At 35.1% G+C, this 120,600-nt stretch overlaps 5 protein-coding genes across 7 annotated transcripts in view; 2 read left to right on the top strand and 3 right to left on the bottom strand.

The window, feature by feature from the left end:
* The window catches only part of Smp_144930 (putative ikappab kinase complex-associated protein), a gene marked incomplete at both ends in the record, with an annotated part of 58,513 nt that extends 54,732 nt beyond the window's left edge, over positions 1-3,781 (top strand). The window contains 2 exons of the mRNA XM_018797200.1: positions 2,803-2,945; positions 3,704-3,781. Of these exons, the coding sequence (XP_018652265.1) occupies positions 2,803-2,945; positions 3,704-3,781 (221 nt within the window). The remainder of the gene's footprint in view (positions 1-2,802; positions 2,946-3,703) is intronic.
* Positions 3,751-7,543, bottom strand: Smp_041830 (small membrane protein related). Its single transcript, XM_018797199.1, has 2 exons — positions 7,316-7,543; positions 3,751-4,488 (listed from the first exon to the last, which is right to left on the bottom strand). Exons 1-2 carry the CDS (start codon positions 7,532-7,534, stop codon positions 4,249-4,251), a joined length of 459 nt encoding a protein of 152 aa, XP_018652264.1. The 5' UTR covers positions 7,535-7,543; the 3' UTR covers positions 3,751-4,248.
* A 20,207-nt stretch (positions 7,544-27,750) lies between these two features.
* Positions 27,751-29,994, top strand: Smp_179300.1 (putative cellular nucleic acid binding protein; the record flags this gene model as incomplete). 3 transcript variants are annotated; one of them, XM_018797196.1, is given in 5 exon segments in its annotated part: positions 27,844-28,000; positions 28,134-28,245; positions 28,407-28,413; positions 28,417-28,603; positions 28,642-28,733. In XM_018797196.1, coding segments are annotated over 5 exon segments (555 nt in total).
* A 12,098-nt stretch (positions 29,995-42,092) lies between these two features.
* Smp_102650 (hypothetical protein) lies at positions 42,093-43,409 on the bottom strand (the record flags this gene model as incomplete). The annotated part of the gene is made up of 3 exons (XM_018797194.1): positions 42,093-42,133; positions 42,164-42,430; positions 42,779-43,409. 3 exons carry the CDS (start codon positions 43,407-43,409, stop codon positions 42,093-42,095), a joined length of 939 nt encoding a protein of 312 aa, XP_018652260.1.
* Positions 43,410-48,418: 5,009 nt separating this feature from the next.
* Positions 48,419-96,116, bottom strand: Smp_041820 (serine/threonine kinase; the record flags this gene model as incomplete). Its single annotated transcript, XM_018797193.1, has 5 exons — positions 48,419-48,629; positions 54,628-54,875; positions 69,825-70,034; positions 90,814-90,870; positions 95,553-96,116. The coding sequence occupies 5 exons, from the start codon at positions 96,114-96,116 to the stop codon at positions 48,419-48,421; spliced, it is 1,290 nt and encodes a 429-aa protein (XP_018652259.1).
* Positions 96,117-120,600: the final 24,484 nt, after the last annotated feature.

Below are 120,600 nucleotides of genomic sequence, written 5' to 3'. Positions count from 1 at the left end.
ATGATATACTAATTTCTCTATCGTACTCCCGAGCCATTCATGATTTAGCATAGCAAAGTGAATTCATATTGATTTTAAGTGAAGATACTGATTTGCACCCAGTATCAATCAATGTCATGTTTGCTTAGTCTTTAATTTAGACCACCATATATAAGCGAACAATATTGTATTCGATTAGATCCTCATCCAGGCTTTACTCTAATATACAGTAATATTTATATGCATATACGAAATTATTAAACCAATCAAGGCAGTTTATGAGTCAATGATAACAGTGGAATAGATTACATAATCAAAATTAATAATAAGTAGAAAGTACAAATTGATAGTGTAATGACAAGTGTACAGGTGTACTAGTTGTGATAAGAATAATAAAAGGCTTGAATCAATGTTACATAATAGGAAAATAGGTCAATGATTAGAAAAATAAATAACAATCATAGAAATTATAAGATTACGTAATAAGAAGTGTTCAGATAATTGGAAGCGAATATTAGAAAAATTATAAGTAAATAATTGATAGGGGGGTGAAGAAAAATAAACGAAGAAAGAGTATGGAAAATAAGATTATTTATTAAGGCCAAGGGAGGGATAAGGGTGTTACAAATTTCTTATGAACACAAAGACTTGGGTTGTTGAATCGAATTCCTATAGCTTCTGCTATGTGTAGGAGACGAGATCGAACCCCATAAGGAAAAGTAGTAGGAATACGATAAATAACTTTAAAAGACTGGTTTCTGTCAACTTCATGACCGCTATCAATCAAGTGTGAAAGAATCGAGCTCCGTATCGACTTGACCATACCTTTTCCTAACCACGAAGGGAGGTGTTCACTAACTCTTTGGTTCAATTGTCTGGTAGTGCGCCCAATATAGCTTTCTCCACAGGAGCAGCTGAATTTATAGATACACATAGAAGTGGCATAACCAGGCAACTTGTCCTTTAGTTGGGGAATCACCATAGATCGTGTCGAGTAAGAAAGAAAGAGGTCGGCAGCATTAAACGTTCTCTTAACTGCTTTAGTCAGTCTATCCCGTAGTACATCATCAGCTGAATCGCCGTTGAATTGTAGTTTCAGGGTTGTACGTCCTTAACGACGGTAACTGGCACATGTGCAATTGTAAGTTTAATCCATTTAATATGTAGGCTACCCGGTTGAAGTTTACGTGATAGTTCTGATCAATGATCGGAGGCCTCGAGCAGTCCATAGCTCAAAATTGGTGAAAATGATACAATTGCACCCATTTTACCTTCCCTTAAATTTTGGGTTCCAGTATGACTTCATTCTTTTTATTCTGTGATTATTTCATTCCTGATTTTCGAATCATGTTCTTTTTTCCAAAACCATAAAAGCTTCGGCTACCTCAGCTCATGTGCTGAATAGTATTTTTTCAACCTCATCTTTCTTTATTGATATGGTGTGGTAATTTGTGCACGTTCCTACATTATGACTGCCTGATCAATTAATACTGACTCTTTCATAAGATGGAACAATATTTTTTTTATGGCAAGTGTATGTCTTTGCTAGACGAGATTGATTTTAACCTAGGTAGATAGTGAAGCCCTAGAACTTCATACTGATAACTAATTAGTGAAATGAAATCCACTGACTTTTGCAATTATCGCGAATATTGATGCACATAATTTAGAAGCAATCAACAATGCAATTCGACAAGCGTTAATTCTCCTCATAGTTTTTGTGGTTTTATTTTCTCCTAGTCAATATCAATCATATTAATAAGTCGTATACACCGAATCCCCAGCCGGTTTTTAGACGGATACAATTATCGACATTTGAACATTAAAATTTAAAAACAGCTTTCCTTCTAAGGTTAGTTCATATACAAGTTACATTAAGACTCGAGGAAAGATACTGTAATAAACTTGGAACATAAACAGTCAGATTAAAAGAAAGTGATAGGGTTCTATGCAAATATGAAAAATTTTATTGTTCAAGTATTGAATCTCCTTCGACTGAGCTGACTGGGATATATATCCAACTATCTCGATGCGCGATGATGGCTGATGTAGTAGCTGGTTGGAAGAGCTTGAAGCGGCCAAACCAGGATATGGCAACAGTACAGTATGTCATCGACAGTTGGATGTAGACTAATTCGTGTGACTATCGTAACCAATGATTCGAGGCTTTAGGGAGCATCACTCAAGTTCATTCACTTTCTGTCTTACTCTAAGTCCTGAGTCCCAAAATACTTTTTTCACTACTGATACTGTTTCGAGTACTCTGGAATTTTAACCTGCTGTGCTAATGTGGTATGACAAGTTGAACCAATGCATGTGTCATGTTCTACGTTGCATGACTAACTGTATAAAATGACAGCGCGATCAGATGTATCCATATACACCAAATATTCGATCTAATCTGTTTGTTTTTTGTACTATTTCCGATTTTCTAAATTAAAAATGGCTGTTTTCCAAAGAAAAAAATCTACTTACAACTAGATAGCGAAATGTCAGAAATCTAATTTCCTATTCATTGAAGCATCACAAATACAGTATTGTTTGTATCATTATTATATTTGTTCACTGTGATACCAAGTCACAAGGTGCACTTTTATGTAATCAGTTTGATCTGTTACTGTAGATAACTTTCCTAGCTGTTTCTGAACAATTTCATTCTATGAAACCCTTACTCTAAAAAAAAGACAATATTGCCGCGGAGTATGTTTTTTTTTCTAATAAAATATTTGGATTAACCTTCATATTGTAGGCTTAATGGCAAGATTTTATATACTTGATGACATTATTTAAAATCTAGATAAATTTGCGATTCTCTCTTGGTAGACGAAGTTATGAACTCGCTTACGGAATTTTGGTATACAAACATGTTTGGAGAAGGTCGTACGCTGATACGCTCAACTAATGACTTATTAAGGAAGCAGAAACAAGGATTGTCATCTATCTGGGATGATTGGACAACTGGTAAAGTAAGTACAAATCAATACTTTTTCTATTTATTCACCAAAAGCTAACAAATTAAGAAGTACTTTCAACATGTTAATAGCTCTTATCTGTTAAAAAAAACATGTGACTTCCGAGCAATAGGCCATGATTTCGAACATCGCGCTTAATGTACTTCAGTCTGAATACGCTTCCTACGAAGTTTAAGTTGAAAAACACAATTTGTAAAGTGCTCCTAAACTACTAGAATTCCCGTTGTCGATCTTAAAAGCTGAGAAAACTGTTGAAACATTGTCACTCTGGATTCTCCTACTTTTTTGACAGATATGTTCCAGGTGTTCAAAATATATTGCGAAGTTATTTCTGTATCTATAAAGCATTATTGCGTGAGACTGTTTATTTATCAAGTATTTTTATGTACTCAACTCTAAACCTTATTTAATCTAACAGCGATACTTGTGTGATATGGTCAACATAGGATTACTACAAGTGTTTACTCTAGATATCTGTTGTCAGGATCATAATCTACAAATCAATCCCAGAATATTACTACGTATCCCGTGCAACTGGTAATCGTTGACTGGCAAGTATTATTTTCCTCTTCACAACAACTTATTGTAAGACAATCATTTAGCTTTTTTCCTATGACACATTAAATTCTACAGAAGGCAAGAAAATATAATGCCATTAAACACTCGAAATTCCTTTCTTTATGCAACATCTTAACTGAATGTAATAAATTTATGTTATCTACTTACATTTCTATTGAATTATTTGTCTCCAGTGTATTGCAGGAGAAAATGAACAATTTTTCGGCCGGAAAAAATATCCCATTCAAGGTAAGTCAGATAATCATGCATAAAATAACGGCAGAACATGCGCACACACACATACATTACTTAACTTTTACTTAAAACTTTTTGTTTTTATTTTAGAAGCATTTTTGTGTTTTCCACCGAAAATGAAAAGGACTATTATTGAATGTTGTATGTATTGAATGCGTCTTTTAATTGAATACAATAGATATGTTTTTCAATTGTGGTACAAAAGGTTTGATTATGTGTCAAACACACAATTGCATACACGTACACACAGATACAACAAAACAAAAAAAGTTTACACTTATTTATTTGAAGTAATCTTTTTATTGGAAAATAAAAATATTAATTTCTTTTCAAGAAGAAAAGAAAATGAAATGAGGAAATGCTTTTTCAATTAAGTTTATTGATCATTTGATACTGTGAAAAAATGACGATAATGTAAGTATAAATGAATCCGTGAATGAATGAGCAATCAAGCGAGAATAATATTTTTTTTAAAGTGAGCAGGTTAGAAATCACTAAGATCTTTTCTGCCAAATTTGAATAAAATTGACGATATACAAATTAGTAGATTTTGTAATAGTATAGCTACACCTGGCCATACTGGTGTTTTATCTACAGCTACATAACCTCCAAATAGTATCCAACATGCAGCTATTGTACTGCTAAATGCCATTGAGAAAGCGAAAAATAGGCATATAAGTGCTCCGCGACGACCGATACGACTGTCTGAAAATTCATCTCTCAACTAATAAAAGAAGTAAGAGGGAAATTAATAAACACTTACATTTTGGTAAAGTTCAGTTTATTATTTTCCATAGATTAACAATCAAACACAAATCAGAACTACATGAGGTAAAAGCCGATTATGTTAGCCAAAACGGCAATGAGAATTTTACAATTAAGCAAGTTAACTCAGATAGCTCAACAAAACTAAAAGCGTCCATCTAATCTGTAAATCTACAACATGAGAATCGGTGTCCATATGATATGTTGAGAAATTCTACTTTCGAATAAAATCACCATTTGAAAAAATAGCTCTTAAAACTCGCGAATAAACTATGTGTATCCGTCCTTGACACTTGCATTTACGGCTACTGATTCTGTACGACACCCTGATTATTTCTTTAAATAACTACAGGTGATCAATGTAATATACAACGGGAAATAACTTCCGAGTATAAGTTCTGTTCACCGAAAGTAATGCGAATCAATGTTGTTGCGTATTGGGTGGTTTGAGTCGGTGGTTCAAATCGTGCAGTGGTAGTATCATACGTAGCCCAATAAAGCGTTTGGCTAAAATCTAATTGCTAAGTCCTAGCAAGCTTGAAGTATAAAACAATACAGTCATCAAACATATTTGATGTATTTCCATATAGTTCGTTCGGTGTTGTTTGATAAATCGATATATAGCGTTTCACTTAAGGCAAAATATACGTTTATATACACAACTTCAAGTTATTAATATTGAAGACATTAAATAAAGTCGGCAATATCCATACCAAAACAAGAACGTCCCAACTGTCACAAATGTAGTACTTTAATCATAGTGTTTCCAACTCTAGAAAATTCGCCAAGCACAAGATGATCCAGAAATTGCAACAATGATTGATGAATAGCCATATACAATGACAAGGCAAACTAAACAACTAGAGCAAGAACTCCGTACGTTCTGGACACAAGGGATTAAAATGACCATTTCTAAGTCTTTCATAAGAAGAAAAAAACCACAGAACGAATCGAATATAATGAAGAGTAAAGCACTGGAATAGTGTCAGTGACTAAAGATAAACGAGAAGTATGTTGGTTATAAATGGGAAAAGGGGAAGTCAGGAATGAAATATTGGGAAGAGTTAGTAAAAATGCAATAAACTTACACAGGTCTAGTTAAATGAATGGGCAGACAAAACATACTCAACAACACCCCTCAGTCAGTATGACTTCTTAGGTGCTCCAAACCTTGACGCTTGCTAATCAATAGCCTCTGAGAATGGTACTATTAACTATTGCTACAAACACCGTATTGCCACAATGAACGACCATTGACCTTTTCTCTAGCGATTCCCATTAAGACATAATCTACTTATACCATCTCAGTACCTGATATTTTAATTAAAGCTTCGCAGACACATTGACCCCCCTTGTTATTTTAGTAGCCGGTGTCATCAACCAAACTTTGCATAGTCGGTTTTTGTCAAGAGGCAGCGCTAGGTCACTTATTTGCAGGATGAGACGTGTCTGGCCTCACTTTTGTAGCATCTGTAGGGTTGGTAACTATTCTTTGCTTCAACAAAAGAGTCAACAGTCACCCTTATCTTCAATGTCGAGTCTACCATTTGCTAAGGAGAGTATTTTAAATACTTATGGTGATGTGCGGAGTAAGAGAAACGATATAACTGATACTTGTTCGAAATTGTTATATCCCGTGGGGATTTATGAATGGTAACTTTGAGAACTATTTATGGACCAATGTGATATGTAATTAAACTACTCATATTTATGTTCCTTTCATTGTGAGCTTTGTTTTGACCCTTGGACTATTATTGTACGATTTACCATTCTTGAGTTATACCCAGTCTATTGATTACTGTTCCCTCTATTCACAGCCACATTTGGCCAAATCTTGTACAAATGTTATTTTCTATTTTATGGTACGATGTGGTCAGTTTGTTTGGTATATAAACCCAGTATGTTTGAGAATAATGATTCATATTGCAGAGGCTGTTATTGGTGTTCTGGACTTAACTGGCTGGCCTAGGCCGAAAGCACGACTGATAAGTACTCAAGACTGCTCATACAGCTTTTGTGTATCATTGGGCAATTAATAAATTCACTGTTCTCTAATAGGCGAGCCAATCGATATAACAGAAATAAATCCACAAAAAGAACTTTTCAAACGTGTTTCGAGTGTTGTAAAATCCCTCTTAAGTGTCGCAAAACATAGTCCAATTTGCTTCGGTGGATTCAAATGAAATTAAGTTTGTTATGCTTGATTGAAGTCAAAGGTCCAAATGTACCGACAGAAGTCTTGGGAAATTTGCCTGAGTTTCTTTCAAGCTCTTAACAACTAAACAACTTTATAGGTATACCTGAGGTAAGCATATTTCTACCTCTACTTTCATGGCTAAGATTAGGTCTCGGGTAAGCAGTTTCACTGAACTAAACGATGATGAGGGAGAAGTTATGTATAGAATTGAGGTTTATTTCGAGTAAATATCAATCTGCTAAATCAGCGAATCACTTTTTTATTGGTCTGCATATCACCAAATATGTTTAACGTTTGTATTTTGGTTATTATTGGAATCCAAGAACCATGCTTCATCTTTTTTGTCCAAGTTGTATTTCTAAGTCTTCAAGATTTTTCGTAAAACAAGGAGCAATACTTTAGTGTTGTACAGTGCAGTTATTCATACTGTAAGCTGAATCGCAGTATGTGTCAGCTTGAACTGATAAACTTTGCAGCTAGAAAAACTTGCATTTGGTAAATCAGTTATGGTTTACACATATTTCGAAGAATCATTTAAGATATAAAAACTACTGTATAAAACCAATAATTTCCAATAGTTAAAACCTACCACTCCGTTAGGAACACTGTTGATTAATATGAAAGCGATAGTGCTGAATACTCCAGCTGTATGATATGCATTAGGTAAGGAATCGTTTTCGGCGAAAAGCACAGCTGCGTCAATTGCTATCCACCAGCCTAATGCAAATAAAAATCCTGCAATAATTGATACTATGCTATTGCGGATGCGATCAGGTTCAATATCTCGGAATTGGTCAAAAATAGACATTGTTTACTTGGTGTTTAATAAAAAAAACATTAGCAATAGTTAGCTAGATAGCAAAACGCTTGAATTTCGACAATATTACGTAGCAAATAACTGACGAATGCTAGTATGCAACAATTAGTACTTCAGTTAGTATCTGAGATGCGAGTGGCTTAAGTTTCAATGTCAGCTGCAATAAGGCAGGACATTGTTACTGTATGGTGAGGTTAGGCATAAGATACTCGATAAATAAAGTGAATCTGTTAGTGGAACTGAATTTTCACCGAACGCAGTGGTTGGTACATGTTTCATTCATCCCTAACCACCTCCTCACACCGACGCGTAATGTTGGTCGACACAGAAATATGTCGGAAGAAAGTTAGTGGGCTTCAAACCAAGATGTAGAGCCCAACCGTGAAATCAGTGACTTTGACCGAGTTGTGTTTGGACATGCAGACTCCCTAGTTTAATTCGCGTAATGAATATAACCAACGGTCGGGTATTCATAGCTTACATTATAGACTTACATCAAAAAAGTACGGGACAGCTGCTTTGTCCTAGTGTGTGTCTACAGATCCATCTCTAATGAGCTGTCACTAGTAGAGCTCAACCATATCAAATGTGAGGATTATCCACCATAAGTAGATGATCGCGCAGTACTGCGAATCGGTTGAAGTTAGAAATGTACACCTTTGGATGAAATCAAGTGGTCGCCACGGTAGTGAAGGTCCTTGATCCGGTCTCCGATGGAGGCGTTGGAACCCACTGCAAAGTCCGATATTAGGATAAAGCAGCTGCACATCGCTTCCTGGTTTTCAGTGGGTTTCCAAGATCAATCCGTAATGTAAACGGTCAAAATTCAACATTCTCCACACAGCTATATACTAATAATGATGAGATATCTTATTCAGCACGCTTCAGCGTCAATTGCAGTTGCATTCATTCTTTACCTTCAAACTATATCTGTGCTTCCCGTTTCGTCATTCATTTGTTCTTAAATTTTATCCTTATTACTACTACTAGTAAACCTGCTTATTCGGTTTTCATCTTAACTTCTTTCTGTAATCTTGATATAAAATGTGACTGGGCTGACATTTACATTTAGTACTAGGTTTTTATGACTGACTAAAAATGACACAGAAGGGGTACATTGAAGTAAATGAGTATGTGCTTGGTTGTTGGCCACATTATTTACTAAATTAAGACATTCGGGCAAATGACAGGACCGAGTTTAAAACGATAAAGTTTATTTTTCGACGAAATCAGGTTTAAAATACATCCCGCTGTTTTCATGAAGATCTGGAGTTCAGAAGGATTATAAAATGGGATCGTTTTAACAGCAGGGTTTTCGCCCGGCGAGCAACCATTTATTTCGAACAAGTATCGATCTTGAGTATGACGATAAACTGTCTGATTGTAAACTACCAATGTAATTAAACTACAGCACCACCAACGACTACTGAGAACTATACCTCTCTCTAAGGCACATGTTTGTACTACGATTAAATCTTCAGTTAATCATCCGTTCCACATAAAAATTAATTTAGGATGGAAGGGCTTTATCTAATTTACTTTAAAGATGACAACGTAAAATGAGTACTTAAGAACTGACAAAGTGCTTACAGATTCTTGAAAGGGATTTTCACCTGGTAGAATCTCCAGTTTGTTTTGGAAACACTAGTAGAAACTTAGTCACTACCATTAAAACTCTACAAGCGACCAGCTGGTCTTGACATTTTCAGACTAAAAGGACCTTAGGAATCAATACTAAGGTGGTGAAGGAACTTACGTCTTACACACAATATAATGATGTATTATCTTTTCAATGTCAAACAATCACCCCGGTTGCTGACATTAAACACAGTAAAAAAATGTTTGAAGTAATTTCTAAAACAACGTTTACTACATAAAGTCAATAAACATGATCTGAAGTTTAGTCAGTTTATCGCTAGATATTGCGATGTCAGTCCAATCTCCGGACTTCGGGGAAATTTTAGGTTTCTCCCTAAAGTCATATAAGAACTCGTAGTTCCCCCCCCAAGTTTGGAGAAATCTTGTAGAAAACCCAAAATTCCACCAATACAATTTGAAATTTTGAGGGAAAACCCTACACCAGTGAAGATTTCAGAGTTTTTGTCGCATTTCCCCAGAACCGGGAGATTGGGCAGGCAGTCGCATAGAATATGACATGTATTGTTTCTGCTAACAGTTCGTCGGTAAATACAGATGGTACTAAATAAATTCTGATGACATTCCTTTAGTCTCTAAAACGTTCTAACACGTATGAGATATCAAAGAAATGAGTGAACAATGCTATATTATGTAGCATTGTCCGTTATAACTGGTACTGCTTTAACATTTACAGTCAAACTGTTCAAAGGGAATAGAGCAGACCAATCTGACTTGTTTCAACGCCAAAGCCCTGTATATTTCTAAAAGAAGCCTGTGGTTGGTAATACATAGATCATGGATCGAAGTATTTAAAGCTGTCAAACCGACGTCTGGTTTCAAACAAATTTGCCATAAGTGAGTACAATATAACCTTCCTCCAGTTTTATAATGTAGATAATGAACAAATATTTTAAACAGGTATATTCTAGCAGTAGGATTACCTTTATTATCTTGAATGTTAACTTATCGTCAACCAAGAGGAAATCAACTGTGTTATTGGCGCCTGTGGCGGGTTTTTTGAACTTGTTTTGTACAATCCAATCCTGAGATGGCTTCACACAGACATAACTTCAAACTTTAAACGGTTGTGAATAAATTTGAGGAAGCCTTTGTTCAACGTAAGCTTGTGTCTGGTAGTATAGAATCCCTGTTGCTTCCAGGTATGAGCGGTAGGTCAATAATGACCGCCTCAGCAGTTTAAATTCTAAAGGCTGAAGATGAAATTCTCTGAAGTCTTCCTAATGGAACCGGAATTGGAGTCATTGAGTTGGTTTCATTTATCGTCTTTGAATATTCTCCGGATTTATCTTATCGTTTTAAAGTAAGGGAGAAAAACGTAGTGTTGTAGCTGTAAATCATTCCCCAAAATCAATAGCTCATTAAGTGTTCGACATTGGATGCTGACCACGTTGTTTAAGTGGACTTGTTTAACTGAAGGCTTTCGGTCATGCATCCGTACCAGATCACGTTTCGAACCAGCGTGGGACACAGCTCCTACGTTCACTAGCCAGCTTAGAACAAACGCTTCTCGATATATCAACAACGTATCAAATATATCTTTCCTACCTCTTCTCGTCTGACTTCTGATTTCCATTGGTCGGAGGAAAGCTTCGTATATAGAAGGTGCTACTTTTAGCAGGTTGTAAAATCAGAATACTAGTCGTATCTTCAGTGTTTTCTTACTTAGTCTGGAGTCGATTAAACCAGAAATTGGTAGAAAAATACTACTGTCAAACCTTTCAGAAACGATTTTCAATATACCAGCCCACGGTATGCCCTAAGGACTTCTTCCCAGTCAGCACGTGATTTCAAATATTAAGGAACCAGTACTTTTATAATTGAGCCTTTTGTTTAGTTTACAAGTCTTCCTGAGACCCCTACAGGGTTATTTCAGACTTCAAGCTCAGGTAAAAAATTGAACGTAATATTCACAACATCATCGCACGAATAAGAACTTAGCTAAAAATTTCAACCAGGGGAAATCAGTTGAACTATTCAAACCTAATAGGTAGTTGACGAATACTTATGTAAAAATGTTGGGATATTTCGTGGTCATAAATGAGGTTCTTTGGAAGCTGTGAAGTCAGCGCTTCTTTTGACAACCAGAGAAACGCTCAATATGGGTACATGGAGTGCCTACAAAATGTGGAGACCAGGAGGCTCATTAGAATTACAACGCAAATGAAAACATACAAACTGGCGGGTCTTGAAATAAGTGACACACATTAGATTCAGTTTGGACAGAAAAGGCTGACTTCAAGATAACTTGTTGTATCCCGGTCATGGGGCAAAGACGCCACACATCCACAAATGTTTGCGCTGATTTTGTCCGAATAAGCATGAAATTCACCTGTGAAATGGAAGACGCACAACCTTAATTTTATCAAAACGTCCTTCCAAACGGAGAATCGAAGGATTACAATGAATTCCACCCAGCATTATGCATCCATCAATAACAGCGGCGAAGATGATAAAAACAAATTTAATGAGATGCTGTGCTTCATCCTGGAGAAATTTCCAGAAAATGACCTGATCATCCCGATAGGAAATAAAAGGCCGAAGTCTAGATGGACAACATAGGACGGGAAAAAAATCGTGAAGCGTTGTGGACTGGGATAAATATATTAAAAGGATGAAAGGCTAGTGGATCTATAGTAGGAAGCCTTTCCCACCACAAAAACGTACACAGCTATATGGGTATAACCGGATCAGTTTGATTACATATGCTCTAAAAATTTCAGAAGATCCATGGCAAACTGTTATATCTAGAGCCTTGATTCTTAATATGCCGCGAACTACTTGACTACTTGAACGATAAACCCCGCAAAACGTCGCAAAAGAGAGAAGACAAAGACTGGTAAGTAGGAAGTTTATTCCCCAAATCAGTGTCAAAATATAGTACAGAAATCTCGTGTATTTATAGTTTTTTGGCTGAATGTAAATCATCATTTCGGTCAACCAATAGGCACATAGGGGTCATGCTAATCCATCCAATGGGGAAGCCACACGTCGACATTCTAGAACATTCCCCTAGCCGTGATTAGATGGAATGTCTGTGGCTCTTCCTGGGCTTCTTAGGGCTTCCTAGAGTCCACCGACGGCCCGTCCTTACAAAAACGTAAGAGTGAAGCCAGTGGCTGACAAAGCTTCAGATCACCGCTTGATGGTGGTCATGCTGAAACAGGACATGAATATGATTTGGCCAGTTTATCAGTCAGGTTTAATATAGACTTATTTTAAGATGCTAAGAAACTCGGTAAATTGAGGATATCTGAGAGCAGCTAAACACAAGCCCTATAAGATCCACTAGTATAGGAGCAAGCTACTATGGAGAATTAAAGTGGCAGTGGCCTCAATCATTCTTCAGTAATAAAAGTAATAGGTTGGTAGACCTATGTTAATCCTCGGTGCTTGTTTTCTAATAGAGGGTCAGCTTCTCCTTGAAAATGTTCACTGATAGGGCTGATACCACTTATTTGGGTAAAGTGTCCCAGTTATTAACTACTCGATGAAAATCCGGAAACCCGCTGAGTTTATGAGATCGAGGTTTTTGATCCTTCTTGCCATGGCCTCGGAGATGACTAGTTATTCAGGGAGCAAAAAATAAGGTTGAACAACACCCAAACCATCATTAAATATACGGAATGCCAATATAAAGTCAACTCATTTTCTAAAATACGATAAGGGAATAGGTGTTAGGCGTTTTAAGCGCTTATCATAAGGGAGTTTGGAAAGAATTTCACTAACTTTGTTCCTAAACTCTGAACACGCTTGATTTTACTGGTATGCTTAACAAGGCATGGACCAGCTGCTTGGACACAGTACTTTAGGGGTGGTTTTGCATAAGTGGGATACAAATTCCGAAACATCTCGTCACAGCATTTGAATGCTCACCGAAGTGACTGTAATGCTCGTCAACCTTTGTGACTTACTGTTACCCCTAAGTCTTTGTGTTCCTGAATGCATGGAAGAGATGTACCGTTGACAGTATACTGGCAACTACTGCCGTGTTCGGTGTTAATCAGCATGCTATTCTTAGAATGATTCCTAACTCCCAGCTTTGGGACCTCTCAACAAATTCGCCATATTTTTACATCATCTGCAAACATTAATGTCGACGACTTAGGCGGTCCTGGTAATTCACTGACGAATAGGAGGAAAAACAAGAAACCCAAGATCGTATCTTGGGATGCATAAGTTCGACTGACTTCCATTCAGATAATCTCCTATCTAACCTCACTCACTGTCTTCGGCCTCAGAGGAAATCTCTTATCCATTCCCGCACAACACCTGTTCTTTTAAAGCTCGAGAACTTCTGCGCGAGACCTAAATGAGAAACTTTATCAAGCGCCTAACTACCTGAAACTCCGGATCTTAAGATTTATCTCACTATTTTGCTTTCAAGTCTTCAACTCAGTGAGAGCATTCTCCCACTTGATTCTATTTTCAAGAGACTAATCTAGTCGGATATGAACATTCAAATTACAAATTTTGTATTAGTTACTTAGTGTAAAGTCTCTTTCCACGTAACTTTTAAGTACTACCTTCAGGATCCCTGTTGGTTCGGTCCCGCCTACAACCCACTTAGCTAGTATTATTGCTTTAGTAATACGTACTCTTCAAACCTCTTCTGGCAGTACATTTCTGATACCATATTCCACCAACTCCAGATCGTGTGCAACAGCGAAATGAATAGTTAACAAATAAGGGTTCGTTACCCGAAAATCAATAAGAGAATTCATAACAATATGAGATCCAATATTAATTTTCGATCACTGGAACAGTCGTACGCAGCAGGCAGTCAAAGGTCAACACTCCCTAACCGAACCACACTGTAACCTTGAGTTTAGTCAAACAAGACTCTATTATCAATGAGCCGGCAACATACAACGGTAAAATAAAAAAGTAAAAGTAAATCTTAAAGTGAAGCCAAATAATAAGGGTCAAGATAAAGAAGATTAAAGAACAGAACACGTGGTCACAAGAGACCTGAGTAACAGTCAAAATACGAGAAAGAGAAAAAAATGAGTAACAACACTGTCCAGCGCATTCCTCTAGACGGATTTTCAACGTATTCTTTTATTGTCACCGAATCTATCTACAACGTTCTGCGAAAGCAAGAAAATTCTCCGTGACACACCGTATTTCATTCGTATTCTATTGTATTTAAATCGTATTACATAAATGAGTACTTCAAAATGTTCGTTACATGTCTGCTGAAGTAACTTAGGCATGTCTCATAATTTCATTAGATGATATTGTGCCATGTTTGTTATGTCTAGTAACATGTCGTAGTTAATTTAGATTGTTCTTATATTATATCATTCCCGTTCAGTTTCAATAGAAATCGTGTATATTTACTCCTCATTAGGCCATATACTATGGAAAACGTATTGTATGTGGATAAAAAATCTCAGTATGGTTCTAAAATGGACTCTCCATCGTATCACCGTGTGTAATATGTTAATTAACCTTAAATAATAAACCTTCTGCACTAGCCTTCTACTGAGTGGCTACGTTGTTTGCAGCTTTTAAAATTTTGTCACATTGGTGCTTACCATTTTTAATGATGTTTACTATCCGGTTTGCATCCCCTGTTTTCCCACATAGTAGCCCATGATTCGACTTCATTACTGTATGTCATGGTAATTTCGTTTTCGGTTTATTTTCACCTAATGCAGGTTGGCAAGTATCTAAACAGCTCACAGAAAATTTCTACCATCCCTTCCATAGTTTATATATATATGTATCTGTATTTACTCATCCGACTGTTAAACTAATAATACTCAAACGAAAGTTCAACAAAAATGTCAGGATGTATAACAACGCCTGTAGCTCCTCCGGGGGCTACTGCCGGTCCCAAGCCCGGGTAAAGGAGGAGGGTTGGGCATGGGGTTAGCGACCCCATCCCGTAGAAAACCAACTCGCTAAAAAAACGCTAACCAGAAAAAATCATTCAAACCATTCAAACTCTGCCCTGGGAATAGAAGGAATAACTATGACGTCTCATGATGAAAGCCGAGTTCCTTCGGAAGTCATGAGGCCGATGCACCTTCTTACAACCAGAGCGACAATTTTTATAGGTACATGGAATGTCCGGACAATGTGGGAGACCGGAAGAGTCTTCCAAATTGCTGTGAAAATGAGGAAATACAACCTGGAAGTGCTTGGAATCAGTGAAACACATTGGACGCAGGTTGGACAACAACGACTAGCTTCAGGGGAACTTCTGTTATACTCCGGTCATGAAGAAGAAAATGCCCCACATACACAAGGAGTTGCATTGATGCTGTCCAGAAAAGCACAAAATGCACTTATTGGATGGGAATCTCATGGACCAAGGATCATCAAAGCCTCCGTCAAAACAAAGAGAGAGGGCATTACAATGAACGCCATCCAATGTTATGCGCCGACCAACGACTACGATGAAGACGCTAAAGACCAATTCTACGGTAGGCTGCAGTCAATCTTCGAGAAGTGTCCAACCAAGGACCTGACCATTCTGATGGGAGATTTCAATGCCGAGGTCGGAAAGGACAACACTGGATACGAAGACGTCATGGGACGACATGGACTGAGAGAAAGGAACAAAAATGGTGAGAGATTTGCAAACCTATGTGCCTTCAATAAACTGGTCATAGGTAGCACCATATTCCCACACAAAAACATACACAAAGCCACTTGGATTTCACCGGATCACACTACACAGAATCAAATCGACCATATCTGCATCAACAAAAAGTTCAGGAGGACGATGGAGGATGTGAGAACCAGGAGAGGAGCTGATATAGCATCCGATCACCATTTGCTGGTCGCCAAGATGAAACTAAAACTTAAGAAGCACTGGACAACGGCGCGGACTACATCACAAAAGTTTAATACGGCCTTTCTTCAAGATGCAGACAAACTCAACAAATTCAACATAGCCCTTAGCAACAGGATCGAGGTCTTTCATGACCTACTCAATGGAGAAGGAACTACCGTGGAGAGCAACTGGAAAGGTATCAAGGAGGCACCCGTTTCAACATGTCAGGAGGTTCTAGGCCAAGAGAAGCACCATCACAAGGAATGGATCACTGTCAGTACACTGGATAAGATTGAAGAAAGGAGGAACAAGAAGGCAGCAATCAATATCAGCCGAACAAGAGTGGAAAAAGCCAAGGCACAAGCTGAATACACAGAGGCAAACAAGCAAGTGAAGAGGAGCATCAGAACCGACAAACGTAAATATGTGGAAGATTTAGCGATGACAGTGGAAAAGGCTGCAAGGGAGGGAAACATGAGACAACTTTATGACACAACCAAGAAACGTGCTGGAAATTACCGTAAACCAGAAGGACCAGTGAAAAGCAAGGAAGGCAAAGTAATCACCAACATTGAAGAACAACGAAACAGGTGGGTAGAACAATTCAAAGAACTTTTGAATCGACCAGCTCCACTGAACCCACCCGACATCGAAGCAGCACCCACGGACCTCCCAATCGATGTTGGCCCACCAACAATTGAAGAGATCAGCATGGCCATTAGACAAATCAAGAGCGGCAAAGCAGCGGGACCAGACAACATTCCGACAGAGGCACTGAAAACAGATGTAGCAGCAACTGCAAAAATACTAACCATCCTCTTCAGTAAGATTTGGGATGAATAACAAGTACCAACAGACTGGAGAGAAGGACTTCTGATCAAGATACCAAAGAAAGGCGATCTCAGCAAGTGCGATAACTACAGGGGCATCACTCTCCTCTCAATACCAGGAAAAGTCTTCAATAGGGTATTGTTAAACAGGATGAAGGATTCCGTGGACGCCCAACTTCGAGATCAACAAGCTGGATTTCGTAAGGATAGATCGTGCACAGATCAAATCGCAACTCTACGTATCATTGTGGAACAATCAATCGAATGGAATTCATCACTCTACATCAACTTCATTGACTACGAGAAGGCATTTGATAGCGTGGACAGGACGACACTATGGAGGCTTCTTCGACACTATGGCGTGCCTGAGAAGATAGTCAATATCATACGGGACTCCGAGGATGGACTTAACTGCCAAATCGTCCACGGAGGACAACTCACCGACTCATTCGAGGTAAAGACCGGTGTTAGGCAAGGTTGCTTACTCTCACCGTTTCTCTTTCTCCTGGTGATCGACTGGATCATGAAGACGTCAACATCTGGAGGAAAGCACGGGATACAGTGGACAGGCAGGATGCAGCTTCACGATTTAGACTTCGTGGATGATCTGGCTCTTCTATCACAAACGCAACAACAAATGCAGGAGAAAACGACCAGTGTCGCAACAGCCTCAGCAGCAGTAGGTCTCAATATAAACAAAGAGAAAAGCAAGACTCTCCGATACAATACAATATGCACCAATCAAATTACACTTGACGGAGAAGCTTTGGAGGATGTGGAAACATTTACATATATGGGCAGCATCATTGATGAACACGGTGGATCAGATGCAGATGTGAGGGCGCGGATCGGCAAAGCAAGGGCAGCATATCTACGACTGAGGAACATCTGGAGCTCAAAACAACTCTCAACCAACACTAAGGTTAGAATTTTCAATACAAATGTGAAGACAGTTCTACTGTATGGGGAGGAGACGTGGAGAACTACGAGAGCCATTATCCAGAAGATACAAGTGTTTATTAACAGCTGTCTACGCAAGATACTTCGGATCCGATGGCCAGACACTATCAGCAACAAGCTACTGTGGGAGAGAACAAACCAGATTTCAGCGGAGGAAGAAATCAAGAAGAAGCGCTGGAAGTGGATTGGGCACACTTTGAGGAAATCATCTAATTGTGTCACAAGACAAGCCCTCACATGGAATCCTGAAGGTCAAAGGAGAAGAGGAAGACCAAAGAACACATTACGCCGAGAATTAGAGACAGACATGAGAAGAATGAACAAGAACTGGATAGAACTAGAAAAGAAGGCCCAGGACAGAGTGGGTTGGAGAATGCTGGTCGGCGGCCTATGCTCCATTGGGAGTAACAGGCGAAAGTAAGTAAGTAAGTATAACAAGGGTGTTATTTTGCTGTGACATAGTAGCATACATCCGAACCAGTGTAATTACCCAACTTCGATGTCGTAATTTGTGTATTTTACTCAAAATAATTTGTACAGCTCTAAATGTCAAGCTCAAAAATTAGTGATTAGTAATTTTTGCGTCACGATTGTAAATGGGACCACAAAACCCACCATAAAATGACGATTTGGCATACTGATTATGTGGGCAAATGCAAAGACGTAAACGATTCAAAACATTTGAAGCAACACCGGCTGTTTTTGACGCACCAACGACTCATCGAAATTGTGTAAACTGATTCACAAAGATTTTTTAAACTTCATTCATTTACGTAATATGATCGATAAAATTGATGAAACTGCTAACACAAACTCAATCGATAGACTGACTGATAATTGTCATCAGATAGTTTCGCTTTCTTATGGTCACCTTCATCTAACACATATGATTCCAGCAGGTTTTTCTACCAGTTGCTTATTTAGTAAACAGATTACGACCTTGTCGGTCTAACTGGAAATCTAGAGACACGCTCATTAGTGTAAATTATCTGTGTAATAAGCCAACTAAATCTTCAAAAAGCCAAAGACATTAGACCGGCACTGGCAAAAGTGCATGCCATTATAATAGATGATGGATAGAGATGTACTCTCTTTGATTATAATCCATGCTCTCTCTAATGATTATATGAACAGAACTCATTGTTTATCATCTTGTAAAGAGTTAATGGGCCGTAACGATTTTGTCACCCATATTTTTCGAATATACTACGTATTATCTACGAGGCGTAACTTAAACGTGGGATTATTAGTCAAGTCATTCCCATCCAACTGGAGTAGGCCCCCAATCATCGACACAGATCACTCTCGCTAGTCCTCCACAGGTTTACTCCGACATCGAAACCTTGATCATAGAGCATATTTCCTGCGTGTGTACTCATGCTCAACGAATTACCACCGGCTATTTGCCCGAAATTTCTATGATTATCAGTACCTTCGTGTACTTAAGGAGTTCATGATAACAGTCTACATGTATTGGTTTTATTACTAGATCCTATCATGGTTAAGCAATAACGAGTTTGAGAAAATGTCCCCGTAACGGAATAAATCGTATTGAAATTAACAAACTAACTGGAACAATGGTAGGAATTCTTCCTCTAGGTGTTTATACTTCTGTTCTTTCAGTTAGGCTACTATTGCATATGCAATTGTAAATCAATGCATATGGAGAGCATATCATCATGAAGGTTAACTGAGCTTCAAGTTTAAATCATAGATAGTACTAATATCAAATACTCGCACTGTTCATACGTTAAGCTGCTAACCAATGACACCGTTAAAAACGTTGATGTAATTTGTTGAAGCATCTTTAAACCATACCACTTTGCACTATCATAATTCCACTTTGTCTTACTCTCAAACAATGTACAAGTAGATTTTCATTTTGCGAGTGTTGAGAACGAAACCAAATGCTCTGAAGTTACAAGTGTTTATCGATCAGTTGCCGCTGCTTCCTTCTTGATTTAGCTTTCATTTTATCAATGTCTGGAGGATTCTTATTATTCTCTTGGTAACATCCGGCGCACGATAATCCCACATAATACAATACTTGGGCTACTTTAAATTATGTAATGATACCCCATGATAGCCTATTACTTAGTAGATCCCGAGTTTTGTCAGGAAAAGACAGTAAGCATATTGCACAAAATAATACCTAGATCCGTTCCTGTGATATAATTTTGATACTGGAGCAGTGTTCATACTACTGATCTTGTTTGTTCATGCCAGCATCTCGTAACCTGACGCCGGCAACTTCCCATTTTATCCTTGTTTGCGGTTAACATTGTGTATGGCATTTGCAGTTCGTGATCGGGTCTCTGAGTTAGTGAGGAGATGTAACGAAAGTACGGTTGGCATTTATTCTTGCAATTGCATCACAAAGGGTTGTAATTGGCATCGTGCTAATTCTGTTGTGCTAATGGATAAATTTGCTTGAACTGCTGACTAAATGTATTCTTTCGACATTATTCATTCAGTAGTTCTGATTTAACATTTGGAAATAGTTAATTGCACTGTATTTACTTCCTATTAATGACGTGGATAATCCGGTCGCTACAGTTGCCCTTTCGGTTATGGACTCTGTAAAACTCATATTGAAGGTTTTGATTGCGTTTCTTCTGAAGATGGGAGGTATTCAATTTATCGTAAAGTATGTAAGCTAAGCTGACTAGTCTTTGCGAACGATGTGTAGCACGGCGTGCCCAATGGTGATCTGATGCGGATGCTTGATTGAGCACCTTCAGACAGGGTGTGTCTAGTAAAACTAACGAGGTTAGCGTCAGAGTCATAGATTGATAGAACTATTTAGTTTGCGAATTTGGTTACCACCATAACTTCTGCAATTGCGAAAAAACAATATCTTATTAGGTTTACAGTCATAATCGATGAATTTCCATGAGTTAAAGAAATCACTTAGTCTTGACAATCCTTTAGTTAAGGTCACAGAATCTGGAAAATGTCGCCAGAGTCTGGAGACCCAGATACAACTACTAATGGCCTCTAACATTTTATATTCACTGTTATAGGAGTAGGCCGGTTTCTGGATATATATACTGCTTAAGTGTTCTTAAATGACTTAAATATCTATGAAACCTTGTATCCTCCTCCAAATCTTAATTCCTTATATGAAATAACGTGCAGATGAAGTTTACTTGGCAGATCGTTAGTAAACATGAAAGGAGTTTTAAGGGTGTAACTGTGTCGTACGCCACTTGATACTAGGCAGCAGTACAACTCGGGTCAGACTCTAAAGGATCGTATAAATTCTATGATATATTATTGCAGCCTTTGCCGAAGTTCCCGAATAAATTCAAACAACCTATGCTCCTTAAAATTGTATGTTTTACAGATATTGTTCAGCTACTCCAAGAAGGAGATAATTCAATGTTACAAGCAGTAGATTGAAATTGGTGTCTTCCACCTTATGACTCTCTATCACGCTGTCCTGTCTGTTGTTTGGCTGAGTTTTGACCACTGGAGCTTGAAGAACTCAATATAATCTACCATTCACTGAAATACTCATGATCAAGAACAGTGTAACAACAATAAACTTATTGTGATCGACATATGAATAATCAGATGGAATATCAAATCGGCAAATGTTATCTGTGTAATAATGATAAACAATGTAAATGTCGATGGGTAGTTATAAAGTATACAGGAACAAGCTTAACGAAGAACTTTGACGGCGTTTCGAACTGAATCATTCTACTCCCCGTCTTAAGATAGTCTGAGTCAGCCAACACAAAATTTTGAATGCCCATAGGAAGGGATGAACTAAATTGAAACTCACAGTTCTCAGTATGCGGGCAGTATCTACGCGCGTACATCTGTGTCTTTTCATCTTTTCTGTAGTTTCCATCAGGTCAATCACGAGGAATGAGGACCTCAACAGAGTAGAGAGAGGTTCGAAATAGACCTTCCAAATCCTTCGAGGCGCTGGACAGGATCTTATCTAGACCCTTTGGCTCACAGTTGTCTAGAAGCCTCAGTATCTTGATTACTTTCTGTTTCAAATTCAATGAGATATAGAACATCGCCGGATATTTTGAAGCTATCAACGGACATAAATACACACATTTTATGGCATGCAAGTCGGAATCCTATGGCCTTTGTATTGGTAACTCGTAACGGTATTTGTACGATTGGAGAATCCCGATATAAAATATTTGGCGTCACATCTCTTTACTTCATAACCTATAGAAAAACTTACTGTTGCTTTCCAGAGGTCTCATCAAACTAGCCTGGTTACCTAGTCTATTCCAGTTGATTTTCAGCGCTTAACCACTAGACCACTGAGCTGGCATCCAACGGTGTTAATGTCTAACTTCAACCAATCCACCAAATTGAGCGACACATCCACCATTGTTACTATATCACAACAGACCTGGTTGTACTCCTGGGTTCGAATTATTTGAAGGGATAGGGCTAATGTTGAACCTAAAAGCCAATATTTTACCGTAAAATAGATTTGAACCTGACTTATAAATGACTAAATATCTTTTACGTTGTTTTTTATAATCTTATCATATTACGTGCAATGAGACGCAGACTTTTGTGTAAGTATGGTTAATTTTAGTCATTTAACATGTCCGCTTGATGAAGGTCATATGCTTAATGGTTGTTTATGCTTAAATTCTGCAATGAGTAACAACATTTAATGAGTTTTTTGTGTCACATATTAGGTGTGTACTCAACTTTCTAGATTCTGTGACTACACATTTATGGCTAAACCTATTCAGGTGACTTTTTGAAAAGTTCGCGACTTTTCGCTGAACAGGTTAGGGAAGAGCACCGTCAGAGACATTGTGGTTACTGGCAATATATGCCGAAAAGAACGTATATTATTCAGATATGGATTCCTCAACTGCTAACACCTAGTTGGTGATCACTCATTATTTATTGCTGGGGTCGGTCAAGAAATAAGAAACGGAAAACTGTTAAAATACTTTGTGCCGAGAATTCTAAATTTACCAAAAATATAATGTTGGGTAAAGCTAATAATAACAAAATTAAGAAAACTAAAACTAAAATTGTGTTAGAATTCTGGTCGTGCTAAGTATTTGTGCAATACAACTTTTTAGGTCTAGAATTTTTATAAAGTAGGTTTGTAGAGCACTTAGTGTGAACTACGACCTTGAGAAAACGCGTACGTCAAGTTTGTTCCAGGCGTCAGAAGCCCCGTAAGTGTGAGTGAGACTCTAAAAAAAGAGCAAAAAGAGCTACTCGAAGCCCAAGTGTCGCGGAGATGCATAAAGTTTCTCCGAAAAGCCGAAAAGGTCTGAGAAAAACTGAGAAATATTTTATCCGATCAGTTCTCAATAGAAGTTTGATCAGAAACATCTAGAAAGTGAACAATCACATGTCGCGTTCCTGATTGGATGATCACCTGTACTGCTACTGTTCTTAGTAGCGTTCCGAAACTATCGGGAAGTCCAAGGTCATCAAAAATGCTATAAGCACCCTAGATTTGCTGTACATAAAGGAACCTTGGAGCAAAGCGTTTCTTCCATATTTCGCGCCTCTTCCCTTGTGTTTAGGTCTCTGTGGTTTATACATTCTGGCCTCCTATCAAAGAACGTTGTTTTTCAACAGCAATCAAAGAAGCCGTAAACAATAAGAAATGGAATATGCTGTAGAGTCTGTCTCTGAATTTTGACAAAGGTGAATTTATTTACATTGTCCACAGCCTTAACCAAAATTTGACCCTACACAAATATACTGCAACCTCTCGACACTGTTCCTGACTTGGGTTTGAGGCATAGCAACAGTTTGAACTTTTCTGAGCACATTGCATCTGAAGTATCCAAATAAAGAAAGCTCATTGGATTCATGAATATAAATTTCAGTGGCATCGAAGTGAGGTTATTATTACATAAAAATGCACCGTACCCACCCTTGAATATGGGATTTCGAGTATTATGATTTGAGGAGCATTGAAGGTGTTCAAAGAAGATTCAATAAAGCAGTTTTGGGGTATTATGACAACAAGGATTATCACCAAAGATGTCAAGAACTCAAGTTAGAACCTCTCTGGGATCAGACGCATTAGATCAAACCTTGTCTTCATCTACCGGCTTATAAATGGTATTTCTTGCCCTTCGGCATCTACCCCTTCGTATTCTATCATATCATCCTACAACACACGCAATAAAGAGGATGTCCCACCGATCCTGAGAACCTACACAAACCTATGCCAGAATCTCTTCTTCATTAGCTATTCAACCATGTGGAACAGATTCCCAGTAAACCTCTGTTGCAGTGAAACTATAACCCTACTGAAAAGTCTCCTTGATGACCTTTCTCAAAGTGGTCCGTGTCACCAATTAAATGTCAGTATGATTAAAAATGATTTATACGAACAAGGCCCACTATCCATCTAATTGTTTATAAAGCAAAGTTGAGCCTTTAAAACTTTGTTTTCCTTTCATTTAAACATTCAAAGTTCGCCTATGTTCATATTTATTATTATTGTTATTGTTACCATTATCGATTTCCAGGCACATCAGATATTTGTTTCTTCATTTGTTCCCTCCTCTCTTTTTCCTTTCTACGTAACTTGTGCTCCTAAACATCCAGTGTTTATGACTAAGATCACATTATCTTGTGTTGTACTTAAATGTGTTAACTTTGCAGATACCTTTTATTTTCACCGTGTATATGACCCATGCAAGTTGGTGTTCAGCGGTCATTCTCTGTAAATAACTTAAGCTTTCATGATATCATTCCAAACTAATACTGCACAAACTCTTATTCTGCCGTCGAATCTTAATGAATCGGCGATTTACTCTCTTACTAATTTATTTTTTGTTCCATTTGGTTGGACATATATCGCCGTTTATTCTTATTGCTTTCTCTTGTACGCCTATTAAATTATTTACATGTTTTGCACTTCACTCCTTCATTTTTCCTTGATTTCTTTCTTCAGTCAACTCGATATTCTTCTTAATTCTACAGAACCTGATTAAAGGTGACAAATATTATGCAAACATTATTGAAACATGTGTATAATGACATTCCCGAAGAAACCCGAGGTGATTTTTTCACAACACTTATGTACGAATAAGCTGTTTGTGGAGGACAATAACGATAAACTCGATACATTTTAAAAGCACCTCCATAACAATATTCATATACCTTTTCAATCGTTCTTCACATTTCAAAAACTTCACTTATAGCCACAGAAGATAATAACTGACTCAACTTCGTTTTGTTACCGACTATTATAATCAGTCATTGTGATAGGTTCGTCATAACTTTCTTCGCTATTTTTGACTGTCTTGTTTAGTGATGTTTTAACTGCAATCACTGGTTTGGCGACTTCCAATTCGTTTACGTCAAGATGTTGAACTGTGTAGTGTTTGTCATAAACGTTTTAATAAATCAATAATTATGAGTCCAGTCGCACTCTCCAATTGTGAATTTACGTTTTTTGTATTTGATTCTAATCTGATTTACAGCCCGTATATTTCGTTTAGAGAGGTCTCCGGCTACTGCCTCAGCTACAGAAATAGTTGATTTTTAACTTAGCTCAGGTTTGTCTCTCTGTTCTAGAGCGTCCTATTGCACAATGCTAAAAAATATACCATCGATATTATGCATTGGTTGAGAACCGAAGACGTCTTCAAAAACAAACCATTAGTGCTGATACAAATTTCCCATGTCATGTACCTCTTTGACTCATATTTGTAGTCCCTACGTGGTCTCCCTTCCAACCAAGAAATTCTATTGCAAGCAAAACTGGACAATCACACTAAGTAGTAGTCCAGTCATGACCCTGCGAAGGTTATTATAGTAAAAAAAGTTATAATAATGTGTCTTTTAGTCTTCCTTTTATCCGTTTCCCTTCAGGATCCTAAGTTAGTGCTTGCCTCGTGATTCATTTTGATTATCTCCGTAATGTATGCTTCTCCACTTCCAACGTCTTTTCCTAATTTCCTCTTCAAATGGAAGCTGGTTTGTTCACTTTTACAGTAGGCTGTAGCTGATGGTATCCGGCTAAAGGACATTGAATATACTGAATGGACAACTGTTCATATATAAATGTACATTTCGGTCATGGTTGTGGTAGTTCTGGAAGTTTCAGCTCCGTACAGTAGAACTGTTTTCACGTTCGTATTGAAGATTCTCACTTTGATGTTGGCTTTCAGACAGTTGTTTCGGGTTCCATATGTTCTTCGATTGTAGGAATGCAGACCTTGCTTTACCAATCCTTGCCTCTACAGTCATCGATGATGCTACCCAGATACATGGAACTTCCCACCACTTCCGGAGTTTCTCCATCAAGTGTGATTGAATTGTTCTCTGTGTTGTATTTGAGAATCACTCCTTTTGTATATATTGTATATATATATATTGTGTATATATTTTGTGTATATTGAGGCCTACTGACGCAGAGGCTACTACTACACTAGTTGTCTTGACCTGCATTTATTGGTGTGTATGGGAGCGAAGAGCTGGGTCTACTGAGAAGTCCAGATCGCCTGGCTGTATACAGTCTTTCTATTGTATTGTTAGATGTACGGCTCGATAATTAATTCTTTGAAAAAGGATTCCTTCGTTGAAATTCGTGTTTATATAATTTCACCCAGTGACTTCTGAGCGTTCATCTTATCTCATCTAGTATAGTAAATTTCTCCCTAGTTTTTTGCTAATGAATTACAACAAAAACCTATAGAGACCATGTTAATATTCACGTCAACAAAATAATCCATTGCGAATTCGATATAAAACACTGTAGCATTCGTCCTTTCATTGCCCGTTGATGTAACTATTTGTCATGGGTGACTGAGGCTTCAGTGTGGAAGAAATTAGTAACATCCTTACCTACTTAGAATCTTGAGAGCATTAGTGTTCATACATACAAATAACCAGCTTATCCAGTCTTAAACGTCCATAAGCGTAAAAGAACAGGATCCAATCGACAGTAACATTAGGAACAGTCTACATAAACTGGTAGTCAAACCTTCCTCGGTCACGGCTCATTAGTCTCCACAACCAAGAATCACCTATAGTTCAAACTCTGATTTTGAGGAATGTTTTAACGAAGTATGCATGACACCCTGTAGTCACTCTACCGATGAATTCGCATGCTGTTTCCTACCTATAACATTGCGGTTGTATAATCAAGTAAGCGAAAAATTCCTGGCCCATGCTAACTGGTGTTATGCACTACTCTCTAGGAAAAGCTCGTCGAATTAAACTCCATCAACTTACTTCACTTCACAAGTTCAGTCAGAATGTGGATAAACATGCATTAACAGTTCGTCATGTACCTATCTACAGTTGTCTTCACCATCACTGCTGGTTGAAATCGTGGCATAATAACCAGCACAAACTTGTTTGTGCTGATGATGTTCAGAAGGACGATAAAAGCTCCACTACCAAACCATCTGACTCAGAGAACAAAACTCCATCAAAATCATCCTCATGAGCTACAAAACTTCTCCACCATCTCATAATAACCTGTCTCATTAACTTGATGAGCTTGAAAATGTCACAGGTATTCAGAGCATAACAACCTTGTAGTCCGAAACCCCTTCTTACATGAGGATCCCTAGTGCAAGTTTAACCGAGAGTTGAAAATAGAGAGGTGCAAAAATACACATGGATAAGTGTAAAAGTATCGGTGTGTATGCAATGTAAACTGACTTGTCGTAGTAAGAGATTAGTAAGATGGCATACCAAAATTACAGAACACTTATAAGCGGTATTATCCATTGATGCTGGTAGTATGAAAATGGATTGACTGAAAGAAAGAAAAATTATAGGATGGGCACAAATTGTCTGGCTTTTCAGAATCATTTACTCAAACCGAAACAATGGTCATTGAACATTCACTTCAGATGCTAAATGAAACCTAAATATATTGAAGACTGATGATTTTTTTTCTATTTGGTCAAATTCAAGTAAGAAACTTAATTTTCATAAATGTTAATCAATCATGAAGCAGTTGACCACCATTTTGCTTTTTGTTTATTCACTTGCAGGTAGACTCGTTTCCTGTGAACCGTTGGGTCTCAGTAGTGCGTTGAGAGTCAGGGTGTAAGGTCTGTTAGTGTATTCTTAAGATGTCGGACGACTGTTTCAAATGTGGACGTCCCGGTCATTATGCTCGCGATTGCCAAGCTGCCCCAAGAGGTGGTGGTAGAGGTGGAGGCGGAGGTTATCGCGGCGGACGAGGCGGCGGTGGTGGAAGAGATCGTGACAATAACGATGGTCGTCGAGGTAAGTGTAGTTATGTTTTGGGGTTTTGTAAACACATTTTTGACGGTAAATTAAAGTTATTAGTCATGTGACACTTAGAATTTTCTCATAGCTTAACGATCAGTTGCGCACGCTTAGTTTTTTATGTTTGCAGACGGCTGTTTCAACTGCGGTGGGCTTGATCATTATGCTCGAGATTGTACCAGTGGTCGTGGACACTATGGTGGTGGTGGTGGAGGAGGAGGAGGTGGTTACGGTGGTCGCGGTGAGTTTGAGGTGAGTTTGATGCGTTCTGCGTGATATCTGAATGCACGTCTGGGCATCGTGTGTAGTTGATGTGTCAGAAGAAGTGTTGTTAGTTGTGTGCTTAGTGTAGATTGTTTTGTGATCCCAATGTTGCAACTGAGTATGCCTAAGTATTTGTTTGTATATTGTAGACAAATGTTTCAACTGTGGTGGGACGGGACACTTTGCACGAGATTGTACAAATGACGGACAGCGAGGTGATAGTGGCTATAATGGTGGAGGCGGTGGTGGTGGTGGTGGGCGTTGTTACAGTTGTGGTGAGTCAGGCCACATCGTTCGAAACTGCCCAAATAATAATAGCGACACGCTATGCTACAGGTATTGAATCGATGTGATGTACTGTAACTTTGCTTTAGATGTAATAAATATGGTCACTTCGCGAGAGACTGTACGGAAAGTGGAGGTTCTGGTCCCCAGTGCTATAAGTGCCATGGTTATGGCCATATAGCAAGTCGATGCAATGTGGAGGCGTGAACGAAGTCCGTGTGAGATGATGCTCAAAGTCGTAGTGCCCCGGTACACTTTCGCCCTGCACTCACGACAAGGCGAATGCATTAAATTGAAATACAAGCTTCCTGATAAATTTTTTCCCGTTACATTGTTCAGAGGCTTTTGATTTTTTGTCTGGAATTATCGAATGTGAGATTTGTTGAAAATTGTTTTGGTTGACGTATGACAAAAGAAGAACCAGTTTAGGAGCGTGTACGTTTGTAGAAGTGAATTATAATGTCTGAGAAACTCCACCTAATCGTCATTCTGACGGCCTGCACATTACTCGAATGAGCATTCAGAACCTGGTTTAGTAACGTTACAACAGTGTACATGTTCCGATGGTTCAGAGGGTTAGTATAACTATGCATGTCATAGGGATGACGCAAAGCTTGGTTGAATAAGTTGTTTAGTGAACGAGAACTAGTCGCTGTCATGCGATCAGAACACCAGACGTTCTGCTGAAGCGAATTGTGACTGGTGCTTATCACTGCGTGTTGATCTGCTGTATGGGATTACTTGGAATGGATTCGTTTGAGTTTCTTGACGCCGGGTTTTCGTCAGTCTGTTTGTTTGCATGCCGAGTTGGTGGTCATAGATATTGCATCAGGGTTAAAACAACTGAGGCTCACAGGTTAAAGAAGCGTGGTTCGAAATGGTCTGACTTCAAATCAACAGGTTTACAGATGACCAACCTTCAGATGGTAAGTGGGTATTGTTTGTTTTCCAACTGTATGCATATCAGTAGGTATCTCCCCGTAAGCAGTCCTCAACTTTCTTAACCGTACGTTGGCCATGTCATTGTTGCAACTATTGCAGCATGGAATACTTATCTCATGACAACCGATTGGTTCGGGCTTCGCTCTTATGAGTTACGGTTTTGTCAAAACGTGATTTTGTCCGCAACTGCAGTTGGAGTCCCAACAGTTCTCTGGATTGTCGAGAAGTATAGCATCTTGTGTGTCATTGTTATAAACTGCTGTCCAGCGGGAACACAGCTAGTGATAGGATTAATTCTAACAGTACGGCAAACACGCATGCTTTTTCGTGATTGTAATGCTGTGCAGATTGTATCGAGATTCAGTTCAAACCTAAAAGCCTTCATTTCATTGGGTCGTCAGATAAGTGTCACGCCTGTCGGCGCTATGACTAGTGAAGCCTTGATTTCAAACCACCGGTATGTACGAACTCCAGTATCCTGAGGACACTTAATGTGTGAACAACCCGTTGGTGACCTGCAGCCGTGGGACCGCATCTATTGACTTAGCTACAGTCTTACTGATCAGATTTTCAGGTAGATGGCTCCGGTGGTGAACCTCTAAGATGACCTACTTTCGTTAGGACCCCAGGCTAGTATCATGATTCCTATACAAATAAAATATGGTTTTTTTGGCGCAAATGTATTCGGCACTTCTTATATCAATATTTATGTATTCAAATGAAAGTCACATCGGAGTATGTTGTTTAGTTCGTATTTGATGAGGGATTTTGAGCTGGGTAGTAGTTGTTTTGGACCCGATGAATGTAAGATCTACAATGTGTTTTGTGGTTGATCTGTCACTAAAGTTAACAGAGAAGACTCTAACCAAACCCAAAGGCTATGTTGAATTTTTTTCAATCTAACGTTATAGGAGATATTCCTATCACTCTTTGGTTCTCGTGTATATTGTTCATACTTCCATGTGTGTAACCTCAGTCCTTCATTTACGGGTATTCGAAATCTTATAATGGACGAGTCTAAGTAGTTATTTGACATGACCTGCAAGTAATTTATTAACTTTCCTTATAAAGGTTATCGCTTTGCTTAAGGCATGTATTTTTGTGTTACAAGACCCGAATGCTCTCTGTTCTCTAGTTTTTCAAGTGTAGTACGTCATCGGAAATCCGTATTCATACTGCATTGTTTTTTGGAATTCAGTCCTAGTGCATGAACAGCGCCCTCTTAATGTATACATAGTATAATTAGTGCTTTCTGTTTGTAGAGTTATCTCAAGGCTCCAGTTTTTTATGGAATATAACTGAACCTTGTTCGTGTTGACCTAAGAAGTAGCTTTTCCGAGATGACAGTAACTTGGAGGGATTAGGCGATAGTCATATAATTCACCTCCACCGAATTATGGTTTTCCCAAACATGTTCGGCAATACGGCTTCATGTACTACCGAAGCTCTTGTTACTTGAGGCAAGTAGTTAATTAAGAACTGGTCAGCATGCCGTAGATTGATGTATTTACCGTTTCAAAATCAATGTATTAGTAGCAAAGCGGCTCGATACATTGCCCAAGTGAACACTCGCTTCATGACTTAAATATCAATCCTCGCTACAATTTGACTTTGACAGCTAATAATCATGTTTTGCCAAGTTTACCATGTTGCTGGTCAGAATTCAGTCAGCAAAAACACGGTGACATGGTATTAAAGACATTGGGATAAGTAAGCTCATGTCCGAACTAACAATAGGTAACTTACCGACTTCAAAAGCATATGCTATTTTGTTACGTTGAGGAAGGTGAGCTTCTCAAGTTTCACTAGCTGGGATCATACCAGGACGACCAATACAATTGAAGGTCGGGACGGCTTTAACTTCGAAATTTTAACATCCGGCTCTCCACTGTTTAAAGCTGAATTATTTCGTCCAACTAATTATAAGTTATGTTGGTACAGCCCAACTTTTCTTAGTCAAGACTGTTACTAGTTCTCAGTAATAAGTTACCTGAATAGTATTCAGCATTTCAACTTTCCTATAAATCTGTTTTATTTGAGCATATTTGTTTGAATGTGATGGATACTCGGGCCTCCCAGGCACTGTAAATTGTTCCACGACGAAGTCCTGTTAAACTCGATCTTGCCAAACTAATGAGTAGATTGACCACTTAGATAGGGTGGTTTTCGTGTTATAATACTGCAATCCTAGACTTCCTTCTTCATTTCCTAGAAAAACCACGTTCATTCTTTGAATAAAGTTCTGCATCTTAAATGGAACAGGAAACGTCTACTAGACGTCGTACTTGAGAGTAATCTACAAACTCCAGCTATCTGGTACCATGCGTAACAAAACATGGTGTTCGGGATAGTTATTAACTGTCATAATCATGCCTAGTGAAAAGTTGTAGTACTTTTATGGAGTCATATGCTCATCACATTAACTCGAGACTATGCAATGTGAATCGACTTTCAACTAGGTGCTACTCAGACAGTCATTTATGTATCTATTTTGGTTGTCTCTCCGTATCATGGTCAGATCTTGTCAATTTCTTATCTTGTAGTACAGTACTTTTGCTAAGGTTCGCATCTGAAAGTGAGACTTTACGTTATGCCTGACCTGGTGATTTACATCACTCAAGCATCACTATTTTGTTAGATTCAGTATTCACTAAGCAACGTTAGAACTTCGAATAACGTAGTTTGAAATCGCTTCTGTTAATAATTTGAAATTCGAAATATATTCATTTAAGCTTCTGCTTATGTTGTTTCTTTCCAATTAGATATTGCCATCTAAAGTGGTACACAACCACCGGTTCGTATATTTGTTGTTAAATTTAGTTGTCCAGATCAACATCTGAAGTAATGAAATGACCGAACACTGACCAAGAGCTGTTCAACCGAATCACGAGCAAAGCACGTTACTATGAAATAGGTTTGCAATCGCAAGAAAAACCAAAAGGAATAGACAACGCAATAGTGCGGGACTTCAGTTGTTGCTGATTCACTCATCAGCTTTAACATTAGTAGCTCATTCAGTCCTGCCAGTTTTCACTTTTTGGGACCAGTTCTATGTCCATATATTATTTTCCATTTCTTTGATTTCGTTAATTTATTGAAAGTCAATGTAGTTAAACGCATTGACAAAAAATTAGCTAAATTTTCACCAAGTAAAACTAAATATTGTAATAAACATTCATTTGGCAAGATGTATTGGTTTTGCTTATTTATGTACTTACAATACTCTGGAAGCCCGAACAAGCATGGCGAAAAAGAGCATAGGTAGTTATTATTTCTTATACAAAATAAATGTTAGGGAATGGGTTCACAGGGGCACATCGCGTTTTCTGACATACGTGACATGATGTTATAATTGCAGTGATGTGTTATATCGCTGTAGATCGTGTGATTTATTGTAACAGATAAAGGATGCTTAGTGCTACTTTTGTAGAGATAATGTTAGAAGTTTGAATAAGTCAAGTGGCTAATAGTAAATGAAGTTTAATAGAAAGTCATTCCACTGACAAGGTGTGGAAAATTGGCGGAAATATAGCTGTGTTGATGTTTATAGCAATCAAAAGCACCAATAATCCGTAACTTTAAGTCATCCGATTTCTGCAATCCTAGCGTCTCACTTTGTTACAAATGTCTACGAGCGTCCATATACAAACGGTTACTAGAGTTTGAAAAGTAGTTCTTAACAAGCTTCACGATTAGTATTTTAGTGCGAGAGTCCGAGGGACAAAAATTGGGACTAGCATGAAACTGGACTAGCTTTGTTTTCGTACTGTCAATCGACCGTGGTAGGTGGCCATGTCCTAATGGTCAGTTGTCCTGTTGCTGACATGAAGTTTGATAATGAAGTCGCTAAAGCCTTCAGCTACAGTAAAGTGTACTGACGAAACTCCTATTTTCTGGTAAATTAATAAACCAAGCACAAGACGAAGTTTATTCGCAGGTCTCAACAAGTCCAATTTAGGGACGGGAACGTAAGGTGATCTATCTAGAAAGCGATTATTACTAGATGAGGAAACAACAATATAGACCGATACATTGAACTACCATCTCATCCACTTATTGCATATGAAGATCTTTAATCTCTTAGGCGTGACTTGTCATGTGTACATTCGATGAACAGTAGGTCAATGTTAGAGCGTGCTTGGAATCACTAACTTGTTGGTGGATGCAGACTACTTGATTGGGGTCCGCGTGACTGTCGAAACCAATGGTTGGAGACTCTGTGCTACATGGCTCAGAATCGATCACAATGTCATAGGTGTATACATTCTCTATCTTCCCTTAAACTATGAGGTTAAAATTACTTTATATCTTTCTACCAACTAATTCTTTCTTCCTGTACTATATCCTTATACACAATCTTTCTTTTATATATTACCACCATTAAATTAACTACTTCTATGAATTCGGTGTTCATCTTGTGCTAATGAGGTATGGCAACTTGGACCGATGCATATATGTGCCTGGTCCTACATTGTAGCAGACTGACTGTTCAACATTGTGTTCTTGTCTACAATATCAAGTGTTCCAGAAGATCTTTGCAAACAATTCCACAATAAGTGTTTTACTTATCGTTAAGCTCTGTATTCTTGCCGATACCTCGTCCTGTTATTATAGTTAATTTACTTTAAAGAAGTGCCTTACATCAAGTCACGAAACGTTAGAAATATAATTTTTCTACTCGTTGGGATATAACAAAAATATATTAACTTTCTACCCAATGCTTAATTTATTTGAAACTCATTAGCAATCGAAATATGACAGTGTTTATGATACTTCCGACACTCCTGACACAATCGTATATGTTAAGAAGAATTAAAATGGCAGTCGTTTCCAGACAAATTGAAAAATACAACAGCTGTCCTATCTCATCTATAAAAAAATACGGATCAGTGGAGTCATCCATCGCCTAACGCATATCAGTTGTATTTTGTAGCTGAATACTCGACCATGACCGATTAACTGGGGTTGTATTGCTTCAGCTACTTTCTCTGTACTTTAATAATGCTCGTAATGGTTATATGCAAAACTGCACACGCTCAACTGATATACTACAGTGGGTAAAAAATAAAAGAAAAAAAATTCTAAGAGATTTTCTTATTTTTTTTTAGATGAAATTGTATGACTCTGGCATTCGTTATACATTGTTTGGCATATATATTTATTCATTATTGTTGTTCTTATGCAAAGGGATAGATACAAACAGATAAATGAAACTATATATATGAATATATTAACTGACTGGACTGAGATTGATCAGCTTGAGAGATACAATCATCATTATCGACCACAAACGAACAGAAGGAAAACAAAACTATAATCAAAGGATTTGTGAAGTGCTGTTTCGAACATTGGAAGAATATTTATATATTCAGATGAATTGATAAACAAGTTGAACACATGTAACATCAACATTTAATAGTGGTCGGGTAGCAGATGAAAACTCACCATTGGAATGAGGTTACTATATATATATATATATATATATATATATATATATATATACTACAAGGGGAAACAGAATAACTGAACATTGTGTAAAATAAAATGCATGAATAAAAGTCAAGAGCAAGTCACAAATAAATTTCGTTTAAAAAAAAAACAAACGACGCTAACAACATCAACAATAATGGAAGAACAGTAAGACAAAAAAAGAAATCATGTGATGCATATCGGTAAATTAGGTAATAAGAAATCACTAGTTATCAGTTGTCTATCACTGATTGACAACATAGTAATCATCATCATGGAAGACTGTACATGTTTGAATGAAAGAAACAGTGAAAAAGTTAGATATAGAAATAGAGTTATTGCAAAGTAGTAATCGTCATGAACAGCTGGTGTGTGTGTTTGTGAGAGAGAAGAAAAAGCGGTTCTAAAACACCTCTTGCTTATGGCCATCTCATTCTCCCTCTCTGTATGTATTTGTGTACATTGTCGATGTATAGTTTTCTCACGAGAAAAGACTACGTCGGCGATCTTCAAATCGACCTTGAAAAGAGAAAATTAGAATATAGTGTGATTGAACCATGTATAAAATCAAGCGAGAGATTTCAATTTCAAGCTAAAGTGAAAACACTGAAGTTTCGTATCAATGAATTCTTTAAAAAAAGACGAATCAATCAACACAATGCGTCCCAATTACTATTGATACTACTTATCCAAAAAACCGTACAATTACGAAATCTATATGCATTAAAAAATTCTAGTGTTTATGAGTTGATGACTGGTTTCCTAATTTTTTACATACACCCGAATTTTAATTCGATATCCGTCCAATAAAGTGTATGCGATATTGCTAAGTATATAAGTATATATATATATATATATATATATATATATATATATATATATATATATATATACTACTCTGTCAGCAGAAATGTTGTCTAATTGTAATTGATCCATCATAATGTCATTTTTAACCTTGAAGAGATTATTGGTTAAGTTTGGGAATGTGAAATGTTAACCTTACCTCTAGTTAACAAGGGAATATATATATTTAAATATGTCTTACTGCATTTAGATCTTAAAGAAGCTATTCACTTCAGTTTAGGCATTCGGGCAGTGTGTCAGTTCTCGACAATGGCGAATAAAAATCTAGCGTCGACTCAAATGGATTTTATGGCAAGCAAGTACACATGTGTATAGAACCGTTTTTTATATTTTAGAAGATATAGACATGAATTTCAGCCATGTGACAAATACATCTGGGACTTTAGAGGTCGATCAACTAATTAATTGTATTAAATCGATTAATGCAATCGAATATCAAACAGAGACAACTTTAAAGCTAGCTACCAACCTACTGGAAAGCACAAAAAAGCATCTTTCTCACAGAAAAAGGAAAATAGCAAGTAATATCTTGTTGGTGAATTATTTTAAAGACGGGTATACATGAGTAGCTTACCAATATACATATGCGATAAGCCCCAAAAAACCTCTAGAAGATTAAAAGCATATAAACATCTCATTTTATTTGCTCTCGACCAGCAATCTTGTCCAGTATTTGTACATTCTTAATCAATGACGGCAGCACAAGAAAAGGGCTTTAAGAGTGGAGGTGGTGGTCAGTCAGTCATAAGGTAGAACCTGTACGTAAATGGATCGGTTCCAGTTGCCAAACCCCATTACCACAAAGAGATGAAATTGTCAGGCCAAATCCCAGAATAGTCGAGATAGTAACAGTATCAGTCAGTCTGCTACAATGTAGGACCAGGCACATATATGCATCGGTCCAAGTTGCCATACCTCATTAGCACAAGATGAACACCGAATTCATAGAAGTAGTTAATTTAATGGCGGTAATATATAAAAGAAAGATTGTGTATAAGGATATAGTACAGGAAGAAAGAATTAGTTGGTAGAAAGATATAAAGTAATTTTAACCTCATAGTTTAAGGGAAGATAGAGAATGTATACACCTATGACATTGTGATCGATTCTGAGCCATGTAGCACAGAGTCTCCAACCATTGGTTACGATAGTCGCACGAACCACAACCAACTAGTCTGCATCTACCAACATGGCTCAGACTAGAAGTTAGTGACTTTAAGCTCTGATGTCATGTTTTCGTTTGGCCGCCCCTTACTCTCTTCCAACCATCCCCAATGCTAGTCAGCATAGAGCGTCGTGGTAATTGATGTTCAGGCATACGTAACACGTGGCCTAACCATCTCAGTCGATGAAGATTCATCACCTCATCAACTGATTTACCATCATTCCCTAATACCCTGTGTCTAACCTCACTATTACTTACCCGGTGATCCCAGCAGATGCGAGCAATATTTCTAAGGCATCTGTGGTCAAATACTAGTAACTTACGAGTATCTTCTACTCTTAATGGCCATGTTTCACAGCCGTAAAGTAGAACAGAGCGAACTGATGAGCAGTATACTCGTCCCTTAATTGATAGACGGATATCTCGTCTTCGCCATAGGTGACGTAAGTTGGCAAAAACCAAACGAGCCTTTTGAATCCGTGCTGAGATTTCGTCAGACACCAACCCATTAGGGCTGATCAGACTTCCAAGATAAGTGAAGTTGTCGACGCGTTCGATTACTTCGCTCCCTATCCTTAGTTCAGGTGTTGATGCAGGCCAGTCCTGGAGTAACAATTTACATTTAGATGGGGAGAAACGCATCCCAAACATCCTGGCATTATTACTCAGTTCTAACAGAAGACTCTGCATTTTGTCAGCGTCTTCACCAAACAGGACTATGTCATCTGCGTATTCTAAGTCGACAAGTGGACCTTCTGGTAGGAGATCAATGCCTGAAAAGTCAGTCGATGAGAGTGTTATTTCCAGCAACAGGTCTATAATGAAGTTAAACGAAAATGGAGATAGTGGACAGCCTTGTCGGACACCACTTGAGGTTGTAAAATCATATGACAGTTCGCCATAAGCTCTCACTCGACTGGTAGTGTTCGAGTAAAGAGCCTTCACAAGGTTTATGTACTTCTGAGGTACACCTTTCAATGACAGACACTGTCACAGAACCTCTCGGTCAAATGCTGCTTTCAAGTCAAGAAAAGCTATCATTGTCTGACGCCGATAAGCATGCCTGTGCTCTAAAACCTGACGTTTAGTGAATATGTGGTCGATACAGCCACGACCAGGTCTGAAGCCAGATTGATTTTCTCGTGTTTGTAATTCACGAGTCTTAGTCAGGCGCCCGATAATTATTGAGGCCCGTATTTTAGATGCTATATTAGCCAAACTAATCCCTCTATGGTTATCACAGGATGATTTTGGCCCCTTCTTATATATGGGGACAATAAGTGATTGTGACCACTCAGATCGGATTACGTCCAACTCCCAGATTTTAGTCGAAATATTAGTCAACCTAATCGTTAAAATTGGACCATCATATTTAAAGACCTCTGGAGCCAATCCATCTGGACCAGCTGCTTTTCCTCGTTTCAGATTAGCTATAGCCTTTCGAACTTCAACTAGAGTCAGGAGACCTACTTCAATGTCGCATTCAGACTGTTTGGGAATGGTGGGTAGTTGTACAGTAGCTGAAGGCCAGCTACAGTATTCCGCCCATCGTTCTAAACGTCTGGGCTGAGAGCAGATGATAGTCTCGTCTTTTTCCGAGATCGTCTCACTTACACTTGACTTCTTAATTCCGGTTTCTTTTATTAGACTGAAGAGTTGTCTGATGTTGCCTACAGCCACTGCCTTTTCCATATCTTTTGCTTTCGTTGCCCACCACTGCTCACGATCGTTCCTTAGACTTTTAGTCAACCTACATTTGATTTGTTTACGCTCTTCATCGTGTTCAAAGCCTGATGGGATGAATTTACGCGAATCCATCAGTGAAATAGACTTGGAAGAAATCCATTGGTTTTTTGGAACCTTTTGGTTTAAATTACTAATAAATGTTACTGCTGTTTCCACAGCTGTTCGTATATCTTTTCAAGCAATATCTGGGTCAACCTCGTTTTCAGAACTGCCTAAATGTGAACTCAGTTGTTCCTGGAACTTACTTTTGGCTTTCTCGTCCTCCAGTTCGATTCTAATGGGTCTTCTTGGTGCAGTTTTTCTGCGTCCAGTGAGGCGCAAACAAATGCGTGCTCGTATCAAAGCGTGATCAGAGTCTAAACATGTATTCCAGTACGAGCGACAATCTTCTACCGAGCCTCTCCAACGATGACTGGTGGGAATATGGTCTATTTGAGTCCATCGTTGGTTTGGTGCAGGTGGTCGCCATGTTAGGCGATGTCTCTCCTTATGCTTAAAATTAGCGCTTGCTAAGAGTAAACGATTGTCTGAGCATAGTTGCATTATCTGTTCGCTGAGCCGGAATACTAAAATACCCACCTAAATGTCTTTCTGTTTGGTTTAAGCTACCTACTTGGGCATTAAAGACACCCACTACCAGTACTATGCCTGAGCACTAGGCTTTTTGAAAAAGTTCAGAGACCTTTATGTAAAAGTCATCTTTCACTTCATCCGGGCTGTAGTCAGTGAGAGTGTAGGTAGAAACGACGTAAAGGGAACGTCGTGTGTCCCTATCCTTCTGAGTTCTTATGGAGCCATTTAGTCGAATAGCACATAGGCGACTTTTGACGGGGACCCACTCTAATAGTGCTTGTTCTGTACTCGTAATAAGTGCTATGCCTACACCTGCAAGTCCACGAGAACTAGCCATCGGGCTTCCAGATACACGAGGCGTGTGTCTCGACGGCTCTCCATTTTGGCGAGGTGATGTCAAGTGAATGACCAAACTAGGGCCCTGTATGCGTGTTTCGGAGACACAGAATACATCAATGGTACGAGATTCTGGTGTTTTAGCCAAGGAGGCCTGCTGGTCGATTTGACATAGTGTGCGTACGTTGAAGGCTCCAATGTGTAGTTTGGAGCGAGGTTTTAGTAAACCTGAGACAGTGTTTCGCGCACTAGAATCGTTGGCCATGGTGACATTTGAGGAGGAAGCCGAAAGAGGAATTTTAGTGTTAAAAGTCGAGGTGGGAGGAGTAATAGGAATCGAAGAAGGAGATTGATTATGAATACAGTGATCTTGAGTGCTGTTAGAGGTATGAGGGCAGTTATCACTTCCCGGTTGCCCACACCGTGGAAGGATTCTTCTAGAGGTACCTGAAAAGGAAACTGGATTAGTAGTAGTCCTAATGACCTGAGAGCGTGACCACAGTGCCCAAGGAACAATTGCTTGAGGTCGTTCACACACGACCTTTTTGTGGGTAATTTTCGTGTTAGCTCCGTACTTGTTGGGACCTTACCGCCGGAGACGGATATCCATGGGATAAGGTGAGGTGTACATTTTTAGGGTCGAACTTTTCTAACCCCATCCTTCCTCGTCGGAAGGCAGAACCGCTGTTATGCTGGTTGTCTGAAGGAAACACCTAACTGCAGTCACGCCTCTGTATAGTCAGCAGTACGACTTCGCCTTCGGACCTTGGGTTTGCTGCTTTTAGTCTTACCGCTCTTCAACCGACCTGTCTGTCATGGTAGGACCTTGAGAAGCGATTGTTCCAGCAAGTATAGCTCGAAGAGATTAGCCATCGAAGATAAGATTCGAGAAGAAAATACGAATTAGTGAGATGAGAAAAACGTTATGGAGAATTCGTAATCTTACGATTTGGGAGAAGACTAATTGTAAATGAGCCTCCGTCATTTAAAGGTAACGAAAGCATGAGAGATGGAAAAGGCAGCGGCAATAAGTAAAAGCAGACAGGTTTACCCCTGAGATCTTTAAGGATGGCGGTCCAGTACTAGCAGCGAGATTGACTGACGTCTTAGGTAGAATCTGGGAACTAGACGTAATCCCATCTGACTGGTCTCAATCACTGGTTGTGCCAGTCTATAAGAAAGGACAAAAGTCCTCTTGTGACAATCACAGAGGAATCAGTTTGACTAATTTAGTGTCTAAAATATCTTCAATAATACTCCGATGCCTAACCAAAGCTCGTGAAGAGCAGACTAGAGATGTCGAGGTGTTATTGAGGACAATATCTTAGACACTAAATTAGTCAAACTGATTACTCTGTGATTGTCACAAGAGGGTTTTTTGTCCTTTCTTACAAACTGAGATGACTGGCAATCGAGACCATTTAGATAGGGTTACATCCAGTTCCCAAATTATAGCTAAGATTTCAGCTAAGCTAACTGATAAGACTGGACCACTGTCGTTAGAAATCTCAGGGGCCCATCAGGCCCTACTGATTTCGCTCTCTTTAGTTTACTTATAACCTTTTCAACCTCACTGACAGTTGGAGGACTAACACGAACTTGCCATTCCGATTGCTTGGAGATAGTGGGTAAGTGAAGTATGACTGAAGGCCAGTTGAACTGTTTCCTAAAGTGTTCTCCCCATCGATCCAATCTCCTGGACTAAAAATAAATAATAGTCCCGTCTTTTTTTCAAGATAAATGCACTAAAGTCGGACTTTGAAGACCCGTTTCCTTGATAAGTCTTAACAGCTATCTACTGTTACCTGTCACTTTTGCTTTCACCACCCACCATTCCTCGTGATCATTACGTAGGCTTTTTATCGGCCTACATTTAAGAAACCTCCGTTCTTCATAATGTTCTGAGCCAGAGGAGCTTCATCGACAATTATATTGAGCCATGTTAATAAGTATGGACTACCTGTTTGGGGTCAGCTTGATCATCGTAGCCATTTTTCAGAGACCTTATATGACATGGTTCAAAATCATTTTAAATGACGCAGGTGCATTTATCATTAGTCTTCTCCCAAATCATGAGATTACGAATTCTCCATAACGTTTTTCTCATCTCACTAATTCGTATTTTCTTCTCGAATCTTATCTTCGATGGCTAATCTCTTCTATTACCACTGATACTGTTACTATCTCTACTATTCTGGGATTTGACCTGACAACTTCATCTCTTTGTGGTAATGGGGTGTGGCAACTGGAACCGATTCATGTACGTACAGGTTCTGCCCTGCAACTGAGTGACTGACATTAAGTCTCTAAAGAATATTTTTCGACGAAGGAATCCTTTTTTCAATGAGCGCAATTTCGAAGCTGCAATATATATATATATATACACGGCTGTAGGGCTTTGGAAATGAAACTCATCGAAAAGAAATCACTATTTTATTCCATTAATCACTTTCCACGTGGGAATTTATCTGAAAGTGAGAGGCTAACTGTGAAAAGAACATTACATCAAATCTCACCTGAAGATTGTCGTCCAATATTTAACCAATTAGAACGATTTATTGTTTGTGGTTTATAAACAACAGTGGTAGTATTATTACTAGTTTCATTAATATTATTACTAATTGATGTAGTGCAATTTGTTACATCTAGCCCTATTATTGTTGATCCTATGATTGGTTTGATTTGATGTTGATCATTGAATTTAGTTGGACCAAGGACGAAATCCGAATTGATGAATGATCTTGAATTAGATATAGCAGGGAGAGGATAATTTGATTCGAACGCTGTTGAATATGGTCGACAATATGCATTATTATTATTATTATTATTAGTGTTTCCAGTGGTATTATTAAAATATACTTGTAAAGCACACATAGAATTTGATGAAATAGACTGATGTGGAGGCGGCGCGGGAGGCAAATTACTAATTTCACAATGATATTTAGGAAAGAAATGATTGTTATTATTATTGCTATTGTTATTATTAGTATCAGTATTGTTATTATTAGTATCAGTATTGTTATTATTACTATTACTATTATTATTATTATTAGTAGTAGTAGTATTGATATTCTTAGTATAACTTTGGAATTGAGACGCTTTCATTTTGACATTATTGCAATTTGATAAACCGGACATTTGATTACGATAATAATCATGATTATTTCGATGTTTCATTAAATTATTCATTTCAATTTGTGAATGACGATGATGAGGATTAACTTTTAATTGTGAATTTGTACATCTTACAATATTATTATTATTATATCCATTAGTTGAAGAGAAATAACTTGAGGTACTCATACGATTTGTCGGTAGACTGGCACTACGTCCAGGATCACATGCTAATCGTACACCTGGAACATCGAATACGCTCGAATCTGCTGATAAACTGTTAAATGTATGAAATGGAAACCGGGAAGAATCAGTAAAATATTCATGTTTCAAAGCTTTCATAGCAGAGATTCGTTGAATCCCAGGAAAAACTAACAATTCTGCCATTAAACGATGTGCACGACGTGATAAACGTGGAGTTAAATGTGAAAGACCCCCTGGTTCACCAGGATATGGACCATATTTAAGCGATTTACTATAATCTGGATGGCTGGTAACTCCTGGCCAACTCCTTTCGTTTGGAGTACCTATAATGATAATAAATATAAGCAAATTATGACGCTTCAAAAAAAATAAATTGTACTTCAAATAAAAATATAACAAAATAGCGGCATTCACTTCACTTTTCATGAATTCATTCTTTAACATGACTGAGAATAACATCATTGATTAATACATAAATAAAATAACTTATCAATAGTAGTATTAATATGAGTAATCTCTAATCTCTAATGTAATCAACAATTTGTCAATAAACTATGAGGTGTGTTATAATCAAATAATAACTTGTGTGATATCAATGTTTGACAGTGTGAAAAAAATTTGATAAGATGATCTTGATTATAATAGTTACACTCATCAATCATGTGTTGACACCACTTGGTTGGATTAAATACACAAGTAAGTTGTTGTGTGACGATTAAAATGTTATTATAACTACATGGTTGCCTAAAATGAAAGAAATCTAGACAAGTTTAAATATTATCAGTTTTATCTTATCGGTATAGAGGTTGTGGATATTGGTGAGTTTAGATCAGTATAATGAATGGATCAATGTCAGACCGCCATTGAAAACGTGGAAGCACTGGACGACCATTTCGTCCTAGTATGGGACTGTTGGATGCCGGCTCAGTGGTCTAGAAGTTTGGCGTCCGCGTGCGAGACCGAAGGTCCCGGGTTCGAGGCGCGTGCGGGAGCGTGGGTGCTGAGGGGTCTCACTAGGGCGAAACGGCCGTCCGGCACTTTCAGGATACTGCAGCCCATGTGCACCATTGAGGGGCTTAACGATATTACTATGAATTGATTGAGATTACAAAATGTCGTCTAATGGATTCCAAATAAATGAAACTAAGATATATTATGCTATCTGTGCATGCACTGGTGGAAAGTAAGACGAAATAACTGCCTAATATTTCGCAACCTTGATTATGATTGGAAGCTAATTTAAAAGTAACTGTCCAAAAACACAAATTCATATTATTAATTAGTGGGGGTTTGTAATTTCTTGATGTTGATATTCAGCACTGTAAATGGTCAATTTCTGTTTGATATGGGCGAATAACTTCGATATCAGCTTTTTTTATCGAGGTTCTAAATAGATATGAATTGTTTCTGAAAGTGGGATTTAAGGGAGGAAGTTTCGTCTTATCTGAAGCTCTTCAATTGGATATATCTGCATTCTATCGTTGACATTCACACACTCCAACTCGAACTTACAGTCTATCGCTTCAAATCCTGATGCATTATCCACTAATCTACCGAGTCCAGATGGCCACTAACTTTTCCAATGGTTATGAAAGTGTTAGCAGATGCTTGTAATTATCAGATGTACCTAGAACCAGGTATATTTGGAATGCGACTGATCGATAAAAAGAATAGTTATAGCTTTAAACCAATCAAGTCAAAGTCAACAGCCCACTTACTCTATCCCTCTTCTCTGTCAATTGTGACCTATGAAACCTAAATTATAAAAACCATTTCAAAGGGTTAATAATGAAACGGAACTATTGAGACTTAAATGAACAGCAATTTAAGTGAAGGTCATCGGAACGAAAAAGTTGAAAGATACAAAAAAGTTTGGTTCACCCCTATCTGACTCTCACCTCAGTTATGAACACACAATTTATGTCACTTATTTTCGATTGAATTTATGGGTACTTTTTTCATGCATAAGATTGATGCATATAGGATAAAATAAAACCACACAAGCTAATTCACAATGTCCTAAATATACAAAACACTTGAAAATGTTTGTGTTAAGGTTTATCCTTAAGAGAACTAAATGACTGGACAAGCTGTAGGTTTTTCGACAATCTAGTAAAACAGTTATTTCATTCTAGTGCAAGACTTCATCGTGTTCGATTCATGGAGGAGTCGCGATCTCACACTGTTCAGTAGTCCAATACTAGGATAAAACATTCTTGTCTAATACTGTTGCCTAGTTTTACAATGATGCTTTCAATTCAGATTCATCCGTAACGAGTATCAACTATAGATTCAAATAAGCCTAACAAAATTGGTTCATCAGAAATGTAACAATTATCGAATGTCATTGGTGTTCATGCTTAAGATATAATTTTTTATAATATTACAAGTTAATTTCATATATTGACTTATGAAAACTATCCTGAAAAGTTATTAAAATGTGCATAAACAAAACTGTATGGAAAAGAAATTGAAATGTTCATAGAAAATAAACATTTATTTGACCTTATGTATATTTTATATCGAGACTAATGTTGACCTAAGAGATGATTGGTTACATACATATACATCAACGTTATCACTCACATGACTAATAGGATATATTCAAGTACTTTTATTATTACTAAATATAGTAAGTATTAACTGGGAATGATGTTTACCCAAAAAGATCATGTAAGTGATGTATCGACAGATATGTTGGATAACAGTAAAGTCTACCGCTACTACTACAGATTAGCTGGTTTCTATATCTCGGTGAAGAAACCTCAACGTCTAAATTAGGGATATTGTCTCCAGTTCACAACAAGCCTCTATTTTAAAAGGTGTGTAAGATCGCTCCCAGAAATTCTGTAAGCTTCTGACGACAGCTTTAAGGAGGTAGATCTTTTTATGCTATCACTCGATGGATTAAGCGATAACTTGATAATGATTCATAGAGTGCTAAGAAACTCTACTTAAACATGATATGTTCTTTATTCTTATAACTAGGTGAGAACAATTTGAAGAACACAGCAGAAGAATAAAAAAAGTCAAAAATAAATGAAATTTCCGTGGTATACAGATTTTCCTACCAAGTAATCAATTCTCGGAACTAAATAACAGAAGTGATGTCTAGACCACCAAACAACTAATTCAGGAGTAGACTACACATATAAAGAAGTAATGCTAGGAAAAGACTAACATAGGCTTCTAACCTTCTATCACATATATGAATATGAGATGATGGGACAGATGAATTGTTCCTACGATGTTATGCTCAATGAGCTGAATGGTTTAATTACGAAGCTTTCATTGTCGTTCTGGACAAAATTATTAGCGACTACTTAGAGTTCACTTCTACTTGAGGTGTAGACATTGATGATTTTAGCTAGCACGGCAGAGAAAAGCTTCACAATTAAACCGTCATCCATCTCAGATAATTTTACACGGAAAACTCAAAAAGCTTTATTTATGGAAAACCCAGGTACAATGTACAATTGAGAAATTCTCAATGCTGAGTTCTGACAACCAGTAAACAAAACCGTATTGTTTACTACCTACACATATTCCAGTGTAAAATTTGTTCACTAGACTCCCTATAAAATAAATTAACTATTCTGAAATCAGTATTTAGGAAAACAGGTAACCATTACGGTTTATTAAGGAAAACATTATTTCATCAGTTAAAGGGTAATGTATATGGTTATCAATGACGTGAGGATTCTAGACATATATAAAGAAAGGATACTAAATTTAGTGATACTTTAGATTCTTAATCAATCACATTGGTAGAATAACACAAATATATATCGAATTTTCATAGTTGAAATCATGAGTCAATTGAAGCTAGACCACCATGGAAAACCTGGAAGCACTGGACGGCCGTTTCGTCCTATTATGAGACTCCTCAGCAGTGCGCATCCACGATCTCGCACTCGCGAGATTCGAACCCAGGACCTACCAGTCTAGCTTCAATTGACTCATGATTTCAACTATGAAAATACTAAATTCTCCACAAAACCCCCTCTGATCTATATATTGAATTGTAGATTTTATTTGAAATTTCCTCATACCACTGATTTGCTAAAAAAATTGTCTGTGAGTACTTTTTAGTTTCATGTTCATTTTTTTTATTAGGAAAATTCAAAGATAGTTCTTAACACTTTTGTTTCGAGGAAAAGAGTTTAAGAATATAAAAGTCTATTGAAATTCACTTGAATTTGTTTTAACTGATTTACAATATGGCACATTCTAAAGTGCTGTTGAAATAATTTAATTATTCTTGTTTTTGCGTATTCTTTAATGCGGTTTTCTATTTAGTTTCTACACAAATGGAACGTATCCATCAAAATATCAAGTGAGTGAGCCAGTAAGGAGTTTGATATGTTCATTCTCTTGTAGTCTCCAGATCTATTTTCGATCCAGCATTTATGTTCCAAATCTCATATACACTACATTAAGCCCTTTCTGATTCCCGAAGTTTTACTGCATTGACTAATATGAACTGTAAAAACGATTTTTAAAAATCGAAAAGCATCGAGTTGGCGTCTCATCTAAATCTACGACTCTTCTTTAGTACTGATGTATAAACTCCTGTCTCTAAAAAGGATCAGATCAGTGAATTATTCAGTCATTGATATAAGACAACTATTAGTCAAATCGCGTAAAGTACTTCACAACAAAATAATGATATAAATGTATTTCTATAACCAAGTATAAACTTTTACATTTAAAGTCAAGCTACACTTGGCGTATATATACTGGTAATTACCAATTAATTGTAGAAAGTTTACGGTCTGTAGCATAATATAGCTGAATGCTAAGTGGTTAAGTAAAAAAATTGCCGTGTTAGGTAGTCAATCTTATATGATAACTCATTCATTATTAGCCTATAGATTAAATTTTAACAAGTGATTGGAATTTCTAATTTATCCCTCTTTTGAAAGTTGAGTATAATACTTTAAATACTAAGAAATGGGTCATTTATTACTAATTTATATACATATAAATCATATTAATTTGTGTTTTACAACAATTAAAACAACAGCATTGAATACTTAATGTTTAAACAAAAAGAATTACATCAGTAAAGGTTTGTAGTTTCCTATTATTGATATTCAGGGCTGTAATTGATTGAGATGAACATGGGACAGTGGAAACTTATCGTTTGGAGTCTCGAATATCAGCAAAAGGAAAGTGTAATGCCTTAATGATACCTTTTCGTTCATATTTGTTGAACAATTCAATGGCCATCTGGACTTGATGGATAACGTGTTAGTGTTTGAAGTGAAAGGTAGTGAGTTTGAATTTCAATGTCAACATCAACACTGGTATGCAGATATATCCAAGCGATGAGTTCCAAATAAGATGAAACACATATCCTATATTCCACACGGCTAGACATAAAAAATATGCTTAAAAGAAATACACCACATGCACACTATTTAATAGCGTACATATGATATACATTAATACTAAATAACAATAATAGTAATAACAAGTATAATCCAATGGTTAATGATATTACCTAGTCGTTTAAAAATCAGTGTCAACTGTTCTTCTACAGTAGAGCCAGGAAAAAGTGGCCAACCAGTAGCCATTTCATAGAATATACAACCAACGCCCCACATATCAATATGAGTAGAATATTCAGTTGAACCTAACAAAATATCTGGTGGTCTGTACCTAGACAGGGAAAGAAACATTGATATAAATGAATCAAATGCATGAAAAGTAGGAAAGCATATTATAAGAAAAATATGGGAGTGGGTAAACCAAGGTACCGTTACATCAGTTCATAAAGTCAATGACAGTTGAAATGAACCAAATGAAGTAGGTGCAGACTATCCGGTTTGATGCCCGCGCAATGACTAATTAATTGGTTGATGTTGAGTAATATTATGGTCTAAAATTCATTATAGCGGCACAAGTTTATCAGTTGTTTATATCCCTCTAAATCTTCATTTCACATTCTTCAACTAGGTGTTGTCATTTGCTCCTGGTAGTACGTTCCTTTAAATGTGTTTATGTAAGTTGTTCATGGCTAGTAAATTCATTAAAATAGGTAGATAAGTAGAGAGAGAGAGAGATCGAAGCTCGGAGTCTATTGGTTGTAAGTCAAGTACTTTATAACAGTGAGTTATACAATGATCCACCTCCCAAGAAAAAAAACACATCTTTATCTACATAATCCTCACAAGAGACATAAAAAAGAAGAAACAAATTGAAAGGAAAACACGTAAAGAATGAGAAAACTGAACGTTTTCAATTAAGCTGAAGATAAACAAGTCTTCATATCAAAATATTTACTGTACTGTTTTTAATGGTCATGTGGTTTCATGAAATTGAGCAAAAAAGAAATATAAAACGTGAAGGAATATAAAATTCTTTACAAGGTCATTTACTGTTTTAACAAAACACTGAAGAAGACAAACAAACTTATTATCCTTAGCATTAATTAAAATATGAAGAACGTTTTCTTCTTTTTGAAAAAAGTATTTTGTAGTGGATGCTAAGAATTTATACTAAGCTTAGAGATACTAACAATTTTGTACTTCAAAGTAAGAGGTTATCTAAATAAAATAACACTTTTAACTGTGAATCTATGTACTATATAGTTCACATGTGATGTTGTCTATTAAATAGAAAAACAGAAATTTAAATGGACATGCGTATTAGTCTTTGTCCAGTAAATATATGTACTAAATTATAAAAAAACATTTTACCTTACAAGGTTTAGATCTAGTATATCAATTATAATCACACTTGATGAAGAAGCTCTGGAAGAGGTCAAAATGTTAATTGTTCTAAAAAGACAACATCAGCAACTAACTAATATGGCAGAGAACAAACCAGCTTTCAGCTGAAGAGAAAATTAGGAAAAGACGTTGGAGGTGGATAGGACACAACATTGTGGAAGTCATCAAACTGTATTACGAAGCAATCCTTAACTTGGAATACTTAAGAAAAGAGGGAAACCAAAGAACACATTACGTCGGGAATCGGAGAAAGACATAAAAAGAATGGATAGCATTTGACAAAATCCGGAAAGGAGAGCCCAGGACAGAGTAGATTGGAGAATCCTGATCGGCGACCTATGCTCCACGAGGGGTAACAGATGTAAGAAATATCACTTCTATTATCTTTAGAATATTTTTCTTTAACAGAAATAAATTGGCAGACATCTCTGGTCTTTCATTATTCAAAATATTCCTAGAAGCCCTCATAAGTCAAAATTTCCAGATACCCTACAGTTTTACGTTTCACATCGTGATAAGAGACTATTCATAGCTTAAAATATGTACATTTCACTGACGAAATAAATTTTATGCAAATTTAAATTTATTACGATACATTGGTAGGATTTTTCATATTTATGAAGAAACTTAACACTAATAATGTTTTTTAGCCTCTCAAAAAATCATTTCATTTCTAGTGGAAAAAAATCTTTGCAATCCTTTTATTCATTGATTCAAAGAATTTTCTAGTGGTAACAAGAAACAAACATTTTGAAGGGGTTTCAGAGTAGAACGAAAGCCTCACACCTGACACATACACACACACGGTGTTGTATATCGAATGTTTCTATATGGAAAAAGGATTTTAAAAAATTTATTTCCTCTTACTTCGGTTTTCGTTTCTTCCTGTGTCTGTGACACTGTATCCGACAAAACACAACAATGGTAAAAAAAATTAATTTATCTTAATTATGGAAAACACGAAAATCGTAACACAAAATCACTCAGTAGACTAATTAATTATTCAGATTCATTAAGATGAGGTTTCATATCTTCAATATTTAATAAGTGTATCGTAGCCAATATTTTCAATGATTATTTTTGTATTCATTTAGTGTATAGAGGTGCTGAGCATATATATTTAGTGAAATTCTCATTAAAGATTCATGTAAATATACAAGCGTTTGTGTGTGTGTATGTTAATGCAACTGTTGGTTGTAACTCATCTTTAGCACCATTCATTAAAAGTCTAAGTACTATATAGATCTTAGATACACCGTTCACGTATGATGGCTAAAGATACTAACCAGTTGATCATATTGAAATACATAGACTGGAATTCGAAAGTTACAGTCCATTCATATTTGAAATTCAAGTGTAATTTAACTGTCATGTCAATTTTATAATTGAATTTTTAATTATTTAAATCCACTTCAAATCATACTCATCTTTTCTGGTTTGATAAAAGACTGGAAATTGATCTACATGTCGGATTATTTAAAGGGATATTGCCATCAGTAATTTTCAATTTCTTAGCATAAACAAATATATTTCAGCATGGGGATTTGTGGAGATTGTAGTATTTTCATAGTTGAATTCACGAGTCGATCGTACATACGCACTGTTGAGGAGTCCCATACTAAGACGAGAGGGAAGTACATGGCTTCCAGGTTTTCAATGACAGTCTAGCTCAGATAGACTCGTGAATTCAACCGTGAAAATATATCTCGATAAACGGGTTAATTTTTCTTTTGATTATTCAAATTAATCTACAAGAAAAATTTTAAAAAAGGTCCATTTCTTGGAATGTTAGTTAGTCAATAATGAAATTACACACAAAATAGGAGACAAATAAGTAAGGATTTAGTCGGTCATAATAAACGTAGCGTGTAGTACAAATGTACATTAGCCAAAATTGCCAAACCACAGTAACACGAAGACATATAATAAACAAGATGTACTACAAAAGAGTTGAAATTATTATAGTGTCAGTGATAGCAAGAACAAATAAATATTGAGAACATAATTAGAGGAAACAGAATGTATGAAGGAATACTAGAGTTCAAGATCTAGAGGTGGATGCATCAGGTTCAGTATGACTGATTCTGAACTATATCACTCATCATCTTCAATCATTAGTTACAATAGTTGCACGGACTGCAGCCACATAATCTGCACTTACCAACATAGCTCTAATCAATAATCAAAAACTTCACGGACCAATGTCACAGTTTTGGTATGACAACCCTTACCTTTCGTACAATTTACTCTTCTACACCAATAAGCACTGTATTTCGAGGTAGATAGCAGTTTACTATGAGTAATGCATATCTCAAGTAATGATTGTTTTATATGACATACAATTAAATTGATGATGAATATATATACATCATATCATATTCATAGTGATGTATGATCATACGAATAATAGTACATAAATATGACGATAATAAGAATTAATAAATTTGATTCGTAAGTACTTTTTAAAGATACATAAACACACACAATGAATATTCGGTATTTCTTAGTCTTTTCAGTCTTCTATAGAGCCCCTCAATCGGTGGTTGATAGCGATGTGATCTAGTTGGGTTCAACGTTGGGACGAATCCGGGGGTCGCCATGTCAAAAGACGTTTTTCCTTGTGCTTAAAGTTATTATTTGCAAGAAACAGGCGGTTATCTGAGCATAGCTGCAACAGACGGTCGTCATTATCCGTTCTTTCAGCCACGACACCATAAGATCCACCCAGGTATCTTTCCCTTTCGCTTGGTTTACCTACTTGAGCATTAAAGTCACCAGCCACGAGCATGCTGCTTCTAGTCTTTACTGTTCTCCAATCAACCTGCATGGCATGGTAGAACCTGTAGGAACATATGTTCCAGCCAATATAGCTCGATTGGATCATTACGATAGGCAAACCCAACCACTACGTCAAGGTAGCACAGCTACGTGCGGGATTGTACGTATTCTCAACATTCGTCTCTTAGTTCTTACGTAACTACCATATAACTGACCATTCACCAAAATATTTTTTTAGTTCTTTTCATATATTATACGATGTAGCAACTGTTTGATGTCCTGAATAATTACTTTGAACATTATAATCGTCTTCCATCCAATTACTCAATACTATTTTATAGTCGATGTGACACTATAGTTTTTACGTAACGCAGCTCTACTCGATGAGTATCAGATCATAGTTGTAGATCAAGTATGTCTACGTATCAGTGTAGAGCCATGATGAAAAACTAATTGAAAAGAAATCTCTTCACTCGATTTGTTCTTTTTACTAAAGTAAAAAATATCAAAATTTCAAATAATAGAGTCGGTGAGATAGACGTTACCTCCCTCTACTCCAGATTTGAATTCATGTTGTTACAGAATAGAAAATAATCACTTATTAGTAAACCTATTCTGTCATTGTATTTTAGGCTTGTTATATCCCGAAAAGAATTATGAACGGTAATTTTTGAGGACTATTTATGGACCAATATGATATGCATATTTCCTATTGTATAATTGTTAAATAACTTAACTATTCATATTCATGTTTCTTTTACTATAAGCTTTATTTTGACCCATAGACTGTTATTATATGATTTGCCGTTCTTGAGTTATCCTCAGTCTATTAATTACTTTTCCCCACATTCACAGCCACATTTGGCCAAATCTTGTACAAATATTATTTTCTATTTTATGTTGCGATGTGGTCTGCCTGGTTGGTATATAAACCCAGTATGTTTGGAAGTAATGATTCATATTGCAGACGCTGTTATTGGTGTTTTGGACTTAGCTGGTTGGGCTAGGCAGAAAGCAGGATCGACAAGTACTCTAGACTGCTCGTACGGGTTTCGTGTGTCATTGGTCCAATCAATAAATCACTGCTCTCTGATTGGCGGTATTACCACGTCATACATTAAGAGGGCATTCAGACAGGCCACAAGTTAAAACAATTAGCGCTCTCAAGATATAACAAGGCTCCTTAAAAAAAATCCATATAAGCATTGTTGATTTTTTTGGGAGGGGTGTGAAGTAAACTAAGAATAGAGTAATAAGAACCTATAGTGCAAAACTATTTCTATACACTATGATGGTGATGATGAGAATCATACATGATAACTGATCGAACATGAAAACGACATTTAAGGTTGGCTCTGATCTTTATCAAGAAAATATCAGATAACTCGATTGATCCACAAAGTCATTAGTGTCAACTATCATAACGTCGTCAAATAGATTATGCCTTAGTTTCTTATCTTTTTTGAGTTCTTTACTAAGATATAAACTAGACGTTTCCTAACATATAAGAGAAATGTTCAACTATGAACGATCTGCCTACCCATCTCTTAGAAGACCAGGATAACAACTTGACAAATCTTCTAAATGAACGCTTAAATCGGTTTCTTAATCTCTTTTAATAACCCTAGACTAAATCTACACGACAACTTGAACACGAGAGAAAAGCAACAAACTGAGAAGAGAACGTTTTACTCCAAGGTTGGTTTGTACCGAAAATCAAGGGTGTTTATAGTATTCCAGATGGCCTTGGGCTTCAGGAAGGCTCTGGAACCGTACTAAACATGGAAGCGGGATAGGTAATCACTTGTGATTTCCTTTTCTAGATGTTTCTGAGAAATTTATATTCAACTCCAATTGAATAAAATATTTCCCAGCGTTTTTAGGGCCCCTCTGGACTTTCTCGAACAACAATTTGGATCTCCCCAACACCACTATTTCCAGAAATCTTCAAATCAGCGATTATAGAACACTCACAATAAACGTCCGTATAAAATGCTTCCCAAAGTGATGGTTTTTAGATAAATGGTCTTTAAGAATAACTTTGTCTTCAATATCACCTTTGCATATGCAACAATATATAATCATTAAATTGTATTGGTGATATACACACTTTCAAGTATGCACAAATACATATACAATTAGCTTACCATAATGTGACAACTTCATTGGAATAAGTTTTAATTGGAATCGATTTGGCGCGAGCTAAACCAAAATCAGCCAGTTTCAAATCTCCTCTACTATTGATCAATAAATTTTGTGGCTTTAAATCACGATGTAGTATACGACGTTCATGACAGTAAGCTAAACCACGCAATAACTGGTATAGAAATAACTGGACATTATCCGAGTGCATGATTCCATGACAATCGTGTAGATATTGTTTTAGATCACGTTCCTGAAATGAAGAAGAAAGTAAGGAAGATACGTAGGGCAAAACAAATAATGGAAAAGATAATTATTCAAAGAAAGCATTAGAATATATCTGTTTTTAAAAAAAATAAAATCTCAATTCATACAACGATAATGAAACAATTAGTAATTGTGAAAACTTGCTTTTTTCACATTATTGACAGTGAAACAAGATTGAATTGATCAGGCTGTCTATAATCGTGTATATGAGTGCCAGTGATGTTTGCTGAGCCTTAAAGTTTATCTTTTTTGTGAGTAGGAGCTAGCAACAGAATCCGGAATGTGCATTTCTCCTTGGTTGGAACTTGCTAATTGTGGAAGTGCCAGTTGATGACCCAATACTACTGAAACTCGAACCAATTTATTTTAATAAATGACCAATATAATATCCGTTGAACAAGTATTGGCTAACATGAGGGATTCATTAATTTAATGACTTTCTGGAGCTTAAAATGATTATTTATTGATATAAATTTTCTCATGTATATAGCCTGATCTCTTCGTGCTAAACACATGTCAGGAATAATGCCATGGGGAGCATCAGTTTCTTCATTAGTGTACAGGGTTTCCCGCCGACTATCTTCAACTATTCAACATCTCAACAATGTGCATGAAATGTCAGGTCATTCAGATTAGTGGCCACATTGCAACTTGATCGATAGAATTCGATCAGCAGCACTAAGCGACTAGACAAACACGACATTAGTCATTAACCAGTGATTAATCAATTGTAATTCTAGTTTATACTTAGAAGTAGTAAAACTGCTTTATCGATTTGCGTGTATGTGTTCGTGAATCATATGTATTAAACTAATTTCGCACACTTACCAAGCACAAGTCTATATACTGGACTATGAGCCACATACACTGTATGATGGATAATATTTACTAACCAGCTGCTCTACACAAATCAAAGTAGATGAATTAGTGTTTGAGAGCCAGAGATCGACTACTAGTAGTCGTAAGACAAACGGATTTCACGTATCTATCGATGTACGACTACTACTACTGTTCGATTTTGAGAACGACCGAAAGTCGATCATTTTACACATGATTAAGATCAATCTTCCAAATAATGATAACAAAACATATACATACCAATTATAATGACCTCACAATTAATATTGACAATACTACCACTACTACTATGGTGTATGCTACTGATGTCAACAAGTATAAGTAGTATGTATCACCAGTCGAAAGTGGAATGCCTGGAGGCAGAAGATTGAGAAGATCGAAGAGAACGAGAACAGAGAGTGATTAGTATGAAAACGAAGGAACAACAAAGTCGGAAACAATTGATGGATATTTTGCAAATGAAGTATTACTGTATGGGTCTCAGATTTTACCAAGATATTCTGTAATGTGTCAAAATACATATGATTGTCCCTACTATGTTCTCGCTCACTACACTACTACTACTACTACCACTACTACTAACAATAATAATAATAAATTGAATGCACCTTTGAAAAAAGGATAAATCCAACTATTGACATGTTTCGATTATCAAATAACTACATAGTTGGAATTTGAGTGTTTATCTGTGTTCATCACAAAGTTCTGTGGTATAACCAGGTAAGTCAATCAAGTATATCCTATTTAAATGTATTGAGTAAGGAATAAGAAGAGAATTTATTGATTGTGAATTAAAAATCTTCGAGCCAATGTTTCAAATAAAAACATGATGGTAATGTTCGTGTTTTTATTTCCAATCATAAACACTACGCAGATAAAAATTGTAAGAAATACATGTAAATGTGTAGGCAGGATTTAAATCGGTTCTCACACTGTATTTAGAACTGCTTCAGTTGAAATATGTGTTATTATTATTCATATTAAGCTACGAAGTTCCCGACTAATCTGTCTTAAGATTGAGCTGTTTACAATTAATTGATTAATGTGATTAGTAACAAATCTTTCGATTGCATCATCATGTTTATTCTTTGTTCAAATGTCTTCACGGAACTAGTACTTGAACACAAAAATTCCCATATATATATACGACTGTACAGCTTGATAGTAAATTCGTTAGAAAGAGATCCCTTCGTTGAGCTTCGTGTTCTTAACGTTTAAATAGGAATTATATATCAATAAACTTTGTGTTTACCTGACTGCTAAAAGGACCTCAGATTATCGAGTTTTTTTTTATCAATAAACGATAGTTCTTTCGTGTTAAAATAACCGAAATAACATTCGAAGTGCTGTATCAGTCGTTTGGCCTACCAAGTTGGTGCGGGCCCAGTTTTGTACTGAATGAATATCTCAATAATTTGCAATTAGGAATTACTATACACAACACTACAACTCAACATTAACCCTTTATAGGTGATTGATCGAAAAATTCCCTCTTTGAGTAGAATATAAAAAATTTTATTTCAGGATTGTCAAAATGTTTAGTTTGTCGATTAGAAAAATTTAAATTAGACACGTAAGTAACCAGTATAAACAATTTGAATCCGTACTACCATACATTATCAACTACAGTGAATTAAATGGTCATTCATCCATGAACAACATAGAAAAACCTGGCATAAATGTGTATCGAACCTCGTTGTCATATGCTTTAAATTAGTTTCTCCTATTATCACTTAAAAAAACCTATTCGGTCGTAAGAAATCGAAAACAGAAATTACAGTCCACGACAATGACTGACTGAATGAAATTGGAAATGAAAAAAGTAAAATGAATATTTTAAAAAACCTATGATTCAGTGAAAGATAAGTCATGAATCCGTTTCATTGAGGTTGGTTTTGAGTTACCGCTTGCAAACACTATTGAACACGATGATTACACTGTTGAATATAATTCAGTCGAATAAGAATCAATGATTTCAAACTCAACTCTACATACTTCAGTTTAGCATGAGTCAGACAGTAATACTAGCTCTCTAGATCAAGTATCATGTTGTAGCCTATGGAGGTAAAAATTTAAAGGTGTGGGATTTATTTGATGCAAATCCTCTTATCAACCCAATCTTTTCTTCTACCAATAAAAAAAGGTTTTGAAATCATATTAACACCAAAATTCTGACAAATCTACGATGTCGTCACAGATTGAATCATAGAAGTTGACGTTTGAGTACAATTAATAACTTAGCATTCAGCGATCTCATTTCAGTCAACTTGCGATATTATACAGCGATCATCATTCATTGCCAATAATCCTGCTATCCTCCTCTAATCTCACTGGTTTTTTAAAATGATTATTAACTAGTTAAAGTCAATCTCTGAAATAAACAATCTTATATTTATTACTATCAATAACCTTTTTCTCGAAAAAAGGGCGTTATTCATCTTTTTCATAACAGAAAAATCAATACATTACGGGGAAGAATCTCTTTCCCCCAATAATAATGATTATACTTGACACGAATTCTAGATGGTAATTAGATTGGATAGAAAATAAAACAATGAAATCGTCTATAGTTGTTATTATGGTTAGTGATGGGAATGATGAAAAAGATTCATTCATTTTTCTCCTATTCAATAAACATAAATATTACAATTATGAAATGTTATTTTGATGAAGAATTGAAGGGGGGACAAGGTTCATCTTCATCATCCTATTGGGTATTTTTACATTTTATGCTAATCTCCTAAGTGTAGCCATCATCTTTGAAGAATATTGGAGTAACCATAATTAAAATAGACAAACCTATTTCTTATAAATATATAATCGATGATAATGATAATCATGGGAGATGGATCAGAGGAGAGAAAAACCATAACAACGACAGAAGAAACCAATCTCTAAATAGACCGGTTAAGACACAAATAAAGATATTTGATTTTTGTTAATCGATAGTTTTGCAGAGATACTAAAAAAAATCAAAGGCTGTTAAGCATTAGTAATCAGTAATAGCAGTCTAGTAGTAACTAGTAATACGTACATGTAATGAATACTAATATTGAACCCATTTGCCATTCGTCCATATTTCATCCAAAAATGAGGTTGACTGAGAAAGGGGGTAAGGAGAAAATACTGACAACAAATAATATAAGTATGGGATCAGTTGTAAATTAAACAGTAAGAAAGGAAGGCAGAATAAAAGGAAAACATATCGATTTACCGGAAAAACAAAGAAGGTAAGTAAACAGAACAAAGATTTATTTGCTGCAATACATATATACATAGAAAGAGAGAGACACTTTGTCATAAATATATATTATAATTAGTTAAAAGATAGATTACATGTGAGTTCTGGTAAATCGTTCCCAACCAACAACTGTTGAACAACTTGTATCATACCACAGCTGATTGAGGAACAAACAACGTCAAGTATGTCTAGACGCTTAATGCTGCGGATCGAATTCCATTGATCAAGTTGTAAAATGTGGCCCAATAACGCATGCACTAAGATAAAATGTTAAACGGTTGGAGGTGATCGGTAGGAAACTCTACTCAACTTGGATTTCGTACTTTATTTATTTATTTATTTATTTGAACACATAAACATTGGTATAAGGGGACAACGAATACATATGCGCCACACATAAAACTTCAATGATTTGTGTGTGGGTTGTGATACTGTTCTGCTGCCCAAATCGAAGTAGGTGGTTTTCTTAGGGGGCCACACCCGGAGCCTTTGACCTAAAGGCCTAATCCACAAAGCAATGGAGTAACGTCAGGAGATGCAGTCCCATGGTAGTCGGTGACCAAAGATTGGTTCATACGTCATTTGTTTCCCTAGGATCCTGGAGCCCATGTGCACCATTTGTTTGGAATCAGGGTTTTCCGACTCCCCTAGATGGAACCTCCATGTCTACCAACCCGATTAAGCGCCGGACATTCACTTTTTGTCCTCTCAATTTCATAAACAACACCCCCGCCGAAAGAAGACAGTGAGTAGGACTTCCCTGACAGTGGCTGTATACACGTGGCCATGTGAAAGCATTTCGAGAGGGAAAGATGACTCTCCTCACCCTCGACCGTACCAGACTATTCATCAGAAAGGTATAACCAGTATATAAAAAGGACTGATGATCCTGTGGGATTCAAACTCACGTCACATAGCGTCATAGTCAAGAAACACTGAAGGATTAGTCGAACTCGACATTGATCAATCAATGTCAATATCTCACTCATACAGGAGGTAGCAGCCGACAGTGTGAAGCTGAGTGACGAGGATTTAAATCCGACAGGAAAAGTAAAAACCTCTCTAAATATTAAAGGCATGTATTAACATTACTAACACGTGTGAACTACCACGAAATCCAAGTTCAAATTTTCTTTTCGATTACCTCCGACCACCTAACATCGCTTGTATAATCCCTATACAATGATAACCTTTGATAAGTTGTGTCTTACTTTCGAAATGAGTGAACTCAACTGCATCGTTTCTTCTTACCGAAACTTTGAGAAAACTCATCTTGAAGCTAGTTTTTGATGAGTATTAGATAGCTTTATGGAGATCTTGTATAGTTTAGGATGTAATATTAAGGAAATAACATCAGCTTGTGAACTAGTGAAAAGTAGGAAGTATTAGATTCCTAATTTGAAAATTCCCACGACCCAATAATCATAATGAATCGAAGAGAAGACCTTAATTTCGGTAAAATCAGTTGGTAACATGAGCATAAACTTTAAAGTGGTAATTCACCTGATAAGTAAAAAAATTTGAGAATTGATTTTTTTTCGAAAGCTATATCAATCGAGCTCAAATCACTAAGATATAGTGTCTGGAATCTGTTTAAAACTAATACTATACTTGAAAAACTCAAATAGATCTTTCAATCAATAATGGATTGGGAAGAAAATTACGACGAGGTTAGTGTTAGAGATTGATATTGTCAGTTTCTTGAACTGAGTGTTGAGCCTTCATACGTCTCTGATTATTTTACTGTTATAGGTGTCAGTAAATAGTGTTTAGTATACTTAATACATCAAAATACGGAAGTATATAAATACTTTGATCTTTAAAACTCACCATTAAAGGTACTTAATGGTCAAAAATGTCTAAGGGATTTTTTTTAGGAGTCTCAGTGAAAATTTCATAGAGATAGGTTCTAAACGCGTCTTTGATTCAATAAGCATCCATAGCACATTAACTATAAAAACCTTAGTAATATACATAATAGATATATTGTCACTAATCCATCTATTTTGAATAACCAAGAATTACTCAGTGATTTCATAGTAGATTATGTGGAACTTATTTCAGTGTGAACATGATCGAGATCACTGGTTGACATCAACTGAAGATACCATTGAAAAATAGGCAGCACTAGATAACTATTTCATCCTCTTAATTCGGAATTCACATTCATCCATAACCCTTGAGAGCAAGCATTTAACTCAGGAACTTAGTCCCCAACTAATGTTAATTCATGATTTGTGTAAATGAAGAATACACTCCGTAGTACTATATACATATTTCAACCTGTACAGACGTTCATTTTATATTATTTGTCCGTAAAACTCTTACCGTATCCTAATTACTAATGAACAAACCTATTAAACAAGAAAAAGACAGAAAAATAAAAAGCACGAATCAATTAATAATTATTATCGATCTTGTCTTCTTTCGTTTACCTTTACAAAAACGTCCAAAAATTAAAACAATAACAATCATTAAGACAAAAATGAGCACTGAGAAACGAATATATGATAAAAACAAAAAGAGATGGAAAAAGTAACTACAACTAACATGATAAAACAAAACAGAACAACTAGCTATTGTGACTGCTGTCAGTTGATGCAGCAGAGAAAAAGAAACGGACAAACAGAAACGTTTAAACAAATAAACACAAACTCTACATCAATTGACTGACGTTATGAGGAAGAAGTGAGAGTAAAGAGGGAACCAGTAGGCAGGGTATCATAGGATAGATAATAAGTAGAGAAAGAAGATGAACAAAAAAGGATAGATAATCAATTATTCAATTTATTACTACTAACATAAAAGAAAGCAATTTAATCGAGTCATCTCAAAGGCAATCAATAATTCGTAGAACTAGAGCGGAGAGCAGGAAAACAGTAATAATAATAACTACATATTTAATCTGTAAAATCTATCAATTTTTGTGTCCAATAACTTTGATGAGGATAAGAGAGAAACTTATGCAGACAGGACATTAATGTTTCATTGAATAGAAAGTGATCTGATAATGAAAATTGAATAGTATAAGCTATGGCTCAATAATCAAACACTCAACACTATTTAGTTTGAAGTTTGAATACTAAGTCTCACGTACATAACTATCCGATACAATCAATTAATACTTCCAACTAACGGGATGAGTTTTTTTTAAATTAGATCTGAAGATAAGCAGGACTTGAGTTCACATAGTCAACTAATTTTCTTTACAAACAAAAAAGTTATTTTCAGTATGAAGTCCTAGGTTCGAGTCCTGCATGCGGAATCGCGGATGGGCACTGCTGAGGAGCCCCATGCTAAGACCAAACAGTTATCCAGTGCTTCCAGGTTTTCAATGATGGTCTAACATTGACCGGTCCATGATTTTAACAAAAAACAAAGTTATTATTCAATAGCTCATACCACATCTAAAAACAACTAGTTAGTCGTTTCCTAATATAAATTTAGCTTACGAAAATAAAGTTATTGTGAAGAAGAATTTTTGTTCGCTAAAATATTTGTCTTGTCTCTTAACAAGTTATATATCTTATTTTACTAGGTACAAGATTATGTATTCAACTTTGAGCAGACTATTTGTCGAAGAGTTAGCGATGCCACCTGACCTACTGAACTAGTATCGGTAGAGTGGAGTTCAGGGCTTTTAGCATGCAAAAACAGTCTGTTTTCCTAGTCACTTATTTATTAATCTGATATTTACTACATCAGAGATAAAAAAAGAGTTACAAACAATTGGCTTCGTTGAACAATAAAACAATTGGAACAGGGGGATTTATGGAGACTGTAGACTTCTCAAGGATTACATCATAGACTGATCTTAGTTAAGTCACAAGTGAAAACCAGGAAGCAATCGATAGCTTTTTCGGCCTAGTATGGGACTCCTAAAAAGTGTGGATCTCCAACCCCGCCACAAGTTTTCATATCCAGGACTTTCGGTTTCGCGCCGAGCACTTAATCTCGATACCCACTTGAAGTTAAGGCATTCATATCCAAAACATAAAGTCCTGGGTTCAAATCCCTGTTGCGTAGTCATGGATGCATAGTGTTAAGGAGTCCTATACTAGGATGAGAGAGACGTAAAATGCTTCCAGATTTTCGATAGTGGTCTAGCTAAGATCAGTTCGTGACTTAAAACTATAAAATTAAAACAACTGTTAAGTAATATATTTCATTACTTATTCATAGTTTCCATTAACTCATAAACATCCTGGTTAGTTAGTACACAAGAAAATTCGGTTGGTTACTGAATGAGCAGGATTAAAATGTATTAATAATTACATTGTTTTCATGGAAGCGTAGAAAATAACTTAAAGAAATTAGTAAGGCAAATTATCAGCTAATTCCAAAGAACTATAGGTTTTCCGATATAAATCATAATGATATGAAACACATTACCCGATGACTTCATTCGTCGGAACCTCATCACTATTGTATTAGTTTTTATTGTAATTCTACTAAACTCAATGAATGTCAGGTATGAAGTGGCTTATGATACGAAGCACATATCCCTCCAATTTCAGTCATTCAAAATTCAAAATCTTAGATGTAATCTGTGTTCTTTGCTTTGTAGTCAACATTTACCATAAACACTATCTTATGCTTTTACTACATCCGAGCAATGCTTAGAAGATATCTATAATTGAAAATTTGTTTTCTTTCCCAATGACATCTATCTTCGAAGATGTATGATGAAAATACGAGTACACTAATGACAACGAAATAGAATAGGCAGTAGATTACTCAAAAGATCTTACTGAAATTCTATATTCTAACTTAGCATATCATATTCACATGTAAAGGTTTTTAATTCATATGAACAAATAAGGAGAACAAGCCTGTTGGTCTGTATGTTTCAATTACTAATTACTGCGTGAAACACTACAATAAATCGATACTACTACTATTAACAATAACAATAAGTGAATAGTTGAAAGCGTGAGTCAGTTGAAGTTAGACCACCAAGGAAAACCTGGAAGCACTGAACCAGTGGGATTCAAACCACGTCTGTTGTGAGATAGGAACTCACTGAAGACAATTGGTGAACGGTTGCTCAACTTCATGGATTGGTTGGAGTTAGACATAAACACCATCGGATGCCGACTCAGTGGTCTGTCGGTTAAGTGCCCTGGCGCGGGGCTGGCAGGTCCTGGGTTCGAACCTCGCGAGGCGAGGTCGTGGATGCGCACTGCTGGGGAGTCCCATAATAGGACAAAACCACCGTCCAGTGTTTCCAGGTTTTCCTTGGTGGTCTAGCTTCAATTGACTCACGCTTTCAACTATGAAAATACTAAATCTCCACAAAATCCCTTCTGACAATAACAATGATGTTAATGGTAATAATAACATGTTATGCAATAACGAATAACGTTTTCAGCTGTTATTCAGTAAACCTTTCTTACGTTTCCCTAAATAATGCTAGACAATTAAGAAATTTGCATTAAAAAGTACTTTATTATTAATATCATTATTCAATTTTTTCATGAGAATAATTATATCTCCCCACCCTCATAAATATAAAAATATTTAGGAAGAGGAAAAGAGAGAGAGAATAATTAGGTCAATGAATAACTGATTGGAATATGGTAAAAAGATGATTAGCAATCATTCATTTTCTCCTATCCCTTTAGAGTAGACGATTAAAATTAAAAAGTTGCAACAAACCAAAAAGCAATCAATTCTACTAGAATTTTACAGTTTTTGTAAAAGAAAAAAAAGAGACAGTCCCACCCTTGTATATTATTCAACAGAAACATTTTCAGTAAACATACATAATTTAGTTATTCAAACATGTGCATATATATGTATGTGCGTGTGCGTGTATACACACATATACACAGACAAATATGTTATTTTCATTGTTGAAGGCGTGAGTCAATTGAGGCTAGACTTGCTTATTTCGAGTTGATTCGATTTTAATAAAACAGAAGACACATTGACATGTTCTGAGGCATACTCTAGCACACACACACACACACGTATAAATATAGAGTGGCAAAATAAAACAGACATTTATTATTATTATTATTATTATTATTATTATTATTCATAATAATGGTTGTGGTAGTAGCGATGTTAGTCATTTTATCTGTACAAATCATATTTGAAATAATTTCAGCAATTAAAGGTCACATATTTTTGTTTCGCTAGGGAAACTTAGTTTGAGCTTGAAAATTTGACTACTTTCCTGAAGAAGCAGGCTTAGACCATTTTGTCGGAAGAAACACGAGAACTAGTTAAATTTCAATCACCGAGTTTATTTGATAGACGATTTTTAATACCTACTGTCTTCTATGAACTTGATGTCCAATTTCGGTCAAACTGTTTATTCAAATTTAGGCCGATATTCATCATACTTGGTAATTTTATAACCTTTTTCAAGGCAAAATAAATCTAGAAGTTATGACTAGTAATCAACCATGATTTCAGGGGCGAGGCAGATACCACGGGTGAAGCTAGATTCTGACTAAGTAGTTTGGGAGATATCTATCTATAAGACGTTAAGAACTTGGTAATTACTTGACTTGACATCCTATTGCCCCGCTACCTCTTTTAAAGAAAACTCGTCTGAAGGTGGCCATGAGACGTTTTGCCTGGGCGTTGGACTATAGATGATAAGATGGAGAACGTAAATGATTAATTCCATGCACTTTGAAGAACTGCTTGAAAGAGTGTGACATAAATTGAGAATCATTATCAGTAGCCAAAGTCTCTACAACCCTGCAACATCTAGAGAAATTATATAAATTCCTGATTAATTCTTCGTCTGTCCAAATTGATGTAATGCATATCTCCAGCCATTTTTTTAAATAGACCTGCGATAAACAAATATATTTGTTCTTGTTTTGAACCAAAATAATATTCGTGAAGTCTTTTCCAAGGTTTGTCAGATTTGGACCACAGTTGTGGTAGACTTCGTAGAATTTCTAGCAGCTTGAAGTCAAGAGCTATTGTGGCATTTTTCTTTGATATTGCGATCCACTAGAGACCAGTAAGAGTAGCTGTGAGCAAAAGACTTTACTTTATTGATCCCTAGTTGACCAGAGTGAAATTACTTGCGAATTTGTTGATGAAGAGTTTACGGGATAACAATTCAATCTTCGAACATGATCCGAGAACCAACTACCATAAACAAGTTACGAAGACGAAAATATTGTAGAAATCTCCCTTGAAAGTAACAGATCGGTTATTAGATGGGAAGACAACCCCAAATTTATCTTAAGGTGTATTCCTTTACTGTGGCTTTTATAATGGTTTCGAAGGTAACTGACAGTTCACAAACTGGAACATCCAACACTCGGTCAACGTCTGTTTCAGTTTCTATTGGTTCTATCACATTGTTTTCTTCTAGTTTCGGATGAGAACCAGTTAATCTTGATAATATGTTCCCTTTTCTTGAGGTCGTATCCTAAGCGTGGTTGCTCATCGTTGTAATCGATTAACTGTATACACAATAAATCTTTCCCTTGACCTAAATAGTGCCAGTATTGATTTATGACCAGTAAATGGAGTGAATCGACAACTAACATTGTACTATTTATTCTCATATATGATATCATAAAGAATAAACTTAGGAGACGTTTCCACAAACTAGAAGTACATTCTAAACGATTCAAACCTCGTTGTGGATTGGGTTTATTACAGTGCTGAATGCACTGTGAGATACAGAATTCCCTTCATTGTTAGTTCCTCTATAGTGACTCTGAAATTTTTTTCACCGACAATACCTAAATTTCCACCAGAAGCACTGTAGGCTGATTGCTTTGTTGAACAGACTCGAGGTATGCCGATGTTGCCCCAAGTTTTTTCTGCTAACAGGTGTAATATCCGAGGTTGTGTAGGGTTTTGGACAGACACAATAACCACTAGCCTTGATATCCAGCAAGATTCTGAAAACACTCTTAATTGATGAAAAAATAGGTGATTATCTTATCAGAGCATGACAGATAACCCATCGTCTTTCTAGAAATTTCCGGAAAGTTTTCATTCAAAGCTAATTACATTAATTGTTTGTAGCCTCTTTCCAGTTCCTAAAAACTTTTCCGAAGAATTCTCAAGGACTACCAGAGACAAGGCCACGACGACCTTTGACCTCTTGTACCAAAGAGAGCACTGAAAATGTGCAATTCTCTTGTGTTTTTTCAACTCTTCCCAGGTTAGTTGATTAACTAAATTGAGAAAAATCTCCTATGCACACAATTTCAGCACAATATTTGAGTTTTAGAAAAAATCAGTGAAACAACTAAACGGATGAACAGCTTGACTTTCGAGGTTTCCTACGGATGTTTTGAATCATGAAAATGGAGATAGAATTAACTGAGATAAATGAGAAATAATTTGGAGGGACTAAGATTTATGTGCTCTAAATTTTGTAATGTACAGTGTATATACGGAATAAAATGGACAGCTTGCATGCAACTAGACGCTTTAGACTTCACAAATAACCTAGCCCTTCTATCCCATGCACGCGAACAAATGCAGGTCAAGACGACCAGTGTAGCAGCAGCCTCTGCATCAATAGGCCTCAACATACACAAAGGGAAAAGCAACATCCTCAAATACAACACCGAAAACATTGTTGAGTAGTCAATATAAAATAACAAAGTGATCGTGACAGAAGGTGAAGGAGAACGATAATAACGACAAAATTTATCTAAGGTTTGTTCTTTCCTTTGCACAGTCTTATTTACAATGTTGAACCCATGTCTACAGCACATCATACCTTTTATACATTAAAATATTAGTTAGAATAAGTAATCATGTCTAAAGAATGTGGACACCAATAATGTGTGTGCAATATTGGCATACCTGTTCGATAACCTCTCTAGTACTCTGATCGATTAAAATGTTAAGGAGTTTTTCGCTACACTAGAGCCTACAACTTGTTTACGTGGTATGGAAAGAAAGTGATTACTTACAGTACATGTTTCTATATATTCCCATTATTGATATCCCCCATTTCTATCATCCGAAAGTTTAATCTAAATGTAGTTGTTTGTTTAAAGGCACTACTACCATTGAGACATTTGTTCAGGTAGCTTATCCATTTCAATAAAGACTGATGATCGACAGAGAAATTACAAACCGTTTTTCTTTTTGAAAAAATTATTTTAAATACAAATTCGCATATCAATTATCAACCACTTTGATAAGCTATACAGATATGTTTCTCATACAGTTTAATCATATATATTTTACCACTACCTATGTTACGAATTGTTTATTTTTTAAAATCAATGAAAACTGAAAATTTTCAGCTGTACGGCAATATAAAAGCACTCTAACGATTTATACTACTAACTAATACAAGTAGTTTAGAAAGTATCCATATAAATTAGGTGCTTGTTATTATTTGCAGTTAATTAGCCGGGACCGTGACGTAAACATTTAGAAAATAAACGTTCGTATATATTTATGACTTCAATGAAATTCAGAAATCTCCACAATTCCATACTGAAAATTACAATGTACTCACTATTGACTAGTTTTGAGTGATAATTCTTTGAGTTCTAGTGAGAAGCCGTGACAAGTGGAGTTTAACCGAATCAAATATCTTGTGTTTGACAAGTTAGAGACATATTTCATTGAATGAATTCAATTTCGATAGTTAAAAAAACTTTTACTGGATAAACATAGAAGGATAGGTAGTTTTTTAGTACTATTATCAAACCATGATGAAACTTATCTTCAAATTGAAAAAAATTTCCATCAACACACTATTTGAAATGATAATTTAGCATTTATCGTTGATGCGATTTCGAAATAAATGACAAGAGTTCCAGTGAGGTGCCGGATATAAACAAGCAGGAGAGACAAATCGAAGAATACTCAACAACTATATGGGTTATGCTGTTCAGACGATAACAATTGTTCGATCCAATTACTAGAAATAAGAATGGTGATTTCGCATGGATCATTTATTTATGAAACAAATACTCCACAAAAAATACCCTACTAAAAATTATCAGAAGATAGAAATATTGGCTACGTAACTGAGTTCGTGTTAAGAAAGAGAAATTATTATTTCCATAGATACAGAATATTTCAATAAGATAGTATGATGTGGCAGAGAATAAATGGGTAATCAAGGATGAAGAGGTAAGTCACAAACCAACTATTTACATATATAGTTGAACAATTATGTTTTCATAGTATGAGTTCGTGAGTACGCCCTTTTTCGGGAGTTTCATACTAAAGGTTTAAAGAGCTGTCTAATACTCAATTGTTTTCAATGATACCTGTGACTGAGGTCAATTTACGTCAAATACCACCCATATATAACATGGAGTAGATAGAACTTAGTTAGTAATGGAATCCATGACGCGCGTTCCATTCTACTTAGAACTTAGCAGCTGAATATACCTACATCACAAAGTTGATGTTTACTTTGTAAGTGCATACAGCGCGTCCTGGATTTCACTGCTAGTTAAATTCAATCTACTCGATATAAACTTGCCTCATGATGGCTACGTCGAAGCAATCCCGACAAGATGTATGTGTGGCAACTAAGACCGATCAAATTTCAGTAAAAAATATTAACAAGACAATCCAAACTATTACAAATTGAATTATGTATATATCATCCTATATTTTAATGAGGGCAGGAGGGAGTGTAATCAACAAACCATCGTCAACATTATGCTTTAGAAAAAGTAACAACGACAATGCCCAAAACTCCGCCTGGAGTCCTTCGATGGCTACGATGGCTACTGTTGGTTCTGAACCTGTATAAACAAGAGTAAGGTTATGCATAGATGTTAGGATCCTTACCATCCCGTAAAAAAGAAATGCTAACAACATTAATAATAATAATAATAATAATAATAATAATATCAAACTTACCACATATTCAAATACCAGTGTTAACGACTTCTCAGTATGAATAATGTCATGTAAAGTGACTATATTTGCATGGCGTAGATTACGCAATAAGCTCACTTCACGTATGGCTGTACATGGTGCACCTTCATCATGTTCCAAACGTATTTCTTTTAAAGCAACTAACGTTTCTGTTAGAAGACTTTTACCCTTGTACACCGTTGCATAGGTACCCTGACAGAAGAATAAACAAAAAGCGGGAGAGAGAGAAAAGTATTAATAAATAGTGATAACAGTAATGATAAAAATAGTAACAAGGATAAACACTATTGTTTATAATAAAAATAAACAAATAATCAAATTAAGCCAATCTATTTCTGATTAACTTAATCCTACGTTTACGAATTCTGTTTATATGAAATGCTTAAAACAAAAGAGGGAGATGACAATAAAGAAACACTTGACTGTTAAACCAAGGTGATAAGTTACGTAACAGTACAGAAGGTATAAATAAATAACAGTAAGTGCCACTAGGATGCAATTAAGTACTGAATGAAAAAAAGTGAGAAACGAAATGAATTTGTGTGATTATAATTTTATTGTGAAACAAGATGTTTAAATAAACATTCTTTTTCAACTGTGTGGAGAGAAAAAGACTCGACTGTTATTGATTGCTGAATCGAAACAGTTATTGATCGGATCTTTGGAGTAAGTATATTATTAGGAAATGATCTCGGTACTTGAGAATATCACCTGAGAAACCAAGGAGCACTTGACAGTTGTTTTGTATCAGTTTGAGGCTTCTCTTCAAAACTGTCCATGTACTCAGGATACATGATATTGAATCGAATATCTTCAAGTTCTACGGTGCGTGAGATGAACTTTAATGATGTGATCTATGACGTTGTATGGATAGTTACTCCTTGGTAATTAGTGACATCCATCTGACACTAGACAATAGTGAGCCAAAGATTTTTACTGGAACTTCCAGAAGCTCACATCACAAACCGAATAATCTCATTGAAGACTTGATGGTTAGTAACAAGCATCATTTTATTTCGGTAAAACAAAATAAAAGAATAGACACTGATAGATGTGGGAAATTCAATTCTAATTCATTGAACTACACTATCCATGAGTAAGATGCAATATGAATACATGTGTAGAACATTAATGGGTCGTTAAGTGAGAAGTGATGGGTTGAAAAAAGAAGACAGAAACACAAGACTTCATAAAAGCAATATGACTGTAGCGAATGAGTTGACGTTAGGAATATAAATTATCGAATGCTAACTAAGTGGTTTGAAGATTGACTGCTAACTGAGAGGTCTATAAGTTTCTGAATTGACCCTTGGCCACGTCATGAATGTCCACTGCTGATGGGTCGTATACTAGGATGAATCGGCTGTCCTGGTATTCATAGTTTTTAATGGTTCTCTAGCTACAATCAGAATGTATTATAGAAGTACAAAATAGAAAGAGGTAAGGATATGAGTTACACGCATGTATAGACACCTACCTCAATGTCCGATAAATATATTGAATGATAGATGTAAAAAGTTTGATAACATTTAAGTGTTAAGAAGGCAAACAAACAAAAGAATAAACATGTAATCAAAATCATTAAACCATTAAATATTTATTATGAATTACGTGAAGTGAATTCTGGCCGTAGACTTTTTATGGTTCAATTAAACAATGTATATTCAAGAAATAAGATTTAGAGTATTAAAACGATACAACTATCGAACACTTTAACCAGTGGAAAATCAATGCCGACATGATTCAAAGGATAACAACAACAACAGTACATACTGATGATAATAATCGTAATAATAATAATTAAGTAGAAATATATGTGTAATATCTCTTAATAAGGTAGGAAATTGAATTCCTTACGCTTTACAATTCAGTGTAAGTCATTAATTACGAGAATAAACAGAGAACACTAAGTTGTGAAATGTTAGGAATTCAACTTTCTATCTTATTAACAGATATTAAAAATATATATCATCACCCTATTACTATTATTATTATCATTATTGTTATTAAGTGTTTACCTAGCGGTCAGTTTAATTGAAGTTACCATATCAAAACTTGATAATTATACTTAAAAACACAGATAGGGAGAGAAATATGAAAGAAAACTACGAGATTTTTTGATTGAGACCATGAATCGATCAATGTTAGACCACTATTGAAAACATGAAAGCACTGGATGGCCGTTTCGTCCTAGTTTGGGACTGTTGGATGCCGGCCCAGTAGTCTAGAGTTTAAGCGTTCGCGCGCGAGACCGAAGGTCGTTTATTCGAACGCCGCGCGCGGGATCATGAGTGAGCACTGCCGAGGGGTTTCATACTAGGACGAGACGGCCGTCAAGTGCTACCAAGTTTTCAATGGTGGCCTAACACTGATCGATTCATGATCTCAATCAAAAACTCAACAATCTTCACAACTCTATGCTGATAATTACAAGATTGTTTAAATTGTGAATAATTCTACTCGGAACATTGTGCGTTTCTTTTTTCTCTAAAAATATAAAGTTCGTTTTTATTTGTTACTGGGAGAATAAAAACGTTTATCAAACCAATGTATTATAGTGATGATGATTATTGAAAGTCAAAGTAAAATTTCATATTTGAACTTGCAAGTTCGATTTCGCTCTTAGTAGGTACAAGAAACAAAGACACAAAACAAAGCGAAAAAGATTAACAAAGATGGAGGGGAGAAAGAAATAGCACCAACGGTTACTTTAGATTGATATAATAAGTGTCAACCTACTTGGAAAAGAGAATATGTTTATCTCGAATTTGGATAAAGAAAAGTAAGACCAAAACTAGTAACAATGGACAATTTAATTAAATTATAAATGTAGAAAAATTATTTCATACAATATCCTGATCCTTTGATAAATTTAAATCAAGAATTTTTCCTTTATTTTAAATGGTATTATTATTATTATTCAGAAAAGAAAATAGGTTTTTGCGTGACAACAATAATAATGATGATAATAATTAGGAAAAAAAAACAAACAAACAGCCAAATAAACATCACAGTATTTTATCAGTTTGACAAACCACAACCAACAATTGGATCTTTATTCTCAGTTACTAAGCCTGCATGTATATGTGTTTTACTATTCTGAAATCAAACTACTTATTTCTTCTTTTAACAACTAATAAAGAAGCGATCCATAATAAAGCTACTGATTCATTCATACTGATGATGATGATGAGAATTCCTCGGTTAATTGAATTTTCAACAAATTCAGTTATTAATTATTTTATAACTATTGTATGATATTCTGATAATGTTGTGTACTTTGTCTTCATTGAGTGTGGACATATGTCTAATACGAGAATTCATTTTTTTAAAATAATAATTTACTTAAATTTTATTAATAAACACTATAAAGGAAAACTTCATGTAAAGAGTGATATAATCCTTTCAAAGTAGAACACTAAACTCGCATCTTCCTCTTTTTTCCTTCATGTTTAATAGTTTGGGGCTAATGAGTCAAAGAGAATGGCCAGTAGAGCATTGAAAAAAGGAAACTATTGAAGTTAACTATGAAGTTGATATTTTTGAATAACGTAGGTAAAGAGCAAGTTATAGTAAACACAAAAGACACCTGATAAAGAGAATAAAGGGGGGAGAACTAAACACTATCTAAATAACATGTGCACATACAGAAAATACAAAAAGGACAACGTTGTAAAAAGAGAAAATAAAGAGAATATAATAAAGATGGATTTTTGTTTCATTAGAAGAGGGAATTGATAGATAGAGTAGATCAGTTTGGGGTTATGTTCTGACCAATTTCTAAACTGTTATCAATCTTTAGCTCTTTAACCTGAAACAAAAACAGAAAGCAGAAAAATATGGAAGCTACACTCCTAAAGTTATTTGATATAACTAAGACAAAGAATATTCAAGTAAGTGGTTTACAAATGACTTTGAAATTAGAGAAGTTTCTAGAAAAGACAGTAAAATTTATAATAAACTTGGTAGCTGATAAGTCAGATCGGAGAAAAATATAAGTAAGTTGGTGTTTAGATTGTTCTAAGACATTTGCGAAAACGCTGAATGGATAAAAATTCCATTAGGCATTTTCCCTCAGGCTTCTAGATACACATATACAAACAACTATAAAATGTCTCCTAACAGAATTACGGTATAATTATTATTAGCTCATATTTTGCAGTCATATCAAGAAAATCAATCTACACGAAGTCTCTACAATCAAATTATCTAATTCCAGTAAATTTCTCTCTATATCAAAAGAGTTTCCACACTAGTATGTGTATATATATATATATCAGTGATAGGATTTAAATGTAATAACACAAACCCTAATCAGCATAACTTTCAGGTCAATATACTCGTTTGGATACATAACGACCTTAAGAGAATAAGTTAATTATATCATATTCTACCCTTTTAAATGAATCATTTATAAACTAAGATAAAGATTTTTAAATTATGAGGCTACATTTTTATTCAATGTTTTAATTAATGTATGAAAGATTATTTTATTGCAAGTAAATGAAGACAAGTTGACTAAATATGGTTTTATATTTATAGTAAACACGATAAAAAAAGTCAGTCATAAGGAAGCTCACCGATTTTTTTTCCTTATTGCTTATTATTATAAAAAGGAAAATTTTGCCGAAACTTTTGTGTGAAGACGGGAGATGGAATTAGTATGAGTACCTCAAGGTGAGTAAATTGCATGAGAATTGTAAATAATAATTTATAATAAGAAGTTAATTTGAAGTTTATATCATTGGCTGACTTTAGTTTAGACAACCGGTAAAAACCAAGAACCGCTTAATAAGTGCTTCAATCTGGCGTACGACTATTGAAAAAATATAAAAACGACCACGCTAAAGATTGAAAGAAAAAAAAGAGAGCATCAAGGTTAGTTGTTTAACTTCAAAACATTATCCGACAGTTTAAATTTCGAACGTCAGTTAATTCAAGTAATATTGTGTTACTACTATTTGTTGATATTGATGATATCTTTTAGTGGCCCGATATCTGACTCCCGGTAGATCGTTTGCTGCTTGTTATCAAAATATACATCCCAGTTACCCTCATATATAATTATCGACTTAAGTCGCGTTAGTGGATAACGGAATTAAATAAGTCAAATACGAGCATGAATTTCGGATACGTGTATTTCATACAATCGTTAATCAAGACAAACGAAGCGAAATGACGCATGGTGGAGAAAGCATGTAAGTCAACTCATCTTAATCAATCGTGAATCAATATTTATAGTCAGACAAAAATAAGTTACAGACATATGAGGAAGATAAGAAATGCACACACATACGACCATATAAAAAGTCAAGGTTGATAAGCGAATAAGTGACAGTGTAAAAATGTGGCATGAGAAGAATGAATAGATTGATCTGCCCAGAGGTTAGAATAACCTATGTATACTTGACACAGTACCAGCCCCTAAAATCCGGTACGAGTTCAATATGGTTGAACTCCAACATACACTGTTTTTTTTAAAATAGAACTTGGAGAATTTATCTTTAAATTAGTCACTAATACAAACATAATTTTTATTAATATTAATGTGAGAGATTAGTAAAAATGGTTCACTTTTAATTTATATCTCAGATTAAATTTAGCTAGATAACTATTGAAAAACACAAAGAGCTAGAACAGCTATTATTTAATGTATCTCTAATCTATGCCTACTGTGTAAAATATCACACACTGACAACTTGATTCAAAACATGAAAATTAATGAATATGATACGAGCGTATACACATATAAACATGCATGCACAACGGAAAGTAGATGTGATGTAATGTTAACTAGTTGCAAATATACGACAAGAAGACCTACTCAACCCTATGTAATGTATGTAAATGGCATTTGCCAGTCAGTAAAGAGTAATATGGAAAGAGAAAAAACTAAACAGACACAGTGCTGATAACTGTTCATTTACCGATTCATCGATGTACATTTGATATGATGATAAGAAAATAACGTGACTTTTAACTACTTCGTGTTTCTGTGTGATTATTGATTGTGTAGGAGAGAGGGAGGAGAAGGAGTAGAAATATAACAGCAACGACAATAAAATAAATATGCCACGATAATGGAGCTTTTATTCTGAGAAATATATTTAGTAAATAAAAATCTAGCTCAGAACGCATAACTTTGAACATTTTCCCATAGTACTTTTTAAAAAATCATCACAAATAATTCACTTGCAGCAAATTTTCATGAAAGTAACTCATTAAAAATATGAGGTAAATCTACTCACTATAAAGCCACATTTTATGTGTGTGTGTGTGTACACAACAGCGATTAGTGATACTGCTCAACTATTCAAATCAAAGGGAGACAGGTTTCGAACTTATGCAATGCTACTACACTACTGATTAAAAGTCAAATAGCTCTAACCAATAATCAACTGATACATTTAACTCACTCATCAAGAGTAGAAATTTATGTGTTAAGCCTTGAATCATATTGTTTTTGTATACAAGTTTGTGTGTAAGGATTAATAATATCAGCTGGATATCCATACCTAAGTAGGTCAATAGAACCTGTGACTATCAAACTTAGACTAAAATTTAATTATTTAAATCACATGCAACGAGTTGAAATATATATATATATATATATATATATATATATATATATATATATATATATATATAGGTGGTTAATGACAGAACAAGATATTAGTGAGTCATGTGTAGAGAAATCCAAATAGCTCATTCTTATCTGAAGTTTGTGCCAATGATGTAGTGTAGAAAGATAATGAAACTTTACCATTAAACTATCCACTTCAGAGAATGTAATCCCACCAAAAAAAGCATATTTACTCCAAAATGCTATGCCACTTAAATGAAGTAGTGACTAAAAGGGTTAATGAGTTCTATTATTAGCTAATAAATCACAAGATCGAACTACAGCTTCATCTACTTCGGTTTTAGCAACTCGATAGTATTAATAGCTATACTCAAAGTCAAGTATACGAATTAATCTATACTTGGTAAATGAGTTAACATAAAATCTATTAAACAAGTGTGTTTTCATTTTATATCATAAACAAATTTTGGTAGTAGGTATTAAAAGAAAAACATCTAATTATCTTGTTAGTTTGAAAACATTCTCCCCCCTCCCCGAACAAAAACACAAAACAAAAGTATAATTGAACAAAATCTACGATTGAGAAACAAGAATGAAGTGAAAATCAAGCAACTTCACAAACTGATCATCACATAATCACTATAGTAAGTTTTGGTCAAAAATAAAAGCAAATGAATAAACAAGCATGAACACAAACCAACTAAGAGGTAGGTACCATTTTTATTCGTTCGAATGAAAAAAAAGGAGAAAATCAATATTATTATCTCCCGCTGATAGCTTAATTACATTTACTTATCCTAATTTAATTAACAATATATAAATAAAAGGGTTTAATAACAGTAATAATAATAAGTAATGTGGATTTATATAATAAATTGATCAGTTACATGGATTAGATAAAAATTTACTGACTTTAAATGATGAGATTTTTAAAAAATAAGTTTAAACTTTCAAACAGTACCATGACGCGGCTGACATAAATTAGCTTACATCAAATAAGTAGATTGATTACAAGTGTCAACACTGTTTCACTATTATTTTTAGTAGGGACAACAGTAGTATTGTATAGTATAGGCAGTAGATAATTGAAGAAACAATATGGTTTATAGTTGAGTACGTGAAATGATATTTGGCAATTAAGTACACAAATCATCAATTATTCAAATTGGGGTCTATTAGTCAGTCAATCTTAATGGATTAAATATAGTTGAGTGATTTGAGCAATTCATCTCTGTTATATCTAGAGCCTTGATTATTAATATACCGCGAACTACTAGACTACTTGAACGATAGAACCCGCAACGTCGCAAAAGAGAAGGCAAAAGACTAGTAAGTAGGAAGTTTATTCCCCAAATCAGTGTCAAAATATAGTACAGAAATCTCGTATATTTATAGTTTTTTGGCTGAATGTAAATCATCATTTAGGTCAACCAATAGGCACATAGGGGTCATTCTTATCCATCCAATGGGGAAGCTACACGTCGACATTCTAGAACATTCCCCTAGCAGTGATTGGATGGAATGTCTGTGGCTCTTCCTGGGCTTCTTAAGGCTTCCTAGAGTCTACCGACGAGCCGTCCTTACAACGTCTATGGAATTTAATTCGTAAGTGTTAAATTATTATAAAAGTTGAAATAACTTTTGTTAGCTGTTTCCTTTTATTCTACTGTTGATATGGTGTTCAACTACTGTTTACTGACTTAAGTAGTATATTTCGAAGATAAATTGTAATACTTCTCTCTGGAAAAGATGGTCTTCAGTGAGTCAATTAAGTTTGAACAGTTATACGATTTACTATACATAACTAATATATTACTGAGTAGTAGCAGTAGTAGTGCACAATCACCCTCTAAGACGAAAACCACTTGATATTCAAATGTTTTAAAAATATTTAAATCATAATATTTTAGGAATAAATAAATATTGTTATAATTGTTGTCCATGAAAGACAACTTGTCAACATCCAGTCATTTTACCTTCGTTGTTATTGTTATTGTTGTCTCTTCCACTATCCCCCCTCCATCCATCCACTTAGCCACCCTTCCAACAGTTTCGAAATAGTCTCCTATTTGGAACGTCCAAAATCTACTTTAAATTTTGGTGGATTTTTATTCATCTTATTATTATTATTATTACTAATATTAGTTTTTTTTAAATGGAAAAAAATAGTTGTATCATATGGGGATAGCTATAATTATTCATAAATGTATATTGTTAAATTATTTACCTGTGAGAAAACAGATCTTAGAAAAATTGCCAGAAGCAGGCTTGAACAATGGTGTGTAGGGTGACTGACACACTTGCGCATATGCGCACATGTCTGTCCTTATTCTCTCGTCATATTTGCATGCAATGTAGCTGTAACTACTCCGATGATCTTCATCTTGGGCTACGCGATAATAGTGGGCTTTGATGTTAGTCCAACCGCAACAACACAATACATATGCATCATGGGTGGAAAAGTAACGTGATTATTCTATCCACATTGTGTGTGTGAGAGACAGAGAGAAAGATAGCTAATCCATCTTCATTTTCGTCTCCCCACCACCACGCCTTAGTCACTTGTCCGGATTATATTTGCATGCAACCAAATCAAATTTTCATTTATTATCCTTCAACTATTTACTGTTTTTTTCTTAATGATGTTCACTTAATAAAAATTATTGATACTTTAAAATTTAATTGGTTGGTTGAATATTTTGTGGATTCGTTGTTGGTGTTTGTTCTATAGTGAAATTAATGATGGCTGAATTTGAGGGAAAAAATTTTCGAAACAATCTGGTCACAAATAATTTAAATGACTATCTATATTCTCTTCATCAGGTGTAGACAGGATCACTCAACTTAATATTATTTAATATCAGAAACGGTTTTTGTGGATATTATAGTAATTTTAATAATTGAGATCATGAGTAAATTGAAGTTAGACCACTATGGAAAACCTGAAAGCATTGGACAGCCGTTTCGTCCTATTGTGGGACTCCTCAGCAGTGCGCATCCACTATCCAGGTTTTCCATAGTGATCTAGCTTCAATTGAGTTGTGGATTCAACTATAAAATGACTAAAATCTCCACAAAACCCCCGTTCTGATCATATTCATATGCTCACTAGTGACTGGCTTCAAGAGATTTTTCCTGGAGTTCTAGTGAGAAGCAGTGACTAGTGGAGTTCAACCAGACTTGTTGTGAGATACTAACTCACTGAAGACAATGGTGGATATGTCGCTCAATTTTGTGGATCAGTTGGAGTTAGATATTAGCACCGTTGGATGCCGGCTTAGTGGTCTAGAGGTTAAGCGTTCGCGCGCGAGACTGATAGGTACTGGATTCTAGCCTCGCGATGCGGGATCGGGGATGCACACTGCTGAGGAGTCTCACAATAGAACGAAACGGCCGTCCAGTGCTTCCGGGTTTCCCATGGTGGTCTAACTTCAATTGAATCATGATCTCAACTACTGAAATTAATATTATTTATTGATATCATCAAGTATTTATGTGTATGTGTGCGTGTAGATATGCATGTACTAGAAATTTTCGCCACTTTCAACTTCATTCGGTTACTAATGGGGAGGAGTATGGATAAGCGGAATGAAAATAAGATAATTTGGAAACTCAGAATCTAAGGAAAGAAAAAGGCGGTGTTTCTGAACCATTGTGATCGATTTGTGACTTGAAAGTCCTAGGTTCGATTCGTATTGATGTCGTGGGTGCGTATTGTTGACCGGGATCATCAACTCAAAGTTGCCTTCCAATAAATGTAAGGCATTACAAGAGATCGACCCTCCAACAAATAAATCTTCTTTTGATACATAGATTGTCGGTACTGGTGATAAAGTTTAAAAGACAAGTACGGAACTAATACAACATGTAACTCACTACTCACAAAAAGATAGTATATGATCAAGCACAAACAGTTGTCCTTTAAATTCGATGACCACACTCCCGGGTAGACAAAATATCAATAACTAATTATTGTGTTTACAAATATAGTGACCTGCACACTAAGAGCAATATCACATAAAAAATGCGCCTAATTACAATATCTTATTGAGAATAATTTTATTATAACGTCAGTATTGAGGTACGGTGTACAAGTGTCGAGACTCAAATTCACAGTCTTTATTATGTGTAGATAGACACAATATATGCCGAGTTGTAATTTTAATCGTCAAAACATAAATAAATAAGTATATACTACCAATCAATCGATCAGGGTATACAAATAGACACTGGATAGACAGACGGGAATATATTTGAGTATGAATTCAACTATAATACACACAAACACAAAGATAGACATACAAGCATACAAAGATGTATGGATACATATCAGAAAAAGAGGTATTGAAATGATTAAAATTTAGTGTATACCTACCTTGTCAAAATGATTTGCGTGTGAATTTCAATGTCTAAAATAACTTAAAGGTAATTAAGTCGAAAAAAGAGTTTATTTTGTTAATAAAATTAGCATAATAATAATATTTTTGTCATTAGTATTCTATCTACTAGACTTAAATGGTTAAATATGAATGAATAAATATAAACAAAAATGAGCTAAATAAATGACTTAAAACAAGAATGCAAACGATTGTCCTTGTTGAAATATATAAATTTACTTAGAAGACTAAACGGAGCTTTTTAAGAAAGTTTATCACAAAATTAGTCAAATATCTAAACTACTACTACTACTAATAATAATAATAATAATAATAATAATAATTATTATTATTATTATTATCATTATTATGAATATCACAAGCCGATCTAAGTTAGGCATCTACTGAAAACCTTAAAGCACTGGAAGGTTGCTTAATCCTATTATGGGACCCCATCACTGAGGATCGTTGCCAGGACCTTCGGTCTTGGACATGAACGCTTAGCCTCTAGACTACTGACCCAGTATCAAATGGTGTACACGTCTAACTATAATCATATCGTGATCTTGTGCAAACATTTAATTGCCTATTTTTCTGTTAACCTTTTATTCTGTCGAGAAAAAACTTATTGCACCAGCCAGTCAATTTGTCCTTTCTTTCGGAGGCTTACATTAATAGGTCAATCGTATGAACAGCTATTATCGCTCGCCCATACACATTGTATAATCCCGTTCATTTATTGATCGGCATCATATTTATTAATTTTAACAATCGAAAATTCATTTATCAACCTTACTCTATGAGAGATTATACAACCGATCAAATTCCATGGAATGTCCTGTGGGCTGGAGAAATTCAAACCATTAGAAATCTAGTTAAGCACATTTTCTCCTTATTACAAGTTTTGAACAATAAACTCAAAGATTTAGTTAAGAAATTTGATACTCTCAGAATTTAAAGTTTGAAATTTTAAGCTTTAGTTTACTATTGAAACAAGTCTTGACCAATTAAAACTCTATACTAATTAGGATGAAAAATATCATGTTTTAGAAAAACCCTGTTGTTATTTATAATCTTTACACAAAAGAAAATTGGTTAGAATAGATTGCGACTTCTTATCAGTCTATGCTACTATTAATTTGCTTTCTCAGAAATAGAACTCAAAAGATGATAATTGCATAACATTATGGGTTTGTGGAAATGGTGAAATTTAATGGTTTATATCGCAAGCTGACCTTAGCTAAACGATCACAAAGCTAATAATGATCATGGGCTCACTCACGACTTATTTCAAGAGAGAGGACATTGCCGGAATTCTGGTAAAAAGCCGTGACCGGTGCAATTCAATAATGTTGGGCGTGAGGTTTTTACCCACCTATGGCATTGTAAGATGGTTGCACAATGTTGCTAATTGATCGAAGTTAGGGATTTTTAACACTTGATGATGGATCAGTGGCCTAAAGGTCCTGGGTCCGATCCCCAGTGAGATTGTGAATGCATACTATCGAGCAGTTCTGATACAATGGGGTAACCAGAAGTCACCAAATGAAAAGATCACTTGTTATCAATCAGAAATCTCCTAAAGGATAAGTAAGTGTCACTGGTCAAGAAATGGATTCATTTTCTAAAAGGTAAAAATGCATGGATGTAAATAATTGTTTGTTTATTAAGGTAATTCAGTAACCTAGTGAACTTTCTCCTTCACGTTTGTCTTCTCGCTCAGCATCAAGTAGGAGGTTTGGATATAAGAAGTTTATGTAGCAGCATCGATCTCGGATGATGCGCACCATAATAAGTCCCATGGTTCATTTCGTGATGCAAAGTTAAACAAATTGCATAGTAATTATATATTGTCGTTTAGGCATTGAGCAAAGACAAATAACCTGTATTTCTAAAACAAGGATGTTTACAAGATATAGCATATATACTTCTCTCGTACAAATCACTAGTCGGTAATTATTTTGTTCTCATATTCAAAAGATAGCGACAGAATTGTAAACTTCACTGGAAATCCCATGGATACTAGCAGATTGGATGGCTAATGAAATCCACACACGAGCACAAAATAAACTTGTTTAGCTCTCACTAACTTCCGCTACCTGTGATGCAGGAGTGAAGAAAAGGTATAATTTGCAGTAGTTTGTTCTGTACTTCAATAAAACTGTGATGAAACATGGCCTATGACATATGTATACTGCAGTCAATTGATAATAGATGTATCTTCAAAGCCTTATGTCCATGCGTATAGGGGAGTCTACAAATGAGTAGTGTTAGGATTAGGGCTAGGGTAGTTAGCATTAAGAGAAGAAAAAGTTAAGTATGTTAGTGAAAGATTATTAATTTTTTTGATGTGTTACGCATACCTAGCCATCGCTTATTGAGACACATAATTCTGTCTGATATTGAATCCAACTAAAGAACAAATGTAGCATTCACTATATAAGATATTATGTCAGCCAAGAAAGTCATAGATTCAAGAACTCAATTCTATCGAAAGATACAAAGTTCCAAGTTGAGATTCAGCAAAGATAATAGAAATCTGTCTATTGGTTGAAAACATTCAATGAAACGATTGAATTATAACAATCTGAAAGATGGTAGTTTGATCATTTATCTTTCAATTAAATCCTGAATTTTATTATCATTATTATTATATACTTCTCTTTTTCTTCTTTCTTGCTAACTATATTCTCAATGTTACATACTACTTACTATTACATTTACCACTTCATTACTTAAACTTATTTGTTCTTCCTTCATCTTGTTCATTTTTTCGCTAATTTGACGTATGATGAAGAGTGACCAGGACAAAATAAGGCAGATAAAATTTACTTATTATCCTATCAGGTAATATTGTTATACTGTTCTTTATGATCAATTAACCGACAGTGATGACAAAAACATCACCGACAAACGGAATTTCTTTAAAATAATTTGCATAACTCGTTATTCTTGTGAAAGGTTTTTTTTACTTTTGGTTACAGTGAATAAAAGGTTGAACAGTGTTGTGAAAAAAAATCCTCCAAAAGATAAAACTTGAGGTCAATTATGTAAGAAAGATATACATTCACTTCTGTCTGTCTGTTCAGAAGTGAATTAGTCTAAAAGATCAATTAAGAAAACAAGAACACAAGTATAAAAGTTAGTAACTAACGCTATAATAAATGATAAATCAGACAGCATGTGTGAGTCACTTATACTTAAAATCTTATTCGATGATAAATATTTAGATTTTTTAAACTTAAATCAGACCGTTCAAAAACTGAACTATTGGAAAATAAGTGGGAATAAAACACTAAGCACAGTTGTCCTAACATGCGAGATCGAACCGGGATCCGGTTTGTAATATGACGATATATGAATTGCTGTCTCTACTTTAGTTTCCTAAAGATATATATATATATAGATATATATATATATATATATATATATATATATATATATGCGTGAGGATTTGTGGAGATTAGTGCATCACTAACTGATCCCCGATGTGGTCGTGGATGAGCACTATCGAAGAGCCTCACACTAAAATAAAACAAATGTTCAGAGCTTCCTGGTTTATGTTCAATGGTTATCCAATTATAGATAGTCTGTGGTATATAATTTAAAATTCAACGATCTTCAGAAACCTCTCATACCACTGTTATTAATTTTAGCTGGATATGTTTGCAGTGATGAGTTAAAAACGATTTACCTCACGAGTTAGTATCAGTTAGGAAACCTTTTAACATTTTTAAGAAAGTGATTGGACAGTTGTTTCATTCTAGGGGATGAGTACCCAATACAGACTCCGTCCATGACTGGATCCAAGACCTTATTGGGGTGCTTAGAAGTAAATACGCATTAGTCATCAATAAATGTTCATAAGAAACTGGAAAAGATACTTTATTTCTTCTTGAAAATACAAACAAGTGAAAAATTAACCACTTATCAAAGAATGTACTAAATGATAAGAAAAACTGGGAATTGGAAAAAAGTTGAAACTTTCTTCCTAGAAAAATGATTTCCTATGCCATGTACAAAAATGGCAGTTAAATGAATTTAATAGAAAGAAAACAAGAGCGTATAATATTGAAGCACAAATAACAAACAATGCAAATAATAAAGAACAAAAATAGATGATAACTATCGAGTTTTCGACTCTCCTTCCACCCTTCATTCCTATTGATAAATGATTACTTTCTTTCTAATCCATTTTTATATCTATCGAATCGAATATTGTTTAAATGTTCCATGAAGTGAATGCGATAGACAAATAAATTTTTGTGTTTTTCTTAATAAAAAAAACTAATTAAGTTTCCAACAGAACTAGTTTTATTTTCTAAATTTAAACATTCCATATCCTAGTTTGAATGTGTGTGGAAGGGTATGTATGATATATGTATAATGTATACATGTATAAAATATGCAGTGTTTCAGTAACCACAAAGTGATTATAAACCGTAGTACTTCATGAAAAAATAACCTATCAACTTTCCTATCACTTTCCCACTCGTACACTCTCATCCACAGACACTAACTTTATTTCTACCCACTTATTCACTTACTTTTACTTACCCAACTACCTACCAACAATTAACCCTATCGCTCGCTCGTTTCCCTTAACATATGATCACTTTATGATTGAAAGTAATGAAGTGAATCATAAACACAAACACAGCTGTACAGTAAACATGAATACATGTTGTGTACATATACAATGAATAAATAAATATACAAAGAAAAAAGAAATCGATTTCCAGAAAAAAGAATACTTTTAACAATAAAAGCAACGCGTATATAAACAGATGCACAGACACAAAAGCACACACATCAACAACAACATTGGATCGATAAAAAATGAACATATGACAAAAAGAGAATGGAAAATAATAAACTATGATATAATACTTGGATATCAATAACGTGAAATCACAAACCAATGTATCTCTATGGGTTCAGTAGCTTAGTTGAATAGTATGGTTAGTGTTTTAAGTGGACATTACTGGAATCAAGTGTCAGTATGGATGTACACATCAACAATGAACTGATGTCCAAATGACGAATTTCAAAGAGGATGAAAAAAAACATCTTAGATCCCAGTGTTGGTTAGCCAAATACCAAATATGTTGAATTATATCATAATACTGTTAGAAAAAGAGACCAAGACTGCATTTCATTTTCAACGTTTTCATCTTTTCTTCAAGTATCGTTAAATAACAAAACAGTCTCATCCTATTTATAAACAATTCTATTTTTTGTTGTTGTTAAATAAAAGATAGTCACTCTTAGGCGACGTATAGTGTGGCAAATATGTACACTGGGTGAAGCTGTCTTGTTGGATCAACACGATGAAATGAAAATTATCAAGACGAATATGAACTTAGTAATAATAATTCTATCAGTGATAATAAAGCTAAGTAAAAACATTAAACAGCGAGAGAGGAAGAGAGAGAGAGTATGATACAAAAAGAATGGATGGATCTTTGGAGTGGACTAAAAAGTGGGCGCACCAACATTTTTATAATTTATCATCGTAGGCTGAATAAGAGAAAAAATTAATTCTGATAACTGAAAAAAAATCTCTCTCTTGGAATACTACAAAAGTTAGAAGTCAATCACAACAATAAGAGCATATTCTTTTTTTATATTCCATGAGATTTTAAACATTTAGAAAAATTGAAGTCAGATATTAACATCGTTAAATACTGGCTCAGTGGCTTGGAACTTAAGTGTTTGCGTGCAAAGTCGTTGATGCATACTGCTCGGGAGCCTCATACTAGAATGAGACGACCGTTCAGTTCTTCCAGGTTTTTAATGATGGTCTAACTTAGATCAGTTCGTGGTTTTAAGGAAATTTAGAAAATAGTTGTGCTATAAAATGAAAGTATACACAAAATAGAAATAAAAAGTAGGATAAACTTACTTGTAAAAGAGTTATTATTTGTAGGTATAATTACCAAGGTTTGACTTTATAATTTCGAACTAATTGAGAATTGTGTAGATTGTCACTAAATAATATATTTGTAATATCCCAATAAGTAAAAAATAGATTTTCTGACATTTCGTGACTCAGTGTAAGCCATTTCTTCAGAGAGCAAATAACCAAATCAAAATTAATTCAAGTTTAAATAGTACAACGGAACAACACTCGTTTGGAATACGGGTTTTACAACCCCTCTAAATGGACCATACATTGGTTATTCCATAAGATAACTACTCAGTTATCAAGTGCAGGTCTATTTACTTAGCTATAGGTCACAAATATTTTAATATGTATGTGAAAGATAACGAGACTAACCGGCTGTTCAAACAGAAGTGAGATGGGATTCGAACTAGTAACTTGTGAGTGCTTTAATCGTATAACAACCCATCACTCTATACTGAGTCACACCTTATACTTATTTGTAGTGTTTGATAAATTGAACTATTAAATTGTATACCTGACATATGCTGTTATTTCGATTTACGGACATAATAAAATGAATAATGTATAAAAATACTTTTATTTATATTTATGCGTATGTATAAACGTGCTTAAATTTGGATTTATAATATTGTACGTAAACGTGTATGCGCGACTACTATGGAATTGAAATTTCTATTTAAAGAAAATAAATCAAGGTATATATATACAAATACAATTCACATGGCAAATTTCTGCTGATTAACTGTTAAAAAAGGAAGAACTAAGAAATTTTCTCAACAGGGAAAACGTGAATAATGCACAAATGAATGTTACTTTTCTCGTTCTCTTTCTTACTAGCTCAAGTAAACTGTCAGACTACACAATTAAACAGTATAATAAATCAAGAGTTCAGCATCATTACCATCAACATTGTCTTTCGTCATACAAATATGTAACAGATAGATGGTAATAATAACTAGAATAAAACAAATTGTACGTAATTTAAAGGATGAAAGTATACTGTACTGACGACCTTTAGTGACCCTAAAGTGACCTTAGCAAAGGAGAGCCAGATTCTAACCAAAAAAGGTTGGGACTTAGAGTTAACAGATAATGTTAAGATTAAGACTATAGTGAAAGAATGCTTTGTTTTCATAAGGATGAATATTTATAAAGTCAGTTCTTTAGCTTCGAACATTAAGAATCGTCAAATTGCCTTGAAAGATCCAAAATTCATTATCTTCTTTAACATTACCACGTTCATCAACCTTTTAAGCGTCTTGGTCACCAAATATTGATAGGTTTTACTTAGTTCTAAATGAGATAAAAATTATTCGTTTTGAATTCCGCACCTATCTTAAATTTGGCTGATTCGTCGGGAAAGTATAGTTTACTGTTTAAATGTATTAATTTAACAAATCATAAAGTAATGACTGATAAATAGTGGGAAATAGTGGACTTCTAGTATAAAAGATAGATGACTTTCTAATAAACAAGTTATGGTTTCAAATTCAAATTCACCTACTTACAATTTCAATCAGTCGGTTGCATCGTAAGACCTGGTACCTATTTACATCAGCTCAAGTTATCATACCTCATTAGCACAGAGAGATGAAATTGTTAGGGTAAATCCCAGAATAGCATAGGTAGTAAAAGTATTCGTGGTGATAGAAAAGTTTAGGTATCAAAGATACGATTCGAATAGCAAGTATAAATTAGTGAAATAAGAGAAATTTAGACAGTCGATTAGTGTTCTGTTAATCGTTAGACTGACATAATCTGGGGAAAAACTAGTAGCTGGTACGAGAAACACCAAGATTCACACGTTGCAAAAAACGAAGAGAACAAAAAGTGTTGACAGAAGTAGATTTATTTCACCATGCAAAAAAAAGCAAACGGAGATAGCTTCAACTAAATATACTTATTTATATATATTGATTTTACTGACATTTGATGACTGGTTGGCGTACATATATAACCGAAATAGATGAAGCATAAAAATGGATTTTATACAGAATTAGTGCAAAAATGTATGCTGTATGTTACATTAGAACAAAGCAAAAGGTACGCTGAACAGTTAACCCAGTGGGATTATAAGAAAAACAGAATTAATGTTGAACAGGAATCATACAATGTTTTAACGTGGTCTTGTATACCCTTTTTTATCCCATTTTAACACAGACACAAATTAGATATTCCCATTTTTGTAAAATTTAGATGAAATCCATATATTGGTAAATGAATTAGACATTATTTGATCTGATTATTATTATGATTATTATTGACTAGGAGGTAAACAATAGAATGAATTTAAACTATAAAAAGGGATCAGCATAAAACCACCAAGCAAATTTTCATTATTATTCTAGTTATCATAAACGCAAAGAAGTGTACAATATGGCTGGATAATAAATATATTAATATTATCTAGCATTGCATAGCAGCAAAAGAATATGAATGAAGTTTTACTCTTATGAATTATTAATTTGCTGCTTTAAAGTTTATTGATACAATTATTTCTTTTTAGTTTAAAATAAATCAAGTTTTATTCAATGTAAAAGAGATATTCTTTTAATTGATCAAACCTATCCATCTACCATCATAGTGATTTATACAAAATAACATATTATTGATTGAATAACATTCAGAAATTATTGATATTAGAAGATAATTGCATAATATTGTGAATTAATTAAAGTTAGAAATGTAAACCATTGAGTGTGAGGGTCAGTGGTCTAACAATTAGCTGCTCTTTACAAGACTTGAAGGTGCTAGTTTCAAGCCCTGGTAGGATGGCGGATTTAAGTTGTTAGAAAGTTTCATACTAGCACAAAATAGCTGTACAACACTTTTTGATTTTTAATAGTTATCTAACTAAGATCAGTCAGGTGATGATAAATATAGAATGAATATAATACTGAATAATTTGAAAAAATTCCACAATCAATAAAACTCAAAATACATTTAAAAAACACTGACTTAATTCAAGTGAAAAATGCTTCGATATTGACACAGTAAAAAATAAAAGCTCATGGTTATCATCACCAATGAAAGTAGACCATCGTCAAACTGATTGAATGGATTGTAATTACTTTACAAATACATGTAGTTGAAACAAAGTGGTTCAATCTAAAGAGGATAGGTTTTACAACCACAGAATGGCACATTTAAGAGTATAGGGGAAGTGATATTGGTTGTTGCTTCGTTCTAACCTTCGACAATCAAACAGTGCGTATCCTGGAGCACTACATTTAGGGCTTATAACAGCGACGCATTGATGATATTAAATAATGATGATATTATAGAAGGAGAGAGTGACTGATTGTCTTGGCGCAACATGGGACTTCAATATTCTGGGATTGGTTTCATGAAAAGGCTAACGTGGATGAGTACACACTGTCGATTAGGAGATTCAAACAAAGATGAAACAATCATATATCATTAGTACTGGTTTAGTTTTCAACAATTCTTCAGCTTATTTTAATTAGTGATAAAAAGATTTTCAATTATTTCGGTGATTTTTTCTTGGATGATGGAATGACCGACTTTTATTATGGTCATCTCAATAAAATTTAAACTGGTACAAGTAACATTATATTGTCTCTAGTGAATGAGATCAACACTAGACGGTAGTTCAATGATTAATATGACTAGCAACTGATGAATCGCATGTTCCGATCCCCTCCACCAATTACGATTTAAGCAACAGAACAGAATTACATGCTTTTACATGAAAGGTGTGGATTAGAGTCAAGTACACGAATTCGTACCCAGGTGAATGAGTTAATAATAATAATAATAATATCAGTCAAATTCACTTTAAAACAACATTCATAAACTTCATATGTATGAAATTATTTTGATACGATTGGAAAATAAACCACTTTTTTTATTCTTCAAGCTAGCAGGCAGGGTATTGGTACTTTTAACTACTACAACAATAACAACTACTTATAATACTTATTAGTAGTATACACGCAAGAAAGAGGTAATGTAGACTGTATAAGAGTGTATGTGTACCACATAAAATCATGATAATTATTTTAGTAAAACTATTTATTTCTAATGATGTAATAATTACCAATACAAATAATGATAATAAATAAACAATAAAAATTCACTTACTTGGCCCAATAAATCCAATTTGGCGTAAGACTCGAGTTTTCCAAAACCAATTTCCGACTAAATAATCAAAGTAATAATAATGATAATAATAAACACAACAGTACACAAACTTGAGTATCAAAAATGTTCGGAAAAAAGAGCGATCATATGTATGTGGGTGGAATAACAGAATAAAACATCAATATAAACTGACAAATCTGAAAACATACCACATATATAAACACTATAGATACAGGGAATAAACATGATACCCTGAAAGTTGAATTATTTTCTTAATGTTATTATTAAACAAACAAAAAGTAGATTGACACAAAAAGTTAATTAAGAGTGTAAAAAAACTAAATAATCATGAAAATAATAACACAATAACTGCATGAAAGAAATGCACAAAATACATAAGATTTCTACACCACAAAAATCCTATCCTAGATAATTGTAAATTTAATGGATAAATAGAGGTACAAGCTAGGAATGAATGAGTAATTGTATGAGTTACTCTTTTGGAATTAGAACCTATCTAGTAATAGTAACGCATATATCAAGTGTATGTATTTCACTGAAAGCCATACGGTTTGTATGGTAGGATTCGAACCTGAACCTGAATCATTGGAAGCCATATGTTTTAACTAACAAATCAATAATCAACTGACTATATCTGGGATTGGTTTTTATAAGCAGTCAGAGTAAGGTGCATAAAAGATTAAAAATGGATGTGTATTTTCTTAACCTAATGTCGGACAATCAAGAGTTTTGTTAGAAAAAATAAACCAGATTATTAAGAGATTTATTTTGATTATACTACTATTATTCAATTTAACTATGATGTAAAAAATATTAGAGATTATTTAAAAGTATTTAATACATTATCTAAACTGTTTCAGTCGATAAAAATTTATCATTTTGAACGATCTTTTTTTCCGCTGATAAACATTATGGTTTAAATTTAATAGAAATCCTTCACTAAAAACACAGGTTTACGTAAATCGGTTTTGGGTAGAGCGTTTAATGTGTGTGTGTGTGTGTGAGGGAAAGAAGGTAGTAATATTAACTGTCTAAACTGAAATAACCTAAGAGACGTCCAAACACAAGGAACTACTGATGTTTAAGGTTGAATTTAAACCACCAAGTCAAATGTTCGAACTTCGTGCCCTACCTACTTCAGTTTGAGCAGTTATACAGTATCAATGATCCTAATATGCACGTCGAAAGTGTTACCCAAAGCCGATTTACTTGTACCTTGACTTGAAGTCGAATACACAAATTTTTACTTGATGAATGAGTCAATAATAGTTTCAAAAAAATATATCATTGTAAGTAGATTTTGAGAAAGATTAATGTGTCCATTTGTGTAAGCAAACTATTAAAAAGTACTAATTAAGAATATATATATGGTTGAATACTCTTCATAAAACAAAAATGGGATAGTTATACATCCCAGACAATGAATGAGCGTTGCGCAAAGTCGTGAATTGATTAAAGTTAGATATTAACATTATTAGATGATGACTTAATAGTCTACATGTTACACTTTAATACCCAGTAGTCAATCACTAAAATGACCAAGTGTTGAGTACGATACACTAGATGAATATGAATGCGCTGAGAACAACCTCATTCTGTGTTTCAACATGATCGTATCAAAATGTGTGATAAGTTTTATTTCTACCAATTTCACAACTGTTATCGATTTGTGATATAGCGTAAAAACCATTCAATACAAACTGATCGGAGTTTAAATTGTACCATACTAATTGCAACCCAGAAGTTCTGATAGTTAAGAGTTCACCTTGAGGCCTGAAGGTTCTGCATTAAACCTCTGATGGACTCGTGGGCGGATACTGATGAGCTGAGTTCCAAACTAGGACGAAGCAGCTGTCCATTACTCTCTGGTTTCAATGGTATCACAGATGAGATCAACCTCTATTAAATTTCTCTTCAACTAAACTATTATTATACAAATAGACAATAATAAATGTATCGTTGCTGAGGAGTCCCACAATGGGACGAAACGGCCGTCCAGTGCTTCCAGGTTTTCCATAGTGGTCTGGCTTCAGTTGACTCATGATTTCAAATATATATAACAAATGTATTATTGGTTAATAATTCAATAATTATTCATCCTTCTGTGTTATGGAATACTTTAAATAGCTGATAGATATAGAACAAAATACGATTATCGACTGATAGCTACTAGCTAATGCACCATAGATGTATGTGTACAGACTATGACATACACAATTTATGCACGTGATTCGCTACATGAATTTTGAACAAAGGAAGCGAACAACAACAAAAAATGAAAAATATGGTGAATTCATGTTAATAAAATAAACGAACTTTACAAGGTGTGAATTGATCTTTTTCATAAAAAAATTACTTCTTATTTGCATACATTCAAAGAGAGAGAGAGAGAGAGAGAGATGGTGAAATAGAAGTATTTCTACTTCTGGTTTTGATTAATCAGACTACATCACTGCCCCAACAACAATCCTATTGGGTAGTCTGTACAAATGTTTTGCACTAATTTGCAAAACATTCCGTTTAATGTTTCCCACTATGAGTTCAGTTACGTTTAAAAAAGGTGTATAAGTGTCGCATTTGTCAAATGTGGTATACTGATATTAATATAGCACAATGGATCACTGTTGATACACTGGATAAGATTGAAGAAAGGAGGAAGGAGAAGGCAGCTATCAATACCAGCCGAACAAGAGCAGAAAAAGCCAAGGCACAAACCGAATACACAGAAGTAAACAAGCAAATTAAGAGGAGCATTAGAACCGACAAACATAAGTATGTGGAAGACTTAGCAATGACGGTGGAAAAGACTGCAAGATAAGGAAATATGAGACGGTTGTATGATACAACAAAGAAACTCGCTGGAAATTACCGTAAACAAGAACAACCAGTGGAAAGTAAGGAAGGCAAGATAATCACCAACATTGAAGAACAACGGAACAGGTGGGTAGAACAATTCAAAGAACTCTTGAATCGACCAGCCCCATTGAACCCACCCAACATCGAAGTAGCACCCACGGACCTCGCAATCAATGTTGGCCCGCCAACAATTGAAGAGATCAGCATGACCACCAGACAAATCAAGAGCGGCAAACCAGTTGGACCAGACAACATTCCAGCAGAAACATTGAAGGCTGATGTAGCAGCAAATGCAAAGATACTCCACATTCTCTTCAGTAAGATTTGGGATGAAGAACAAGTACCAACAGACTGGAAAGAAGGACTTTTGGTCAAAATACTGAAGAAAGGCGATCTCAGAAAGTGTGATAACAATAGGGGCATCACTCTTCTCTCAACACCAGGAAAAGTCTTCAACAGGGTGTTGTTAAACAGAATTAGGGACTCTGTAGACGCCCAACTTCGAGATCAACAGGCTGGATTCCGTAAGGATCGATCGTGTAATGGAAAGGAAGGCCGAGGACTGGGTGGGTTGGAGAATGCTGGTCGGCGGCCTATGCTCCATTTGGAGTAACAGGCGTTTGGAACGATTAAGACAAAGATATGTGGGTGGTGACCTTGGTTAGATTAGTAATCCACTCATTCACAGTAAGCCCGCCCACACTTGCACTACTTACTTTGGGTTATCACAACAGCATGTGATTTGTTAGGACTTATACAGGTAGTCAGTAGGACTTGTTTTTTATGAGTACATTTTAGTACCGTCATAAAAAAATAGAAATGACCGATATTCCAAGTTTTAAATCCATTGAATATTCATCGACTAACGAAAATCAATGTACACTGGTAGGTTATAGCATGATGCAATTTGTTAGTCATGTTTATTTTGTCTTACAACTTAATGATTTAAAAAAATGTTGTCTAATGTGTTGAGAAATGTGCTTAAATAAATGAATCTATGTTCCTGACTCCAGAACAGCACATGAACAAGTATATACATATCATATTGATCAGTCGAAGTACTTTTTCCTTTACACAGATGTGTACCAGTGAGCACTCAGTGTACAATATTTGTAGGCCAACAATCATTGTGCATCTTGATATCACTGATATCTATTCATTAATTTGATCCCTTTTGGGAATTCTATCTAGTTGTTCTAATCAGGTATGACAAATTGGGCCAACGTGCATCTGTGCCAGACTCCATGGTGATGATGTCTGTCTGTCTGGAGACTAGCAATATTATCGGAAATGGCTCAGAGTAGAGATTGTAGCTTTATTTCTTCATAAAAGTGAGAGGAAATCCTTTAACTGAAATAATTCCTTCTGAATTATATTTCTACTGAACTGTATAGCCTATTATATCCCCATTTCAATTCGACCTTAGCATAGATATAGATATGATCATGTAAGTGACTACTTTATCGTTTAACTTCACAAGGCTTGATAATTTTACTAACTTAGATAACACAGATGACATAGTCCTGTTTGATAAACATGCCAATGAAATCCAGTCTTTTGAACGTTATGGGGTAAGAACAGGTGAATATTTGAGATGGGTTTCTTCGCTCCAATATGCAAAATTTGGCTTTAAAACTCATCCGTGTCATCAAAAAAATTCAAAATTAATGGTTTGGATTTTAATATGCTTATTAATTTCACAGAAAATGCAAAAACCTGTCCAGTGTAAGCGGATTAAAAAGTAATTAAATATATATTCGATTATCTTAGTATGAATTCGAAACTCAATTATATACAAGTTCTGTTTTTATAAATTTTTAACTATTAAAAATAGCCTTAAGAACATTGACAACTACACTTACTAGTGAACATCGACGCTCACGTCTTGACATAGGTTCTTCTAAAAATTGTGTAGCTCTATGCCATAAGTGCGGTGGGAGATTAATACTTGCTGGTAAAGATAAACGATTTGATATTGAATTGCCAACTTTATTATCAAATGATAATTCTTCATAAAAATTCCCATTATCTGGTGTTTGCATTAAACCAAGTCGACGAAGTCTATTTCTAGCATCAATTGGTCGTCGACGAACTTCAGCCAAACCAGCAACTAGATCAGCAGTTGTTGTTCCAGTTTCATCAGATGCTTGTACAACAGCTGCTGCAAGATGTGGACCTAATTGAATTGGTAAATTCAAAGGATCTTTGACATGATTATATGAATTCATAAGTTTTTGTTGATTAGAAGATAAAGATTTTGTAGAAGTAGAATTTTTTAAATTCTTTTCAGTATTACATGATTGAAATGTTGTCAATGAATTGAATTCTTCACTTTCAATTTCTTCTTCTTTTATTGTAGTACCGACTACAATACGTGACGTATTATAACCATCTACAGAACTCCAAGGTTTATTAATACCATTCATTGTGAAAACTGGACTATGATTAGTTGTCGATGATGTTATATGTGGTGACTGATGAATATGATCATTATTTGTTTGCATGAAATTATTATTGTTATTACTACTACTATTATTATTAGACATTAGTAATTGATGTTGTGAATGTTTACTACTGTTCGTAGTAGTTAGTAATTTCACTGAATTATGATTTATTGTTGTTGTCATCGCCGTTAATGAACTAATAATATCTGGTATATAATTATCATAAACAGGAGATTCATCGATTGACGGAGTAGAATTAATTTGACAATTTATATTACAAGTATTATTTAAATGATTACTATTTTGATCACAGACATTGCAAGTTTCATTTTTATGAATACACGTATTATTATTATTATTATCACTACTATGATGAGTTTTATTGTTAGTAGTAATATTTAATGATTGACTAATAGTAGATAGTGAATCTGGATTAAGTTTATTTTGTATTAGATGAGTTGTTAAAATTTTAGGACTAGACGACAATTGTTGATGATCACAAGAATTGTGATTTTTCATTATTGATTTATTGTTACAATTATCAATGTTACTATTATTGTTGAAGTATTTTTCTTCTTCTAGATCCTCTTCTGTTTTTGAATCTTTAGCGGAAGATGAAGCAGGTGATAGATAAGAGGTGGATGAACCACCACGACCACCGTCACCACCTCCACTCCCACAACCATCAAAACTACCAAGAAAACTTTCACTTCCAGGAGAGCTAGTATTATTATTATTATTTATGTCCAACTGAGAGGAATAAACAATGGAATCTTTATGAAAATTAGATTTATTAGACACCGTTGTTTTACACGTATCGTCCGTTTTATTATTCTGACATTGTGAATTATTTGTATTATTATGCAAAGATGAATTCATTGTTTCTGAAGCTGTCTCATTAAGATGGTGATGATTCAAGGTTGAAGGATATTTTTGACTGTTAGAATTATCAAAATTTTTTGTATCACAACCATTCAATGTAACCTCATTATGCACAGATGATATTGTTGTTGTTTTAGTATAATCAGATTCTGTAAAAGTATTACGTAACGATAAGGGCTCATTAGAATTTGATTCTCGTTCTATAACAAAAAACATACGAAAAAAATGTCATTCACAAATCAAAAACAGAGTTTAAATGTATACATGTGTTTGATTTTGAGTAATTGCTACAATCTGAGGAGTCACTGAAGTGAAAGATGTGGAGTTTGAATCTACGACCTACTGGTGGGAATATTCTGAACATTAAGCTCTCAACACAATGAAATGAACAATACATTTAATTTAATAACTATGAGCAAAACTCATTTCTAGTTTAGATATTTAAATGTTAGTTAATTTCTCGTTAATACGTTGATCAACACGATCCAAGTGAAGGAAAACGTCTGCAAAAAAACAACAGAACTCTTGATATAAAGTTCAAATAGAACGCATCTGAGAGAAACAATTATATTTAATGTGATTGTAGGTATTCAAACTGAAGCCACTAGTGAAAATGACTCAACATCGTTGCTGGCGAAAGCTAAATAGTGCGAAACCTAGGTTCATGATATTCTCTCGACTATCTCCAATTATTCAACACCTTAATAAAGGACTCTTGATGTCCAGTTACTTGGGTTAGTGTTTATGTTGTAAAGTGATTTGTTGAATTAAATCAGTAATAAAAAGGACTAGACAAACATAACATTAGTCACAACTCTATGGCTGTAATTAACTGTATATATATTTAAAATTAAATAAATCTTTTCAAGTTAACGTATTTAACGATAAATAAAGAGACTATTGAAATTATTAAACTTTTTGAAAAAGCAGTAATTAACGCAACAAAAAATTGATAACTAGACAAAAAACTGGCTACAATAATTTGTTAGTGTGGAAGTAAAGAACTTTGGTTCACAATAAACGTAGCTATTTTTAAAACAGAAATGAACACTAAATTACACATATCAGTCAATGCCAGTAAACCTGTGTCTCCTCCCTACAGAAACCTCCGCCTAAAAAGATCATAATTCATTCAGAAAAGAGGAAATATTGTTGTTTTCACTTTAAGCATTTTAGATTATATATATATATGTCTTTTTCTCAAGAAGAATTCTTTTCGTCAGTTAGTAACATTATATTTGCACAGTTTTTTACTTTATTTAAACAAATAAATATTGGTACAAGGAAGTACCAGATACATATGCGCCGCATAAATCTCATTTGATTTGTGTGAGGGCTGTGATACTGTTCAGGTACGCAAACTGAAACAGGTGGTTTTCTTAGGGGACCACACCCCGAGTCTTTGACCTAAAGGTCTAATCCAAAAGGCAGTGGAGCATCGTGAGGAGATGCAGTCCCATGGTAGCCGGTGACCAACAATTGGTTCATATGCCATTTGTTCTCTCAGGATACTGGAGCTCATGAGCACCATTGGTTTGAAATCAGGGCTTTCCAACTCCCCTAAATGGACTCTCCGTGTCCACCGACCCGGTTGAAGCGCCGGACATTCACTTTTCGTCCTCTCACTTTTGTGAACAACACCCCCGCCACGAGAAGGCAGTGAGTAGGACTTCCCTGGCAGAGGCTATATATTCGCGTGGCCATGTGAGAGCATTTCGAGAGGGAGAGCGGACTCTCCCCACTCTCGGCCGTACCAGGGCATTTGCACAGTACCTCCCCAATTTACGAAAGGAAAAGAACCGAGTTAATAATAATAATCATAAACGACATGTTAAGTTAAAATACTTTATTTTATTTTCTTCATCTGTTTAAAAAGTTTAGCAAATAATAAATAATTCCAATAATTATCTATCTGTATATTACATGTATATCTGTCTATAAGGAAGCAAAATTTTTCTCTTTTCCTTCAACATTCCATTCCCTAAATAATAAAACTTATTATTATGAATAGCTTAGACAAAGGATGAAAATGAGATACACGAATGGACGGACACATACATACATATGAATAATAATGACAACAATAATCCAGACAAGATAGGAGAAGGAATATCAGCAGTTTTGCCGAGAGATAGTTAGGTTCTCTTGTTTGGTAAACGAAAATATAAAAAAACCCTGCTATATCTGATTGGAAAAATTAATAAAATTAGAGGGTGAATTTATTCGCTTATAACTATCAACTTTAAGTTGGTTTGGAAAATAAATTTTTTTAAAAAATTATTCCTGTAGAGATTATAAATGGGCAGAATTGATCATGTGTTTAACTATAGGACTATTAACTGATTTACATTTACCTTTACGTAATCATACCAGGCTATGCTTGGATAAACTTCTGGAAAGGGGATCTTCATTGTGATCAACATAACATGCTTTAGCCAAAGGGCCAGGTAAACTGGTAGATATGGGGCTGTAGAGATCTTGAGAATTCGAATGTTGAAATGATTGAGAAAAATATTCTATTCATCTGAACTATAAATTTTATTCTCTAGTAGATACTTAATCCAAGGATGTGTTAAAGATGAACTACAGTTTTAGGCTACTTCAACGTATATCTGCAAGTTTACTTGAACCTGTAAAAGAGTATGATATAATGGTTTTACACAGCCTGCTTTTTCCAAATGTACGTCTAAACACTATCTAGAATAGTCTCCTAGAAAATGAATGCAATCGACAGGAAACATTGAACAAGTTTTTTTTTCATGCTACTTAGCATATATATATATATATTGTGTGTGTGTTTCTATCAGTGAAATTCGAACTTGTATCACTTAAAATACTGTTATACAGCTCAGAGCAACTTAATCTACACTAGAATTAACAGTGGTTTAATATGAGGAACAAATCTGTTTTGATTCTAACTCAAACGCTTCTTGTTCAATTTGGAAAATAGAAGTGTTGATAGACTCATAGATCTAGGGGCCGAAAGAACAACTGTTGTTTCTGATCAATTGGATATTTCTACTCATGAGTATCTGTACTTGTTAGTGCCAGGATCGAAATATAGAAGAACCAAAAGTATGTGGTAGATTACTTAAAACCAACTTATTTCGACGAGTTATTCTGACTCTGGGGATCCAACACCATTAGGGAAGTTAGTTATCTACGTCAAATTAATCTCTATTGCAATTCAGTCAGTCAGTCAGCTACAACATAGGACCAGGCACATATATGTATCGGTCCAAGTTGCCATACCTCGTTAGCACAACAAGATGAACACCAGATTCATAGAAGTAATTAATTTAGTGGTGGTAGTATATAAAAGATAGGTTGTATATAAGGACATAGTATAGGAAAGAAGAACGTTATGAAGCAATTTTAATCTCAAGGTTTAAGGGAAGATAAAGAGTGTATACACCTACGCCATTGTGATAGATTCTGAGCCATGTCACCTAGAGTCTCCAACCATAGGTTACGATAGTCACGCGGACCCCAACCAGGTAGTCTGCATCTGCCAACATGGCTTAGACTAGAAGTTAGTGACTTTAAGCTCTGATGTCATGCTTTGGTTTGGCCGCCCCTAACTCTCTTCCAACCATCCCCAATACTAGTCATCATAGCGCGTCGTGGTAATCGGTGTTCAGGCATACGTAACACGTGGCCTAACCATCTCAGTCGATGAAGATTCATCACCCCATCAACTGACTTACCATCATTCCCTAATACCCTGTGTCTAACCTCACTATTACTTACCCGGTGATCCCAGCAGATGCGAGCAATATTTCTAAGGCATCTGTGGTCAAATACTAGTAACCTACGAGTATCTTCTACTCTTAATGGCCATGTTTCGCAGCCGTAAAGTAGAACAGAGCGAACTGCTGTGCAGTATACTCGTCCCTTAATTGATAGACGGATATCTCGTCTTCGCCATAGTTGACGTAAATTGGCAAAAACCAAACGAGCCTTTTGAATCCGTGCTGAGATTTCGTCAGACACCAACCCATTAGGGCTGATCAGACTTCCAAGATAAGTGAAGTTGTCGACGCGTTCGACTACTTCACTCCCTATCCTTAGTTCGGGTGTTGACGCAGGCCAGTCCTGGAGTAACAATTTACATTTGGATGGGGAGAAACGCATCCCAAACATCCTGGCATTATTACTGAGTTCTAACAGAAGACTCTGCATTTTGCCAGCGTCTTCACCAAACAGGACTATGTCATCTGCGTATTCTAAGTCGCTTAGTGGTCCCCCTGGTAGGAGATCAATTCCTGAAAATTCAGTCGAAGAGAGTGTTACTTCCAGCAACAGGTCTATAATGAAGTTAAACAAAAACGGGGATAGTGGACAGCCTTGACGGACACCACTTGAGGTTGTAAAATCAGATGACAGTTCGCCATAAGCTCTCACTCGACTGGTAGTGTTCGAGTAAAGAGCCTTCACAAGGTTTATGTACTTCTGAGGTAGACCTTTTAATGACAGACACTGCCACAGAACCTCTCGTTCTACAGAGTCAAATGCTGCTTTCAAGTCAAGAAAAGCTATCATTGTCGGACGCCGATAAGCGTGTCTGTGCTCTAAAACTTGACGAATGGTGAATATGTGGTCGATACAGCCACGACCAGATCTGAAGCCAGCCTGATTTTCTCGTGTTTGCAGTTCACGAGTCTTAGTTAGGCGCCTGATAATTATTGAGGCTAGTATTTTAGATGCTATGTTAGTCAAACTAATCCCTCTATGTATAAGAACTCTCGTTTTGACCCCTTTTTATTTATTGGGACAATCAGAGATTGTGACCAGTCGGATGGGATTACGTCCGTTTCCCAGATTTTAGCCAGAATATTAGTCAACCTAATCGCTAAAATTGGACCACCATATTTAAAGACCTCTGAAGCCAATCCATCTGGACCAGCTGCTCTTCCTCGTTTCAGATTAGTTATAGCCTTTTGAACTTCAAGTAGGGTCGGGGGGCCTACCTCAATGTTCCATTCAGGCTTTCTGGGAATAGTGGGTAGTTGTGCAGTAGCTGAAGGCCAACTAAACTGCTCCTTAAAGTGTTCCGCCCATCGTTCTAAACGTTTGGGTTGAGAGCAGATAAGGGTTCCGTCTTTTTCCGAGATTGTCTCACTTACACTTGACTTCTTAATTCCGGTTTCTTTTATTAGTCTGAATAGTTGCCTGGTGTTGCCTACAGCCGCTGCCTTTTCCATCTCTTTTGCTTTCGTTGCCCACCACTGCTCACGATCGTTCCTTAGACTTTTAGTTAACCTAGATCTAATTTGTTTACGCTCTTCGTCGTGTTCAGAGCCTGATGGGATGAGTTTACGCGAATCCATCAGTGAAATAGACTTAGAGGAAATCCACTGGTTTTTTGGAGCCCTATGGTTTAAATGACTAATAGATGTTACTGCTGTTTCCACAGCTGTTCGTATGTCTTTCCAAGCAGCATCTGGGTCAGTCTCGTTTACAGAACTGCCTAGATGTGAACTCAGTTGTTTCTGGAATTCGCATTTGGCTTTCTCGTCCTCCAGTCCAATCCTAATGGGTCTTCTTAGTGTACTTTTCCTGCGTCCATTGAGGCTCAGACAAATGCGCGCTCGTATTAAAGCGTGATCAGAGTCTAAACAAGTATTCCAATACGAGCGACAATCTTCTATTGAGCCTCTCCAACGATGACTGATGACAATATGGTCTATTTGAGTCCATCGTTGGTTTGGTGCAGGTGGTCGCCATGTTAGACGATGTCTCTCCTTATGCTTAAAATTAGTGCTTGCTAAAAACAAACGATTGTCTGAGCATAGTTGCAACAGACGATCACCATTATCAGTTCGTTGAGCCGGAATACTAAAACACCCACCTAAATGTCTTTCTGTTTGATTTAAGCTGCCTACCTGGGCATTAAAGTCACCCGCTACGACTACTATGTCTGAGCGCTTAGCTTTCTGAAGAAGCTCAGAGAGCTTTCTGTAAAAGTCATCTTTTACTTCATCATGGCTGCAGTCAGTGGGAGCGTAGGCAGAAACGACGAAAAGGCAACGACGTGTGTCCCTATCCTTCCGAGTTCTTACGGAGCCATTTAGCCGGACAGCACACAGGCGACTGTTAACGGGGATCCATTCTAGTAGTGCCTGTTCTGCCCTTGTACTTAGTGCTATGCCTACACCTGCAAGTCCACGAGAACTAGCCAACGGGTCGCCAGATACACGGAGGGTGTATTTCGTTGGCTGTCCATTTTGGCGAGGTGAGATCAAGTGAATGAGCACACTGGGATCCTGTATGCGTGTTTCGGAGACACAGCATACATCAATGGTACGAGATTCTAGAGTTTTAGCTAAGGAGGCCTGTTGACCGATTTGGCATAGGGTACGTACGTTGAAGGCTTCAATGTGTAGTTTGGAGCGAGGTTTTAGTAGACCTGGGACAGCTTTTCGCGCACTAGAATCGTTAGCCATGGTGACACTTGAGGAGGAAACCGAGAGAGGAAGTTTAGTGTTGAAAGTCAAGGTAGAAGGAATAGTAGGAATTGAAGAAGGAGATTGATTATGAATACAGTGGTCTTGAGTGTTGTTAGAGGTATGAGGGCAGTTATCACTTCCCGGTTGCCCACACTGTGGAAGGATTCTTCTAGAGGTACCTGAAAAAGAAATTGGGTTAGAAGTGGTCTTAATGACCTGAGAGCGTGACCGCAGTGCCCAAGGGACAACTGCTTGAGGTCGGTCACACACGACCTTTTTGTGGGTAGTTTTTGTGTTAGCTCCGTTCTTCAAAGGACCTTACCGCCGGAGACGGATATCCGTGGGATAAGGCGAGGTGTGCATTTTTAGGGTCGACCTTTTCTAAACCCACCCCTCCTTGTGGGAAGGCAGAATCGCTGTCATGCTGGTTGTCTGAAGGAAACACCTTACTGCTGTCACACCTCTGTACAGTCAGCAGTACGACTTCGCCTTCGGACCTTGGGTTTGCTGCTTTTAGTCTCACCGCTCTTCAACCGACCTGTCTGGCATGGTAGGACCTCGAGGAACGATTGTTCCAGCCAGCATAGCTCGATTGCTTCATCACGATAGGCAAGCCCGACCACCACGTCAAGGTAGCAGCAACGATCGGGTCTATTGCAATTACATTTAATAGTAGGATACCACTCAAAATTCCGAATTCTGTTGACATTTTTTCGCACCACAAATAACCAGTAAATCTGCATACGTGGTAAGATAGAGGAACTATAGGAAACAATATCTTTCAGATTGAGTCATTATGTGGTGTGGGCTACTTATATCAACATAAGTAGTATATGTCGTGAGTCAGGAATAGAATATCTAAAAGTAGAGTATTGAGGAGATCGGGTAGGGAAGAACAGAAACAGAAAGCGATTGGTGTGGAAATTCCAAGAACAACGAAGCCTGAGACAATTAATTAACATTTTGCAAATGAAGTATCAGAGTATGGTTTTTCTATTTTATCAACCAACTTCGTAATTTGTGCTAAAAGCATAATCAGTTGTCCTCACCTATGTTCTTCTTCACTACAATTACATTTACCAATCATGATGAGTGAAGTATGTAAATAACAGTTTTGATTAGTGTACACGATTTAAAACCTGAATATTATATTGAACATTTATCTACTTTAAAAGATTACTCATAAATTACGCAGTTTATTTGAATGATACAATAATTGCTCTTAGAATACACCTTGTTTTTAATATTTAACCAGAAAACATATTAAATTTTACATGTAACAAATATGTGCACATAAATTTATTTAGGCTGTTAAATTACTTTCGGCTAATCAATATTACGTGATACAATATGATGAACTAATAAAATGGATCAATTGAGAATAGCTTCTTGTTTTAGTAAAAAAAAAAATATGTAACAATAGATTGCTTCTTTTTACTACATGATTAATTTGTCCATTGCAATCTAACAAAAATACAACAAGCAGGAAACATAAACAATTACGCATGCAATTTAGCATAGTGGCGAGAAGTAGAATCCTAAACATATGTTACGTCACATTTAGGATTTGTCATCACCTGGTTATATTTAGAGCACACAACTAGTGTTCAACAAGAGACTTGAATCCAATAAACACATATATCACTTCAAAAGCTAGAAATTTATCCTCTTTAGGTTACTCTACTACGTCGTGGCAGCCATTGAAAACTTTTTCAACAAGTATGACATTCATTTTTATTTAATAACAGCTATATGCATCTCTGTTACCTAAATTTTGGGTAACAATATGATTGTGAGGACCGATCTGACCGTTAGTAATGACCACAAGAAAAACCACTCTGGAGTTGAATAAAACAAAATCTATTCTCAGAGCAACAAATAATATTTTAACTAGAAAATAAGAGAAAAAACTTAACTATTTTAATTGAATTTGAAAGATCAGATTTATAAACAAGAGTAACCTAACTGCATGATGGCTTCAGTGATAGATGGAATATCAATATGAATAAAAAAAGCCTCTCTGACTGCTCCCAAAGTAAGTCATGTGCAGAACTGGTACCTGCCTATTAAAGGACAGGTATGTTGAGCCCCAGTTCGCTCTATGTCATTCTATAGTTGCGAAACATACCTTACGATAACAGGAGACATACATAAACTACAAGCACCTGAAATTAGGTGCCCTTGAAGTACTGCTCCCGTATGAAGAAACCATTAATTATGGGCGTAGAGATGAAGTTAAATATAAAAGTGATAAGGCAGTTGAACAAGTTGTGAACCTTTATTAGTCAAACTGATCAGAACACATGTGTTACGTATACTCAATCGCCGACCAGCCCCACACACAAAATGATGACTAGTAGAGGATTAGATTGAAAAATGAAGTATAATATGAAGTCACTTAATGACAGTTTGAGCCATGACATTACCAGGTGTAGATTTCATGACTGGAGTCCATACGATAATTGTGATCAATTATTATAGATAATAAAGGAAATGAGAAAAAATAGATTACACTGATGTGAATTCATTCATTAATAAATTTTTACCAAACTATATTCTTAACCATTTGTGATGGTTCGTATTACAGGCCCTCGAATTAAATTTCATTGTGCATGAGCATCAACCTTAGGATATGGTATGTGTTCAGCTAACAAGTCCAAATTAGAAAGAAACTGCTACCCTAAATCCAACTTTACTAAATATACTCTCCATGTTTGCATTTGTTTTGCAACACATAGTTTTCACTGATTTTATTTTTTTTCTTTCACTGTACTACTGATGCAAAGTATATGTATGCGTGTGTGTATCAGACACACTATATTATTTACGACTACCTAATTAAATTTAATGATTATAATCATGGTACTTTTAAAGTAAGCAAATTTACTAGTAAAAGAAACCTAGTTATTCGGAAAACAGGAAGTTCAACACAAAGAATCCCAACTTTGATGGAGATTCAAAGTAAAATCAATTAAGGTGGAATAACAATCCAATCTTACATATATATACACACACACAGGTACACTTGAAATATTTAAGTGTATTTACTTGTTTACTCTAATTAATCAAAATATGATTAATTCGTAGTGACAGTCGTAGAATCAAATGTCTATTTTTTTAATTGATCCCATTTTTTAATAATTAGAAAATAATACCAATGAGTGAAGTTATTATCGGGTACTTTTATGGCTTAAAACACTTTGAAAAAAGAAGCGTCAAGACGAAACAGACATAAACTTATTTCTGTTCTCTTTCTGTATGTGTATGTGTATGTATGTGTTAATGTCTATTTGACTGTCATTAATTTCTGATGCGAAAGTAAATTAAAAAAAGAAAACCAAAATTGTTATTTAAATGGAATCCTTCATTAATTCATTTCGTTACACACAAAAAAATAGAGAAAAACATGAGTTACAAGTGCATATGCCTGCTGTAAAACTTAACAAGGTACATGGTAATTAAACTGTTTAATATAAGTAAAAATTTCGTGTAACCAGGTAAGTTGAGCATAAATTCGTACAGTCAACACTTTGACAGTGAAATTTTCACTAAAGACCTCATTTCAAACAGAGTGCACGAAAATGTCCTCCAAACAATTAATGTTCTCGTATTAGATTTATGTAGAATGCATCTGAAAAAAACAACTGTAACTGCTTAAGTGTTGAGTGGGGCTAATCAGTTACTTAACAAAATAGGATCTAGTAATTAATTCCTGTCATCAGTTCAACTTGTCATAATTCATATTAATACAAAGAAAAAAGCATATTCATTTCAGTACAAAGTTAAACAAGAAATATTGTTTAAAAAGAGCTGATAAAAATTATGAGGTGATGTTAAATTCAGAATTTACAATTGACCGACCAATGAGTGGTGATCAGCTTCACGTTCGTTCAGTCAGTCAGTCAGTCACAACGTAGAACAAGTCATCCTGTGGCCACTAGTCTAGGTGAATCAACACTGTGTGAACTATGTTGACATATATTAGGTGGTTGGAATTAGTAGACAAGAAACCTTGCTCGATATAGTTTTCTCACTAGCTGGGAATCGTAAACGAGAAGTACATACAGTTTTCAGGGGAATTGATGTTCTCCAAGGGATTTAAACCCGCACCACTCATTTTCATAGTTTGATACCACCTTACTACTGAGCTACTCAGACCATGAGTGACTTCCCGTTGAAATCCTCCAGGTAGCACAAGTTCTCTTAAAATTATAGGTACGCCTTCCTAACGAGTACCTGCGATCAATAAGGATTTAGATGAAGTAAAAGAACGAACAGAATAACAATGGCGTCACTTAGTTGGATTTTAGAGCATATTATCAATTAACATCTAGAACTTGAAGTTATTATTTATCAATGGAACCGAATTGAAAATGCGATAGTGACATATATCGTTAATATTGTCTTATAAAAACCGAATTTGATCATGAAATGACTAAAACCGAAAATGTGAAGTTTCAGAATTTACTTCAATATGTATCATACTTATATTGAGGTTTGATCCTTTGAGTGACATTAAGAGTCGAATATATCTAAAATGTTACAACAACCAAACAGTGGTGCTGCTCTCTAATTTTCAAAGTTTCTATAATTTTATACAAAACAATTAGTTTAACGAACAAAACCGCTAACAATGAATCTGTTTTTCAAAGCTATCCAACTAATATCATTTTGTGACCATTATACATAGAATAATAGTAACAAAACTAAATATCATATTATTCATATTATAATATTTTACTACTGTCAAAATTAACTATACTTCATCAAAAGTGAAGAAAAACAAAATGATCAAAAAAGGTAATGACTAAAACCACTTTATATTTATGAAGTACAATTAATTCACTTAAATGTTATACTTCAATTTAAAAAATTATGAATTCAATCTTAAGAAAAGAAAGTTCTAATTAAATCTATTCTATATAGATTATAAGCTAAGATTATCATATATATATATATATATATATATATATATATATATAATCCAAGAGTTTCTAGAGAGTAATTATACCATCATTCCCCTAATTCACTAGACTAAACACCTCCGATTCTTAACCATTCCTGAAATACAATAACATGGGAAGGTGGTAAAGCATCCAACAACGAAACAGTTGAAGAGCTTAACTTCTGTCGATTTAACGATGTATTGAATAATGAAACATAGGTAGGACAAGTGTTTTTTTTCCATACAAATGGGGAGTATCTTGCAAAGTATAGGTTTTGATGTACCCTAAATTTTATAAAACAAAGATTGTATGACTTCAGTGAGAATATATCATAGATACACTACATAATCGATCAATAAACGCACTATTCATCATAACAATTAAAACATCACATCCAATCTAACCGTTACATCTACCACATAAACAGAAGATGTTTCTTACAGAGGCCATTTGTGGACTTTATGAAAATAGTTTTTTTCTATATTCATAAATAAACATATATCATTAAGTGATTTTTAAAGAATTCTGACATGATTAATACAGACTTATTTTGTGAACAGTTTTTGTTATTAGTCACATTTTTCACAATTTGTAACCATTGTTATTGACCGCAAAATTATTGTTTAAGTCTGACCTTGACTTCTCCAGTACCTGTTTTCGTTCTGTTTGTATAGGACACTGATTGTTACTCACAAGTACATTGCTGTTCACACACCACTTGTTTTCATCCCACTAGCTGACACACTGACGGATCATCAATATAACTGTTACATACATTTACAGAACAAATTTGTTTCCTCATTACTGGACTATACCTGATATATTACTTCGGACTGTTATGTTTGGGATTACTAATAACACATAATTGTGGATCTAATGACCAAATCGAAGGAGCTGCACCTAAAAGTAGCAAGTAGTGTTTGAATTTTTATGTGGATTTATATTTTTTGTATATTACTAACTGACTCTACAATTCCTTTAATAGCTTAGCTACTATTTTGGTATTTACATATTTTTGGTCCGCCACAATTATTTAAATGACGTTTACCTTCTGTTTGATTATATATCATCGTAAATTGAGCTGTCATTATTATTTTTTAATTACCATCCTCATATTTGTGTAATGTTTTCACCCAATGATAACATAGAAATCAATAATACCTTTGAAAAACATTCCCCTGGTTCATCGAAAACTACTGAATAAGCATCAACGAAGATAAATGTGGCTTCGGAATTTAGACTTTCAGTGTATAGTGAAAACAGCCCAAAAATTCAGTTTTCTCAGATAGAAGCGCTGTTCTTAGCTCGAGTAATAAAATTTCAGGCTACCAGGTATGCTCATTTTGTGGGTCGGTTCACTGACTATTGAAATTGTAGCAGAAGTTAAGGACCTAGTCAATCAGATCTGAGAAGATGCAACATACTTTAGAATAAAAACTGCAGTAATACAGTGTACTTTAATCAGACGAAAAGAGACTACAACAGCTACTAACTGTTTGCAATCTTGGGGACCGAAAACCTCACTGACGGTGTAAGCGATTACGATAGTAAAAATAAACTGAATTACAACACAAAAGGGACATGCCGAATTGAACTCAACATCATATAACCACTATTGGCCAACCAGTCTGTGCTAGACTGAAAAGGTCGCCTCCTAAAAAAATTAAGATTGTAAAGGGAGAATTCAAACACATGTTGCAGCTAGACATCACCCACCAGTCTAGCAGTATATGAGCATCTCAGCTACATATGTTCCTCAAAAAAGATCATGACTGGAGTCCATGTCGAGACTACCGCAATTTAAAGTCTTACTCACCAGACATATATCCGACTTACATGTCCACGATATTTCATTCACATCATATGGAAAACAAGTCTTCTTCAATCTAGACCTAGTAAGAGCGTATCATCGATTTCTGTTGGCTCCTGAAAATATTTAAAAAGCAGCCATCATTAGATTCTCAAAAATGCCATCCGGATTGAAGGACGCAGCTCAGAACTTTCAATAATTTATGGATAAGGTGACCAGAAGACCAGATTTTGTGTTCGCATACATAGATGACGTTCTCGTTGTCAGTTCCTCCATAGACGAACATACACACCACCCAGATATCTTAATTGTTTCCAAAAGGATGGGGCTGTCAACAAATCCACCAAAGTGTATACTTGATATTCTCGTCTTAGATTTCTTGAGATACCATATAGATTCACGTGGAATTAAACTACAACAAGGTTGATGTAATTATCAGCTACCTTGGATCAAATTCAGTCGAAACGTTACGACGATTTGTAGGAATGTGTAATTTTTATCAACGCATTTTCCTTAACTGTGTTTGAACATTACAACCTTTAGCAGACCTTTTACGAGATAATTGCATCTCACCTGACGCAAAAACGGTATTTTAAAGCACTAAGTCAATCCTAGCAAGCGGAACTATGATGACTCATCTGAACTTAAACCCTATAACCCAATTTATTTTATTCACTGACGCTTCTCGATCCGCAGTTAAGGACATTCCTAAAACAAGGAGTCAATGACGTCTTTACGCCTGTGGCGTTTCTTTCTAAACGGTTGTCCCCAGCAAAATCATGTTACAAAACCTTCGTGTGCATATTACTAACGATGTACTTAGCCATCCAACATCTTAGCTTACTGTTACAAGGTCATAAATTCACCATAATTATATGAGTTCTAATGTAATGACAAGAATTATTTACAAAATAAGCCTATGTTAACCGTCACTACACTTGTAATTAGCTTTATCGACGTACGAAGAGATTTTATTAAAAAGTTAGACGATCGTAAGTCGATAACTGGTACGATTCCGGTAATGAAATACGTAATCTTAATCTGCAGACAATTTCAATAGAGATGATAACAATAGAACAGATTAAATTCTAATGCTACAATATCAACGGAAAGATGATAACTTAAATACTATCTACAATTTTGACGTGGACTAAATTAATCAGACTTAGGATAGTTTAACATATAGATTACACAATGATTTATGCCACTGAATAACGAACCGTATCCACCTTGGTTAATGATATCATTAAAGTAAATTGGATCAATGGTTGCAAAGTTTATAACGGCATATCTGAAAGCAAATTTTACACATTTATGATTATTTTCTTTAAAAATAGTTAACAGCGGTCTATTTTTTCACGTTTCCTTCCAATTGCCTTTTGGGATTTCTGCTTGCCATGACAGAGCGAACATGATAGTTCAAACCCGAGTACCCTAACCATCATTCCAAGTTTGTAATTTATCCACTAGATCTTAGTGGAGACCATATTCTAAAAATACGTTTTCGATCTTATAATTAGTTCTAATAAATTAACAAAGGATTTGATTGTAGAAAGTGATGGATATATAAATTTCTCCTCCCGCCCACATAAGACGTTATATAGATGGATAATGTTGGTATTCAATCGCCTCTTTTCCATCTAAAAACATAATTGGTATACTTATATGTTAGGACTTATTCTGTACAAAAATGACTATAAATCTATTTATCCGCTAAGCAATGTGAATTTGTACTTTAGATTTTCACCGTTTTCTCTCTCAACAATTTACTCAATTCCCAAATCACTACAAATATATTCATATACGGTAAATGTACACATTATTTTATTGGTAAGTCTAATTAATACCAGTTAAAAATGTTTACCTTTAATTTCTACATTTAGCTGAGACTGGAGAAGTAGAGGAGAAAGAAAAATTTATTTGGAATTTTCATGTCTATCTATTGATGGTCGGATAGTTCGAAACAATATTGACGATAAATTAATGGGTAGTAATATGAGCTACATACAAGATTATAAGACCGAAATTTTAGTGAAACTGAAAATAAAGGACTATATACCATTAAAAAAATATCTATATGCATGTTAAAAAAACCTTTTTTTCCAAAAGTGAAGAGAATAATTGAATCTTTCTATAAACATCTCAACATTCTTATACATTTTATCGTTGAAATTGTGAGCCAATAGAAGCTAGACCACCAATTGGCTCACGCTTTCAACTATGAAAATACTAAATCTCCATAAAACCCCTTCTGATAATAATTATACATTTTACTTAAATAAAGCTTAGAATGGGACTACTTTGAATCGATCAACCAGTTACAATCAATCACTTTACAAAAATTTTGGATAATGTATAACGATTTGTTGAACTTCAATTAACAATAACAATAATGATGCAGGTGATAATAGCTGTATAGACTAGTTTTTATTGTTGGCATATATATATATATATATATATATATATATATATATATATATATATATAAAACACAAACCCGAACATACTTTATCAAATATGTTTGTAACATTGATTTTCACCTGAATTAGGTTTCTTTTTGAAGGAAAAAATAATAATATTTTCACTTATTCTCTAATCGAATTTCCGAATTAACGATAAGTTTCGATTGGTGTATTTATGATTTTCTTTTATCTAGAACTTACTAATTAGGTAACCTATTACTATTATAATTATTCTTTAATCGTTAAAAACAGTCAACTAAAAACATATTTCTCTCAAAACAAAAACTGTAAATTGAGGGGCTAGTGTTGTTCAATATATGTCGCTATCAGTGAAATTGAGAATGAGTGTTTCGGCTGATTTGAAACTCGTCGGCTAGGTGTGTTTGCACCCCTCAAGTGTTGATGTTCACATACTAAAACTTAAATCCAGTATTTATTATTTGAAACACTAACGCGTTATGCACTAAGCTACTGAATCTAGATAAATGCTAACTTTTTCAATCAGTATGAATTTATATGTAAGAATTTTGTATTTTTCCAGTGCTGATCCAGCTATCCAGAAATCATGAAGATGAGAGAAATGTGTAAAATGATTATTTGATTTACAAACCTGAAATAATCAGACAATTTTATAAACAGTACTATTCCTAAGAAGAAATTTAATAGGAATGATGTAAAATGGAGAATTATCACAAACATTAAAGGTATCTTTATCTGCATGTGTATGAAATATTAGTTCAATTTTTTCAAAGACAGTTTCATCATATGGTCGTGGTTGATTATGATGTTGTAAAATTAAAGTAAGTTAACTATGAACAACATAGAACCTGGCAAATATGTATAATAAAACATTAACACAGTGAGATAAAAGAGTAGTGCAGGTAGTAATACTATTAATAGCAGTAAAAAAAATTAGGCATGCATTATATGATTCAAGACGAAAATATGGATTCTTGAAATAAAAAATTCAAGAGCAATCTGGAGGAATTACTGAGTAAGCTGTTCCATTTCATAATTGACTGATCACTGGGTAGTGACAAATTTCATGTATATCAGGTCCTTCTTAGTGCAGATCAAATTCTGTTGCATTGTGACCACTACTCTAAGTGACCCGACATCGCATGAACTATATTGAGATGTAAGGTAATGGTTGTGACAAAATGCGCCAAGGAGCACTAGTTTCCTCAAGAACAAAGGTAAACTTTGCTGACGAGTATCAAATAGCACGAAACCTAGGTTCAGTGTTTCTTATCGACTACTTCCAACCACCAATTTATGTCACATTCTATGCTGTTTAGAAATGTATCAAACAGTCGCTCAATCAATTAGATATAAACAATGTAAGGTTTGATACAGGCAAGTACGAATCAGTCCACGTTGTTATACTTCAAACCAGAGTAATAAAGGTGAAAATGAAAAAAAGGGAAGGCCAGGAAGTCATAATAATAATAACAATAATAATAATAATAGCAACGTTAGTGATAATGTAAACAAAGAAAATATAAAGCGAAGAACAAATAAAAATGCATTCTATAATAAATAAAAAAACTCAAGATTTACAAAATGTAGACATTTGTTCACGGTTGTAATCAAGTACAAACTATATCACCTTTAAACTATATGTAGTATCAAACCTCTGAAGAAAACAAACAATAAGATGTTTTGTGCGAATATTTTTTAAAATGGTTTTTAATTGATTTCATTGGATAAATGAAGGTTATAATTAGTATGAACATAAATCTACTTAAAAATCTAATTCATTATGGAACTGGATTATACGGTTTAAAATGAACAGAAAAATTATAAGAACAAATTGCTGGGGAGTTTATTAAAAGCTTATGCTTAATTTGTCACAAATCAAGATGATCAGAGATAGTTTTTATGGTAAAAAATAATTTCTAAGAATAAATATAATGAGTAAGAGGGAAATTTTAGTCATGATTTAATTTCAATCGACCTCCTGTACTTAAATATGAAATGTAGATACCCTACCGAATGAAGTAGTTTGCTTTTGATAGTCCTATTATAAGTCAACCAATGCCTTTATTTACAGAATTGATATTATTTTTATTCATTAATGGAGAAATATCACTAGGGGTAACAGTAGTGTGAAGAAGTATAAACACTATATGATTCTCCGTCCCTATAAAACGATGATTTAGCGATAAAAATAAGTGAGTTTTATCTACTGAGTGTATGGAATTAAAATCTTGTTCCATCTACTTCGATTCGGGAAACTGAGTATTGTCAATTAACCTAATACATATATACTTACATACGTAGACATGTGTGAATTATGGTGTATGAACGTGTATTTGACTAATGAGGTACACTGTTTTTATATTTACATCACAATTACAAAATGGTTTAAAATCGGCTACAATGGATTAGTTGCATCTATTCTCTAACTTTTCTACAAATCTGAAAACATTTCACACTTTTCTTTCTTATTTTTTGATACACGATGTTTAATGGTGTAGAAGTAGGTTAGAAGAAAGTTGGGAGTGAACCAAACGAAGATGTGACATCATTTCATGAAATTCCAAGCTGTTGGACTAAATCATGTTGGTAAGTGAAGACTACCTAGTTGGGGTTCATGCAATAACTGGGATCAGAGATTGGAGACATTGGGTGACATGGCTTAGAATTAGTCACAATGGTGTAAATACATTCGCTTAGTTTCGTTAATATGCTTACGTCTTACTGAAATTAAGTGTTGTAGAATTTATGTTAAATTCTCTATTTTTTTATAATCAACTCATTAATCACACATCAAAACAAATTTCACTCTAATAACATAAGAACAAATTATTGGTGATTGGTGCTTACATTAATCTGTTTGAGCTAAGTAAAAGACATCATCCATTAAAAATATGACCAGTAATATATTTGAAATTTTTTGTCCAGTTTGAAGACCAGTGTCAATGTTATTGTTTTTCTTCTACATATCAGTATATCACGTATCAGGTAATAGTGAACACATATATGCTATGATATCAAATTTTGGAAGCATTAAACATAATGTTAAGCGGTTGAAGTTAGTTGACAAGAAGGAAGAGATAGAACACATTCAACATTTACATCAACACAGGTCGGAGAGCATTCTGACCACGGATTGTTTTTTCAGTCTTCACAGATCTCCATTGAACGCTTGATTTACATGGAAAATTTTCTAGTACTCGATCTCCATAAATAGCCCTAAGCATTTGGTGAATTTTCCGATATTTTTCCCAAGTTTTATTAGGAATCATAGTAGCTTAGTTCATTTATTTATTGAACATACTGTGTATCTCTTGAAAATGATCATTAAGAAAATTCCAGATACTTAGTAGGATAGCAATCTTAGTTATATTTTTAAGTTATTAGGAAGGAAGATAAAATATTTGAACAAACTTTCTGAGCACATTATAATGAATCAACACTTCTCATAACAGAGTTTTATCTTTATGTCGTTAGTATGTTTTAATTTTTTTAAACTGGAGGAGAACACACAATATGTTCATAATTCCAACCTACTATTCAATATTTGTTAAATATATGGTTAAAAAATCTAATTTGTTTTATTATCTGATCAAATCAACTACTATTATCGCTACTTATCGGGTTCTTAAACATTTAACCCAGTTATAGGATATGTATCAGCATGTATGTGTACATATGTATATAAATGTGGTTGAAATCATAGAGTATAACTATTGCCGAAGGAAAAATTAGCTTAGTTATGTATACTGCTATTAAAGAAGCTGATAGCCAATAAACAGACAGATCAATCTATTAAGCAAGCTGATTATTTGTTGGAAAGGGAATAGATAGGTATAGTATAAAAGATTTTCGTTATTCTTGTTATTAGTTTCATTTACTTTATGCGAATATAAATAGTCTTGTTCAGCTAAAGTTTAAATATGTCCCATATGATAAACACTTTCTAACACTATCGAAATACTAATCACGTGTAAAATGAATTCAAACCAAAACTTTGAAATAGTTATCTAGGATATTTGAAGTTTAGAAAATCAAATCGCATTTTTAAAGTTTTTATTCAAATAGGTGTTTGCTGAAAATTTTATATAAATTACTACCAGTTTCATCAATTTTACATGGAAACGAGAATTCGTTTTTATTAACAACGAGAATTGACAGGAACCCAGTCAATCAATCATAAGAAACGTAGAACCTGGGGTGTATATGCAAAAGTTAAAGTTGCCATAGTATATCGGCACGGAAAGACGAAATCATCACAACAAATGTTATTATCGGTAGCAGCAGCAGTATTAGAAAAAGGAAAGATTAGACAAATATGATCCTTAAAAGAAAAAATGAAGTTGCACAATAAGATTTACTTTAAGATAAAGTGTGAATTCATCCGAGAACTAGAGCCGATTTCGGGGCTCGTCAACGACAGAAGTGTGAATGATGATTTTGAAATATAAATTACGCAAATTGTTATCGTTCATTATTCTGAAACCTAATATGAGTGAATTGGGTGAGGGTTTAGATCCGGCTCTATATAATTAGGTTGGTGTAGTTGGGTAGCATCTATCACTAACCTTCACGAGAAAAAAATTGGGCGCACATATTCACGTTTATTTACTAAATTAAATGAGCTTATATAAACTTGAAGCATTCAAACTCGAAACAAAGAAACACGAAATCAAGGTTGAATTGAACAGAACTAAGGGGAAATTGAAACTCATCAATTTGAGCAGAAACATTATAAGACAAGAAACTGACAAACAAGAGACAAAAACAAAGTCGTGGTTAGGAAATGAGATCGTGGATCGAGTCTGTTAGAGACCGTCAAGTTATTTACGACCACGGAGCACCGTACTGACCTTGGTCCAAAGTTTTTTTATTGGTTACCTCAAATCACTTTCCGAAAATGAGTGTGTATTGAAAGCGGTGAACGAGAAATATTCATGAAGTGAGTGTGATAGGTGCTTATTTTAATTTGTAGTTTATCTATTGATCATCGTTAGGACAAAAAAGTAAACACAGTTAGTACATACATATCATTCACCTTTACGAGATGACTCGAATGTTAATTGAATTTCTCAATTCACACTGCGATGAATGAACTCTGGTATTTATAATCACGTGAAGCTGTCTTTCTAGCGAGTGTACGTAACTTCTAGAGTCAGTGTAGTACTCTTAAGTATTTAACAGTTAAATTAGAGATATAAAGTTTAACGCGCTAACCGAACACTGAAACGCTTTAAGTCAATCTGCAACGACTGGTGCATAAAAAGCCAAATACATGGGTTCAGTACATCACGATTTGCAACAGCATTCGAAAAGAATTACCCTACAAAAAGGATATCTTTAAATTAAGAAAAAGCCACATTTTGTTATTCTAAAACAAACGGATAGAAGTATTATTAATCAAGCTCAGCAAACTTGTTAGCTGGTGGGCAATGATAACTAGAAGCCGGAACCATTTATATAAACAGAGGGTATCTTCAGGGTATCAAATAATTAAACTTATTGAATTGAGAAGCCTAATACAAAATATTCTATATACTATGGCAGACTGATCGACAAAATAGGAAAGCGAACAAAATGGGATGATTAAAAACAATAAAAACTCAAAACCAACTGAATAAGTCTATATTCATGGAGTCGACTGTGTGTGTTGTCACCTGATGTCTTAGGATGAATGTTTGTATTTACTAAAAATATTATTTAACAATCTTATGAGTCAAAGTTCTCCTTTAGATACACAGTTATGTTTTATAATAAAATGAATTTACTTCGAATCAGTGACCAACATTAGTATGAATATGGTGTACTTGTTCGCGAGATAAGTATGATTTTCGAACATCAATTAAAGATAGTGCTTTATGGTTCAGATAACCCAGAAAAATCGTATTTTAATTATACACTGAATTAATGACCCCTAAATCATTAGTCTGACTAATTGGTTTGGAGTCGCTTCCCCAGAAATACGAAAAACAGACGGTTAACACGCTACAACAGCTTTAAAAAAAAACAGGAAACTTACTAACGAATTCCACTCTGTCCTTCTTTGTAGTTCCTTCTTCCTTTTTTGTTAAGCACTGACCTGTTGGGGAATTAGGCTTTGAGCGTGGGTGAGTAAATTTACGCCTAATATTGCTGAACATATTGTATAAACTTGATTTCAAATGAGAACAATTTAAATGCAACGAACAGTTTAGTACACGGAGACTAACACACAGAACATAAAATACAGTATTATGCAAATAGCATCCAATGAAGTTATAGCGTATTTAGATAACACTTGGAGTATTAGACTGAACAAACCGATTGTAAATATGACATGAGAGGAACTAAACCTTGGAAGGGAAAGCACTTCAGAGGAAAACGGCTAATTTCACCCTATTGAAAGACGCGCATCGTATAACGTTCAAGCACTTGGTTTGCTAAAACCAACACCCACTCATTAAATCCCCTAAGAATTCATAGGTGAGTTCAATCGCATGAAACGGCTCGTTTTACAAATTTTTCGTTTTCGAAATAATTACAAATGCATAGAAATTATTAGATAAATGTCGCTACTTTAGAAATGAGATGCATCGGAATAGAATACATGATGTGTTTGAGAAAATTTGGATAAAACAAGGATCAAATATTCTTCGCGAGCTCTGAGGGACTCAGAAATTCGACTAAGAATTGGGATTAGGACAATAAGCTAACATTATTGTAGTTTGGTTTCTTTATTTGATTTAAAATAACACATAATTGTGGAATTTGTGTCGATCCAACTTTTCACACCCTATGTTTTCCCTTCTTTCAGCAACACTAGCTGAAGATCTAACGGCCTGTTTGAGAGACACGATCTGGTTTCCTATTGTGGGCGTCTAATGACCAGTTCGTCGACATCGTGTAGATTTTGACACTACTGTCGTCCGTTCGTCTACACTGAAGTCAAATTCGAAGAGCTCGTTCATCTCACATTTCTGTGTATGCTTTCATCTATTGGAGCGGGAGGGCAGAAGAAAAATTTAGCAGTAATAATGCTGGTTATTACTAACACCAATTTGCAAACCTTTCATAATTCGTCCATTGAAAATCAGTTGCAACTCATGATTAGTGTAATAAAGTTAAATCCTTGCTGAAAAATTGCTTTCCTTGTTATTATACGTAAAAGCATATGTTTTTAGTTCTGGAGGTAAGGGGTACTATATAGGGCAGAGAAATAAGTCATTTCAGTACTAAAATCTCTACTTAAAACACGGTGTCGATACAGGATCACTTCATGTTGTATGGTAGAATGAGAGGGCAGATGTCTGGCCCTTTTGGTCGATTTGCATACCAGAGTGTACCGTTTATATGAAATAACGATTCTCCGATATTGATAACTGCTTGATTTCTAATTCCAAATACAATACATTCGTTCGTGTTCATCTTATAGTCCTTGATTGAATTGCGTTGTTTCTGGGGTTACTAGTTTATGCTGTAATTCAAATACTCTTAAATATTCAGAAGGGGATTTGTGGAGATTTCAGTATATTTCAAAGTTGAAATCATGAGTCAATTGAAGCTAGACCACCATCGAAAACCTGGAAGCACTGGACGGCCGTTTCGTCCTATTATGGGACTCCTCAGCAGTGCGCATCCACGAACCCGCTCTCGCGAGCGAGATTCGAACCCAGGACCTACCAGTTACGAGCCAGAGCCCTTAACCGATAGACCACTGAGCTGGCATCCAACGGTGTTAATGTCTAACTTCAACTGATCCACGAATTATGAGCGACACTTCACCAATTGCCTTCAGTGAGTTGTTATCTCACAACAGACGTGGTTGAACTCCACTGGTCACTGCTTCCCACTAGAACTCCAGGACATGTCTCTTGAAGTCAGTCTCTAGTGAGCATATGATAAAGATCAGAAGGGGATTTGTAGAGATTTCAGTATATTCAAAGTGAAATCATGAGTCAA

The sequence above is a fragment of the Schistosoma mansoni genome, chromosome 4, assembly GCF_000237925.1.
Source record: "Schistosoma mansoni strain Puerto Rico chromosome 4, complete genome".
Lineage (NCBI taxonomy): Eukaryota > Metazoa > Platyhelminthes > Trematoda > Strigeidida > Schistosomatidae > Schistosoma > Schistosoma mansoni.
The sequence above is the reverse complement of the archived record's forward strand: the minus strand, read 5'-3'. Positions and strand labels throughout refer to the sequence as shown.

Bases quoted from the DNA above. Each gene is read 5' to 3' on its own strand.
- Smp_041830 (XM_018797199.1), bottom strand. From the start codon at position 7,534: ATGTCTATTTTTGACCAATTCCGAGATATTGAACCTGATCGCATCCGC. The intron at 4,489-7,315 runs GTAGGTTTTAAC...TTCTTTTATTAG, and splicing joins ACAGTGTTCCTAACGGAGTG to TTGAGAGATGAATTTTCAGA.